The 144,179-nt window shown below is 36.4% G+C and overlaps 1 protein-coding gene across 2 annotated transcripts; it reads right to left on the bottom strand.

Moving 5' to 3' along the window:
• Positions 1 to 45,613: 45,613 nt before the first annotated feature.
• LOC138694351 (arylalkylamine N-acetyltransferase 1-like) lies at positions 45,614 to 143,127 on the bottom strand. 2 transcript variants are annotated; one of them, XM_069817994.1, is made up of 5 exons: positions 143,040 to 143,127; positions 117,394 to 117,555; positions 65,782 to 66,016; positions 52,113 to 52,382; positions 45,614 to 49,004 (listed from the first exon to the last, which is right to left on the bottom strand). In XM_069817994.1, exons 3-5 carry the CDS (start codon positions 65,998 to 66,000, stop codon positions 48,828 to 48,830), a joined length of 666 nt encoding a protein of 221 aa, XP_069674095.1. In that variant the 5' UTR covers positions 66,001 to 66,016; positions 117,394 to 117,555; positions 143,040 to 143,127; the 3' UTR covers positions 45,614 to 48,827. The 2 variants fall into 2 exon arrangements, with proteins under 2 accessions (XP_069674095.1, XP_069674096.1); XM_069817995.1 differs by lacking the exon at positions 117,394 to 117,555 and having other exon boundaries at positions 143,040 to 143,107.
• Positions 143,128 to 144,179: the final 1,052 nt, after the last annotated feature.

The raw sequence follows: 144,179 nt of genomic DNA, 5'->3' as shown, positions 1-144,179 counted from the left end.
AATCGATGAGAAATTAATTAAGTTTGGAGCGTTCTTTCAATTACGTAGAAGACAAGTTTTACTTGAGACTTTCCATTAAAATGCATAAACCCAGGGACAAAAACAGATTTACTCAAAACTTTGCAGAAGGATCATGTAAGTTTTACATCAAAGTTTATAATAATGGATTAGGTGTGTTTTTCATTTAATAACGACTTTCGAGACCTCATTAAACTTTAAATAGGTAAGTTTTGATGTAGAAACAAATTCGATACAGTAGTAAACAGCATCAAGAACGCGATACTGTGTCCAACACTTTTCTTTTGGTTAAGACCAGTTTTTAATCCAATAGTTTCATACATATATCTATTTGTGGTTCATATTTATCGAGAATTATTATCGGACTTTATGTATAATTGTACACTATGTACATAAATTCCGAAAACACTTTTCTTAATTTACTACAAAAAAAAAAAAACACACACACACATACATGATGTAACTCTCCGAGGCGTCATATGGAAGAGAAACTCGAATAATTTTGTTTGGATTCTACTGCGAAATACACACTTGGCGTTCTTTTAAAGATGGTGACCTCTAGTTCAGAGCGTGCTTTCTGTGTGCTGCAATCAGTCAGCTCTATACTAAACAGAAGGCACCACCGCAACACTCTTTCCTGTCTGAAAGCGTGACTATAGACGCCATGTTGGAGAGGGTATTGCTCTCTCTTTCCAACGAAAGCGTGACTATAGACGCCATGTTGGAGAGGGTATTGCTCTCTCTTTCCAACTAATGTGTTTCAGCGAGTCTTTCGTGATGTTCATGTTGCACATGCGCAATAAGCAATACAAATATTATTCACTGCAAGAGAGACAAGGACAACACTATGTTAGAAAGAGATAGCAATATGTTCAGGCGCTCAGCACTCGCGTCATGCTTTTAAAGCATTGAGTTGTGCCTCCTGTTTAATATAGAGTTCACTGGCTGCAATACATTAAAAAGAAGAGTGTTACAAGTGCAACGGAAATTCCGTACTGTCCACCGCTGTGGAGTAACGGTTAGCTCCCCTGAACGTGACATGAATGGGCCCGGTTTCAAATCCTGGTTGGAATAAGTTACCTGGTTGAGGTTTTTTCCGGGAGTTCCCTCAATCCATTAAGAACAAATGCTAGGTAATTTTCAACGCTGGACCCAGGACTCATTTTACTGTCATTACCACCTTCATCTCATTAAAACGCTATAAAACCATAACAATTAAAATAACGAAAAAAATCCGTGCTAAGTATGCCAAAAGAGAGAACGAACAGGAAGGAAATTTGTGCCTAGTACGGCAAATATGTGAACAAAGTGTTGCTTGAGCCCGCAGAAAAGAAGTGGCCGTCCTAGTATGTGTGAAGAGATTATTGACCAAGTCACAGAGGTCCGAAAAATAATATAAATTCGTATAGCATCCCGTGAGCTCCAAATGCTAGTTAAGACAATGTGGAAGACTGTACGTAAGGAACTTTGTATGAAGCCGTATAAATGGGAGCTATTGCGTCAGTTCAAACGAGATGACAAACATCAGCGTTTTCAGTTTTGTTCCCAACTGCAACAATGGATATAACGAAATTAAAGACTCTGTGAATAGCTTAATTTTAAGTGATGAATCGACATTTCATATAAATGGGAAAGTCCGTAGATATAACTGCTGAATTTAAGATACACAGAACCCTCATAGAAGCATTAAATATGAGCGCGATTCGCCTAAGATGAATGTTTTCTGAGCACAAAAAACTTCATGGATTGATCTTCTTCCCCGAGAGGATTGGACATTTATACCCGGATGTGTTGCAGCTATGATTAATGCCGAGAATTCAGGAATATTCCGATAATTTTATGTTCCAGGATGGGTCTCCATTAAGGCGTTCGTAATTACCTGAACACCAACTTGCCTCAACGCTGAATCGGAAGTGCTAGAGAAATGGATGAATGTTTTGCGAAATGATCTCCAAGGTTGTCTGACTTCACTTTCAACGTCTTCCTATAGGACTACATCAAGGGTTGCGTATATGTGCCCTCTTTACCAAAAAAAAAAGAAAAAAATTTAGAGGAACTCAAACGTAGAATTGTGAAGCGCCATCAATTTAACAGAGATTAAGCTGGAAAAGTTATCACGAGAATTTGATTACAGTGTGGACGGCTATCGATTTATATGAGGTTCACACATCGAATCTTTGTGATCTGATGTGGAAGCAAACTTGGAGAGTTTCTTTTCACAAAGACAGTCATGTCCGTTGTAGTCTTTGCGTAATAAATTAAGAAAAGTGTTAAGTACCGGACTTATATAGGCTATGTTACAATCAAAACGCTAAATCCGTCAAAACCTGAAGTTTATAGGAAATTCTAGCTCTGACAAAGATCTTTAGGATGGAACTAGCGTGGCAGAGATTGGAAATTTCGTAGTTAAAAATAGAAGAGGAGACGTAGGAAAAGAGATATGTCCTTTATGTAATGAAAAAGAAGACGCATTACACATTCTGCTATCTTGCCCAGAAAATGAAAGAACAAGAAAAATGTTTATTGAGGAGGCATTACTAAAACTAAATATAGAAATAGCATATAGGAAAATGTATAGAATAGTAACGTAAACGGAAGAAAGTTGAGGGAACTCGGAAAATTTTTGTATATAGTAAAGAAAAAATGGGAAGGGAAAACTAAAGTATAAACATACGTAGTCTATATAAGAAATAATAATTAAAGGGAAAGAGTTTTTGTTAATAAATAACTAGAATGATTGTATGCAGTATGGAATATACAAGATGATTCACGGGGATTTACCATCACTTACGGAGCTTATTTCCGAAGACATTCTGAGCAAAAAAATGTCTTCTAAACATTTGTCCTAATCGCAATATTTTCAAAGATACATTAATTTGAAGTTGTTAGTAAAATATTTTTTCTTTAGTTTTACGGGTAAAAATTATTACAAATAGAGAATGAAATATATAGAAGTGTCATTTCTTTAATTGGCTAGTATTCTGAAGCTGAAAATGTGTTGTTAATTGCTTAGTGAAGATTTTATTTTTCAATGTTTAATTGAAAATGATTATTCTTACGCACTTACCACAAAAATTGTTACAATTCATATGATTTTAGGAACTTTATTCTTTACATTTAATTATGCATCCTAGTGTACAGTCTTAAAGATTTACAAAAGTGGCGTGATTTGTAACAATTGTGATAAATTTGTAAAAAAAAATATAATCTTGTGGTTAAAAAAAATCTGTACGTAGCAACTATAGAATTCACACACATTTTTAGCTTCAGAATACTAGCTAATTAATAAAATGATACTCCTGAATAGTTCATTCTTTATCTGTGATATTCTTTTACCCTTACAACTCAAGAATAATTATATTTTACAAACAACTTCAAATTAATGTAATTCTGAAAATATTGAGATTAAGGCAAATGTTTATATGATTTTTTTGCTCAGAATGTCTTCAGAAATAAGCTCCTTAAGGGACGGTAAATCCTCGTGAATCACCCTGTATAGTAATAGTTATGGATAGTAAAATGTAGTTAAGCGTGGTTTCCTGTGAAACAGAAATGTAACAGGACCATCATTACCGAATGATACACAAATTGCAGGTCATTCATTCATTTGAATGACTTAATCCTAATTATTCGGTTATATAAATCTTTCAATTATTCCCAATAGAACACAACACTTGCCGCGTTACGATTTACGAAGCTACTGCGAATAAACTAGTAGTGACGACATTTTCAATCAGTAAAGGGAAGTCGGTCGCGGTGTATGAATAGCAGGCGGTGGGATGGGGTTTAGGAAGGAAGTCGTTGTAATCAGCGCGACGCAATTCGACTGCTGCTGCAGGCGGTACAGGTTTTTCTGCTGCAAGTCGTCTCCTTGCAGTTAATCTTCTTGTTAATGGATTTCACACAGTTTTCTGATTTGCTTCTCAAGGAAGTTTAATTCCATCTGGGTGAAGGAATGTAGGTCTGCACAGAACTTCTTGCCTGACTGTGAGACGAAACTCTTCTAACACGTTTGGCTTAAATTATTATGAAATTACAATTAAAATAAATGGGGAACTTATAAAGTAATCTGAATAATGTCATGTGACATTTGGAAGACTTTTAACCTCAAGTATTTATATATAATTGAATAACGATTATACAAGTCTATTACAGGCCTAAAGAGATTATAGTGCCAAATATTGCAAGCTATTTGATAATGTCTAATTTAAGTGAGGAGCAATTAATCGAAACGTAAATTGTCACATAAAACAAAATTTTCAGGATAAACAAAAAAATACTTAGTTTTCAAACTATTTGCAGTAGAAAGATGAATAAAACCTTAAGAGTATTTAAATCCATGATTAAAGGTGAAACAATCATATTTACAAATAAAAACAATTTTCAAAATTATACAATTTATAACAATATTATTAACTTGGACACTTATGTTATGATGCAGGAGAAACAAATAATGCCTATTTTTCAAACTATGTGTAATTAAGGGTGCGAGTGTAAGTGGAAATCTAGGATGTGAAAGTGAAAGCGTGGAGGGGGGGGCAATAAAAGAGGAATAGAAGAAGAAAGAAATATAAAGAAAGGCAGAGAGAGAAATAAATCAGAGACGAACAGTAAAGAAAGGTCAGAACCTGCGACAGCTGAGGATATAGCAAAGGTATTAGATATGATTAAAAAATGTGGGGATGTGATCAAAAAGTGCTAGTAAAGGGAAATTGTAAATGATAGAGAAGTATAGGGGAGAGAGAAAGTGTATAAGCTGATATGTAGAGATAAATATATGTATTTATAGGAAGTGAGAGTAATGTGAAAGGATTAGGTGTAAGTGGAATAGTGAGAAAGTGAAAGTGAGAGCAAATAGGAATGAGTGAAAATAGTGAGAAAGGGTTAAGAGAAATGAAGAAGTGATAGCATAACATCAGTACTAACATTTGAACGTTGGAACAATAAATTAATATAAGAGAAAATGTCAAAGAACAAACAGGGCAAATAATTCAATATGATAATTTATGGAGAATAAGTGAAATTGAAATTACAGTGAATAGTAGTCAGAGGAAAAAGAGGGTTTGAAAGGCGTATATAATTTTAGATATATTACGATTAATGATCAAATAGAGAATAGCAAATGAAATGTAGGAGAAATACTGAAGGGGAGATTGAACAAGTAATAAAAAAAGTACATAGTGTAATTGGGAGTATTTGTGTAGACGTGTACTGCAAATAATGTGTTACTGTAATGTGTTAATGGTGGCACCGGATACAGAAATGTGAGGTACACCATTATATGTAAAGAAGTGCTGTGACCAAATATATCATATCATATATCAAAACTATGTGTAGTAGAAAGATGAATAAAATCTTGTTTAAATGTATGATTGAAGGTGGAAAAACCACATATCTCAATAAAAGCAATTTTCAAAATTATAGAAGTTATAACAATATTTAATTTGGACACTTTATGTTTTGTTGCGATTGGATGGACATTTTACAATTTTGTGCAGTAAGCACTGTTTTCAAATAATACAATGACTATACTGGAAAGTATGACATTTCTTCGAAAGATTTTAACAATTTAATAATGTCTGCGTGAAAAATATTTTGTATGTATAGTTCAATTTTCCTGCAATACCGGTACAGTTTTCATTTTTTGAACAATTTTTGATGTAAAAAATATTAAAATACTAAATAAGAGTACAATCTCCTTCTAAACAGTTACACATAATATTACTTTCATTTGATTCTTGTAGCAAGATGGGAGGCACGGTAAGGGATTCTTTGAAGAACTGCAGTTCAAGTTCTTCCCAGTTTTCTCCAGTTTCTTGATGTCTTCCTTCTTTCTTCAGTTACGTAATTAACTAGACCTTGATTATTCCTTTTTATGACATCACTATTGAATCTTTTACCTCGTTTTGCCATCGATCTTAAATTATTTGACGGATCATCAAAACGATAAATTACATTATGTTTTATTTTAACGTCACTTTTGTTTCCAGTTTCACATTTTTTTTTAAATTTATGTAAGTTCTGTATAATCTTCGACCATCTAGTCTTTTCCCATAAGTCTACTTTTTCCTACAATTCTGTACACTTTCTCACAATTTGTAGAATTAAAAATTTCTGGAATGTTCTTCAGCTCTTTCTCTACACGATAGGTAAAATGTCCGCGAACAGGAAAAAAAACTGAGATGTCTGTTACATGAGGTGGCGACTCCTTTAGCAACCAAAATGCCAAGGCAACTATATTACTTGCTGATATTTATTCTGTCCACCACAACTATTAGCAAACAACCTGATGGAACTTTCAAATTGTGAGCTAATTAGAAAGCTGGTGATGTGATGACTGAAGAAACTTTTTCAGCTCCCCTCTCAGCTTGCGTTTCGGTCCATAAGTAGAATGTTGGATGTATAGTTTGAACGTACTGAGATATCTGATGTGAATAATAATCTTCCGGTCTTACTAATAAAAACTCTATATACAGACGTTTAACTGTCTTATACTTATGCAATGAGTAGCTCATTTATAAGTCGTGTGTAAATTCCTTACTAATAATCACTACATACGTCGTGTATAGCAGTACAACGGTTACACAGCTACGTCATAGTTTCGTCATTACTTCGTTACGAAAGGTAATAGAATATCTGAGGTTCTCTATTGCATCCGGTAGAGCGCTATAGTGTGGCATGTTAAGTATCGATAGTACAACTGGCTCTAATCGATTACCACACTATATTTTGGTCAAAGAGTACAAGCTACAGTAATATTATTCTAATTATTCTGTGCTCTTTGGTTTGTTCTTCTTTGGTTACTAGGCAACCATCATCATAAAATGACAGTCGATACGAACAGCTGTTAGAGGGGCGGCTATTTTTTCGCTATGTACAACGTTTAAACAAGGGGTTTCGTGTATATAACTACTGCAAAGCAATTCCCATTGTATAGTTACAGCCTGTTTATACGTCCATCGCTTCTGCATGGTTTATTAGTAAAGTTTTCTGTTTCAACTCTGCATAAATCTAGGATAAAAACTGTACACGGTTTATTAGTAAGACTGTTCACCTATAGTTGATTTTGGGAGAGGTGTTGTACTTGCTGCAGATCAAAGACAATCTTTTGCTGCCATAAAGTTCTTCCTTCAAGAGTTTTTAGAAATGTTTAGCTCTAATTTTGTGTATCCGAAACTCTGTTATTAATTCCTGCTTCTTCGTTTTATCCCAGATCACATATAGCAGATTGCTCTGTCTTATAGGCTTTGACGGCAACAACTTTTATTAATTTCACTAAGCTGCCATCTAGCTACTGCATAAGAAGTCACGTTATACGAGTAACTCTGATTTTAATAATTGCATGGATCAACTGTACTTCCGTCTAGCGGTCGTTCCCAACGACGGTGGCGATCCTGATGGTTGTTCTCTTTCACATGTTACTGTTTCTAACATGGGGATGGCCAATCTGTTGTATATGTGATCAGGGCAGTGGCGGTTCGTGCCTAACATGACAAGGGGTTCACTACTTTAATGATATTACATAGTGTTCAAACTATTTAAACAATATCTCATTTCTGAAAATGTCTTTTAAGATCTCTTCCCTTGAAGGATAAAATTACTAAGCTACATAGTATCAATTTTGAGCTTTTTAAACTTTAGATGAGAGTAGCTATTATCAGTTACTTACTAGTTTTTCATTTAATAAAAATATTGTAGAAAACCTGATTCAATATTATGCGCTATTGTAATAACGGAACGAGTTATTAAACTCCATTATCCTAAGCTTAAAACTTTTGTTGCTAAGATATTAGCGTATTTTTCTTTTACTCGTGTGAACAGCTGTTTTCACAAATTACACTTATCAAACATAAAAATAGAGCCCGCCTTACGGACGAAAACCAAGCGACGTGGCTCATGCGTTACGCACGGGACTCGCATTCGGAGATCTGCGTTCAAATCCCCGGACCGACCCAACTGAATGTGATTTTTCCGTGGTTTTTCACAGTTACTTAGCCAAATGCCGGGTTGAAATTTTCATTGCTCTTCCTCTTCAATGTAGAAAAAAAAAATAGATTTCATAGCATATCATTAATCTTCATCATCTTATTCCATAAACATATTCAGGTCATGATGCATTTCGTGTCCGCTTGCAGGAGGGGAGTTTTCTCCGAAACCGTCTTGGGTTCCAAGCCTTTCGCAATATTTCTGCCAGGATTAATGCCTTAAGAGCACTTCCGAGAGCGCTTCGACACCTTAGAAGGGCTGTCGGAATGGATCCTGTGCTGCTTGGTCACCTTGACGGTATGAACTTCAGGCGGGGAGGTGTAAGGGGCCATTGAGTGAGCGGGTGAGAGATCTCATGCTACCGGTGGGCTGGGACACTCATTCATCCCATAATTCGGGGTGTATAATAGGCCACTGTCGAGCCGGTGTGCTGAAGGGTCGTCTCTAACCCGCCTCTAGTCACTCAATATATTACTACGGACGAAAACCTTATAGCGCTGTTGAGAATTACCGTGTCTAACATTCCGCCGGACTTTATTTTCTTTTCAGAAAGATGTACAGAAAATAATGGAAGGAAAAGGTTTTCTTTCAAACACTAAGTTAAAGTATTTGTCTGTTTCAAAAAGGGTTTTGTTTATTTTTAAATAATGTTACAAATGAGGTCTGTTTGTTTCCTTATTAAATTATTAATGCATTAATATGGAACGATTTTCTTCTCTGCACAAAAGCTATCGAGATTAATGAATATACGGTATGAAAAAAAAAACACTTTCTGCCAATGCATATTCTACCTAGAGATAGCCACCGGCGTAGTTCAGTCGGCTAAGGCACTTGCCTACCGATCCGGAGTTGCGCTCGGGCGCAGGTTCGATTCCTGTTTGGACTGTTGAGTTTTTTCAGAGGTTTTCCCCAACCGTAAGGCGAATGTCAGGTAATCTATGGCGAATACTCGGTCTCATCTCGTCAAATACCATCTCGCTACCACCAATCCCATCGACACTAAATAACCTAGCGTCGTTAAATAACCAAGTAAAAAGCCTAGAAATAGAGAAAGAGACAGAGAATGATCTACGGAATGATCAATCAATGTGCACGAGCCGCCACTGGTTGCAGTTTTCATGTCAAGTAAATCTCCTCCGTCTCCTTACTTCATAGGCTATCTCTCGCGTGTACTCACTGCCGTTCGAGGTTTGGTCTCCGCCGAGTTACATGCTTCGGTTGCTGGGGTTCCAAAACCAAGGTTAAATTTGGTAGTAAAAATGTTTGTAAAAAACGAATTTTTTACTTTTAGATTGCCTGGAACCGAATTATTATACATGATTAATAACTTTTTAATACTTAATGTAGTTGGTAGATGAAGCCTCTTGCTTTTGTTTTTTGAATAATGGCTTTCCTCTGCTCTCAATTTCGACAAAAACTCTATTACTTTTTTTTTAGCCTGAAACTTCCCAGCTTTATGGTCACCCCCCCCCCCCCACGTTTATCTTGCACACCTTTCCCACTCTGGATACCTTTCGCAATTGTCATTACACGAGAAACACCAATACCTAATAACTTCCTGAAAAAAATTGCACATACCGGAATTTCTTCCTTTCGAGAGCGCAAGTGGTAATTAACGATTACAGAAGTTGGATTATTTTTCGTAGTTTCTCCTCGCACTCTTCGTCGTCTTGGAGACTTCACTTTCATTAAGAAAGATAAACGTTTGTCTTGTTCTTTCTTATCGGGTTTTGCAAAAACAACCCTTTTAATCCTATGGAATACATTGACTGCAATAGCACAGCATCGGAATCGTCCCTCTTGATGTTCGCAGGGAGGCTCAAATTTCATTAGATGGGGATCTTTATCCCGATATCTGGAAAAACCCATTGAAAGCTATTACTTCGTCGTGTAAATTGTCTGGGATAAGTAAAGTGGATTACGTTACATGTTACCGATACTGTTATCTTAAAGAGGTTTAGGCATTATCGTAACGATCAGATTCGTCACCGGTATGTTTCGTCACAGCAATTTCGACACGGTAGGTTTTGTAACAATGTCATGTTTCGTCACACGATTTCTTTCGTGACAACTGGTTCCGTCATATCCTGGATTTTCGGGTTTTCAAATAATTAGCAGTGAAACAATATATATATATATATATATATATATATATATATATATACACACGTGTCCGAAATGAAACCTACCGATAATGATACTAAATAATTTATTCCTTAATTATGATACACAAAAACAAATTAGGGGAAAATATTAATCAACTCAACAAGTTTATGTCCTCATCAGTAAATCTCAACATGTCCCACTCTAGTAGCACGACACACATCTAACCTGTATCTAACCTCTCCAGGCATTGTGTAACATCTGCGGAGTTACAGATCTTACTGTGTCGATAATCCTTTGAAGTAACACTTGAAGGTTATTCACTCTAGTGTTGTAGACACGGTTTTCCACGAATCCCCAAAGAAAAAAGTCCCATGGTGTAAGATCAGGAGATCGTGGGGGTCATGCAACAGGGCCACCACAACCAATCCATCGTCCGGGAAATTATTGTGTAAAGTTTTAACGACTGGTCCCCAATATTGAGAGAGAGTTTCGTCTTGCTGGAAGGTGAAGTAAAGATTCCGGTTGCAGTTCAGTGGAGATTTTCTGAAAAATACGGCCATTTTGGAAAACAATCTGTGTATACACAACAGCAGGAATAACAAGTTCGCCAATTTCACGACATAGAAACTTGTTGAGTTTCTCTACATTTTAGTGTAAGCTGGCCATATGCAACTTTTATGGATGTCTAGTTAATTAATTTCTTAATCGGTAGGTTTCATTTCGGACACGGTGTGTGTATATGTATGTATGTATATATATATATATATATATATATATATATATATATATATATATATATATATATATATATATACCAGTAAATTTGTATTGCCAGTCTGCTGCTACACAGTGGGTTAGGCCCAAAGTATCAGAATACGTCAATAAACTTTGCGCGGAATGCACAGCCAAACTGTGTCCAATGGTTATCAGGTAATTGTTTCAATTGCCGATCAGCTACGAATGTAAGAACTTTACTGCAAGTGCAGCATCAAAATGTAAAAGCCATCGATTACCGTCAATTGCTTTCTTATATCTCTCTACAATATCTTTTAGATCGTCGATGCTTCTCAGCTCAGGTGGTAAATTTTTCCGTCTAACTGCATATAGGCCTACTGTTATTTTCATTGTTTCCAGCTTTGGTAGCTTTAAGTTTGTTTCGCACAAGGGCTGAAATTGGCTCTATCGAAGTTTCAGTTGCCTGTTTCATCGACTGAACGCATTCGAGAGCATGAACCTTTCCCAGTCTGGGTCGTGTCATGTATGTTCTATGAGTCTATGGGAACCTTGATAATGGATCTTCTATCGTGAGATATTGTTATTCTTAAGTTGCAACTGTCCCGCTGGTCACACCATCTGCTTGCACTCGGTGCTTGTGAATATGTAACCTTTATGAATTAATTTTTCCTTTCCCCCTTTAGATTTTGAGAAACGTACAGTAGGTATGTTGATGGACATAAGTGCTCATTTTGCGACGGGACGGAAATGAGTTGATGATGATATCTATGGAAATAAGCCACAAATAAATTTAACGAACAAACTTTGTCTATGACGAAATGCAATAAGTGACAGAATATTATCATTACGAATTTGCATACAGTGACAAAACGTAGTGTGACGAAAGTGTAAAATGTGACAAAACGTAGTGTGACGAAAGTGTAAAATGTGACAAAACATACCTATGACGAAAAAAGTGTGACGAAAACGCCGGATCCCATATTAAAGCATAAGCTACTATTATCGTCAGTGCTGTAGTTGGAAAAAAAATTTAGGGGGTACTGTTGATCCTTGATTATAATAGACTCCATACGGACTCGTACTGCACTTCTTTTTCGTGGTTATTTCGTCGGTATGCAGTCTCCTCTACAGACTTCCTTCCAGATCGCAGCCACATTGCACATAAGGCGTGGAATTAAATGCTGAACTGATGGCCCAACACATTTTTGGGGACAAAAGCCTAGAAATTCTTTTGCTAGAAGAATATACCTTTTCTTAGTCCAGATATCGTTCATTCACTAATGCGCTTTCGCATTATGAAGTTGAAATTTGAATAGAATCTATTATAGGCCTATGTAACAAACTGCAAAGCTCTGGTAGTTTCACATTGAAGTCAGTATATTCCCCTGAAGGCCTGAATGTACTTTGCTTTTCTTGGAGATGGAAATGTTCATACAAGTTTGAGATGCATATATCACTACAGGTTATATATGTTTATATTTACAAGTCAAATCTTTCAACAGTTTCTTTTTTTTTTACCTGTCTACCATTTTGTATTACTAATCTTAGATTGCCAATATAAGTAGAATGTTTGTGTGGAATTGATAAGCCCCTACTTGAAGTTTTCTGCCAGGCTTTCGTAAAACTGACCAGGGTTTATTTCAACTATCTTTGTCCTGCTGTGTAGCTCACTATCTTTGAAAACTTTCTGTTTTGAAGCAGAGAATGCATCCTCAACATAAGATCCTGGCGAATGTACCATAGATTCAAAGACCTTGGCAGTACAGTACGCTTTTAAACTTCTGGAATTGTTAGATCTCTCATAATAAGGTCATCACAGACTACTGTCATATTCTGAACAAAATCAATAGACATCGTAATTTTAGCTAAATTTGGGTATTTAGATCTTTATTTAGAATTTCTTTACGTATTGTTGGAGGCTTCAGTCTTGAGGCGCCGTGTTTTGAGATTAGTAGGCCTATTAATTAGAAATATCACGACGGTCTGCAAGCTTTAAATTAACAGATCACAACTATTATTGATGTGCCAGAGCATGGTTTTCGATAAAACAACGAATTTACAAACGTTTAAACAAAGGATATGAGATGTAATTCATTACTTTTATGCTGGATATCAAAATTAAATATTTTCAGACATCTTACAGCCTACATTTCAAAGAGTATTAAATACTAATTGAACATAATGAATGTTTTCTTGTCTATATTTTTTGTCGGTATGTTAACAGCGAGTTTTTATTTTAGACAGTACGGCGCGGCGTACCGGCTCAACTACAGCACTGATTATTTATCGTATAACCACAGTCTAGTATATACAGTCACGAAGCTCAATACGTAGGGAATATGCATCCATAGATAGTTGCTAACCACCAGGATCGCTACTATCGCCTCATCACATACAATGCGAAATAATACCGGCACAGTCTATTGTTCCTAGTACCCTCAACAATTCAAGTTTCGTGACTGTATATACTAGACTGTGGTATAACTACGAACTATTAAAAATTAATATAAAATTACCTGGCTTCATGTTCTTATTCACGTTTCGTTTTTCTTTTTATCCTATTCGTTGCGTTTTTGTTTCCAGAATTTTCACCGATAACCAAGTCACTACTATCCATGTTTACAGCACAGTACTGTCCAATGATGACTGTTATAAACTGAATTCACAACAATGACACAATAAAATCGCAATTATTTTCAAATAAGGAAGAAGTTATTGATGCTAGAGATGGGGAAAATAATATAAATACCGATATATTGATATTGCAATATATTGCAAACCTAATTTCTATACTCGATATATATTGCAAAAAATATATCGATATGTCGTAGCGATTAACGATATATCGCTAGTTTGTATGCAAATTAATAGCCTGCTCACGCAATTACATTTTCATGTGTACATTTATTACTATAAACTTGCTTAAATTTTAATATTCCTTATTAGCATTGAAATTATCATAACAGTCAAAAGCATAAGTATAAAATTGTAACGGTAAACAATATATTTTCAATACCATATTATTATGTAGTTCCTAACCTAAATCAAAATTATGGTGGAGATAAGGTGAGCTTAAATGATACAATGGGAAAGAGCTAATTAAACTCTACATGGGTCAGCATTTGATACTGGAACAGGATTCAATCAAAGACACAAAATATAATTCTCTCTTCAACCTAACAACGTAACCATTTTAAAATCTAAGTAAACAGTACCTACAGTTTTGTTTCTATGAAATCAGAGCGCAGTACCAGCATTGTCGTTGCAGCAGTTTCATGATCTCAACAATACGTGTCTTTATTGTTGTAGGGATCACTGTATATAAATTCATATTTGGTTCTATGAAATCGAAGTAAAAGCACAGTATAAGTATTTACATAGCAAGAAAACTGTGTGTCAACAGATCTATGACAACATGTTAGCTGAGCATCACTAGCGCGAATGATGGAGAATAACAACAACTACATGCACAATGTATCTATAAACTTGGAAAGATAAATAAACAATCACAAACTATGTAATATTAAGGGGACACGCTACTGAGATTTCTAATCTCCACAATTTTGATTGTAAGTTTTTGAAATTTTAAAATCGAATAGATGTTGATGAGTTACACGTGCACAACTATTTTCAAAATTTTATGCTGAAAAATGTACTCGGAAAAAAATAAAATATAAAAAAGTGTTTATAATTTTAGTAAACAAATATCTGGGTCTAATATAAAGATGATTTGTTTCTTAAACTTTTAAAATGATGCTAAAACTACCTACAATGAAATGGTCCATGGGTTTGTTCCTAGTCAATACAGTTCATCAGTAAAAAAAATAACTTTTAATATTGACCAAAATTGACGAAAACTCAGTAGCGTGTCCCCTTAAATAGAAAGATGCACATTATTACATGTCTGACTTCTTAAATTTAAATAAAGAAACAATATGGAAAGCACAGAATTATACTTGAGAACTGGCACTAATTTCAAATGCCACTTAAGCTGTGAATGTACTGCAGGCCCTATTATAATAAGTTTAATGACTCCAAAAATTCATTGGAAGGTTAATGTCACTGATTTTATTAAAAATAAAAACGATAAATCAATAGAAATATCGTTACTAATACAATAATTTTAGTTCAATAATCATTAACAAAAATAGGTAAATACCTACCTATATCGTGCTATTACCGATAATTGACAAAAACTGTAATTCACACTTTTTAAGAATAGCCTACTTGGAATTTGGAATTTTAGACAAGCAAAAGTTTAGAATGTTAAGGACTCATTAAAGCCTCATATTCAACGCTCCAATTGGGAAATATAAATAGGTACAGAGTGCAGTGGTAGGAAAGACCTTGTTTCCGATGTTAAGCAAAAAAGAATTAGAATATACAGTCGTCCAAGAATATCGTCGGTACAACAGTTTAGTTATTTTTGTAAGCATTGATTTATTTATACAAGCTTTAACATCATTGTCATTCGCGTGTGTAGGATCTTTGGGTATACCAGTATCCTATAGAGCATTGTTGAGATTCTGCTGCTATCGTAATGTGTTGTAGATAGCTTGTGTTCATGTACCTGATTTAGATTTTGTTTTAATATGTATGATATTGGTGATTAAGGCAGTGATAAATCATGGTGTATAATTTCCAATCTGTTTTTTGGTTTATTGACAGAGAAAAAGTATGAAAGAAAAACTAGTCAGATTTTTCGGCTACGGAGTTCGAAACCGGGACCTCCTGAATGCAAGCATCAGACGTTACCGTCTTGAGTCATTTTGCTCGGTTATAGCAGTTTTAATTAATAAGTTCTTATTGAAATTCATAAACGGCTGTTCTCGAAGTGTTCCGTACATGGACGGCAATTTGTACTCAAATATTTTGTATTTTACGTTAGCAAATTCTCTCGCCGAATATTTATAACCCATTTTTACATCTGAAATAATTACAGTAGAATTCAACTTCACAATCAAACGAAATAAAAAGAGAAAAACCGACACTTAACCATGTTAAGAACACATGTCAAGCATAAGCCAGTATGCCTATACTAAAATATGTATGGATTCTTTTTATCTTTGGGGAGAGCGAAACAAAGCAATTCTGGATTTCGCCTTTTGTTGTGGTTGCAATTAAAGCCTGAACAATACGATGCCTTCGAAACACTCATTATTATAATAAATCTTTCACTTCTGTATCATCACAATAACAGCTGAGTTTCCCAGTAGTGAACAGCTGAGTTTCCCAATAGTCTTAGTTATTTGCGCTTGGATAGCTAGCTGTATCCGCTCATGTCTGTCTGGCAAAAAAATTGGCGGTTTCCTTACTGTATGAATATCTATACCTCTGTGGTGTTATCTGTAACCTCTACTATTGTAAAAGTCTGAATGACATCTGGATGACGCGTATTTTCGACCTGGCTCCTGAAACATTACACTTACACGGAAAAATATTACTGGAGCTGTCAGAATAAAAAGATTTGAAAGAGGATCGAATCTCGGATCGTCAATAATACACAGAACTAGTTTCATGTTAAAGTGGAAAACGCAACTTATACACTAGGAGAAGTATCCATTGTCGTAGCGACAATTTCATGTTCTCCACAGTAATTAACTAATTATTGCTTTTATTTCTCACATAATATTTATATTTCTTGGGAATTATTCTTATATTTATCAGAGAGAATTTTTTAAATTCGATAATAAATCAGGCAAAACAAAAAAAATGTTAATATTTGCATTAAAATATGCAAAATAAAAATATATAGCCTATGCATTTAAAAAGGAATACTGTCGAAACATGCATTTATGTAAAATAAGTTGGCTTCAATCGAACGTAAAAACCTTGATCGACAAAGATCTACTTTTACTATTTAATACGCCAAATTAGTAAAAACATGAAATTGCATGAAGTTCCGTGGTATACTCATAATAGTTCTGGGACCACCACTTGATAGATGTACAGAATTATTATAATAGGCTTTAATATTATTATATTCCAACTCACATTTATAAGCAGATATCACTTAAGATTTGGGTTGTGGTTTTGGAGTTGGCTGCTGCTCTGCAACAGTAGAGGTCGAGGCCAGGCTGGGTTCACGGTCAGTTGAAATTTGCACTTTACTTTGTTGAGTTACCTCAAGTAACTGAAAAAATAATTTTTGACTTAAAGAAACAGGTTAAAAAGGTAAAAGGTAAAGGTATCCCCGTAACATGCCATGAAGGCACTTGGGGGGGCATGGAGGTAGAGTCCCATGCTTTCCATGACCTCGGCACTAGAATGAGGTGGTGTGGTCGGCACCACGCTCTGACCGCCTTTTACCCCCGGGAAGGACCCGGTACTCAATTTTATAGGAGGCTGAGTGAACCTCGGGGCCGTTCTGAAAGTTTGGCAACGAGAAAAAATCCTGTCACCACCTGGGATCGAACCCCGGACCTTCCAGTCCGTAGCCAGCTGCTCTACCAACTGAGCTACCCGGCCGCCTAAAGAAACAGGTTATTTTCATTAAATGGATTCATTAACATTTCACAAAAAAGTATATTTTTTCACAACAAATATTAGTTAACAAGGCCATAAAATCTTATAAGAAAGCAATATTATTTATAATAGGCCTACTTACCTTTTTATATGTATGTTAATTTTTTCTGCAGGAAAGTTCTTCTTAGAAATAATATCAGAATGTTTTTGTTTAAAATAGTTAAACATATTAGATGTGTTATTAGAAACTTTCAGATTTTTCAAACACAAATCACATTTAACTGTTTCCTTATCTACTCTCGTGAAGTATTTCCACGCCGTACTTTTTGGAGGCGCCATTACTGAAACTGTGAAATAGAGATGGGAAAAGTTATTTTCTCGTAACAGTTCCAACTGTTCCAGTTCCATGAAAATACTAGGTTCCAAATAACAGTTCCAAAATAACAGTACCACCATATATTATATAGCCTACGCCGAAGTTCGCTCCACAGCACCGGATCGAATCCCTCCTGCAGTGTTTTTCTCTTTGTGGCCTGACTCCATGTTATTACCATAGGATCATTCTGTAGGATCAGAAATTAATTTTTACATTATATATATATATATATATATATATATATATATATATAATATGTGGAAACTGTACCAAAATAAAACACACCAGGAATGAACGAAACTCCTCCAGAGTCAAGTCCCTAAATTCAGTTCTGTCATTCTGTGAAGCGTGTGACACAATTTATTTTTGTTAAACCCATTTAGTCAAAGTAGTTTATGCAAACATTTGGGTAAAAAAGGCAATAGTATAAGTCGAGGGCCATGAGAAAGTCCAGAAGTCATACTGACAGTATTGATACCACGAAACCAGTTACGTTATACACGTATTAATGCAAGACGCCAGTTCAGGATTAAAAGTTGGTATTGATTTTGTCCCTGAAAATTGTTAAAAGTAGCCAGATCTAGTGACAAAGTCGGTAAATTGATAACACTGCAGCAACGGTTGTCATAATGTAGTTCCATACACGGCCGACTTGATGCCAGCTTCGCTTCAACTTTGAAAGCGAAGGTATCATCAAGTCGGCCGTGTTCCATAACATCGAGTATATTGTAACATGTAACAACAAGTATTTTGTATAACAGGTACAGTACTACTAGTATGCAATGTAACAGTGATGGTTTGCAACAGGCCGTTACGTTATTTTATAGTCATGACTCATAATGTAGTTCCATAACATCGAGTATTTTTTGTAACAGCAAGTTATTTTTTGTAACAGCAAGTATTTTTTGTAACAGCAAGTATTTTTTGTAACAGGAGTATTTAGTGTAAGAAGAGCCACGTACTACTAGTACGTAATGTAACAGTGGTATTTAGGAACATGTACGGACGCTAAATGGTCACATACTTGTGATGCAGTACGATGTCATAATGAGTCGAGATGTGAATTCCTGGAAATGAAATCTTTTCTAATGCTAAATTGAATTCGTAGATCAGGTTTGTTCGAAGCAGGAAATGTAATGTAATTTTAAATTATTTGTAAATTGGTCACGAAATCGAAATGGATCCCAGTGGTAAATAAAACCTAACCTATTCTTCCTCTTCTGCTAACCTGAAGGTCACAGTAGTGTTCAGTTTCTCCAAAAATGCGTAAATAAAAGCTATAATAATTTTGGCCGTGCTAAAATTCATATTAATAATGTATCGTCATGAAGAATAATAATCTCATTGTAATGAAATATGAAAATTTACCGTTGTGCTTTTTTTTTTAACAAAAGAACTTCAATAATAGTCATGTTTCAACAGACTTTAGTTTAATTTCAAGAATTGGTAATGAAACTAAAACTGTAAAATATTTGGAAATGAAACATAACCTATATATTTTCATCTCCCATGATAAAATTCACAATGTAGTTACTATAATGCAGGCATTATGTTATTTGATAGAATCCTATTCTCAATTAACATCAGTTCCAAGATAATGTGTACATTTTTTAAAGACTATCTTCGTATCTTTACTATTTATCTATTTCTTTAGTTTCCAACATTTATTTCAGTACGACGAAAGGATTCCCAATTTTGCTTTCAAACAGTGGCGCCAACTTATATGGGCTCGTGGAATCGTGTTGTGAGATTTCTCGTCAAATGTTTGAGCCCACCCACTGTTTTCCAAAAGTTGGCGTCACTGCTTTCAATAGTACGAAACATGTTCCGTTCTGTGGAACAGGCGTTGTCATAATGTAGTTCCAAAGTGGAACGAGTATTTGTAACCGCAAGTATTTCGTACTAGCTCAGAGCAACACTGTTATTTTGGAACATGGTGTTCCAAGGTGCTGTTACTTTTTGGAACAGTTCCAAAATAACTGTTACGTTATTTTTTCCCCATCTCTACTGTGAAATTGAAATTAAATGAATAGTAAAACACTACTAGACAAACCGCACGTCTCGTCGGCCCGTCTCAGTCTCACGTAATAACGTCCACTAGAGATGGGTAAAAAATAACACAACAGTTATTTTGGAACTGTTCCGGTCTCGGAACTGTTGCAAAAATGAACAGTAGGTCGGAACCTCCTGTTCCGAAATAACAGTGTTCCGACTCCGAGCTGCTCACTTGCCCAGCTGTTGCGGGCTCGCAGTACCGCGTTGCACAGGGTATGTTCCGACTCCCTCGGAACTGTTGCAAAAATGAACAGTAGGTCGGAACCTCCTGTTCCGAAATAACAGTGTTCCGACTCCGAGCTACTCACTTGCCCAGCTGTTGCGGGCTCGCAGTACCGCGTTGCACAAGGTATGTTCCGACTCCGAGATAACAGTCGGAACGTCGGAGCTTGTTCCGATGAACCAACGACAGCTGCAGTTACACTGTTCTCGTTGTTCTTAATGTTGTACTTGGAACTTCGTTGGATGAAGTTGGTACTTGAAACTCTCACGTGTTGGAGGGGGGCGCATGGAAATTGAAATCCTTGCGGTGGCGCGAACTTTAATATCAAAATTTGTAAGACTGGCCAATCATCTGTAATGTTATAGTAAGTATTTAATAATCTGTAATATTCATTCCCGCTTTATGGTTTATTTCACCATTAGTTGACTAATTCTGTTTTATAAACATTCTACAAAGTCATAAAGTACGCACACTATTATTAATTCATTGATCAGCTGATTCTATACAAAGGTTAAAGTCGTAAATGGTAATGAGTGGTTTAGTTACAATGTCTGTATATCGTTTGTTTAGGTTAAGTCTGACAAACACAAGTTTTTGTGCTATCTTCTCTGTTATCAAAGAACGACAAAAATGTTGTAGCATTATTTGTTGGAAACTACCCATATAAGTACTGATTTGGAGAGCGAGGTTTAATGCGAAGTTTAAATTACACTTTGGTAAAGATGCGATTCCAACATTTTACTAACCCACTGCGGGGTTTCCAGGTTTCAGTACTGCCAATATATATCTTTTTTATTTATGAAATTGTAATATTTATTATTATTATTATTATTATTATTATTATTATTATTATTATTATTATTATTATTATAACTGTGCATTAAGAAAAGTAAAAATAAAAATTAATGATTTGTTTTTTTTTTTATTATGTAATAGAGAGAACAGAAATTGCATACCATATGTTTTAAATGTTATGTTATTTTTTTTTAGTTGGCTACCATGTCTTTATAACTTTATGTACGAAAACAAAGTGTTGTATTTTGTCCTTGTAGTCAACAGCTGTGTAATTACTAACATTAAGATTTTGAGTCCTGTCCGCATGCACAGCAATTTTCCAAAATCGATTCGAATGTGCAATGCAGTGCCATCTATAGATAAGAATGTGTACTATGTCATGCCTATGAGTGCTCCAGTGTGAGCTGCATGGTGTTATTTGTCTATGGTGAAGAGGGAGGGTACTGTACCGTTCGTTTGAACGACTCAACGACTCCGACTCATCACCACTGGTGACTGTTATTTCGGAACTGTTATTTGGAACATAGTTTTTTTTCGGAACCGGAACCGTCGGAACTGTTCCGGCAAAAGAACAACTTCGCCCATCACTAACGTCCACACCCATTGTTGCATTTGAATTTGGTCTCGCATATTAAACAGTTTGAATTCGAATTCCAGTCCAGCCAATCAAAGCAAGATATTCATTGTATTGGATATTTCTAGCTAGCACAACATTATGCAACTGTTCACCTTCATTAGCGCCATCTCTTAGGGAATTAACGGAGTTGTCTACTATGGATTTTGTTGTTGATAATGTCAGTAATTAAAAAAAAACGATAAATTTACGAAAAAACCGATTTATTACACGATATATTGAATCAAAATTTCGATATCGATAAATCGATATATTGAAACGAAAATATCGGTATTTCGTAAAAACCGATATATCGTTCCCATCTCTAATTGATACCAATTCAATGAAACTCGGTTTCTAAACACGTGTGTTCACTTAGAGGACGATTTATGTATTGATTCAGCATTCAATTTTCAAGCTTGAAAATGGATGGGGCAGGTTGCGATTTGGAAAATTCTGTTTGCACAGAGAACACTGCCACCTATTGGAAACCACTCGAAACTCAATTTTGACCGGAGATAGACAATTTACGTTTTGATTAGTTTCCTCCTGCAGTAACAGTACGCACCAAAACAGACAGTATTGAAATGTCACTTCGCTACTGCGCATGTTTGAGTAAAAGGTAAAGGTAAAGGTATCCCCGTAACATGCCATGAAGGCACTTGGCGGGCACTAGAATGAGGTGGTGTGGTCAGCACCACGCTCTGACCGCCTTTTACCCCCGGGAAAGACCCGGTACTCAATTTTATAGGAGGCTGAGTGAACCTCGGGGCCGTTCTGAAAGCTTGGCAACGAGAAAAAATCCTGTCACCACCTGGGATCGAACCCCGGACAGCTGCTCTACCAACTGAGCTACCCGGCCGCCCGTGCATGTTTGAGTAGCAAATATTTATTTACTTACTACATAGTTTAGATATATTATATATTCTGTCCTTGATTTAATGTTTAGCGCTAACCGTTATTCCACAGGTGCGGACTGGTAAATGTTCCACATACGATTACTTTTCACAACCATAAAAGAAGCAAAAATTGAGTAGGCTTAATGTGTAGTAATGTGTTGGATTAAGGTTCACTAAACAGCGGTGTCGAATTACAAAATGAAACCGAGGAGTGTGAAAAATGTTCTGTAGTGTGTCTAGAAGAACACAATCATAATACAAGAAGAATAACACAGTGAAGTTAGTGAATAATATGATCAGAATACTACAGTTTCATAGACAAGCCAGTTGATACACGTTCAGATGAAGACATTGAATGTGATATGAAGCAGCAACAAACACAATGCTTTATGATTGCAGATATTTCGTCGACACCAACTGGTGGAACAAAACAACCTGCGTTGCATCCTTTTCGACAGACATCATTTGGAAATCTGAAAAAATTTCAAGCCGACTGGTGCAGAATATTCCCCTGTTTAGAATATTGCAGGGAAAAAGATTCCGCGTTTCTCTTTCCATGTAGATTTTTTTTATTCGAGAGCAAATTTTTCTCTACATTCACGGTTCCCAGGGATTTAATAGCATATAATTCATTGCTTATTGTTTAAAGTGTAAGATCATTAGTCATTACCATTCTTAACTCTATTTTTGACATTTAACATTATAAAATACATTTGTAGGACCTGTATGTTAGGCCTACATACATAATACAAGGTGGGAGGGGTATACGTGTAAATATTTTTTAGGTAATCGGGGATAGCATACTGAACCACATGATGTAACGAATTTCTCAATCTTTGAAGTTATTCTTTTAGACATGAAAAACACCATGTTTATAGGTTAGTTAATACTTCCAGGCGATTTTTCTTTACGAACGCCTCACTAGTTACGCGGAGGTCTAAGCTTGAGGGAGCTGTCTACTGTCCAGACTTACCATGAAGTTCTTTGTGTTGTAACAGGTTACCAAGTAATTTTTCGTGTATCCAAACACAATCACCTTTTTACATTAGCACATGGGATTACATTCATGATTTATTATGTACTGTAATACGTTGGAATTTCACGCTTAACTGTTTATGATATCGAAAGACGTGTGTATAGTGTAAACTGACGGGCGTTTCATAGGACTACCATTCATAAAACATCATAAACGTTTATTGCTATGTTTTTTCATACTACGATTTTGTAATTGATTTGTGAATTATCTAGTAGCCTATTAAGTCATAATGTAGGATAGAAAGAGTTACCGTGATACCAGAAATTCAAAATACCATGTTAGGTGCCACAATAATAATAATAATAATAATAATAATAATAATAATAATAATAATAATAATAATAATAATAATAATAATAATGGTACATAACTTTATAACAAACTTTAAAAATTAACGTGTTATAATAATAATAATAATAATAATAATAATAATAATAATAATAATAATAATAATAATAATAATAATAATGATAGCCTATTTATTTATTCTAGCGAAGTTAAGGCCATCAAGTCTTCTCTTCCACTTAGCCAGAAACAAAAGAAGCTGATACAATTTTCGATAATACAAGTTAATAATTAGAGACTAATATTTAAAGAACACTAAAAATTGATGTAGTCATACAAACACAAGTTGAGTAAAATAATGGAAACATACTAAATAATAATTTATAAAAATACTTAAAAATTGTATGTCGACGAGAAATTTCTCCTCCTATCTACATTTTATTAATTATGGTTAGGTTAGAAGTTGTTCACGCACTCGTTTTGCTCCAGTAGCTCTACTCTTTGTAGAAAGTATAATATATTTTCCTTATTCATCGCATTCACCTGACCTTATATCACTCTGTGCCTATATATGGGGTATGTCAGAGGACTATCTTTATGAAGAATCCACCGAAAACCATAAAATTGTGAACTTAACGGGAAAATATAGTGAATTCCTTTCACAAACTACAGTTACATATAAGTGTTCTGTATGAAAAGGTGTCATGACCAAGGAACTCTGTTTTAAAAGATATACCGCATTTATGTTATAGGTTGTTAAAGCACTTCACTTACTTAACTGTAGTTTATAGATTACTTGTTATATAAAGGCGTAGTATTCATTTCCATTACTGTACTGTTTGTTTTTGTGCATAATACTCTAAGTACTGTACATACATAAGTTACATACATACATACATACATACATACATACATACATACATACACACATAATACATACATCTTCGGTTAGCGTGTCTGGCCGCGAAATCAGGTGTACCGGATTCGATTCCTGATCGGGGCAAGTTACCTGGTTGAGGTTTTTCCCGAAGTTTTCCCTCAACCCAATATGAGCAAATGCTGGGTAACTTTAGGTGTTGGACCCCAGACTTATTTCACCAGCATTATCACCTTCATCTCATTCAGACTCTAAATAACCTTAAATGTTGATAAAGCGTCGTAAAATAACCTACTAAAAAATACATATATCTTTCTTTTCAAGGAGGCTGTCGTGTTTGTCTGAGGGCTAAAGTTATAGGCCATCATTATCTCGTGAAACCTACTTGCGCGTAAGGTGAAGAAGAAAGTTGACGCCGGACTGAGAAGCTTCACTCCGTCGTTGTACTTCCACTTGCAGCTAGCTAGCTCATTTATCCCACCATAAGGTACTTACTCTGAGCTACGGCGCACGCATCTATTTTGTTCCATCTATACATGGGTTTGATTCCAGGCGTCTTAATAATAATAATAATAATAATAATAATAATAATAATACCTTTGTAAACAAAACTTCGATTTAGATTGTAATAATTATTGGAATGCGATTTTTAATGTTACCGGTATATAAATTGTCAATAATATTATAATATAACGTTAGCATATTATCCGCTATTAATTTAATCTGGCAGACCTAAGGCGAGCTGGCCCAACCGGAGCTATTCCGGCCTTCACTTCTCAGTGTAAGGGCTTGCTTTCCTCGACTAATGGGGATTACGACACTCGCCTCTCGCTACTTCTCTGTTTAAAACTTGGTGACCCTGCCCTGCGGCTAGATCTTATTTCGATTAGTGCTCTATGATATATTTCTTCGTCCTTAGTATGCTACCTAGTAGTTACGTCCATCTTTCGATGTTTCCGCTTCATTTTTTTTTCTAGGTTCTTTCAGTGGAACGTCGACATACGAAGTGAGACAAATGACCTACAGGCTTAGATCTAGCTAGATTCTTACAAACAGCCCCAAATACCCTTCCATGGACGCGCGTTCACATACCTTTCAGATGTTTTCCCTTTCCCTCTACTCTCATTGCAATTAATTAGAGGTAAATTTCTAAATGCGACTTCATCGGATGAGGAAGTTAAGTCGTTGGCCCTTTGTACTAGAAGTACTACGGTATATGCATATTTATTCATAAATAGCCTAGAGATGGATAGTGACAAAATTGTACCGTATGTCAAAGTCTTCCAGTATTCCGTTCTCAGCTCTTGGTAGCTGCATAATGAGCCCACAGACGTCCTAGTACGAGGTGCACAAATTGATAATTGGTGTCAATTAAGACGAGACCAGCTCAGGTGAACCAAGAACTTAATCGTGTGTTGAAATATATGTTACAGGGTGTGTCATAAATTATGTTACACAAATCGGGAGCTGTTTCAGTGGTCTAAAACGATGATATTTGCTTAACATTCTAATGACCGGAAACACTTCGTGTGAATGGTAGAGGTCAGTAAAGTTTTGTTTAGTGTTGTTGTTCTCATGGCACTGTGATATTCACAAATGCACTTCTGTTGCGAAGAATAGCTTGTATTTTTATTTGCGTACTTAATGTGAGCATAAAGGTAATCATATCCAATCAATTTAATTTATGATTAAATTAAAACTGTTACAGTTTCAAATAAATACGTGTGTGAACAACACTCCCAAGACGAATAGACTTCATACATCTCACAACTCTATCTGCCGATGTACGTCAAGGCAATTTGTTTGAAAACCTCTCCTTGAACCAAAACCAAGCATTCGGTTTGTCATTTGTAGTCAATTTTATTGATTTGACAGTTGTAACAAGAGATAAGTACCTCTGCCGCCCACATGGCGCGTTTCCGGCCGTAAGTATATTAAGCAAAATATCATCGCTTTGAATCACTTAATCCATCCTCGGTATGTGTAAGATCATTTTAAGTCACTTTTTTTTTTAGAGAAATTGAGGCATTTGAAATTGAATTGAATTTACGGGAGAGGGGCACTATGGCCCAGTACTGAGACCTGTTAAGGTCTATTGTGCTAACCCTCAAGTTAGGTGCATTCCCAAACCCACACCGGCTGACTACACTAAGGTTTGCTGCGTACCCAGCAGCCAACCTCCTTCGTCCCTAGCTCTGCACAATGCAACAAGGGAGCAGTGTGATGCAATAGGATGATAGAGCGTATGGAACATGTCACATCCAATGGCGGAAGACTATAGAATAAATAGTTATACGATGGGTATTATGTTGTGTGTCCCGCGCCGTGGCGTCGCGATCTAAGGCATCCTGCCTAGGACCCGAGTTACGGAATGCGCGCTGGTTCGAGTCCTCATGGGAGAAGAAATTTTCTCATGAAATTTCGGCCAGTGTATGGGACTGGTGCCCACCCAGCGTCGTGATGCACTTGGGGAGCTACGATAGGTAGCGAAATCCGGTTGCGAATGCCAGCTATAACGGCTGGGGGGATCATCGTGCTAACCACACGATACCTCCCTTCTGGTTGGATGATCGTCCACCTCTGCTTCGGCATGTGGACGTGAGGCCAGCACCGGCTGGTAGGTCTGGGCCCTTCACGAGCTGTAGCGCCACGGATTATTATTATTATTATTATTATTATTATTATTATTATTATTATTATTATTATTATTATTATGTTGTGTACAAAATGTTCTCAAAGTATTGGTTTAATTTTTCTGCACCCCTCTGTATGATCTTTGAATATATCACAACTGAATTAAAAAAAAAAATACCCTCGATAAATTGGGAGACGCTGGTGGCAATGCTGAAATGAAGGCGGTAGTTCTTAGAAGAAACTATCAACAGCTGTTTTGCCCGAGATCAAACCCAGCACCCTAAAGGGAGGGCGAGTAGTATAATCACTCCGTCGTCACGCTATTGATAATAAGCAACTAATTGACAGTGTTGTTCTGAAGTTGGATAAAAACACTTATTCGTTTGCAGGAATTAAATAAAATTTGGCCACCCCTCTGACGAATGACGTAATTGGTTGCCGCGGTAACTTACTCCACTTGAGTGGCTAACCTCTCAACGGTAGTGAGGACAGTGGGAAAATATTTGTACCCAGTTTCTTTCCATCTCTGTTACTCCCGCTCGTTCAGCAGAAAGCCTGTGACGTCATCAAGAGCGTAAAGTTACGAGATGTAGCCAGCTAACGTAATATAATAATAATAATAATAATAATAATAATAATAATAATAATAATAATAATAATAATAATAATCTTCTTCCTATCAAGTATTAAACCTGGCGGCCTGTTAAGGCTCGCCTCCACTATTAAACATTTAACAACAACATGTTAAATATAGCATGTTGAATTTAACATGTATATGGACATTTCAGGTCTCAATTGACTTAACATGTTGACTGAGTATGTTGAAGTTAACACTTTTAACATGTCGGCGTGTTTTCGAGCAGCAATGGAAAACATATCAAGTCAATTCATTTGCTCGTGCAGCATCGGTACAGTTCGGCAAAGTTTTTACAGTTTCCATAGAAACAACTAACTTCCGATTTTGTGGCGCGTATCTTGATCATTTTTATACTATCATTGGTGCTTGGTGTTGGCTGTAAGTTGTTCGAAGTAATGGAGTGGAAGAAAGAAAATACATTAGAATAAAATTAATGCACTGATGGAAAGGTCTTGTTTGTGGGATGTGTCTGCAAAAGAATACAGAGACAAACCAAAGAAGGCCGACTGTTTTAGAGAACTGGAATTATTATTTAACCATTCTCGAGAATACAATAGAGAGTTTTCGCATTCTCGTCGTACGCTAAACGTTAATGCAATGCTGACGTCAGTAATGGTCGTATTTGGTGATGTATGTTAACGTTTGTAAAACTTCGGAAAGAATAATTATATGATATTACCCTCTCCTTTAACGTCTATCATGTCGTAGGTCTTATGATAGCCAATCAATCGCACTGTAATTTTTTGAGATGAAATGGCTGCTCTTAAATTGTGTCTTTCTTCGACGTAACAGTAAGTACGTATTTTTGCAGCACTATATTAAAATCGTGTTCTGACATTCTCAGCAAGTTTTTGAATCCAAATCGATCTTCAACTTTAAGCTCATTTGGAATGTCTTCTGCTTAATGTCTTTTACTAAGATATTGCCGCACCCACATTCTCATTTTCTTTCTTTTCAAGGCCTTGTAACAAGCAATAGAGGCAATTATGTAAGTCAAATCATTATTTGAGTCCATTGTCCAAGGTTTGAAAATAAGACACTACCTACATTAAAATCTCATAGACTGTTTATGGTGGACTACGCAAAGAAAGTCAAGTTTAACATGTTTAACAGTCTGGGCAAAGTGTTAAATGGAAATAGCATTAGCATGTTCAATCAACATGTTGGGATGTTAACGGTAAACAATTTAACATTTAACATGTTGTTGTTACATGTTTAATAGTGGAGACGAGCCTTTACGGTCTCACTCCATCGTTTCAGCGGACGACCGAAAGATCTTGTTGCTAAAGGGCGGTAATTTAGTGCTTGGCGTAGTATCCTTGTTCTAGGCATGCTGAGTATATGAGATTTAGATTTGTGTCTATAATTTTGAATTTTCTCTAAAATTGGGTCAATATTTAATTCTTTCAAAATATCCTAATGTTTTTCCTTGCCTAATCTATAGAGTGATCCGTTTGAGTATGGATAAAATAAAAACACCATAAAACACTTAATACTGAACTTTATTTGTTGAAACTTTGTGCATGCAACACTGAAAGATGAGAGATTTCTCAGAGCTCATGACCCCCATTGCGCACCCTGCACAACTCATAACGGTGATGCAATGCAGCCCATGTCTGTTGTAACATAATGAAAGGTGATTTGTTGAAAAGCTTGAGTGATTTTTACTCTCATATCATCAATGTTCCTGGGTTTCTGTGAATACACAATGTTTTTAACAAAACCCTACACGAAGAAGTCAGGAGGGTTTACATTTGGGAAGTTTGGGCACCAAGCCAAGAGATAACTGCTTGGGTGTCCCCTGTGACCGCCTGCATGTTTTTTTTAACACAGAACCTGTTTCTACAAATGTTCGATACCACAATATTATGGAATCGTATTTAGGTATATTACACACATCATACTCACGTCGAAATTCCTTTTGAACTCTTTTAACAATCTCAAATTTAGCATGTCAAAGAACAAATTGTGCCCGCTGTTGATTTGTAGTAGCCATTTTATTCATCTACGATTTTTATTTGTCCTTTCAGATTGTGAATTGTTGATTGTCATATATGGAAACTCCCATCTTTTAATCATAATATAATCAGCAAGAAATTTTTCCTACTATCATCATAGCTTCATAATAATAAATTAAATATTATCCATACCCAAACGGATCAGACTGTAGCATAGGTGAGCGGGCGAGATCTAGCATATGAACAGTGCAGGAAGGGAAAGAATGAGCTATCAGAATTTTTGTTTCCGGATGGTTAATATGATACTATCTACTGACATGCAAGTTCATCTCAGCCTAAAACCTATCTTCCCCCTCAATACCCACTGGTGATATAGCCAAGGCACATGATAAGGTCACAGGACGGTCTTGCCTCCTCTACTGTATAGTCAGCAGTTCTTCTCAAAAACTTAATTTCATTGGCAGTGATTCAGTGTTAATCACATTTACGTATGGCCCAAGCTTCACTTCCATACATGAGAATAGGTCTCGCTTTAATTCTTGTATGTTTTTGGACAAGAGAAGGTTTGAAAATCTTATTAAAATGGTATAGTCAAAGTAATTCAATTTTGTAAAAATATATTTTTCTTGATGAAGGATACATAGAACAGAGAAAAATTCTCTCCGGCATCGGGACCTGAACCCAGGTTTTCAGCTCTACGTGCTGACGCTTTACACAACTAAGCCACACCGGATTCCAGCACCGATGGCGGATCGAATCCCATCAGTTTAAGTTCTACCTTTCAGTTTTCCTTTAGTGGCCTACCCTCATGTACTATGTCACAGAATATGTGACAGTGGCACAATGTCCAACGCACCATGTACAAAGGTGCACTCATTACGGAATCCGGATGATATTGGTGGGAATTTTAAATAGTCTATATTTATTATAATGTTACTGTATACTGTCTGTGCCTGTTCACTATTTCATTCTTATTCTTCACAGCGTTTCGAATATGCAAGATTTTTTTTAAAGAAAACTCTTCTGTTTTAGTTTAACCCTGTTTCTGTTATCGTATAGAATCATATAGAATTGAAGTTATTTTCATAACACAGGAGTAAGAATAGTGTATGCATGGTTGTTGGAGTCGGCAATTTTCTAGACATATAATTTTCAATCAAAATTTTAAAATATGTATTCTCATTATATTCATACTTATCACCAACAGACACAAATCATAATAAAAAGTGGACTGTTCCGAAATCGAATCATTAAACATTTCAGAAGTTTGATGTATCTTCTAGAGTTACAATGTTTTTGTAAATCATGACGCATATTAACTCTTTTGTCTAACTTACTTTACATCTTAATATTATATTTTCGTTAAATGTTATGTTATTAACGACGCTCGCAACTGCCGAGGTTATATCAGCGTCGTCGGTGTGGCGGAATTTTGTTCCCCAGGAATTCTTTTACATGCCAGTAAATCTACTGATATGAGCCTGTCACATTTAAGCACGTCACATTTAAGCACGTCACATTTAAGCACACTTAAATGCCATATAAACCTGGCCCGGGATCGAACCCGCAACCTCGGACATAGAAGGCCAGCGCTATACCAACTGAGCCAACCAGGCCGATTAGGCCTATATCTTCGTCCTTGACCGAAAAATAATAATCATCTCACAAGACTTTTACAAGCACAGACAAAGATGCAGATTTTATTGGCAGCATTTTAATATATCTTCACTAGATCACAACTAAACTCCTGCCGAAAGGTTTACTTTTCTAACATAAAATTGGCATGCTGTGTCTAATCAACCTATTATAATGCAGTAAACAGTACAAAACCCGCATCATTAAACTTCCAATGAACAGAGCTCCCTTCACGCGACGTCTTTCACTTTTGCAACTAACGCTATCCTATATCCAGTGTTTCTTAAACCTGTATCCGCCTTTAGGCGATGTTTTGGTGTCCAAACTTCGTTTCCCAGTTATATTATAATTATATGAATCATTTGTTATTCAATACCTTTGTTCTTTAAACACAACGATTGTTCTGTATTCTATTAATAAGTCTTCGTTCTGCAACAATGAAACTTCCCTATTACCTATGTTAATCATTCGTCATTCTAAAATATTATTTTTATATGAACAGCAATAGTGTTCTATATTCTGTGAATTATCTGTAATAGGTTGTTTGACACTCTGTCAATAATCCGTCGTTCAATACGATTATTGTTATACTTCATAAGCGACTAAATGTGCTATGTTTTAGTAATGTAATCCGTCATTCAATAGGATTATTGTTGTTTTTCAATAGCGTTGAATGTTATATTAATAATTTGTCGTTCTGTAGGATTATTGTGGGCTTTCGATAGGGATATATGTGGTATTTTATATTAATAATTCGTCGTTCAATAGGATTACGGTTTTTTTCTATAACGATTAATTTGCTGTGTTACATTAATACTCCGTCGTCCAATAGGACTATTTTTTCTTTTCAGCAGAAGTGAATATACAATGTTATATTAATAATCCGCTGTCCAGAGGTTTATTATTTTTGAACAGCAGTGAATATGCAATGTTACATTAATAATTCCTCGTTCAATAGGATTACCTTTTTTTCAATAACGATGAATGTTTTATGTTATATTAATATTCAGTTGTTCCATAGGACTATTGTGGTTTTCAATCAACAGTGAATGTACAATGTTATATTAATAATCCGTCGTCCAAAGGTTTATTGTTTTTCAGCAACGGTGAATGTTCAATGTTACGCAATGTTATATTAATAGGCGTTCGCCTAATGGCTTACTCTTTTTCAACAGCTTGTGCAATGTTACATTAATAATTCGTCTTCCAAAGGTTTATTGTTTTTCAACAACAGTGAATGTGCAATGTTATGTTAATAATCCATCATTCAATTGGTTTACGGTGTTTTTTTTTCTTTTTTTGCAATAATGATGTATTTGCTGTATTATATTAATACTCCATTGTTCAGCAGGACTATCGTTGTTTTTCAACAGCAGTAAATGTACAATGTTACATTACTAATCCGTCGTCCAAAGCTTTATTGTTTTTCAACAGCGATGAATGTGAATGTTGTATTAATACTCTGTCGTCCAAAGGTTTACTGTTTTTCAGCAGCGGTGAATGTGCAGTGTTATATTAACAATTCGTCGTCCGAAGGTTTATTATTTTCAATAGTGGTGAATGTGCAATATTGTATTAAAAATCAGTCGTCCAAAGGTTTATTGTCTTTCAACAGTGGTGAATGTGTAATGTTGTGTTAATAATCCGTCGTCCAAAGGCTTATTGTTTTTCAACAACAGTGAATGTGCAGTGTTGTATTAACAATTCGTCGTCCGAAGGTTTATTGTTTTTCAATAGCGGTGAATGTGCAATATTGTATTAATAATCAGTCGTCCAAAGGTTTATTGTCTTTCAACAGTGTGAATGTGTAATGTTGTGTTAATAATCCGTCGCCCAAAGGCTTATTGTTTTTTAACAGCAGTGAATGTGCAATGTTGTATTAATAATCCGTCGTCGAAAGGTTTATTGTCTTTCACAGAGGTGAATGTGCAATGTTGTATTAATAATCCGTCGTCCAAAGGTATATTGTCTTTCAGCAGCGGTAAATTTGCAATGTTATATTAATAATCAGTTTCCAAAGGTTTATTGTCTTTCAACAAAGGTGGACATACAATTTTGCATTAATAAATCCGTCATCTAAAGGTTTATTGTCTATCAACAGCGGTGAATGTGCAATGTTGTTTCAATAATCTGTCGTGCAAAAGTGTGTTCGCTTTCAATAGCGGTAAATGTGGAATTTAGTATTAATAATCTATCATGCAAAAGTTTATTGTCTTTCAATAGCGGTTAATGTGCAATCTTATATTAATAATTCGCCATCCAAAGGTTTATTGGTTTTTAATAGCGGTGAATCTGCAATGTCATATTAATAATCCGTGTTCAATAGGACCACCTATTTTGTAATAACGATGAATATGCTATGTTATATTAGTACTCCGTCGTTCAATATAGCGCTATTTTTGTTTTTCATTAGCAGTGAATGTGCAATGTTACGTTAACAATAATTTGTCATTCAAAGTTTTATTGTCTTTCAACATCGAATGTACAGTGTTATTTTTATAATCCGTCGTTCAATAGCATTCCTTTTTTACGATGAATGTGCTATGTTACATTAATACTCGGGTGTTCAATAGGAATATGGTTGTTTGTTTAACAGCAGTGAATGTTCAATGTTATATTCATAATCCGTCGTCCATAGGTTTATTGTCTTTCAACAGTGATGAATGTGTAATACTATATTAATAATCCGTTGTTCAATAGAATTGTTGTTTTCTTCTTTTTGCAATAGGGGTGAATGTACTATGTTACACCAATACTCAATTTCAATGGGACTACTGTTGTTTTTCAGCAATAGTGAATGTGCTATGTTATATTAATAATGTATCTGTTTTTAACTGAGATGAATGTTCTTAATTACATTACTATTTACTCTTTCAATAGGATTATTGTTGCTTTTTAACAGCGATGAATGTGCTAAATAGAGGTCTACATTAATAACACTGGACAACAAATTTTAACTTTTTGTATGTTAGATGGAAAAGAAAAGTTGATTCGTGTGGTTTGTTTTCCGCTGATTTCATATCTGTTTTCAGTTTTTTTTTCACAATTTTTGTTGTAATGAAATAACTTTGATTTAGTAAAACTGAAATATGTTACTGACGACATATCTTGTATAGTGACTTAAAATGTCCTTCTTGAGGACTTCCTGCTATATTCAGCTTGAGGAACATTTCTGTTGAGAGTTCAGCAGTAGTCGACTATCACTTTTGTCTATTTCTCGTGTTATTTCAAATTTTGACAGTGATGAATATTATAAATTTTATCCTTTAAGGCTACTTTTGTAATATATAATTTAAATAGAACTTAACGTGTTGTAAAAGCAAAATGTGTATATTCTTTAAAAGAAGAAAATGTTCGAGTCAAAAATAGATTCGATGCTGAAGAGGTAAAGATTATAATATGTGAACATAGGAAATCTCCACTTTAAAATGAGATTATTATTATTAATATGCCGCTATATTTCTAAGTAAAGTTATTTCCTTTACAAAGCATGAAAGACATGGAAGTAGATATCCATGCTTTCGTGATCTCGGCACTATAATGAATGTGGTCTACACACTCTATACGTACACCACGCTACGATACCCTCTTACCCCGAGGAAAGGCCCAGTACTTCATTAGACAGGAAGCCGAATTGACCTTAGGCCGTTCAGGAAGTTTAGGCTGGTCGCCATATATCGAAGCTAATAATAATAATAATAATAATAATAATAATAATAATAATAATAATAATAATAATAGTCAATTTTGGATATAGTAAACTCGGTTATAGTGAACATTCGGCTATAATGAGCCTAAATTATTGGTCCCGACTCGAATACATTAAAAAGTACATTAATATTTCCATTATAGTGAACTCTCGCTTAGGTTATAGTGAACCTTAAAAATTGAAGTTACAAGAATTGTATCCTGACAAATTCTTATTTGAAGTCAAACCTTCTTGTATAAAATTGAAAGAATGTGTAGAGAACAACATGATATTATGTTTCTTATTATTTTAGTCAAAGGACAAAGGTAGGATTAGTGATTCCTAGACAATGAGCCGTACTGTAAATCCAGACAACGCGTGACGATCTTGCATCACTTCACCGTCGAAGGGTTGCCATTCTGTTCTCAGGCTCACTATTGTTATTCATAATCCTCTACCGTCAAAGGGTTGCCTTTGTTCTCAGAAACATTTCCATTATGACGGATAGCATCGAAACAACGGAAAATGAAATTGCCGTCTTTTATTAAAAGGGGACGAACATTATGTCCAGAGCATAAATGAAGGTATGATTCCGATGGCCCTCAAACCCAATCAACCCCCTCCCCAGTTTCCATTAAGTGACCCGGGAAATTCCAAGGCTGAGTACGCAATCACACCATAACAGCATTTGTCATTTCTACCTGATCAGTTTGTTCTAGTATTCGATCAGTGAATGTACTGCATAAAAATGTCGAAGGGTAAAGTGTTTTCTTTGGAAGATATGGTGAATATTATAAGTGACATTGAACGTGGTCTTTCTCAGGCGGAAGTGGGTCGACAGCATAGTTTAAGTAAATCAACTGTGGGTAACAGTATAGAGTGTAATCCATTCCACAAAAGTGAAATATTTTAATTGCTATATAGTATTTTATTTTCTTGTTCACAATTTCACTCATTTCTGTCATTTAAGGTTAGGGGAGAGACACTTCGGATTTATTGAACCTCGGATATAGTGAGCGAAATATGCAAATCCATAGAGGTTCATTATATCCGGAGTTGACTGTAATAATAATAATAATGATAATAATAATAATAATAATAATAATAATCCCGTATAGGGCTGTTAGTCCCCCATCCGGCGCCTCTTCAAGTGGCGGAAAGGAGAATGTCTCCCGGGAAAATGAAATACCCGAGGCGGACCAAAACTAGTAACTCTTGTTTGCAGCTTTGTGTTGGATCACTAAAGGCTAGAGAATGAATACCGAGATAAGAAATTACCCGATCCTCCAGGTTGGGGGTTGTAACGATAGGCTAGCTTCTCATTGTACGTTAAGATTTTTAATTGCTAGAAGACCCAAACTTAACGAAGTCAGACAATATCAACAAAAGATAAAATCTGAAATAATAATAATAATAATAATAATAATAATAATAATAATAATAATAATAATAATAATAATAATAATAAAGAGAAAAGTGGACATGGCGAGGAAAACTGTTAAAGAGTTAGAATGGGAATTATTAGAAACTACGCGAAGGCCAGCTAGGTTATGCGCACTGTATAGGATCTGTATGGATCAAGTAATATGTGCAGATATACGATTACGAATTGAAAAATCATCTTATTACGGTAGGAGTGATCATGAATTTAAAATCAAAACTAAACCGAGCACAGACTTCAGTAAAGTTTCATTGCTGGACAGAACAATAAATAATTGGAATGTACTGTCTTCGGTGGTCCCTGAAGCTGTCTTTCCCTAGGGAAATTTAATAGTAATTTGGAGTGTCAAATAAATTAGCAAATTATTTTCTTATATAACTAAGGTTACACGTAATTAAACAAACTGATATCTAATTAAGGTGTAATTAAGATAATACGTAGTTAATTAAGTTAATGTTTAATTAAGTGTTTTGATATGTGATTGTTTAAGTTGATGTGTAAGTAATGAAGTTTGGTATCTAATTCAGATGTAATTAAGTTACGTACTTAATTAAGTTGACATGAAATCAATTTAATAGATAAGGTGATTAACTACACCCATGTATGAGGTTGGAATTGTTTTTAAGTTATAAAGGTAGGATTAAAGTGCATATTGGGCTTATTTTATTAATTAAGTTTACTTTAAATTTTCTTCTACCTCGTCATACAAATGTTGCAACTCATCATCTTCCCAGAAAAGTGAATAAAGTTAAGGAATTTTACAAAAATAAAAGTTCCAATTTTTCCATTGCAATGGTAAATGTTGATAGGTTGACTTTGCGGTCTCATTGTGGACGAAATGAGAGAATTTAATCAGTTTCTTTTTGTTACTTTTTATATCCCTGGACATCAGAATTTTGAATACCGCAGTCATAAAAGTTGTAGAAAGTGGTTTCACCAAGGCCAATGGAGTCCTGCAGCCTGGAGCGTCATCGCGATGATTCATATTACGCCCGCGTCTACACTCGCCTCGGTCGAGTAATACCTAATTTTGTTGCACTGTACAACTATATACATTCGTAATTTGTCAAATATAAATCTGCTTTCATTGTTCCTCAAACAAGAAATAGTATATTACGAAACAAGGTTGGGAAATGCTTTTTACAAAATCGAGGAAACGTTTGAAAAACGAGCAGAAAAACGAGGAATACCTACGTACGTTAGACTATGAACAGCTGACTGATTCTCAGCAGAAGTTTGTCATAAGTGTCGGTAGATGGCAGGAGCAGTTTTAATTACAACTCTATAACAGTTATTTGTAATATTTCAACTTATTTATCTAGGTTGGCAACTCTGAATTCAGTAAAATAAACTTTCAATAGTGGCGGCTGTTGCTGTAACGACGAGAAAACATACTATCCTGCAAAAATATTCTTTCGATATCATACGAAATTATTGGTGCCAATTTGAAATAGTTTTTATTTATTATAATGTTGTGTATTATCTTGTGCCTGTTCACTGTTTAATTCATATTACACTTTACAGAGTTTGAAACACGGAGGATTTTTTTTTTCAGATAACCCTTTTACTGTTACCAACAGTGAATCATTACCCGCCTGCCTTCTTCACAACCGAAGGCATTCTTGAGAATGCAGAGGTCTAGAACAAATCAATTCTAATCTATCACTGATCCTAGATCTTACGAAAATTCTCTTCAAGGCATACTAAAGGCCCGAACAAACCAAACCTAACCTGTCACTGATTCTCGGTCTTACGAAAACTCGCTTTCTATCTGCTCCTAGACCTTACGAAAACTCGCTTTCTATCTGATCCTAGACATTACGAAAACTCGCTTTCTATCTCATCCTAGACATTACGAAAACTCGCTTTCTATCTGATCCTAGACATTACGAAAACTCGCTTTCTATCTGATCCTAGACATTACGAAAACTCGCTTTCTATCTGACCCTAGACCTTACAAAAACTCCCTTTCTATCTGATCCTAGACATTACGAAAACTCGCTTTCTATCTGACCCCAGACCTTACAAAAACTCCCTTTCTATCTGATCCTAGACCTTACGAAAACTCGCTTTCTAAGTATCTATTTATCTGTCAAAAATGTATATTCATGAAAGGCATATCAAATGCCTGAACAAACCAAACCTAAACTGTCACTGATTCTCGTCCTTGGGAAAACTCGCTATTTAGTCACTAGTGTGAACCTTTCGTAATGTCAAGCTAAGTTACGTTGATATGTCTGAGGAGAGAGTTGCAAAACAGTTGAAGGTGTATAAGCGGAGTACGAAGGGAACTTCCTCTGTGCTGATTTAGCATTACTTATTTATACACGAAATAGTCTTAATCAAATATCACGCGATCTCATATCTTTGGATAATCCTTTATCCTTCTTTAACATCAAATAATTATGTAATTCATAATGTTTCTGTAATTCTCTTTCACAGTGTACGTTTACTTAATCTTGGATAATTCTTGCATTTTCTGTTATTTTAGCTTAAGTAGTTCTAGTTAGTGTTGTAACTTAAGGGGTTAGGTACAGCTTACTGCAGTAAAATTTTGGAAATATTCAAATTTTTTTTCTCCATTACTGTATCCTGTACAATAATGAAAATTGGTAAGTTTAACACTGTCCTTCTGCTATATGAAAAAAAAATATTTTTACGATTTAAAAAATTATTTACATTTTTTTTTTAATTCAGTTCATTGTGCAGTGATGAAGCGTTTCCCACATAACTCAAAAACTATACAACATTCTGTGATGAAAATTGTTATACATATATTTATACATGTTATATATACAATATGATGCAAAATTACTCCTCTACCTTTGATAGATTGTCTGATAAGAAATAAATTCATTTAAAAAGATGGTCAAATATCAGTATTCCCTTCTAACACAAAATAAAAAAAAAATTTATTAAGGAATGTAGTTAGAAGAGCATGATATTGTAAACATGAGTTTCAGCAATAAAATAAAAGAGAGAGAACATGAAAAAGTTAACAAGTTTATGACTTATGAGGGAAAAGCTTCATCACTGCACAGTGAATTGCCATCATTTTTAATTCTGAAAAAAAAAAAAAAAGTAATTTCTTAATCGTAAAAATAATTTTTTCTTACAGCAGAAGGGCAGTGTTTTACACAAACCAATTTTCATTATTGTACAAGATACAGTAATGGAGGAAAATAATGTTGAATATTTCCAAAAATGTTACTGCTGTAAGCTATACCTAACCCCTTACCTCGAGTGGTACAGTAGCGCTGGGTGTTTTTCGCAGATAAGTTTTGTTCGCGCAAGGAAGGAAAACTAGAAAAATCACATGATCAGCAGGAAAGTGGTATAAAGTCCAATGGGTTTATGTTGGCACAGAATTTTTAGAAAAAGAAGGAAATACTCAATTTCTCACTTGCATGCAACATTGCCGTAACATTTCGGCAATTACCATGATATGTTGGGTGGAGGGGGGAAACCCGTGGTGTATTATTATGGACGCTGAATGAAGCAATATAAAGACTTCGTTTTTAACACCGGCTTGAAAAATCACAAACACAAGTGAGATCGGGTATGATATGATATATTTATTCCACCAGCTTACATCGGTCGTTATGGCCCTTCACATTTCTGCATACAGGGCCGTCACTCCCTTGGATACACAATTTTCTGCTTACGTTTATTTAAACATTCGGCTATTACATATAAATATCCCTGATCACTTTTCTATCACGTCCCTCACCTCTGTTTCCCTCCCTTATTTTTCTATTTACCCTTCCCTTTCCTAGTTATCTATCTTATTCTTATTAATCTCATTTAACTAAACAATCTCTTATTAATTGTTCCCAGCATTGTTTACATTAGTTGAACTCTTCTATAGTTGTTAACTTTTTTATTCACTTGAATCACTAACGTTCACTGACCACTTACTCCCATTAATCTAATCTGTATATTTTCAGACGAAGTAGTTTCTACAATTTCATTACATTTCCATTCCCATTTTATTATATTTGTATCACTACTTACTTATTATCACTCTCTAGTTATTACTAGTATCTTATCCTTTTTCACTATTATTCCCTTGCCTTATTGTCTTTTCTGTCACTATCACTCTTTTCACTTTATCATTTTCCTAAGTTGTGTCACTCATGCATACTAATTTCACTTTATCGCTTTCCTATGTTTTGTCACTCATCCACCAACCTCTTAAGTTATAACTTTTCTGTCCCTTACTTCTTCCCCTCTATTCGGTGAAGTGAGATCCAGTAAAAGTCCACACCTGTGGAGTAACGGTCAGCGCGTCTGGCCACGAAACCAGGTGGCCCGGGTTCGATTCCCGGTCGGGGCAAGTTACCTGGTTGAGGTTTTTTCCGGGGTTTTCCCTCAACCCAAGATGAGCAAATGCTGGGTAACTTCCGGTGCTGGACCCCGGACTCATTTCACCGGCATTATCACCTTCATCTCATTCAGACGCTAAATAACCTAAGCCAGTGATCATCAACTCTCGTATGAACGGGCGCGGGCAGTGCTTGGCTCATGCGTGCTTACTGTACCGGGCAGAGAACCGGTTTGTAACGTTGCGTTGCAGTGAACAGAGGCGGTTCTTGCCATCCATTTAAACAAGAGATGTGAGGAGCAGAAAACACATCAAAACGTAGGCCGCTCTGAAGAAATATAATTTACAGATACATAATACAACTCACAGTAACGAATATGGCAGATACGAAGGTGAAGCGCGTGTAGCATTAATTCAACAATTGAAGGAAAATGAGCTAGAAGTTGTTTAAGATCACAATCGGCCAAGCGACTCAGTTATAAAATTTCACTTGTAATAGTACGATATTATAAACCTTTTAAAGATTGAAAATTTGAAGAATGTTTAATTACAACTGAAGAACGTTTCTCAAGTGTAGGAGTTTGAATCTATCAGTTTGTCTCCTTCCACCGTGATGCATCCCATCCGAGGTCTAGCCAAGGACGTTCAGGTGCAACTAGTAATTATTTGTTGGTCTGTCATTTGTTGTTCTTTGAAAATACTTATGTACGCGATAATCCCCAACTGGTGATTTTTGTAAGAGGCGTTATTGGAAATCATCAGATTAAGGAGAGCTCTTATATATTGTTCTCATAAAGGATACTACTACTGGTTCCGATATTTTCATGTAGAGGCTGTAGAAATTATTTTGGACTTCCTTGGAATAAACATATCCTTGGCAACCAATGGTGCTCCTTCCATAGTTGGAAGTAATAAGGAATCTAAGGGACGAAGTGAAAAGCGTTAATGTATCCCATGAAGTTATTTCTATTCACTGCATTATACACCAACAGAATTCATGTGTAAAACAAATCAAAATGGTGTTATAGAAGTAGCCCAGTTGAAAAAACTGCCAACACAATTATATCGAAAAATCTCGCTCATTGTCAATTTAAGTCTTTCTTGATGAATGCAATAGGGAGTATGGCGATCTGTCATATTACAGTAAAGTACGATGACTAAGTCGTGGCAAATTATTGGATAGGTTCTTTGAACTAAGGGAGGAAACATCATCGTTCACGGAGAAAGAAGAAAAGTCTGTATCGTAAGTGAAAAATGAAAAAATGGATTTGTGAACTTGCCTTCTTAATGGAATTATCTGAATGCTTTAAATTGTTTTCTACAGGGTAACAACAAGATTATTACTTAGTTATATAACACAGTGAAGGGGTTTAATATGAAACCACCTCTAATTAAGGAACGTTAGCGTAACTAAAAGGATAAGTTACAGCACATTTTTCAAAATTAACAACGATACAGGCATAGCCTACTAGTTTCTTAAGTCTTTGGATTTCGAAGAATATATTCACATATCATGACGATCTGCGCCAGGAATTTTATTCGAGATTTAAAGACTAGGAAAATTTTCAATTTGATTTTCGATTATTATTTGTAATTAGAACTTATTGATTTACTTTACGATAGTGAATTGAAGGACAAATATAAACACAAAAGAAGTTATCTGACGTTTATATTAACTTTCCATGTCTTAGATTTCCCGGATTGTACAGACATCCATTTTCGGATTCACCTATCTGTGCGAACAGTACTTTTTTTCCTATGATGAAGATAAACAAGCCATGTCATGGAAGCCAAGTATCGGATCACAACTTAAAATGTGCTGTCACATTATGCACTATACAAACAATAGTTCCAAACGTTGAGAAATTGCTGAGGGAAAAGAGAATTAAACAAATCCCGAAAAATCAGTGCTCATGCCAGTATTGAGTGGACTGAATAGGGTTAAATTTCTGCATTACTATTCCTAGGGTTTTTATGTGTTTTGTTCAACATTTTCCTTAACAGAAGCAGTTTACACATTTACAGTAATTGTCATGCATTACCCGAATAATTAACATGAAATGTGTATTATATTTCTAAAAGTAATTATAAATTTATTAAATTCTAACTTTGTTGAAAATAGGCTACAATGTTCTTTTTTTCAAATTGCTTAAGATAGTTTATTTAGTTATTTCTATTCAGCCAGTATCTTTTATCATCAGAAAACAATCATAAACATATGCAGTAAATTCATATTGTGGTCCCGCCGCTGAACGTCTTACCTGCCCTGCTACGACTTTCCGCGGGCGAGCGGGCAAGGTTTGATGACGACACAGTGCTCTTAGTTGAGGACCACTGACCTAAGCTATTGATAAAGCGTCGTAAAATAACCTACTAAAATAAAAAAAAAATGAGTAAAAAGTATATAGGCTATACTAAGAGTATATATGCGCGTTCGGATTCAATACGCTTACAATCCACTTCAACTCAAAAACTAGAATAACTCAGATCACATCAACTGACTGACCGAGACGACGCGGCAGCTAGGAAGAAAGTATGACAACAGCGTTTAGTTCTTCTGGAACATTCTAAGCCTTAATAAGGGTTTAGCATTGTGCTTCTGTAGGGGTGGAAGCAGATCGTGGTGAGAAAAACTTTATCTTTCTAACCGCCTGTGCCAACATAAACCAAATGGATTTTAATAAATTACATTTCTGTTGCAATGTTCAATTATTTATGAGCGCGCACAGCAGTATTTAGTCTCGATGCCTGTATATTAAGCAATTGCACAGCTTGCGACACTGGTCTAGAAGGACTACTCGTCTTGTAACGTTCCCGGGTATAAATGAAATTATTCTTCTCCGGCAGGGACAGCGTATGTGTTCCTTGACTTGTGTTATTTCATTGTCCTAGGTTACGATCTTGTGCCATGCTGAACTACAAGATCAAAGAGTCTCGCTTCTTGTGAAAAATCTAGTCCTGGTTCAAAATACTCGCATACAATAATACAAAACATTCAAAGTCCATAAAGCTAATGACGATAATAATTAGACTATAAGTATAACAATTATTACTACAATAAATATATTTATCTTTACTCATGTAATAAAACAATATAAGAAAGTACTTCAAGTTATTATAGCTTCGTCATTGAATACTTCTTTTAGTTTACTTTACGTCGATTGGTCTTGATTCTTTCTCACACGGAATAATATGCGAAACTACTAGTCATGCAGAGAGAGAGAGAGAGAGAGAGAGAGAGAGAGAGAGAGAGAGAGAGAGAGAGAGAGAGAGAGAGTAGTGTTTGAGATAGCACCACAGTCTAGTATATACAGTCACGAAGGTTGAGTTTATGGAACAAGGAACAATAGACTGTGCAGGTACTATTTCGCATTGTCTGTAATGAGGCGACAGTAGCGATCCTAGTGGTTAGCAACTATCTATGGATGCATATTTACTACGTATTGAGCTTCGTGACTGTATATACTAGACTGTGATAGCACCATCATGGTGTCTATAGTGGCCGTCATTTAAAATGCGGCTCGATTCAGAACATTTGTGTGCATTTGCAATTGAGTGATCTCTGGAGCCAATAAAATATGGTCAGTTACTAAGAGCTGAAGTAACTACCGTGTTTGTTGTATTGTGATTGAAAATATTTGTACATACATTTTCTACAGCTTATCTGCAAAATAATGCCACGTTTCTAATGTTGTCTATGAGTAAAAGAATAATTGTATCATGTGAATTAAAACGAATATTAATTAAAAGGAGTTTTTAATAAATAATAATCAGCAGAATACTATTGACGTCGCTATTTCAGCCCGAGGAATCTAAAAAATGAAGTGATGCGTAGCAAACTTTTTTCGTGAGCCACATTAAATTAGATTTAATTAGAGAATAGGTCAGTGCTGAGCGATTTACAAATTAATATAGAAGATGTTATTACATTAAGTTACATTAGATTACTACTAGATTATAACTTACGTCAGAAACCTATTAAACTAAACAAAAATTCTTCCTGTTTTATATTAGTTTAAGTTAAGGGGTTAGGTACAGCTTACAGCAGTAAAATTTTCGAAATATTCAACATTTTTTTCCTCCATTGTTGTATCTTGTACAATAATGAAAATTAGTATGTTAGTTCACTGTGCACTGATGAAGTGTTTCCCACATAACTCAAAAACTACCTAGCATTCTGTGATGAAATTTTTTGTGTGTATTTATGCATGCCATATCTGCAATATGATGCAAGATCACTTCTCTACCTTTGATAAATTGACTGATAAAAAATAAATTCATTTTAAAAATGGCCAGATCAGTATTTTCTTCTAACACAAAATAAATAAAAATATTTATTAAGGAATGTAGTTGAAAGAGCATGATATTGTAAACAAGTTTCAGCAATAAAATAAAAGAGAACATGAAAAAGTTAACAAGTTTATGAGTTATGAGGGAAACGCTTCATCATTGCACAGTAAACTGCCACCATTTTGAATTTTGAAAAGAAAAATTTTATCGTACAAATATTTTTTTTTCATATAGCAGAAGGACAGTGTTTTACACATACCGATTTTCGTTATTGTACATGATACAGTAATGGAGGAAAAAAATGTTGAATATTTCCAAAAATTTTACTGCTGTAAGCTGTACCTAACCCCTTAATTTAGGTTCGGTCTTCAATCAGTACTTAAATTTTTTCACCAGCCAAACAATATTTGATTCTAAGATTTCATATTAAGCAGCAAAATTATTATTAATAAAGAAAAAATATAAATTGACAATATTAAATAATAATAGAAAAATTCAGTGAAAATAAACCTTGGTGCGAATTTAAAAACATGAAAATCTGATTCATAATTTTATTCTTCAAGAATAACAGCAGTGGTTAGCTTCAGACTAATAACTGGACATGGCTATTGACAGCGCATCTCTTAAGAATTGAAATTTATACAGGGTGGGCAAAATAAAACTGGCCCGTGGAAAATATATATAAAATATATGAATTTATATGTATATGACTGACGCGAAAATGACCCTGACAATGCAGAAAACCGTGATTTCGATGCAACAATGGGTTATTTGATATAAAATAATATTCTTCAAAGAATATTCATTGTTACAGACCCATAATACATGTAAATATTACAGATTTTCCTGGCCAGTTTTATTTTGCCCACCTTGTACATCACCAAAATGTGTTCTCTGCAGAGAAGACTATTCAACATAAACTTGCAGCAAATACTGAACTGAAAAGCTTGCAATATTTCAGATAAATATATTAATAACATCACAGACGTTTACTAGCTTATTAGAAAACAAGTGGAGAAAATCCAATGTTGTGAACATTTGATGGCTTGATATTAAATGTTCTTATTTTTCATTTGGCCACAGATTAAATCAGTGCTTAGCAACCTGCCAATTAAATAGGCCTATGTTCTTACGTTACATTAGATTAGGTCTATATTAATTGACGTTAGAGCTTAAATCAACGTTATTTCAAGTTAGCATTGATCGGTATTTAATTTTGTATTAGCGATCTATCTTCATGCAATGTAGGTACAAATACAGAGTGATTTAGAATAAATAGTACATCTTTTATTTGTGGTAGTATAGACTATTCTGAGTAAGAAAAGTTCATATAAATGTACGTCAAATTTTCAATAGACGTGGAGGTACACTTGTTTCAACGTTAAGCATCCTAAACAGCCTTAAAATTGGCAAAAAGGAAAGTCAAATGAAAATAGTTACATTAAGACGGAGTCTACATTTCAACATTTCAGTGCCCTTTTCCGCTCTGTTGATAACAGTAAGTGTTGCTTTTCTGAGGTCGTCTTGTTCTTTTATGAGGGCAGTATTATTCACAGTGCGAGCGATCAATTCGTCCCTTGTACAGTAGAGCATCGATTATCCGAAATAATTGGGGACGGGGGTGTTCGAATAATTTATTTTTCGGATAACCGATCATTTAGGAAAACAAATTGTGCCGGTGATATAGGAGCAGTATGAAACAAAGAAATACTGATATTAAACACAAAACTGTACATAGGGTATATATTTTGTACCATACGTCTTATAAAATAACACAGAAAACTGACTACCTAGTTTGACAAGTTCAAAACGGCCATTAAAGTAGGCGTACAGTTTAGGAAAAGAAGTCCAAACTTTCTCTTTTTTTTTTTTTCTTCAGAGCTGAGACTCGTTTTTTTTTTCCGCTAAATCTCGCAAACAGCGCTAGTGAAACTGCTACATTGCGCGAGCGCAAATTCAAATTTTCCGACTGGAACATTTTTAGTTAAACGATGTTTCGGTTGATCGGTATTCCGGTAATCGATGCTCTACTGTATTTACTTTGTGTACACTTCGCCTTTAAGTCACTTCCACAGACAAACATCAACAGGAGTAAGATCTGGAGATCTTGGTTGCCAATTCACATGATCACAGCGGCAAATCCATCGTTCGGGGGATGTGAAATTTAGATGAAGTGTCACCTGACAGCTAAAATATACAGGGGCTCCGTCATCCTGGAAGAACATGCCGTCCACCACTGTGGAGTAACGGTTAGTCTTCTTGACCGTGGAACGAGCGGGCCCGGGTTCAAGTTACTTGGTTGAGGTTTTATTCCGGGATTTTCCCTCAACCCATTAGGAGCAATGGATAACTTTCGGTGCTGGACCCTGGACTCATTTCGTTGGTATTATCGCTCTCATATCATTCGGACGCTAGATAACCCCAGAATTTAATAAAGCGTCGTAAAATAAACCACTAAAGAAACATGTCCATCCTTCTAATCAAGGAAACTACAAACAGCTGTTTCTCTACAACCGTTATAAACAGTGGTGCTCTTAACGATCTCAGAAGGGCAACACATACTATTCTTTTGTTCATAATTAGAGACGAGAATTCCATGCAAATGCATGTTTTTATAGGACATAGCTCAAACTTAGTACGTATCCATTTCATTACTTTCCGGTTCCAAATATGTGTACTTTTTTTCGTGCATATTTGCATGTTTTTGGCCATTTTGGAGATAAAAACATGCATAATGCATATTTAAGTAATTTTTAGCTTAATCATGCATATAATATACATTATATTCAGTTTGAATGCGTGTTTTAATGATTTTGAGTGGACATCTCAGTTTCTCGATTTTTATGTCCCTTATTTTAGCTTCAGGAATCAGGAGTGAAGAAGGAAAAGAAAGAGAGAACTAAGAGAGAAAAAGGTTCATTCCAGTTTGCACCCATAACGTTTTGTGATGTAGAGAGGTCATTTTCTGCCTGCAAAACATATTGACTGACAAGCGCAGAAACCTCACAGAAACCAATTTAGAAATGATGTTAGTTGTTAACTGTGCAAAAAAAAATGAAGTTAAATAAGAAATTTGAAAGAAAAATGAGAGTGCATATTTTAATGTATTTTCCGCCTGTTCGTGCTTGTTTCATAGTTTCATAATGCATGAATGCATGCATATTTTGGGATTTTATAGTGCATGAAATTCTCGTCTCTATTCATAATGAATAGTACGTTGTCATTTGAAGTTGCTTCTTACCATTTGTAAGGCTTGTTATGCGTAACATTGTATCTTCACTATCTCCATACCCATCGAAAATTGGACACATGTTTATATGAAATTCTTTGCTCAGAATAGTTCATATTACCACCCCACAAAAATGTTTCCTATTTCTCTTGCATCACCCAGCATAATATGAAACAAATATTCAAGTACATATAATTGGTGCCGTGGAATGAAGACACAAGAGCAATCGGCGTAAAAAGTGGTGTTCCAATTTTGATATTGACAATAATAAGGATGGTCTTTGGAGCTTCTCACATTCGTGGCCCTTTTGGTGCTTGACCTATCCACTGATCTTATGTAAACGTTTTGTGACTGTCTTGAATTCGATGTCACTGTTAAACAGTTTAATATATTTACGTACATCTACAAGCGTGTGGGCAGGGTACACGGAGGGCGGGGACTCCCCTCGTCACGTGATGTCCAGCATCTTGGTCACAGCGCCGCAGCAGCTAGACGCGTTTCGTTTGATTGCCACGAGGTGCATCACTGCAGGACCTTGACCATGATCTTCAGAGTATCGTGGGGCGTGGGCGGTTTGAACACGACCTCGCCTGTGTCCTCTGCCGTGTAGTCGCAGTATCGAACCTGGTGCACGGTTTGTAGGCCCAGACTCTCCGCCACGCGCTGCGAGAAGAAACCCGTCGCGTCCTCCTTGAGCAGCTGCAACACGCAACAAACAGTTCCACTTTAGAAGCAAACCGATTAATTTTATTCCTAATTTCTTAATATATGAGTAGGTGTAAACAGAAGGTTCTGTGATGCTACAAAGATTAATGTAAATATTTTTACGGAATTACACGCCCTAGCATCCCTAGGCTACAGGATGGTTCTTGCTATCTATATGTTTGTATGGTGATTTTTTTTTTTTAACTATTGAACAAATTTTTCACATTCTCTACATGTCATTTCAACTAGGAATGATAAACATACAGTACAATAAGTTCTTCATTTGAAAAAGGGCACAAAATGGCGATTTAATTGAAATAAGCTGCAACAGAACTTTCAGTTTTTGGAAAACGTGTATACTGCTCTCCAACCAGGAGATTAACCGTAAAAAGAATGTGCTTACTATTGCGTCATCTATTGGAGCGAAGTAGATAGATAATATTACCGTTATAACGTCAGTTTAAAAAACATGCGCTCTCCAGCATATGTTATTTCCTGTATGGATGAATTAAAAGACCAGGAGATTAACCGTGATCTAATTTTGTAACTAGGGTAGTATAAGTATGTGTATATCAGTTTTATCGTTTGTGCTTTGAGAGTTATGACATCTTATGACGTCAACATTCATTCACAGCATTACTCCGCTGCGTTTCATTCCCCTCAGACTTTCTCCTAGTTGGAGTACAGTATGTCTTTCACGTGTTAAATGTTATGTTACCTTCTTAACATGTTTTGGCCTGGCCATCTTCAGAACTGGTACTTATATACGTTTTCCAAAGTGATATACGGCAGTGTTAAAAGTTGTGTAATCAACTTGTATAATGAAGACACGTGTTAACAAGGTAACATAAAATTTAACACCTGAAAGACATATATTGGCTACGTTTTCCAAAATGACATCGTGTTAAAAGTTGTGTAATCAAGATGAATAATTTCAATTTTTGTTTACATAACATGATATGAAATGTGGCCCTCTAGTCCCATGTTTCGGAGAAATTAATTGTGATTTGCATAATTAGGTATAACTTTATTCGATAATACATTCAGACTAGAATTTTAGGCATTAAAATTAGCTGTACGAATTATTTTAAGTTCCCTGTGTTAATTGTAATATGAAGGTTTGAGATTAGAGGAAAAAAAAAAATTGAAAATGTATCTTGGAAGAATCAAATAAAAAGAGAGAAAAATTAAAAAAAAAAAACATGACAGGAGAAAGAAAAGAAGAGAGCAAAATTGCAGGAAAAATATGAAAAAGAAACGAATAAAGTAGGAAGAAAGAGAGTAGAAAAGAAAGAAAGGAATAAAGAAACAAAGAAAATTTTAAAGGAAGAAAAATGAGGAAGAACTAAACAAATATAAAGAAAGAAAGAAAATAAAACAGAAAGGAAAGACAAAAATAAATAGAAAACAATATAAGAAAGAAATTATGGGATAAGTAAAGAAAAGAACAAACAAATAACGATAGGAGAAAATAAATAAAAATGAAAGAAAGAGCAAGAGAGGAAAAATGAAGGAAGAAAAATGATTGGCGTAAAGGAAGGAAGATAAATATAACGAAAGATATAGCCTACATTAAGGAGAAAGATGAATGGTTAATTACTGAATAAATTAAGGGAAAGGAAATAAAACATAAAAAAAAGTGAGGGGGGGGGGGGAAGGAACAAACATTGACAGATGCATAGGTTTTCTATGTAGCACATCTTAATATAGAAATATGTGTGTGGGTCCGGAGAACAAAGGGTCGATAAGAAGAACAAGGGAAATACAGGAAAACAAGGGGAAGAACAAGGGAAAGACAAGAAAACAGAATATAAGAAGAATAAGACGAAACAAGAAGTTCAAGGCGAATGCAAGGAGAACAAGGACAATATAAGGATAACAAAGGAAATAGAAGGAAAATAGGAGGACAAGGGGAATAGAAGAATAACAAGGACAGCATAAAGACAAGGGGAAGACAAAGAGAACAAAGGGAATTCAAGAAGAAAAGGGACAAACCAAGGAAAATAAGATGAACACAAGGAGCTCAAGAGGAATACAAGCAGAACAGTGTGAATACAAGGAGAAACAGGAAAGCAACGGGAGTAAAGGGAACAAGGAGAACAAGGGGAATAGAATAACAGGAGGAATATAAAGACTAGAGGAAAACAAGGAGAACAATGGGAATAAAAGAACACAAGGAGAAGAAAAAAAATACATAGAAAATAGGAATACAAGGAGAGTGAGGGGAATATAAGGAGAGCATGGGGAATGTATGGGGAATAGGGGGAATACAAGGAGAACAATGGAAATAGAACAACAGGTGGAATACATGGGGAGTAAGGACAACAATGGAAAGGCAAGATGAACAAGAAATACAAGGAGAATTCAAAAAGAAGATGAGGAAGATAGGGGGAAAGAGAGGGAGACTTGAAGAAGACGCCGAATACACGGAGAACAAAGGGAATTATAAGGAGAAGAGAGAGATACAAAGAGAACAAGGAGAGAGCAAAAAGAAAATTTGGGAACAAGGAGAAGAGAAGGATATCGAGGGGAATAGTGGAAGACAGGGGAAATGTAGGGATAATGGAAAGACTAGGAGAACAGAGATATAAGAGGAATAAAATGAGAGCAAAGGGACGACAAGGAGAACAAAGGGAATTGATGAAGGACAAGGGAATTACAAGGAGAATAAGGGGAGTAAAAGAAAAAGGGGAATACAGTATGAAGACAAGGAACATTTTAAGTGATGGTCAATTCCCAAGTTAACCGTCTTTCATATTCAGTGAGGTGAAATAAATGGTTTTATGTCAAAACAAAAGGAAAAACGAATAAATAAGGAATGGAAGGAAATTGAAGAATGGAGGAAAGAAGCATAAGAATAACAACATATCGAAAATGGGAACGAAGAAGAAAGAAACTGGGGGAGAAAGAAAGAAGAAACGACGATAAAAGAAAGTGGATGAAACAATAAAAATGTAACGGAAAAGAATGAGAATAAGAAAGGTTAAAATAAAGGAAAGAACAAAAAGAAGTAAATGAAAGGAATTAAGAAAGGAAAGAAATAAGTAGACAATAAAGTCAATGGGAAGACTGAAAGCAAAATAGTCATCAGGTTATCGTCACCTTGAATCCCTGTTCCCTCGCGGTTTGTTCGCTGCGTCGCAGTAGTTCACGGGCCAGCCCGCGCCCGCGGAACCGCTTGTCCACCGAAAGAATGCGACACTCGAAGATGCGGTCCACCCCGTGGCGCTCGAATAGATCCAGGCTACGGTTCACGCCGTACAGCAGGTCAAAAATCCGGCGGAACTTCATGTCCGCCATGGTCTGCAGCTTGGCCTGCGCCGCCGCCAGGTCTCCCGGGTGCTGGATGCCGTTCAGGGCCACCCCGATCACCTACCACAACATATCTGTTGAAGCAGTTGCTATGGAAACAAATCTGCGGTCTATAAAATTACTGGTGTTTTCTTTTTAATTATAAGCTGAGGAGGAGAAGAAGAAGAAGAAGAAGAAGAAGAAGCAGAAGAAGAAGAAAAGGAGGAGGAATGTGAAATATTTGAAAAACTACATTAATTTATTTATAAAGAAACGTCTCCTACTGTAGAACAATGACGATGACGATGATGAAGGAGAAGAAGAAGAAGAAGAAGAAGAAGAGAAGAAAAGGAGGAGAAATGTGAAACATTTGAAAAACTACATTAATTTATTTATAAAGAAACGTCTCCTGCTGTAGAACGATGACGATGACGATGATGGAGGAGGAGGAGGAGAAGAAGAAGAAGAAGAAGAAGAAGAAGAAGAAGAAGAAGATGGCGAGTAACACAGATTGTTATACCGAAGACTTTTTAGTAGTTACTATGAGATAAATTTTTCTGGCGAAAATTAATTGACTATCTCCATACAAAATATTGTGACGAAAACTTATGCATGCCAAAACCCTGCACATTGTGCAGTTGTGTCTGTGCGATGTGCAGCTTCTATTCCCCTACCTGGAGGGAGTGAATCGGCTTGGAGTGGAACGCGTCAGGGCTATACAGCAGTAGCAGTTCAACTTTTGTTTTAGTACCACAGATCAGTACGGGTGCTGAAAGAGCTGTGACTGTGAATGAGTTATGATAAATAAAGTGAGGAGTTCACAGATATAATGAAGAAGAGAAATTATGGATCATATAACGTGACTGTTATAACGTTTTCCTCAGCCAACAATAATTATTTTAAAATAAAAGGCTTTCATCAGTCCATGTCGAGTTAATAGTCTTGTGACAGTTTAGATCAGATTAGTAAAGTTCTCAAAATATGATATTCGCCAGCGCTTATTTCTTAATCAGTACTCTAACGGCAAAACAAATCTGACAATGGCGTTGTTTTGGAGTCTGTACTAACACAGCCATCAAAGATTAGACGGCTTACGACTTCCATTTCATAAGCTGATAAATGATGAGAATATAGTGAGGAATACATTAATAAATCTTTAAACCTGACATAAAGAGAATGTCGTCGCTTCACAGCTTGTGAACTACACTTTTAATTTCTTTCAGTAACGCTTCCAACTTGTCGATACTTGCTCTCAAAGTTTTCCAAATGTACTACTATATATGTGAATTTAAATTCTAAGCTTAATTTACATTATTTATTAATATTAATGTTAATTTATATTGACATACAGCAAGGAAATGATTTCAGTTTAAAATCTTCACAATATCCTACCGCATGTAATTAATTGGGAGTATAATATTTTCTTCAACATTTGTGTACCAATGGTCCCAATAAATAATAATGCTTGACGAACAATGAAAGAGTAGGGTCTATTACTTTAAAATAATAAAGTACCTACTACGTAAAATGAAATACTGTGTTCGTTTTTTGTTGTTTCGAAATTACTACAATATTTTTTTTTCTTCAAATACTACATAAAAATCATCATAATAAATTATGCTTTACAAATCACTACTTTGTGCAGTATAACTGAGTAAGCCTAAAGTTTCTTGTATTACAATAAATTGTCAAATATAGACACTGATAATAACTGCGTTTTTTCCTTCAGCTAAGTGTCTTTATAATGTCTAAATGCCTATTTAATCAAACACTAGAAGCACAGAATAGATTATTGTATACCCCTCCAGCTAAGAACTGGGAAGAGCAACGCTTGAATGATGCAGTCCGCACAAACAGGCGATCCGCGCACAAAACTGCATATTCAGTCTCTCATTTTTGGCATGCCTGGTTTATGGGAAATAAATTGTCGTGAAAACAAATACAGTGGAAGCTCTTAAGTTCGACAGAAAACAAACTTGACTGCTTACGTAGGAGAATTAGACACGCCCCTATACGGGCACTAAGAAATGGGATTGTCATTTGAATGGGAATTGGTTCTGTGTCTTGTAGTGATACTTTTGTTAAAGGAAAACAGAATATTTTATTGATTAGGACATCCATAGGCTATTTAATCTCTGATTTTAAATTAATGAACTCTTCTTTTTCTATTTGAGAATTGTGCCGTTTGTGAGACGGAATTGTCGAAACCCACTATGGCACTAGAAGCGCATACAAAGTCTCGGGGCGGGCAGGAAATGCAAGTACAGTACTGTATTCGTTGATGGATAACCAATAAGAATTTGTATTCATTTCACCTGCCACACCCACTACCCTTATTGGCCTGAACTTTCAATTCTGTTTTGTCAAACTTAGGAGAGTCCACTGTACTTGTAATGGAAACTTATTAGCTATGGAAACAATAATTTTCTGGTTGTTGTTGTTGTTGTTGTTGTTGTGGAAGTAAATTGTTGTCATGCATTTGTGTTGGAAACTTTTTTCTTCTTCTTTTTATAATTGGGTTATTTTACGGCGCTTTATCAACTGCTGTGGTTATCTAGTTCGAATGATTTGAATGTGATAATGCCGCCGAAATGAGTCCAGAATTCAGCGCCGAAAGTTACCCAGAATTCGCTGTTAATGAGTTGAGGGAAAACTCCGGAAAATCCTCAACCACGTAACTTGTCCCAACCAGGTTTGAACTCGTGCCCTCTCGGTTCACGTTTAAGCATGTCAGCACAGCTGTAGACTAACTTCCTTCTTCCTTTTGTTGAAAGTCGTCATATGCCAGAGACACATGGTCATGCTTTGAGTGATTTCAAACCCATCGTATGTTAAATTTGTAACCTCGATTCGCAATAAACCGTTTGAAATTTGTATTTTGGCCAGACGGAAACGACATGATGATGTCCTACTTTTCGTCACAGATGTGGCACCTTACACGAAAAAGGCCGGAAAAGCCTTGAAGGGATCTCTTTCTGAAAATGCTTCATCTTTCACATGTCTAGATCGTGAGTTGCACAGAATCGTTGGAATTAGAAGTTTTTATCCAGACTAAGACAGGTTAGTTTCAATTCAAGGTTTCCTAACATCTCCTTCACGAATCCAGATCTCGTTTTAATTTCACGAACGGTTTTGATTAGATCGGGAAACTTTATCTGTGCTGCTGTCTATTACGCCAATAATTTGAACAAGATAGTAAGGTATTCCACGTTGTAAGTTAGAAGGCGAAAATGATTATGATGATTATGATGATGATGATGACTATGACAATAATAATAATAATAATAATAATAATAATAATAATAATAATAATAATAAATTATTCAAGTCAGTTTCTCTACTTGGCACGAAAACCGTGACAGTTAAACCTCCAATATATCCTGTGAGAATGGCGATGAACAAGAAGATAGAGAACAATATTTCAACATTGCAAATTTTATCATCGCATCATCTGTTCTGAAACATTATTAATTATTATTTCAGTACATAGAATTGTGATTTTACCCTCTTTGGTGATATCTGGTATTAGTTGGCAACACTGAAGAGACGGCCAAATTAGACTTTTAGGAACTACTCTTACGTGATCCTTCCTCACTATATTTGTGTCCTAGTTACTTAAAACCTAGTTCATATTTCAAACAAATTATTTATTATTTCAACATGAGGGATCACTCTTCGAATTCTTTTACAGGTGGTTGGCGGCGTTCCTGACATTATAAGTTGAGGGAGCAGAAAGTACCTTGCCTCCCCAAGTCGGCGCCTATGTTTTGAATAGATTCTATAAATCAAAATTGTCGCTAGACAAGTGCCTTTTCATCCATCTACACTGCACACATTTCGATTTGATGCTACTAGGTTTCAGCCACGATTACAGGTGGTTTGGATACCGAGGCGAAGATGCATAGAAAGCCCGGGGATACGATGGACAGCCCGGTCGCGGTGAACAGCGGGTCGATGTAATTGCCGGTACCTCTGTTCACAAAGCGAGTCCGGAGCTATTCAGACGTCGACCGCCGCACACTGCATCGAAAGTCCTAGGCTATTCGCTCACACATTGCGTCACAAATCCAGGGCTATTCACACACGTTTGGCGCGCTATTCATACATGGACCGTCGCACACTGCATTACAAATCTGGGGCTATTCAAACTTGCACATCGAAAGTACATAACAAGTTCGGAACCGGGAGGGGTATTTAACTCTTATGATGCAAGATATTATCATGAACGTGCGTCAGTTTGTCGCATGGGGAGCCGGAGTATTGCTGGCTGTGTTCTGATGAGAATGGAGGGAAATAACTAGTTATAAGTGTTACCAATCTGGCAATTTTCAACTGATACAGGTATTAATATCCATTACTCACAAAATATGCCAGTTTCATAACTTTCATATTATTATTATTATTATTATTATTATTATTATTATTATTATTATTATTATTATTATTATTATTATTATTATGTACATACAGTAAGTGTTCTGCCCATGAGCAGGTATTTCACTGCAAACCCAGTATTCTCCAATCTTTCCTATTTTCTGCCTTCCTCTTAGTCTCCGCATATGATCCACACATCTTAATGTCGTCTATCATCTGATATCTTCTTCTGCCACGAACTCTTCTCCCGTTCACCATTCCATCCAGTGCATCCTTCAGTAGGCAGTTCCTTTTTTCTCTTTCTGATATGTTTCTTTTTTTTTAATTGGTTATTTAACGACGCTGTATAAACTACGAGGTTATTTAAGCGTCGATGAGATGGGTTATAGCGAGATGGTATTTGGCGAGATGAGGCCGAGGATTCGCCATAGATTACCTGGTATTCACCTTACTGTTGGGGAAAACCTCGGAAAAACCCAACCAGGTAATCAGCCCAACGAACCCGCGCCCGAACGCAACTTCAGACCGGCAGGCAAGCGCCTTAATCGACTGAGCCACGCCGGTGGCTATCTGTTTCAGATCATTCTTTCTTCACCCATTCTTTCCAACACAACTTCATTTCTTATTCTGTCTGTCCACTTCACACGCTCTATTCTTCTCCATATCCATATTTCAAAAGCTTATATTCGTTTCTCTTCACTTCGTCGTAATGTCCATGTTTCTGCCCCCATACAATGCCACACTCCACACAAAGCACTTCACTAGTCTCTTCCTTAGTTCTTTCTCCAGAGGTCCGCAGAAGATGCTCCTTTTCCTATTAAAAGCTTCCTTTGCCATTGCTATCCTCCTTTTGACTTTCTGGCTGCAGTTCATGTTACTTTTAATAGTACACCCCAAGTATTTGAAGCTGTTCACTTGCTCTACTGCCTCATTTAGTATTCGCAAGTTTACCTTCTTTATTTTCCTTGCGACAACCATGGTCTTCGTCTTGTTTGCATTTATCTGCATCCCATACTGCTCACAGCTGTCATTTAGCTTCAGTAGCATATACCTTAGTTAGTATTATCTCCTCTTCTGCTAACAACGCCATATCATCAGCAAATCTTATGCACTTCATTCTTCTTCCTCCTAATTTTACCCTTTCCATTTTCTGAAAACAGTTCTTCATAAAATCCTCCAAGTAGATGTTCAACAGGGTAGATGATAAAAGCATTCTTGTCGTACTCCTCTCCCTATTTCACTTCTTTCAGACATTTCTTCTCCTATTCTGACTTTGACTGGTTGTTTTATATCTGTTGCCGGGAGGAAAAGGGTCTTAAGTCAATTTTTGTGAAAATGAGATTTTTATACATTCTGAAGCGGAAACAATTCTTTACAATCTGGTAAAACGGTTAAAGTCAAATAAGATTCCTGACTGGATTTATAGAGCGTTATCAAATGTCCTAATTACTTTTTGAATCGAGCACACAGAGAATAAAGGACTTAAGAATATTTAATACTCTATTCTTTACAAACATCACATGTTTACTTTCCATGCTTCCCTATTGAAAAGGTCTAACTTGTATTTTAGCTATTTTATCACATACTGATGCCCTATCCTTTTAAAACTTTAAGCACTAGGTAAACAGTCCTATATTGTTTAAGACCTATTTTGCATTCTTAATAATTTACATTTCTCATTTAGACATGAAAAAGGTCTTATGTTTACATAGTCCCTTCTACTCAGTTTGGAGTCTAGTCTTAAAAGGGCTTAAGTGCGGCTGTTTTTGGAAATAATCAAGAAAATTGTTAAATGAGCAACATTACCTATTTTAGAAGAAATATAAACAAATAATATCCAGGAAAAATCTCTTAATTAAAAAAACTCTATAATTGACACCAATTTCAATCTTTCTACTGCTCTCCTGAAAAGTATAAAATATTTACTTAAGACCTTTTTCCTCCGGCCACAGATATATAGGTTAATGAACAGCCTCTTGTCATTATTATTGATATTATTACTATTATTATTATTATTATTATTATTATTATTATTATTATTATTATTAATTAAAGTAATCATATTAACCACATCTCTTCAGCTGGTCAGTGTTTAGAAGTTGGCGATCCTGTTATATTTGAATATTAAAGGCACAGTCCGTTGGCGTGAATAGATCGAGTAGCAGAGAGAATACGTTATCACTGGTTTTTAGTTTTTAATATTCAACCATTATATTCATATTGTGACAGCGACGTGAGATTCGAACTCACGACCAGCGTCCCGCAAGAAAGCAGATCGCACAGGCTCCACGGAACATTGAGTGACGTCGCGCGGTGGAGAGAAGAGAGAGGGTGTATTACGTCACGCGACGAGTTTGCGCGCGCATCTGGTGCTGGTAGAGAGGAGAGGGCCCTGGATTTCTCTGGAATGCCATCTCTAGAGACGGGTGGAACCTTCGAGGCTACGTCGCTGTAGTTATAAATTACGGTCGCGAAGTAACGACAGCAGTTTCAGAGTTTTCAGTTATTCAGTCAGTGAGAAAGCCAGAGCAAGCAAGCCAGCCGGAGTTCGACTCGAGTGTGCGTCCGCATCTGCGTCAGCATCCGAAGGCCTGAGTTCGAGTGCAGTGGACCGCAGTTGGAGGGACCTGAGTTCGAGTGCAGTGGACCGCAGTTGGAGGGACCCGAGTTCGAGTACAGTGAACTGTCTCTGAAGGTCTGTGGTTCGAGATACCGTGAACTCGAGTGACTGAGATAGAAGAACTGTGAACTGAGAACTGGTAGTTCTGATTTGTAAATAGTGCTTTGTAAATATTAGTTAAGATTAACAGTTCATTGTTGTGCGTAATAGTCCAAGTAAATTGTCATTGTCGTCGGTGGAGTGCTATAACGAATACTGTGTTGAGTGAAGATCCAATTGTTGACGAGAGCGTTTAAGGTGAATTGTAGAAAGGAATTATTGTTGTGACGAATAAATTACATTGTTGTTACTAATAAAATTCACATTGGTGTCAGGAGTAGGATATTACCGACAATGGAGAACCTACAGCTGATCCTGCAAGCCATCGCAGAACTGAAAAACGACTTAAGTGCAGTGAAAACAGAAATGAAAAGTGACATAAGCGGAGTGAAAGGCGACATAAGCGGAGTGAAAGATGACGTCACTACACAAATCGAAAGTGTTTCGGCCCACGTAGATGGAATTGTCGCCATTGTGAAAGACGAACTTAAGGCCGATCTGGATAAACTAAACCAGAATTTTACAACTATAAACGAGACAGTAGCCGAGTTGAGACAGGATGTAGACCATTTCGACGGAAAAATCCGCGATCTCGAGCGTCGTCAAGAGCAGACGAGTGAGGTGATGGACCGACAAGCTGAAGAAAACAAGCACATACTCACGTTGATGGACCGACATGCTGAATAAAACAAGCACATTCTCGCGTTGGTGGATCGCCAGGCTAGAGAACATAAACAGATAGTTGCCGAAGAGGTTCGACGTGCCATGCAAGAAGCGGCCACAGAGTTGAGGACTCCATATAGTGCCCCTGCGGAACCATCGGCTTCAGCCAGACATCACAACGTCAAGACGCCGAAGTTCGACGGTACGACGTCTTGGGCGATATTCCGTCGCCAGTTCGAGGCCACCGCAGCACATAATGGCTGGACCCCAGCGGAGAAGATTACTCAGTTGCTGACCGCGCTTCAAGGACAGGCGTCGGAGATTCTTCACAGGGTTCCAGAAGATGGGACAGCCGCTGAGATAATGGCGGCCCTGGAGGGACGTTATGGTGACCATCAACTTGCTGCAGCATTTAGGACCCAACTAAAAACGAGGGTCCAGCAGTCAGGCGAATCCCTGCAAGAATTCGCGATGGCGGTGGAACAACTGGCCCATAAGGCGCTCAGGGGCCTACCTAATGACTTCATCGCTGGAGAGGCGGCCTACACCTTCGGCAGCGGAGTTCGAGACCCCGAAATAAGACAACAGCTACTCCTGGCAGAGCATCGCACTATCAACGCAGCTCTGGCGGCGGCCCTCAGGATGGAGGCGGCCAAGTCGGCGGCGGGAGTCTCAGCACCGCACTGGATCAGGAGCGTCACGGCGACGGATGCTGGGGGGCGCCAACCGAAGCCACCCGAGCGGCAGTCAACGGAGCGGCGGAGACGACGGGCGCCCACCTATTGGTTCTGTGGCAAACCGGGACACTTGAGAAGGGACTGTGACCAATCCGGCCACAGGCAGGAGAGAGAGGTGGCCGACGTCGAGGAGCGCCAGCAGTCAACGGAGCGGCGGAGACGACGGGCGCCCACCTGCTGGTCCTGCGGCAGACCGGGACACCTGAGAAGGGACTGTGACCGATCCGTCGAGGAGCGCCAACAGTCAACGGAGCGGCGGAGACGACGGGCGCCCATCTGCTGGTCCTGCGGGAGGCCGGGACACCTAAGGAGGGACTGCGACCGCTCTGGCCACCGGCCGGAGAGAGAGGTGGCTGGCACCGAGAGGAATCAACAGTCGCCTGAGCAACGGGGACGACGGGTGCCCACCTGCTGGTCCTGCGGTGAACCTGGGCACCTGCGGAGGAGTTGCGACCGACCTGGCAACAGTCAGGAGAGAGAAGGGGCCGATGCTAGGAGGAGCACGTCGGCGCCATCATCACCGTCCCCTCGGCTCGTCCTGGAACCGGTCGACAGAAGGTGCGACGATGGGCTGATTGCTGAAGGACGGATAAGAGGCCGTCCATGCAGAGTACTGGTGGACACCGGGGCGATGCTCACTATCGCCAGACCAGACGTCGTGCGTGGCCTACCTGGGAGGACGCCGCTGCGCCAATACGAGCTACGGACTGCTTCAGGCGAGAGCTTGCCCATCCAGAGAGAGGTCTTCCTGGACCTGAACTTGGGGAAGAGGAATCTGGAGATGTGGGTGTTCGTCGCCAACATCACCGAGGACGTCGTCCTGGGACTCGACGCCATGCGGTTACTCGATGCGACGGTGGACGTCCGGCGCCGTATACTCCGTCTTGGTCAGGATGAAGTGTTCCTGATGGACGCCGAGGACCAACCCGTGGCCAGCGAGCTCTCCTTGGAGGGCCAAGTGGAAAAGCAAGATGGCGCCCATGCAGTACGAGTATTGCTGCCCAGCCAAGCCAAGGATGGGGTGGCACCACCATAAGGAGGGAGCAGCCGGAGGACCCCAAACGTTGGCCCGACTAGCAGCCTACCAAGGGACTGCCCGAGACGAGCAGTCCTAAGGAGGGAGCAATGTGACAGCGACGTGAGATTCGAACTCACGACCAGCGTCCCGCAAGAAAGCAGATCGCACAGGCTCCACGGAACATTGAGTGACGTCGCGCGGTGGAGAGAAGAGAGAGGGTGTATTACGTCACGCGACGAGTTTGCGCGCGCATCTGGTGCTGGTAGAGAGGAGAGGGCCCTGGATTTCTCTGGAATGCCATCTCTAGAGACGGGTGGAACCTTCGAGGCTACGTCGCTGTAGTTATAAATTACGGTCGTGAAGGAACGACAGCAGTTTCAGAGTTTTCAGTTATTCAGTCAGTGAGAAAGCCAGAGCAAGCAAGCCAGCCGGAGTTCGACTCGAGTGTGCGTCCGCATCTGCGTCAGCATCCGAAGGCCTGAGTTCGAGTGCAGTGGACCGCAGTTGGAGGGACCTGAGTTCGAGTGCAGTGGACCGCAGTTGGAGGGACCCGAGTTCGAGTACAGTGAACTGTCTCTGAAGGTCTGTGGTTCGAGATACCGTGAACTCGAGTGACTGAGATAGAAGAACTGTGAACTGAGAACTGGTAGTTCTGATTTGTAAATAGTGCTTTGTAAATATTAGTTAAGATTAACAGTTCATTGTTGTGCGTAATAGTCCAAGTAAATTGTCATTGTCGTCGGTGGAGTGCTATAACGAATACTGTGTTGAGCGAAGATCCAATTGTTGACGAGAGCGTTTAAGGTGAATTGTAGAAAGGAATTATTGTTGTGACGAATAAATTACATTGTTGTTACTAATAAAATTCACAATATGCATATGTTGAAGAACATAGTTATGTGTTATGCATACTGTGGTTAAATCAGCCACAATAGTTCAGTGACTTGAACGCTGGACTCATAACTCTGTGGACCCTTGTTCTATTCTCAGCGCGCCCCCGAGATATATGACGTGTTGGTCAAGTCCATGGTCCAGGTAACACGGGGGTTTTCTCCGGGAGCCCCAGTTCCCCTGTGGTATCCCAAAATCTCCAACATTTCATCTCATCGCGGGTGTAGCGAAGATCAGACTTCTATGACGTAGGCTACTCTGGACAACGATTCGGTCGGTAAATTGATCTACATTTCTACACAACTGACTTAATTTTGGTGATTAGGAACGGTCAAAGGCCCGCCATTAAGGAAAAAATACTGTGGCTAGACATTTAATTTAAACTGACTATTACACTTTTATTATGTCATACTACTTTTGACCAATAAAACGGTACGAAAGGACGCGTTTCAACCAATCATGGCTACTTATCGCTACAATTTTATCACTTCCCTAGCATTTGTTTTTTGTTTGCCAACATTTCAAACTGCAAATTCCTTATGGTATTATAAAACATGCTTTGCGATCGTCATTTGTTTCCCGCATAGATATTCTACTGAAAATGGAGGCTCCATTCAAACTTTTTGGTGATGCTAACATTAGTGAAATAGAATTTTAGTAAGTCATTTAACATCTAATCGTTATATACTTTCTTCTGTTTTTATCACGTCCCTACCATATTTTGTTTCTTTGTTTGCCAATATTTCAAAATGAAAATTTTTTACGGCACTATAAAACATGCTTAGAATCCCTGCGGTGGTTGAGTGGTCAGATCTCTGACGTATCACGCAGGCGGTCCGGGTTCGAGTCCCGGTAAGTTCTGGAGTTTTTCATTAAAAATTTCATAGTGACACTTGTAGCGGACAAGGTCGCAGTTGTGGTTTTTCTCGGGGTTCTCCCGTTTTTCCCCATATTAAGCATTTACATTATTCCGTCACCATTTCTCCATTTCGTTATCATTCCATAATATTCCCCGACGCACGGAGGAGGCTGGCCTAGGGACAAGAGGGGTTGCCTGCTCGACACTTGGGTACGCAGCGAACCTTAGTGTAGTCAGCCGGTGTGGATTTCGGAATGCACCTAGCTTGAGGGTGAGCGAAATAGACCGTAACAGGTCGCAGTGCTGGGCCATAGTGCCCCCCTCTCGAAAATTCAGTTCAATTTAATTCAAAACATGGTTTGCGATCGTCATTTTTGTTTACTGTATAGATAGTCAACTGAAAATGTCGGCTCCGTTCAAACGTTTTGGTAAAGTTAACATTAGCGAAACAGAATTGTAGTACAGTAGAGCATCGATGCACGCCATGTAGAAGTCTCGCTAGCGCTGTTTGCGAGATTTAGCGGCAAAAACGAGTCTCAGCTTTGAATAAAAAAAGGACTTCTTTTTCTAAACTGTAAGCCTATTTTAATGGCCATTTTGAACTTGTCAAACTAGGCTAGTCAGTTCTTTGTGTTATTTGTAAGACGTGTGATACAAAATATAGGCTATATGTGCACTTTTGTGTTTAATATCAGTGTTTCTTTGTTTCATATTGCTCCTATGACACTGGTACAATTTGTTTTCGTAAATGATCGGTTACCCGAAATATAAGTTATCCGAACACCCCCGTCCCCGATTGTTTCGGATAATCGATGTTCCACTGTAAGTCAATTAAAATTTATTGTATTAGAGTACTTTATTTCTTCTAATAGTTATATACTTTCTTGTAATCGTGTAATAGTCAATTAAATCCCACTCGAGTTTTGATTTTCTCTATCAAAACCTGTAGTGAGATTACTGTTGATAAATCATTGAGTGCTCTGCCTTTGGGAAGTAATGTGAAAAGAAGTAATAATAATAATAATAATAATAATAATAATAATAATAATAATAATAATAATAATAATAGTAATAATATCGGACTGTATAACGTAAGATGCATTTACGATTTGTGCAACCAGTGGCAATAACATTTGCTTAAAATTTCAATAGTCTTCCAATCGTACACATTGAGCTGGAGATCTTCTCATATATTTGTCTATGTTCGGAGCTGCAGTATTTACCCGAATGCTGCACTCATCACAAGTCCGAAACTATTCAAATATGAACCGTCACACACAACACAAGCCGGAGCTATAACACACATATCATCGTACAATGCATCACGGGACTGGGGCTATTCATATGTGGACTGCCACATACTGCATGGCGAGTCGAGACTACGGATCGTCGCAAGTGGGCCTTTGAACATGTAGTAGTTCAGATAATCAGATATGGAGCTCCGTATACTGCATCACAAAACTGTTACATCGTGTGAATCCTAGATGAAAATGGAGACGAAAATGTTAATGACAGAATTTGATCCGAAGAAATTTTAATTGCACAATTGGGCAACATTTCATAACATGAAATGTCGTAGTAGTCTACTATAGTGTTATGTTTACTGTGTTTCTCATGTAACTAAAAAAGTAATTTCTATTCTTTCTCAACATTTCTCTCGCTTTGGCCCCCTGTCTAACATTAAAAATAAGAAAGTTTGCCACTTTTGAATGCGTAAATATTTATACTTTGAATTGTGCATACGGACTTTGTGCGTAGACTTTACTTATTTATTTACCGATTTACTTATTTACTTATTTGCTTACTTAGTTATTTAATATTTCACTTATTTAGTTACTTATTTACGCGTTTACTTATTTATTTATTTATTTATTTATTTATTTATTTATTTATTTATTTATTTACAATATAATATGATATTATATTAACATTGTATCAGATTCACTTTGTATAACGAATTAATAACTCTTAAATACTCATTCCCTTATGATCGATTTTTTACTCTCCATAATATGCCTTGACTTTCATGCTCTACCTAAACATGATGCTTGCCGATTGCAGGGGAATTGCTCCGCGTGTTACACTCAGTAGGTAAACATTGGCTTTCTCCATATCATACTACCATTAGTACTACATATTGGTCACCGCTAAAGGAGTTGGATACTAGTAGTGTTGCCACTAATTTTCGAATGGCGTATGTATGTAACGTGTGAACTCACCTGGCCCGTGTCGGTGTGCACGGCCATCTGGGACAGGCCGTCCCGCATGGTGGTGAGGCTGTGCTCCTCTAGTTCTGCGTGAGGTTCTCCAGGTCTGCACAGCGCCACAGCGTGGTTCAACGGCTCGTCCGCGAAAAAATTGTTGCGTAGGTGAAGGATCACGTCGTCGTAGCGTTCCTTGGGGATCAATCCGAACTCGATGTCCTCGAAGTCGCCCATGGCCGCCGCTTTATGCCTACGATAAAAAGAACATGTTGTCTAAGTAAACAGTGTTATTAAACAAAAAAAAATATACACATTACGTAATAATAATAATAATAATAATAATAATAATAATAATAATAATAATAATAATAACCACTACTATTGCTGGTGAAAATTTTGCCAAATTCTAAATAAACGATGTGATTAAACCACAGTTTTTCATTATAAATGTTAGGCAACAATTAAAATAATTATCTTACTGTTCATTGTTCGATACACGTTTTAACACTTATAACCACTTAATAACTTTATAATATATTTACTGTGTTAACTTTTAACACAATAAATATATCATAAAGTTATTCAGTCATTATCCTACGTTGAAACTTGTAAAACTAACAACGACTGTTAAACCCGAGAACAAAAAGAATTAGCCACATACTCTTAGCGGCAAAAAGAATGGGCCGACTCTTGATCGATATAAAATGCTAAGTTTTATCGCGCGGTTCACTCGTGTAAACGTAACCCACTGCAAGGCATTGCTGTGGTGTCTCTTCATTGAAAGTCGTCCGTCTATAATGTAGCAAACCTTACGAGTAGTGTATGGCCCAGTGGTAAAAAGTCTGACTTCCTATGTGAGTTCGCTTCCCGGTACGGTAAAATTATTTTTTTTATTTCAACTTTTACTTAATTTATTATTTAAATGTGAAATGGCATTTGTTAACAAACTTCGTTATGCCTACCTTGTAAAAATATTATTGCCCATCACCTGTGGGCTATTAATAGGTGAGTCCTGGCCTGTATAAACAAAAATACTTGTTTCTCATCCTAAAAAACCGGACGCATATCAAACACAAATAAATAATTAAATTAACAAAACAAACAATTTTTTAATATATTAACAAAACAAGGCCTGTGGTGGGGACTAGTATCTCGTCCACAAACCACCTGCGTCAACAACTGCCCTCATTCGGGAGTCCACAAGATTATGGAACAGGTCTAAATTCTTGGCCATCTCCTCCCACGCATCTAGAACTCTGTCCCACAATTCCTCAGGTGTCCGAACGGGTGCTTGTTCTGCCCAATTAGAGCGTAGGATCCTTTTGACTGTAGCCCACAAATTTTGAATCTTATTCATATCTGGTGAATTTGGAGGCCAGTCGACTGGGTCGACATCACGCCTCCTCGTAAACCATCTTTAATCCGGTTGGCGGTGTGTATCGGATGATTATCCTGCTGGAAGAAAAGTGTTCCTTCTGGATATCGTTTTCGGGAGGAAGGGATCATTACATTTGCCAAAATGTCTTCGTAGACTTCTGCCGTAAACCGCCCGTGGATGCGTTCCAGAAGTCCTGCCCCATCGTATGACATCCACCCCCAACACGCGACTCTCACGCAGTACTATCTTTGCTATTGGAGACAATTACCTCGTCGGAGAAAATGACATTTCTCCAATCGAAGTCCTGTTGGAGAGTAGCATACGTAGAATAACCTATGCAAACCAGGGCAATGAGTTATTGTTTCTGTGCCATCTTCAAGCGTAATGACGAGACAGAACGTTGTATTAACAGATAGCAGTATTGCTTGAAAGAGAGAGGGAGGTTTATTATTTATTAGAGTTTGGGCATATTCTAAGACAGTGGTCATCAGCACTCGCTGAAATGTGCAATAGGTACGCGGTGCTGTCCCATGTGCACGGTCGTGCAACAGGCAGAGATAGAGAGCATACCCGCTAGCAGCTACGAGAGCACTATAGTGCACTGCGTTTTCAGCGGGTAAGAGAGGCTAGCCCCCAGCGTGCTCTGTGCTGACGACCCCTGTTCTAAGAGATGTCGCCACATAATTATAGCTTTGCGATACACATATTATGGCAAATTTGTAATTAAAAAAAAAAAGGAAGATTGGGTGAGATTCGAACCTTGAGCTACTACTATCAACTTGTTCAATAGACCAATGCCGTAACGACTTACTCTACTGTGACTGTTAATATCAATTCGGCATAATACATGGTTTTCCTGTTCATATTCGCTCCGGTTGATTTTGTATTTATCAATTTTATTATTATTTCACTCTTCAAGGGCCCTGATGTATCTAGAATCAACCCGCCATTCGATTGTATTACATATTTTAGACTCTTAAACAAAATACAGCAAATTTAAATGGTTTAATTATGTGTTATCTAGTGAACTACGGCTTTGACTAGACGAGCATGCGCAATGTTACGTCTCTGGAACTTAGAAATTGTCGGGCGGCCCATTCTTTTTGCCGCTAAGTGTACCTTCGAGATCGTTATCTGTTCTAAATAAAATATTAACATTAAAATGGAAAAGGCCTACTTTGCCATTGCACATAATATGCAACAATTAAGATAACCATGATTTTACTCGAATTGTCAATATTGGTAGAGACATTTTCATTATAGGCCTACGTATTATGTAAACTTTAAAAACTGACAGATGCATAGCTCCAATAAGCTGAACATTATTACGTAGAACTCGTGTGGGTTTTATCACCTGTCAACAGGTGCATAACTTTACTATCTACATATCTTTACGTAGAACTACGTGTGGGTTCTATCACCTGTCGACAAGTGCATAGCTTTACTATGTTGCATAACTTTACGTAGAACTACGTATGGGTTCTATTACCTTTCGACAAGTGCATAGCTTTACTATGCTGCATATCTTTCTATCACCTTTCGACAAGTGCATAGCTTTACTACGCAGCATATCTTTACGTAGAACTACGTGTGGGTCCTATCACCTGTGGACAAATATACAGCTTTATTAAGCTGCACATGATTACGCAGAACTACATATAGATGTAACAGGTGCATAGCATTGCTATGTTCCATATCTTTATATAGAATTACGTGTGGGTTCAGTCATGTCGTTAGGTGCATGGCTTTACTGTGCTCCATATCTTTACGTAGAATTACATGTGGGTTACATCACCTGCATAGCTTTATTACGCTGCATATTTTACATAGAACTACGTGGGTTTTATCACCTGTCGACAAGTGCATAGCTTTACTATGCTGCATATCTTTACGTAGAACTGAAATCAAAATAAATATGGTATGAGATACTTTCTCGTCCCGCGCCGTGGCGTCGTGATCTAAGGCATCCTGCCTAGGACTCGCGTTACGGAATGCGCGCTGGTTCGAGTCCTAATGGGGGGAAAAATTTTATCATGAAATTTCGGCTAGTGTATGGGATCGGTGCCAACCAGCATCGTGATATAGTTGGGGAGCTGTGATAGGTAGCGAAATCCGGTTGCGAACGGCTGGGGGGGATCATAGTACTAACCACATGATACTGCCATTCTGGTTAGATGATCGTCCACCTCTCCTTCGGCATGTGGACGTGAGGTCAGCAGCCGACTGGTTGTTATATGCCCATCATGGGCTGTAGCGCCACAATTATTACTACTACTACTACTACATACTACATACTTTTTCATTATGCATAGCTATTATGGTATAAAATTACGGAACAACTGGAAAAAACGGACCCTAGAACAACGCCACTAGTCACCAGGCCGTACCGAGTCGTGTGAAACAAAAGACAATCGAAATGTCGGCAATAAAATTCGCAACTATATTCTTAAATAATTGGCTACACTAGTCAAGTGCGAGGTTTATAGAGAACGACGGTTTTTGAATGCACTTAAACAATATAGAAATTAAGTAAGATATCATAGCAAGTTATCACAGCGAAGTAAAGGAGAGATATGATTGGTTTAGGAAGTATCATTTAAATTATTGAAAGCAAATTTCTGTGCAGTGTTCGCTAGAGCGTTAAGTACATAATTATGATCGCGTTCCCGTTTTATTTTTGGTCTAGAGAAAATGCCTGGTTTTTTATGAAAAACTTTCAGAGGCCATAAAATTATTTACCACATTGATCAGTCGTATTGTTTATCAACTTCAGGAATAAAAAATATCGTAAGGACCATGGCCGACTAGAAACATCGCTAGCGAAGGAATAAACCCATTCGCCCGTGGTGAAGCAAAAGAAAATGCGAGCGAGGTTTTAGTTCGAGAAAAAAAATGGACATTTTGCAAGACACTGTGTGACGTTATTAGAAATTCATCCATCTAGCATCATGTAATTATCAAATAAAAAAAACTGAAAGATCAACCACGCTCTCGTAAGATTTCACCTAATTATGTATGTGTCTTAAAATTACTGTACAGTCCTCAATTTCCTGTCATTTATCTTATCCCTTCATGAAACTCACTCTAACCTTGTTATATTCCTCGGTCTTCAGTCACTTGGCTATTCCCTCAATTAACCTAACCTAACCTAACCTTGTCACATTCCTTGGCCTCATGTCACTCATCTATCCCGTCACCAAACCCACTTCAACCTTCTCACTTTCTTAGGCCTCATGTTACTTAGCTCTTCCCTTACCTAAATCACGTAACCTTTAACTCACAATATTTACACAAATACACGTCGGCAGACAGTAAAATATAGTTCAACATGAGGTTCATTTTTAATAAGAAAACAACAGTAGCCTATTCAATGCTAACGCCAACATATTTCAAAATATTAATAAAGAACACTAACAAGAGTATAATTCAAAATGTTAATAAAGAACAGCATAATGCTAACCTTATCAGTGCCAGCACGTCTAATTTAGATTAATAGATCTCCTCAACAAACCCTAACTAATTTTGTCGCTAACAGTGGCGCTAACAGTGGCTAATAATGTTCAGAACAAAGAAAGTAAAGAGAGAGAAAGAAACAAAAAAAAAAGCAAATTTCTCCTGGTAATGACGTCACAGGCAAACGTCTTGCCCATATGTTGGCGACATTGTATATTTTGTTGCATTAGGTTATCATCGTAATGGCATGGTTCAAAGCGACGGTACCTTATTCTTCAGTTTAGCGAAATTGGCTATTATTTACGTGAACTAACTATCCTCGATTGTTAAGCCATAAACTAACCACCACATAGGTTGATGACATGGCGTTGTTAGCAGAAGAGATGATACTGAAAGATTTGCTACTCAAGTTAAATGACAGCTGTAAACTGTATGGGATGAAGATGAATGCAAACAAGACGAAGACCACGGTTATTCAAAGAAAATATTTCGAAATGAGGCAGTGGAATATGTGGACAGCTTCAAATACTTAGGCTGTGCTATAGGCGGTAACGTGAGCTGCTGTCAGGAAGTCTAAAGGAGGATATCAATAGCAAAGGAAGCTTTTAATGGAAAAAGGATCATCTTCTGCGACCTTTAAGAAAAAAAAAAACTAATTAAGAGACTAGTGAAGTGCTTTGTGTGGAATGCGGCATTGTATGGGTCAGGAACATGGATATTATGACGAAGTGAAGAAAAACTAATACTAGAAGCGTTTGAAAAAAATATATATGGAAAGAATGGAATATGTTAAATGGACAGACATAATAAGACATTAATTGTACAAGAAAGAGCGGGAGAAGAAAGAATAATATTGAAACTGATCAGAAAAAGAAATTGGCTGGGTCAGTGGCTGAGAAGAAACTGCTTGCTGAAGGATATACTGGAAGGAATTGTGAATGGGAGAAAAGTTAGGAGCAGAAGAAAATATCAAATGATAGACGAAATTAAGAGACATGAATGATATGTGGAGATTAAGAGGAAGGCTTTCCCGGAGGCAAAAGGCGGTCAGAGCGTGGTGCCGACCACACCACCTCATTCTAGTGCCGAGGTCATGGGGCTCTACCTCCATGCCCCCCAATGTCTTCATGGCATGTTACGGGGATACCTTTACCTTTAAGAGGAAGGTGGAAAATAGGAAAGATAGGTTTGCAGTGAGACACTTGCCCATGGGCAGAAATCTATGAAAGAAGGAATGATAGGTCAAGAAATATGATGAGTTCTAAATAACAGTGCTAATAAATGACACATGCTTTCTCGTTGTACCTATTATATAGACTATCTAACTGTAATAAACCTTATTCTAAATAGATGTTTGTGATGTTATTCGCGACAGTTCAGCAAAACAACTGACGGCGTAATTTTAAAATGACGTTCTGCTCTAAATAAGGGGAGTTATTTTATAATATATACTGATTCATGAAATTTCGCCCCAATTATTCACGATGACTAAGCCATATAACAAGCAACTATACGGAGTAAAGTCGTTTGTGATATAAGTATGATGACATAGATATTAGCATTGTACTTAATCAAAAACTAAAATAATCACCGTTTTAAATAAAATCTTGTCAAATTACTTACGATGGCGAAGCCAGAAAAGAATGAAGCACATAGTGTTAAATACATGACTTTTTATAAATATACGGTGCCATTAGATGACACACACTAATTGCGCACTAATTAATGTAAGCATTACAGGGTTGTTTCCAATTTCTGACAAAGAATTTGAATGACATCATGTGCGTCAGTAGTGACACGACAGCTGAATTGTGGCGCGAGGTGACAGACCAGTAGTGAGTGATTTCATAGTCAGAATGCACGGCGACTCACAGCAGAAATTCCCAAGGAAATCGAGCTTTTTTGGGAGAAGTACATTGCAACCCTTTCCGATGCCAAGTACAGTTAAGTGAAAATAAAAGAAGCCTGCAATAAACGAGGTTTCGTTATTTCCAAGAAAGGCATCTTCTGTTTACTTAATAAGATTTGTAAAGCTCGAATGGAATTAATTTGTATCATCTCGTGGGGTGCGGCGACTTGTGATGGGGAGTGGATTTGCTTGCTTTTTCCACTCTGGAATTAATCCCATCCGAGCTTTGCCAGTCTTATTAGGTACACACAAGAAGCCTTTCTTGGAAATAACGAAACCACATTTTTTGCAGGCTCCTATGATTTTCACGTAACTGTACTTGGCATAGGAAAGAGTTGTCATGTACCCCTCCCAAAAAGGCTCGATTTTCTTGGGCATTGCTATTGTGATACACCGTGCACTCTGATTATGAAATCACTCACTACTGGTATGTCACCTCTCGCCGCAATCCAGCTGTCGGTGTGATTCCTGATGCAAATGACTTCATTCAAATTCGTTATTAGAGATCGGAAACAACCCTGTATTTCAGTGAAAGTCCGTTTAATTTACCTTAAATAACTAAGCTAAATAAGAGGCAGGCAATGAGGCATCCCTATGGTTTGGGATTTTTCGATTTTGATATTGATATAACCAGTATGAGGTTTAGAGTACACGGAGTATAAATGACGTCATGACCCGTGTAGAGTGACTGCAACAGCACAGGTAGGTCCGAAATGTGCATTAACATTGTGTGTATTGCTGCTTGGCTGCGGTACGTGTAACAGGCTTCGGGTAGGGACACCTGATTGAAGGTTACAACTCACGTTAATACTTTAATGGTAGACATTTATTGTCTACACTAGGAATGTACTGTATATACTGCGTCTGTACTGGGTTTAATATGTTTTGTGCCGCACTATGACGGACTGTTTACATGAAGTAACGGCGCGCTCCATCTCCCAGTCCACTGGACCAACAGAACACTATCGTCCCTGCGTTCTGAACTTCATGCGTTTCTGTGCCCAGGACCGAAGCCTGGTGATCACGAACTTGGCAAATAACATCATTAGCCAATCCAGTCTAAGGGCGGTATTCAAGGACATCAATTCAACTTCACCTCATCTTGATTTCCGTAAATCAGAAGTTAGGTCATATAAAGTAAAGTGTCAGCTCCATATTCAGAGACAATACTTATCTCTCTCTTAACAAATGTGAATACGAAGCAAGTGAACTTGGTTTTCGACGTCATCATAATGACGTAGTACTTCCAGTCCACAGCTGCTCCATCCGGAAAGTGTGGAAATCATTCATTCACTGCTGGTTACATTTCGTTCCAAACCTGTTACAGTGGAAGCTCTTAAGTTCGACAGAAAACAAGTTCGACATTCTATAGTTCGACTGCTTACGTAGGAGAATTAGACACCCCTATACAAGGTCTAAGAAATGGGTTTGCCATCTGAATGGGAATCGGCTCTGTGTCTTGTAGTGATACTTTTGTTAAAGGAAAACAATATTTTATTGATTAGGGCATCCATATTTAATCATTGATTTTAAATTAATGAACTTTTCTTTTTCTATTTGAGAATTGTTTCGTTTGTGAGACGGAACTGTCGAAACCCACTGTGGTACTAGAAGCCCATACACAAGTCTCGGATCGGGCTGGAAATGCAAGTACAGTACTGTATTCGTTGGTAGATAACCAATAAGAATTTGTATTCATTTCACCTGCCACACCCACTACTCTTATTGGACTGAACTTTGAATTCTGTTCAGTCGAAATTAGGAGAGTCCACTGTATTTTCAAAATCATCCGTTGAAGTGGAAGGAACCGCAGTTGAACGTGTAGGCCTAAATCAAAGAACTTTGGTTACAATTTTTTTTTTTTTTTTTTTTTTTTTGCATATAAAGCCGTGGTAGAAAACAGAAAATAGAACGTCGTTTAGGTTCCGGTAAAGAATAAGAAACGGCAAGGAATTTAGAGGGAAAAAATAATATAAGTAATAGCTACTTACAATTAAGAGGAGCTCGGAATCAAAACGCGTTAAATCCACATTTTATCGAAAATGTGTTTTTTTCGAATTTGCGTTCTTTTAGAGTCGCTTGATCATGCTACACTTGACATTTGTTGCAATTCAGAATTTTAGCCTGTTTAAAGCCAGCCTGAAATCGAAGGTCTGATTCAGAACTTATTCTGTCAATCACCCTGAATGGATCAAACCGAGTTAAGTCTATGAACTTAAGATTTCTAACGAAAGCAGTACACCAGAATGAACGTAATTAATTCGACACCTGTCTTTAACAAATGTTCATTGTTGACTCTTTTCTAAAGTTTGCTTATTGCTATAAGTCCATGCAGTAAGATTTAAAAGGACGGGTTTATTGCCTGTAATTTATATTTAAATCTCCACGCGCAGAGTGTGAGATGGTGGTTTGCGGTAAATGGCATTTAAAGGCAGGTGGAGGTCGTTTGCAATAAACACGGGTCTTTTACTACAAATTGTGATATTATACTCATAATTTGGTAACAATTTGAACAGTATGGTAAGTTTCGAAAGACTCCAGTACAAAACATTGTTTGCACTCCCACCTTGTTTCGCTTGTTTCTTGTGAGATTTAAAAACTTTGCAGGTTGTCGCTGGTTTCTTGTTCTATGGGTGGTAGGTATATGATGGGGGGGGGGAAATAAGCCCAACAGTTTGCTTGTAATATTTTCGTCATAACTCCAGCATCCCCTCCCCCTCCACTAACATTACAGTTAGGCAAGGCTAACCCTCTGTCTATAAAATGCCTGCTTCCGGGTCTAGTCCAAGATTTGTATAGATCCTTTCCTTCCTGGGTTTGCTTCCCTTCACGGTCTTACATGCAATTACGTAGACATTGAAAAGCTGAAAAGTACCATAAACATTATATTGAAGGAAACATTTCTGTAGTCTTTTTTACGTATTTTCCCATAATGGGGAATGGATATAAGACTTCACTCTGACGCTGACCTGACGGTCAACCCACAACATAACGTTATTGTACTCTATTACGTCCTTCAGTTTCACCACTGTTTCTTCCCCTTCATTGTTACCCTTTTTTCGCGTATATTTAGAGGAAAATAACTCCTCTTCTTCAAGAAAGATCGTTTTATAACATACAACAAGCCTCTAAATAGACAGCTTGAAAAAAACTACAATTGACAGCTTGAAAGAAAACTGTAAATAAAAGTCGCAGGATTCCAAGACGTCGTGTCTAGACGGCAATGCTTTGGGAGCGAATCACATTCCTGACAAGATTTTAGTTAGCAAGGGATTAGTTAATACAGCTTCTGCTAAATAAGTGAAAGATTTAATATTTTTTAAGAATTTACACGAAAGAGCTAATAGAGTAGGGCTGCATTCATTACAAGATTGATTATAAAATCATGGAAGAAGGTGTGCCAGTTGGGGAGCACTCTACAGGAGCTCGAAAACGTCGGAAGAGTGGAACATCGAAACGAAAAAGTGAACAAGAAAACAGGCGAGTCCATTATACTTTTCTACATACATTTTTACATATGAGTTTATGAGTTAGAATTGATTTCTTCATTCACCCATTATGATAATGTGATAATTAATAATGTTGGGTAAGTACTGGCATATTCACAATTTCAGAGATCTGTGCGATTACTTAAAAAAGCCAGTTGGCATAAGTGATATGAAGAGAGTTAGACGCAGGAAAATAATGAAAGGAAGCAGACATTACATAAATGTGAATTTGAGTATACTTATACAGTGGATGACCTAAGTAAATGTCCAGTGTTACTACTTAAGAGAGGTCATGCCATTGAAAATATTGAGAGGTTTGGCACATCCTTAGTACCATTAAGGAATAAAATAAAAGTAGATAATTGTTGAATATAAAAAGTTGTTGCAACAAAGATTTGGTAAAAATTGGAAAAACAACGATCAGCTGCAGTTGTATGTCAAGGTTATTGACCATGAAGAAGGACCTTCTGATCAGTGTGAGGAGGATGAAATAATGGAGTGTGAGTGTATGGAAGAAGAGCCTCGCTTATCAATGACCTGAGACTGAACTAAACTGAACAATGACAGTTAAATCTAATAAAATAAATTTCCATCCTATGTTGCTAGCTAAAACAGGTAAACACAATTTAATAATTGTCTTCAAAATTAACTTTGTATTTGTATAAGAGTCTTTGGAAAGGAATATGGCAACAATTTAAAAAAAAAAATCCACTTAAATGAGTGTTTGGAATATATGTTTGTAACAAAACCATTTCAATCCGTAATTTTGGAACAAACCGAATTAAGTCCATGATTTTCAAAACTTCGTATATAAATATTACGCTTGGATAATTTTTTTGATTTTGCGCAATAGTGCCACCTAATTTTGTGTTCAATTCTAGTTATGATATTGCTTTCAAAACTTTAAATTTTTCAGACGTTTAGGAGCTTTTAGTTTTTCGACTCTCCTGAAAATTTTGATTTGTGGACACAACGCGTTTTGATTCCGAGCTCCTCTAAATATATTTATTAGCCTACATGAAAATTGAATTGTAATATTATCCTTATGTTGAATAAGTAATAGCTACTTATAATATTTATTAGTCTACACGAAAATTCAATTAGAATATTATCCTTATGTTGAATAAAGTATATTAATAGGACATTATAACTCATTTTATACTAAAATAAAAAAATAATAGTACATTGTAATTTTGTTTTCAAATTATATTATGTTACGCATATAAACATTTAGGCCTACAGTAGTACAGGTTAACCTATTTAAAAATCAACGGCCATATTCATAGACATTCTTAGCGCGGGCTTCTGGTGGATGATCAGCGAACTAACTTTTTTCGTATTCATTAACCAATGTTAGCGATATGATATGATATGAATCCTGTATAAGTAATCAGTCGATAGCCGGGGCTAGTTTAGCATGCTCGTAGCGCGGGCTAGCGAAATGTCTATGCATAGCACCCCAAATGTTTCTTTTCCATTGATTTTCAAAGGAAAATAATGGGGCTTAATAATAATAATAATAATAATAATAATAATAATAATAATAATGATAATTATTGTAATTATTATTATTATTATTATTATTATTATTATTATTATTATTATTATTATTATTATTATTATTATTATTATTTGTGGCGCTACAATCCTTTCAGGACCCAGACTGAACAGCCGGCTGCTGGCCTCACGTCCACATGCCGAAGTAGACATGGACGAACATCCAACCAGAATGGAGGTATCGTGTTGTTACGATGAGCCGTTATAACTGGCTTTCGTAACCGGATTTCACTAGATACTTTAGCTCCCCAAGTGCAACATAATTCGGTCCCATACATTGGCGGAAATTTAATGAGAAAATTTCGTTCCCCATGAGAACTCGAAACAGCACTCATTCCGTAACGCGAGTCCTAGGCAGGATGCCTTAGACCAGTGATGTCAAAGCAAGCGCATATTTCTGACCTTGACGTTGTGTGCGGGCATTAAGCGCTAGATATGCTAGGAGGAATAAGCAGCCTGTTGGATTAAGAATACAGTGGTGCACAAACTTCAAACGGAACGTGAAATTTTATGTCGTTGTTTTTAATGTGGCTTCTTTCTGTTTGTTATTTTCTATATTGTCTTTAAAACAAAAGTACTAACACCTATTTCTTAGCCTAATATTGCAGTTGTGTTTAAACGTTAATAACATAATAAAGAGTAAAGAAGAAATATTCACACAAATTCCATAATAACTACAACTATACTGTACTAAGTGAATTGAACACATCATTCATAAAGAAAGTGTTATCCCAAAGAAAGACACTGAATATGACATAAGTTGAAATTGATATTGATGGTATCTTTAAGCCTTATAAATGTAATCAAAAAAATATTATAGTACGAAGCAAAGTTGTCTAGGTATATGTTTTAACTGTAACTAATATTACATAATAAAACTCTTATCGCATTATGCTTTTAGGTGATATTGGTGAGCAACTTTCTGTTATCAGAATATTAAATTATCTCGAAATCTGCTGTAGCTATAGAGGTGACGTTTTACCAACACATTGGCACATATCTTTTGTTTGTGATGTAACAGTATTTGCTTTGTTAATTAATTTCCTTACAAACAATTTTCATGCGAATATTTTCAAACATTTTAATACACTATCTTCAGTAATATTTATTTACGATATATTAGATTTACGAAAACATTGTTTTAGTACCTGTAAGGCTACTAAACAAACATATCTGAAAATTTCACTTTTCTGTAAAAAAGTTGAGAAAATATTCCTTTTGAATAAAAAAGCAAACTTGTGAAATATGAGCATTAAAATTAAAACTTACATTCTTATAATGCACTTATACTTCTCAGACAAATCTAAAAATTAACATGGATACAGTTTTAATAAGTTCTCTTCCCTTTCTCTATTGAATTAGTAGTGCTGGCCATCTCTGTGTATAACTCGTTCAAGCGGCATATAGGCTACTACCTCTTTCGTCTGTCTCTTTCCTTTCCGCTGTAAAGCGCTCAGGCTCTCCTGGGCTCTAAAGCGCGTGGTTGCTGCTATGGGCATTAGTTGACATCACTGCCTTAGACCAAGACGCCACATCGCGAGACATTATTATCATTAATTTATTTGAATAGAATACAATACCTCTAATAGCTAAAATCTATTACGTTCATATTATTCTCATTATATTGATATATTTTGTGTTTATGGTTTTAACTCTGCCAGCGAAAATAAAACATTTTACATTCTACTTTCTACACCAAGGATTCAATTGAGACCCTGAGTGTCGCTTAATATCACTCTTGTTAGCCATACTGTAACTGACTCACAAAAGCTCTGTCTATATACAACTTGATTGATTGCGTATTTTAGTTCGGTTTTTAAGTGCTATCATTGATGTTTGCCGATCACTGATTATACAGAGAAAAGAAATTCAAGAAAGCCTAGAGCAGAGATGTGGAAACGCCTGCACTGCATGCTCTCAAGAACCCGCGCAACATTTCCTTAAGTACAGATGCCTCAAACTAGGAAGCTGCCTGGAGAGGGGTAGTAGTAGAGCTAACGGAGGGGGCCCACCTAGGCTCCGATACCCAGGTATAGTCATATTATCTGAAAAGTTGATCTCTTGACAATGTATTCAAGATGTACCCTCCCTATGCAGCCTTCTCAACTGTTATTAGAACTGAGCTGTACCGTTCTAGTCCACAGTGCACAGCAGTAGGCGGACATTGGTAGGGGAGAAGTGCTCTAAGCGCCTGCGCGAACGAGACAGCTTGCTAGTTTGAGGCATCTGTACGATGATTGTACTTTATCTCGTTGAAACGTGAGCCTTGTTGGATCTGTATTGCTTGTAGTATGAGCACGTATTGCAGGCGTTTCCACATCCCTGGCCTACAGGGCTGGGCATCGGGAGCGGATCTAGACTCTAAACGGGGACGCTTAATATTCATCCATTACTGAAACAACGCTGCGCGGTGTTCCGGGGGAAGAAAGGGGATGAAGAGAAATCATATGTCTCCCCGTGAGAGAGTAGATTCCGCTCTTGCTGCCCAGCCCTGGGTTAGACAATGGTCAGATGATAGTACTCGAGTCAAAGGTCTAGAAACACGCAGTGCAAATGTACACGAATGCCGATCTCTGCTCTAACTGACCTTGGGGTATTGTCTAAACTGTAAGTTATTTGCAGCAATAAACGATTTCTGAGAGTAGAGTTGGGACTTCTACATAAGAGTACAGTAAAATAGTATTGCGATGCAACGGTTGTATGTGCATTTGTAACAGAATCGGGAAAAGTTAGAAACGACGAGAAGATGTCGCGCCTTTCCTATTTTCGAGATTCTATTACACACTTAACATGTGTGTTTTTCTTGCACGAACATATTTTTAGAATTGCACATATTGTATAATATTTACGATTTTTTTTGTATTGAAAATATGAAGCAAATTTATTTTTCAATAGTTTGCATAATGTTTCATTGTATGTCAATAGTAACTAAGGCCGTATCTCAAAACTACATTTTTAGTTGAAGTGAACTAGATAGTTGTCTAAAAAGCCAGATGTGACGTCAGAAGTCATGATCCAAATCGACATAGTGCATAGCAGTCAAGTCCGTAGTAGCTAGTAAACGAAAATGCTTACTTAATTGATGACTTGATCACTAAAAAAACATGGATGCCTCATCAGCAATGGAGTTATGATATCTGAAGATGCTTTGGAAGTGAAATAATGTTAACTTTGAACATTGACATTGTTAGTACCTTTTTTACAATGTTTTCAATATTATTGTAATACATTGGGCCCTTATCTTTTCCATATAACGCGTTATGAAACTGCATTAGGACACTTTCTTCTTAATTCAGTGTCATGGTTTATAGAAAAATTGTGTATGAAGAAGGCCGTATTTCAAGCATACATGTTCAAAGCCCCCTAGTGTGTAGTTTACAAGTCACCTAGTTCCTAGTTATTAGTGTGTAGTATGGACTTGAGCTTTGAGACACGGCCTAAGTACCCCCAAAAAGAGAGTTTGCTGATTCTGCACCAATTTAGTTACATTCGAAATCGATTTAAAATACTTCCTTCCCTACTTCCTATAAAGAAAGTAGAAATAACAAAAAGAATTCAATAAGCTATAAAGTAGAAAAAAGAAAAAAAACGAAAGAAAAGTAGCATTGAATGGATGAAAAAGACAACGGAAAGATGCAGAAAGAAAGGAGATAAAATTACTAAACAAAATAGGAGAAATTAATGATATCCAGAAAAGACAGAGAAAGAGGAGGAATAAAATAAGCAAAAGTGAGAAACAAAGGAAAAAAGTAAAAAAAAAAAAAGGAAATACACAAAAAGAAAAGGTAGCATTGGAGTCGGCTCCACTATATATCGAGGGCATCATACCAGAAGGGCGCATCAATGCGTCATTGAAATATTTTAATGGAACCTATTAATTTATGTTTTAAAACAAACGTTTGAGAATTACAGTGGACGCGAGGAAGAATCAAAGAAAGTACCCTGTTATATACACAAGTATAGGAGAAATTATTCTATATATAAATGGCTCTAATGTAAAGTTGAAGTTTTGTTGATACGCTCTTTTGGCATGATGCCCTCGATATTGACAAAAATACGGTTTTGTTCGTAAGTTAGTCAAAGACAGCCATGATATTGTATTTACTTAGGATGATACAATACTCAAGTTATTATTGTTAACAAGGTGCAAGTGCCCTTATTTCTAAAATTATCTAATTTCCAAACTTTTTTCCCCAACATAGAAATCAGTCATATTCGAAAAGGCCATGGTTTCTCATGTATTTTGTTTAGTGCATATCTACGTAGATCCGACTCCTCTTTAAAGCCTCATGTTTAAGCACAATTTTTATGCACGATATAATATTACAAGGGCAGTAAATTTCAACTACGAGAGTGTTTCAAACGGCAAGATAACAAGAGCTCTTACGAATAAATATTATTCCATAGGCATATACACTAATACACAGTAGTAGGGCCCTGGCGCGCATTACTTTTCAACTTAGTCACTATGCTTGTGCAAAGATTTGTTCCAATGGCAGACCAAGGCATTGCTGCCGGCATAGAAGAAATCCGCGTCAAGTCCCTGAAACCACGCCATGACGACCTGCTGAACAGTCATATCGTTTACCACCCAGGTTCTTCTTCAACGATCCAACGAGATAGAAATCACTACTTTTCAGATCGGGGATGTAGGGAGGATGGTGCAGTACTTTCCACCGGAAACGCAGCTTTGCACTGTACACCTCAACAAGTTGAATGAATTTCTGCTGGTTAGGCGCCCTTCAGACGCAAAAACGAGGTCATACTACGCATTTCCACGTTTGACCATGTTTCTGTATGTGCAACCATCTTACAACTGATATTGCGAGGGTCTGTCACAACATATGCACCTAGAATGTCTGCATGAAAAAGATGTGGTCTGCTGCTGTGACCCTGATGGAAAATTGGAACAAGAGAGGAATATATCATCCGTGGCAGCTCATCTTATCTAGGTTGTGTCCCAAAGCTACATTTTGAGCTGAAGTGAACTAGATAGTTGCCTGAAAGGCCGGATGTGACGTCAGAAGTCATGATCCAAAGCTACATAGTGCATAGCAATTAAGTCCGTAGTATCTAAGAAACGATTTCTTGCTTGATTGATGGCTTGCACACTAAACAAACATGGATGCCTCATTATTATCTTATTCAGTTTTGTGTGTAAAATTGTAGTGTACTTTGTAAATTTGTAGTGTTTTTGTAACACAGTTTTACTCCTGGTTGAGTGCTAGAGAAGACCGTATGGCCTTAACTCTGCCAGGTTAAATAAACCATTATTATTATTATTATTATTATTATTATTATTATTATTATTATTATTATTATTATTATTGCATTGAATTCTCGAGTTACACTACCTCGGCTGCCGCGCGACGCTCCAATTCGTGCCTCAAATTCTCCCTTCCGCGTATCGCTAGATGACGTCACTAGCTCCAACTCAAGGTCACGTTGGATACATTGATCCTTGGTCTGTCGATCCGTTTAATTCATTGGAATATGTCGCACAGTTTAGAAATTATAGACGCGACAAAACCCGCCTGAAAATGTATCGTCCGACTTTCTGGGATTGCATCCTAAATACTGGACCGAAATTACAGACGTATTCACGTAAAAAGGAAACAAGAGGATTTATTGATTCATAAGAGAAGGAAAGGAGGCAAACAGAAGGGACAATATGAAGGGTTCAGAACCATACTGGGCCAAGCGCCATTTACTAAAACCGTAGAAAACAAGGGTTAAAATGAAGTTATTACTATATATGGGCTATTCCATCTCAAATCGACCGAAATATAGAGAAATTGACCTAGTAATTTTTAAATACAATGAAACTTTTTATGTCCTTAGACAACTGTGATATAATGCTTTGTGTAAAGTTTGAGGCATCAGAACTTAATAGTGTTTAAATTAATAATATTTAAATTTATCGTATTTTCATAAAATTAGCAACTTAAACTATTATGGCTCCGAAACCCTCTCACACAATGATCAAAATCATGGTTTATTTTGATGCTGAGAAGTTAAAGTTTATATTGACATGTAAACAGTTTTTCTTATTTTTTATGGAAATGGAGAAATGTAGATTTTCCTTCATTAAGACGCCTTTGGCCACGAAATTTTTTTTTTTTTTTTAATATATGGTTAGATTCCGCATTGAAAGTACAAATAAACACATTTTTTTACTGGTGGTACGTTGATAAGAAAGTATTGAAAATATCAAATAAAGAAAATAAATAGTACGCGCGTGAACTAACCAGCTGACTGTGAGACGGGAGGTAGTCGAGACAAGCAAGGCCAGGAGAGAAACGCGTGATGTGTCGCCTAGCAGTCATGGCTGGGCTAGCTTTATCACAAGTTTTCATAAACACAGGAGTAAAATGACACCCAATGCTCGCTTATCGTCAGCTCTCGGCCAGTGCGTGCGGTCTTGGTGCGTACTGCGCCGTTCAAGTCTAGGCGTGTGAAAATAATTTATTTAATACCCTCGAAACTTATTGCCGAGCCACTAAGCAAACAATGCCGAATCCCTCTTAATAATGCAAAGTTTTTTCTCAATATTTTTTTTTCATTTTTACAAATGGCCAAAAAGCTAAAAGCAAGTAAAATCAGATTATCTGTCTCTCTGTGTACAATAAAAAATAAGGATTACTTCTTAACATAACCTACCAAATGTCAGCTTCAAAATAAGCTCTCGTTCAATGTTCTGCAGTAAATGGTTCCAGAGTTCTGAGCGCTGAAAGAGGCTTGTTTTTATAAAATACGCTAAATTTGTCTCTCAATAATACGAAAACCGTTTGACTTTCGATAGTATATTTTTGAAAATGCACTCCCCTCAGCACCTTGTATAAGTAGGGAAAAAATTAGAGTATAAAAAATGCGTGGTTTTTTACTGATCGATACATATGGAATAGCCCATATACATTACATATAGCAAGTAAACCTAATATAATGTATGAACATTAAAACTAAATTATATGTCAATCTTTATTAAACTATGACATTCACTTAACTTTAACCCTTGCTTTCTCCGTTTTTAATAAATGGCGCTTGGCCCACTATGGCTGGGAATAAAGATGGAAAGAGTAAACGGAAGACTGAGAAATGCGTAGAAATGGAGAAATGAATAAGAAAAGAAAAGAGAAGGTAGAGAAAAATAAATAAAATATATGAATAAAATAAATGCGAAAGAAGCAAGAATTTAAAGGTATGTAACAATAAAGCCAGAAAGATAGAAAATCGTTATGAAGAAACAAGGAATATATGTAGAAAGAAATAACAATAGATAGAAAATAGAAATAAAAAGACGAGAGTGTAGAAGTAAAGGCACGCAGAAACAATTAAACAAATAAAGAAAGTAAAAGGAAAAAAGTAGAAAAGGAAAATGAAGAAAGATTAATTGTATAAATAAATACACTGCTAAAATATATTAATAAACAGAAATTAAATAATTAAAGGCAATTATTGTTAGTTATAGTGCTGTTGATCGATCAAAATATTTAATCGATTAACTATTTGAATTTAATCGATTAATCGATTGATTAAACGAGTTTTGATCGATTTGAAAAAATGTTTTCATATACTGTAATACACAATTAGTGTTAAATTTAATTTGTGTTCGGTGATAAGTATAAGTATAAAATATTGTATATCTGTATATATTGCATCGTTATATTACAAAACAACTATTTTAATTATTTACTAACATATATTTTATTATGAGGCTTATTGTGTCAATTTCTCCGAGAATTTTTGAGACAAACATAAATAACAAACAGTACGAAGACTCACCTAGTTAATACTGCTTCATCCATGATCTTAAACATGTGAGTTGCATTCACATGCTCCGAATTAAGTGCCGCTCTACGTTTAGTAACAATGTTTCGTGCATCACTAAATACGAAAAAACTTTTTTTTCTGTCAAGCACTTCTCCACGATCGTTCAATTTAAATTCAAACGTTTCACCGAGTTTACCTCTCAAATTTTCATACGACATAATGGAGTTTACACTTTTCACAGACCACAGAAAACTGATTTTTTTTCTTTATCAAACTAAACACACAACCTTCATATACAAACTCAGTACAGAAACTGCAACTGCAAGAGTACAGAGGTCGAAACAGAAGACCGGCACCTATTGTAATCGAATTACCAGAGTTTAGAAAGAGAATAAGATAGTTACGCTCTCACTTGCACGTAGTGTAGACATGGATGTTTTATAGGGAATGAGGGAGACGAATCCCAGAAAAGTATGTAAATGTATTTCATATGCTAGGAAGAAGAGCGGACAACAAGGTGGAAGTATTATTGGAAAATCATAAAACTTAATAAAGGTAGTATTTCAACTTTCAATAGAGGTAGTCTAGGTCACTGTCCTCATATCTCCATCTCTTTCTGAAGTGTTTGTGCAAAGATTTTCCCTAAGCTACCTGCTTTGCAGTTAGAAAATAACAGTCCTGGCCTATTGCGCTTTTAAGTACGCAATTTTCGAGAGAGAAATATTGTCAGAATTTGTAGTATGAGTTTGTATCAACAAAATAATAATTAATATCAACTATAACCGATTAATTTTAATCGACTCGATTATTCGATTAGATATTTTTGATCGATTAATCTTACAACAGAAATTGATCGATCAATCGATTAAATGTCACAACACTAATAGTTATAGATATGTATACAGAAACTGAACAAATACAAAAAGTTATTAAATGGAAAAACGTGAGACCTGCCTGCAGAGTTACCTGCACGTCGAACACTCTGTCTCGGTGGACGGCGCACTGACAATCATCCCGTACACCTCTCTCAAATGCTGACGTCACGGTCGTTACGAGGTGTGAGTCGCAGATTTTACAAGGACTTTATCTGTTGTCACAAGAACAACAAAAAGGAAGCGCTTCATTGTTTCGTACGATTACAAGCAAGGGAAAGCTGATTTCCGTCAAAATTCAGTCACGTTCCACGGAATTCAAAGTTAATAATGGTTAATCAGACGAATTGTACAGAAAAATTATCTTAAATCAGAATATGTCGGTCATGAATTCAGGAATGTACTCGTCATTTTAAACTAGTGTTGGAACATTAAAAATCCAGCTGTAGTTATTTTTTAATTACGTACTAATGACAATAATTGTTTTGAAGGGTAAAGGAGAAGGATTGTATTTTGAGAAATGCATATCCATTACTCTGGACAAGTCACAGTACGTACGTTTATCAATAAACTTACTTACTTACGGCTTTTAAGGAACCCGCAGGTTCATTGCCGGCCTCACATAAGCCCGCCATCGGTTCCTATCCTGAGCAAGATTAATCCAGTCCCTACCATCATATCCCACCTCCCTCAAATCCATTTTAATATTATCCTCCCACATCTCTCGGCCTTCCCAAAAGTCTTATTCCCTCAGGCCTCCCAACTAACTCTCTATATGCATTTCTAGATTCGCTCATACGTGGTACATGCCCTGCCCACTCAAACGTCTGGATTTAATGTTCCTAATTATGTCAAGTGAAGAATACAATGTGTGCAGTTCTGCGTTGTGTAGCTTTCTCCATTATCCTGTAACTTTATCCCACTTAGCCCCAAATATTTTCCTAAGAACCTTATTCTCAAACACCCTTAATATCTGTTCCTCTCTCAGAGTGAGAGTCCAAGTTTCACAACCATACAGAACAACCGGTAATATAACTGCTTTATAAATTCTAACTTTCAGATTTTTTGACAGCAGACTAAATGACAAAAGCTTCTCAACCGAATAATAACAGGCATTTCCCATATTTATTCTGCATTTAATTTCCTCCCGAGATTTATTTATACTTGTTACTGTTGCTCCAAGATATTTGAATTTTTCCACCTCTTCGAAGGATAAATCTCCAATTTTTATATATCCATTTCGTACAACATTCTGGTCACGAGATATAATCATATACTTTGTCTTTTCGGGATTTACTTCCAAACCGATCGCTTTACTTGCTTCAAGTAAAATTTCCGTATTTTCCCTAATCATTTGTGGATTTTCTCTTAACATATTCACATCATCCGCATAGACAAGAAGCTGATGTAACCCGTTCAATTCCAAACCCTGTCTGTTATCCTGAATATTCCTAATGGCATATTCTAGAGCGAAGTTAAAGAGTAAAGGTGACAGTGCATCTCCTTGCTCTAGCCCCAACAGATTTCATACAACTTAAAAATTAAAATGGGAAAGAATGCATGAAAATAATAATATTGAACATAAAAAGGTGATGTACTCGTCACATTTGAAACCAACGCCAGCGCGTTTCGAACAGATACCTAACTGAGATCCATAGGAGTCCAACACGACTGATTTGATTTCAAGCGTACTGTAAGGAAACAGTATATTGGTTTGACGTGACAACACTATTTCCTAAACATAATTACAGTACTGTAGTTTTGTTAATTCTGCCACAGAAGACGCTGGTATTATGTTAATCATACAGAGAATGAAATGCATGACAGTAAAAATGCTGCTTGAAAGCAAAAGCAACATCATATAAGTAGCAAAATTTGATTTGTTATATTGAATTATTTCAACGTTACAATTGTTTGTTTGTTAAAATCTATATCTGATAACGATATGTTTTTTTTTTAATATAATTTCAATTAATGCTCCGCCATAAACGTAACTAAAACCTTGTGCATCCCTCGTGTTTATCGTATGGCTCGTCCTCCCCCCCCCCCACATTTTACCAGCACTTTGTTTACGTTTTTACTGTGCCTAAACGAGACGTTCTACTGTAATTTATTGTAATGTGTAAGACTCGTAAAGCATGCAATTAATATAATCCAGTCCACACCTGTGGAGTAACGGTCAACGCTTAGCTCTTAGTTGCATAAGCAAAAAGTGTTTGTACCCTGATCCAGTAGTGTTATGTCTTGCTGAATGATATTTTAGATTTTTTTTTTAGATTTAGATTTATTTATTTAACCTGGTAGAGATAAGGCCGTCAGGCCTTCTCTGCCCCTCTACCAGGGGATTACAACTATAACATGAACAATAAGATTACAATTAATATTAAATTTACAATTACAATTACAATAAAAATTAAAGTACGACAAGAATACCTGATTAATGAAAGCTAGACATTTTATCATAGAAGTTAAGAACAAAGAATATTTTTGTATTTACTAAATTACAAATTAAACCTACAATAACAAAATTCTATAGTGATGAAATTACCGGATATTGAGATATTTTGTGGTAGATTAAAAGAACTATTTACAAGAAACCATGTCTGAACGAGTCTCAATTACTGACCAAGTGCCTAGTAAGTTTGCGTTTGAATTGAATTTTATTTCGACAGTCCCTGATGCTAGCAGGTAACGAATTCCAGAGTCTTGGCAGGGCTATTGTGAAAGAGGATGAGTATGAGGAGGTGCGATGGGATGGTATTGTTAGTATTGTTTCATGGCGAGAGCGTGTGTTCAGATTGTGGTGAGAAGAAAGGTAAGTGAAGCGAGACGACAGGTACGAAGGAATAGAAGAGTTCAAGATTTCGAAGAGAAAGAGAAGTGAATGTAAATTTCTTTTCTTATCTAGTTTAAGCCAACCTATTGCTTCCAGGGATGGGGTAATATGATCATATTTACGAACATTGCTTACAAAACGTACACACAAATTATGAGCACGTTGAAGTTTCATTTTGTTGTCGCTGGAAAGGTCAGTCAGTAAAATGTCAGCATAGTCAAAATGGGGAAATACAAGGGTCTGCACAAGGGACTTTTTTAAGCAAGAGGGAAGATGAACATTTATCCTTTTTAGCACATGAATAATAGAATATACTTTTCTGCAGGTTTCTGTGATTTGCATGTCCCAGTTGAGATTATTATCCATGTGAATGCCAAGATTTTTTACCGAAGAACTGAAAGGGATATGCACTGTACTTACTTTAACGGGGGAAATGTCGAGGTGCTTTACAGCGTCGGTTTGCCGTTTGTGTCCTAATATGATTGCTTGTGTCTTTCCAGGATTTATATTAAGATGGAATTTCTTTGTCCATGTCACAATCGAGTCAATGTCTTTGTTCAATTTATCTATAGCGTCATTTATTCGATCTAAGCGGGAAGAGATGTAGCATTGAAGGTCGTCAGCATACAAGTGATAGTTACAATGCCTTACATGAGATGTAATATCACTGACATATATCGTGAACAACAATGGTCCGAGTACCGAACCCTGTGGTATACCTGATGTTATGTTAAACCAGGAAGAGCTTCGATTCCCGGATACAACACATTGTTGTCTTTCCCGTAAGTAGGATTCGAACCAACTCACAGCAGTCTTTGACAAATGCAGATTTCTCAATTTATGGGTGAGCAGGTCGAAATTTACAGAGTTGAAAGCTTTGCTAAGGTCAAGAAGTGTTAGTATTGTTACTTTATTAGAGTCGATTGCTTCACGAATGTCTTCTGTCACTTTAAGTAGAGCAGTGCTTGTGTTGTGTCCAGCTCTGAAACCTGACTGATACTTGTCGAATAGTTTGTGTTCGTTCATGTAGTTAGTAATTTGTCTGTGTACGATTCTTTCCAGTGCTTTTGATATGGCTGGCAGGATACTGATTGGTCTATAGTCGTTCGGGTCGGTGGGAACTTTGACTTTTGGAAGAGGAAGAACGAAAGCTTGCTTCCATATTTTAGGGAAAGTTGAAGTGATTAAGGAACTATTGAATATGTGTGCAATTGTAGGTATTACTATGTCTTGTATTTTCTGTATGAGTAATATGCTAATGTTGTCTGGCCCTTGAGCTTTCGTCTTGATGCGTCGGATGGCTTTCATTACGTCAATAGGAGTGACGTCAGTAAAATAGAATTTGTCTCGAGTTGGGGGAGCTGAGTCAGGCAAAACTGTGTCTTGTTTCGTTGTGTTGTTTAAGGTCGGGTCCTTTACAATTACAATTCTTTGATTGATGTGCTTGCTGTGATAGGTACGGATGGGATGTAGTTAAGTGCAGGAGTGCAGTACACGAATACAGCGTGCTTGTTTATGTTCAGGTTCAGTTCACGTTCAGTATCGTACATAGTCTATGTGGCGTAGTGTATACAGAAGCAGGGGCGGCCCGTCCTTATGTGCTACAGTGCTACAGCACAATAATAATTTTTCTTCAAATAATGTATTTGCAATACCATAGTATTTGATCTGCCATTTGACAATTCCCCGTGATTATGTTCACGACACGTTATAGAGTGTTTAGTCTTCGCTCTTTGGTGCCTCAGGCGGTACGTTGTGCTACTCAAAACTCTATATGAGAATGTAGACAACTAATGCGCATGTGCGAAGCTGAAATCACTGCTCTGATTGGTTATTTTTACGCGGGAAGTGCTGTAGTCAGCTTCAGCACAACACAGCTTGGAGATTACAAAAGTGAAGCGTAACGAAAGAATGCTTGTTTGTGGAAGAACTCGGAACTATGTACAATTTGTTTGGTAATTCAAGTGTCCGACCGCTGCTGCCATGTACCTGGTTTTTTATGTTCCTCCTGAATCAGTCAGTCTAGAAAATTGAAGCCAAGGAATTATGTGACAGTATAATTCAGGAAACTACTTCTCGTTTCAGACTTTAACCTACCTAGACGCAACAAAATTGTTAAACAGCAAATTTTTTGACAATTTTTCGCATAATTTTCCTGAACGCGAACTTGAAGTTGCTGTCAACAGCTATACTGTACTGAACAAAAGAGTGTTAAATACACAACTTGGGGTTCTATACGGAAGACCCGATTTCCGAAATATAGATGGAGCTGTTCAATTGTTACAATACATAACATAGCCTCCAACAATTCACAGGATCCATTCTGTGAAGTAACGAAGTTGTTAAATATTTTGGTTACAACACCAATGACCACTGCTGAGCCAGAAAGATGTTTTTCTTTCTCTAAACGCATAAAAACGTTTTTAAGGAACACTATGTCCCAGGATCGCCTCACTGCTCTTGCAATACTGTCAACAGAAAAGAGTATGATGTCCAAGATGGAGGGGTTTAACTCCAGGGTAATTGACAAGTTCTGCAGTAGGAAGGATCATCGTATGGACTTCATATTTCTTCACTAATAGGCGAGTCTCAAATTAAGATAAATACATATAAGTGTATACAGTAGGCCGATATAGAGATTGTAGCACACTCATTATTTTGACCACCAGCCGCTACTGTACAGAAGTGAAAATCATGCAGAAACGTAAATAAAATCCAACATGCAGCAACACCTACTATTGTAACAGTGGATCCGGAGGATTCAGAAGAAGATGCGTTGGTCGAGGTAGGACAGGTCGAATGTTCTCCAATACCAGTTGCAGACCAGGCGTTAGGTTCTATAGCCCCAATTAAGAGTTCTGTGTAATAACAGCGTTAATCGGCTGACGCTCTTACTGCACCCAGCTCTTCAATTAGATCTTACATACAGACTGAACCGTTAGTAATATCATTAATTTCATGAGGTTATTCTTTGAAATATTTCAAACAAAAAACGTTCAATACACTTTTGCTTGTTTTTGCTTCCTTTTCGAAATAAAAACTGTTTTATATGAAACATTTCATAGTGTGTTTTGAGAAAGCCATTGATTTAATTCCCAATATGCGCAATCAATTTAAGAGAGCAATGTATTATGAAATTATGGTTGAAATAATTTTAATTTTTTCCTTTAAATGCGCAAAAGTCTGATCCGAACAAATGTAACTTTTGGTTCTGCAAAGGATTTTTACAATGTTACATTTTTCAGATCAATTTCTGCACATTTAAAGGACAAAACTAAAATGCTTTCAATCATGTATTATCATAATACACTGCTCTCTTAAATTTACTGAGCATATTGGAAATTAAATCAATGGCTTTTCTAAAACACGTTACGAAATGTTTCACACAAAACACGTTTTATCTAGAAAAGGGATCAAAACCGAGCAAAATTGTATTAAACTTTGTGTTTGAAATACCTCAAAGAATAACTCTAACCCCCTGAAATTAATCTCATCATTACTTACGGTTCACTCTGTATAGGTACAGTCACAGTGCGGTTAATAATTATGTGGGAAGATACGAGATGAAAAACAAGAAACTATTTCTTATGGATAAGAAAAGTCATAATTAACACGAAGAAAGTTGTCTCAATTTAAGTTCGTAATAGGGACTCGCTTGTCCTTTATTATTATTATTATTATTATTATTATTATTATTATTATTATTATTATTATTATTATTATTATTATTATTATTATTATTATTATTCAGTCTACATTGGTATTAAAAATCTACAATACTATTTGTTTCCCTGTGATACCATGACATTGCTCTGTCCATATGTTTCCAACACTTTTTTCACAATGTTGATTTTATATATTCCTGTTGTTGTTTAGTCAACTGTCCGAAGACAGGTCTGAACCTCATAAGTGATACCAAGAAGGCACCATTTATGAGGCAACTAGGCCAGGAGATAATGGGGTAAGATGACCAGTTCCTTTCCCCCTCCATTGCATACATCGCCGACTAGCTACATAGTACACTAGTGAGACTTCAGATGCATACAAACAATTGTTCTTCCTCTGACACATACCGTCAAGTGAGATGTACTGCCTGATAATAGATGTACATATCAGCCAGAACCTCTATCAGAGAAGTTTTATGTATCTCTAAAACTAAGTATGGGAAACATACATGGATTTTGTATTCTGTCTAAAGTTTATTCTTGCAGTAGAAGATGTAGGGCATTTACGAGGTATATGATAATACGTATTCGAAAATTTTCTTGATAAACGTGAAAATAATGTGCGAAAATGATATCACGCGACTCAAAAACGACAAATATTTGTTGTGCTATCATAATAATTTCAACAGCTGTTTACAATTTGATGGTGAGTCAATCTTTCGTGCGCTTAGTTTTCCATTGCCACCAAGTGATTGTCATTCATTGTAGAAATTTAGTATTACAAAATAATATTCTTGCTTAAAAGTTCCTTGCAAAGATATCTTATGTAAGGTGTATTACACACTGGATTCCATTAGGTAATGCTGTCTCTTTCCTAGTCATATACTGACAACGAATCTCTGAATTCCTTCCTCACTCCTACCGTACACGTGCGCCTTACTCCTCTATCTTGTGTATTCCGGTTTTCAGTTGTGTTCATGCTAGAGCAGTAGCTACATAATTAGAACTGATTTGCGACTAATGCCACAGTCTAATATATACAGTCACGAAGCTCAATACTTACTAAATATGCAAACATAGATAGTTGCTCACCACCAGGATCGCTACTATCGCCTCATCACAGACCCTTTTCCCAGCAGACGATAAAATGTATTGTACTTTCGATATCGTAATCTTTTGAAAAATTAGCACCTTCCTTCCACTATTGAAATGTGAAATATATAAGGTTTATATATTATTTTCATAAAATATATATTATATTCTATAAACTCTCCTTCCTGGATCTTTCGGAAGAAGGATAAATCTGACCTCTTTTTCTTATAATATTTATAATACCATAAACGTCTTCTTGTCCCATATTATTATTCAAATTATTGTATTTTAGCCATTTACAGTTATTACAACCGATAACGAACATTTCACAGTTTACACAACTTTTCACAACAAAGCGAAATACGAGTACGGCACAGTCAATGCCTTTTCAATCTAGACCAGGCCGTAATGTATGTTCGGGTTTTCTATTTCAGTGTATGGAGCTCAATGAAATATTATATTACAACTTTATTGCGTATCATTGCTCAGCTTTATTTAATGTAATGTGTCCATAAGTTCCGTTTACTTCTTGTTGCATAATATGTTGCAGAAATAATTACAAAACTGTGTTATTTTAATGTGAAGAGAATTTTACGTGTTAACATAATCTGTTCGCATCAACATTTTAAGTTTAGAATGGAAGCTATTTTGAGGTTCAATAAAAACGAAGTTATATTGTGATTTTAATTTTAGCACATCTACCTTCCTTAATTGTAGGCAGAAAATTTACCATACCACTCCTATGAAATTAGTGTACGTACGATTGTGTTACTTCGTCTCTTAGGTAGTAGATAAATACAATAATTCAGACAAATAGAATGTGACGGGTGTCATATATGACATTATGTTTAATTATAATATATAATTGCGAATATAGGAATATAAGTTAAATATAGTAAACATAACCTATAATATCCATATGACATAACATACATTTGTAGTGGCAGGGCATTGGAGACCACTAAAATTAGACAGAAAGGTCAACTGGTACAGTAAACATAACCTATAATTTCAACATATCTAAATACTCGTGCGGTGCAACTGAAAATTATTGAATCGTGCATAAATGAATGTACAAGAATTTCGCAATATTTAATCGAAATAAAGGCAGATATTACACATACGAACAACGTAATTTTCACACCAAAAATAATATTACACTTTAACTCGCAAGGAATTATGTCTGAAGTGTCCCCTAATCATTATTTTAAATGTTATTAATGCAATTACACTACATTTTAGAGAAATATATGTTACTCTTTATGCATTCCAATTAATTTATATGGTTGAAACGCCGCCCTTCGTGATCGGGTTAAGCGAGTCACATGGTCTGCCTTACGGCCTGTATTATATCACGATGGCAGTGACACAGTCTATTGTTCCTAGTACTCACAGCGCTCCAAGCGGCTAGCAACTATCGCGAGAAATGCAAAAAAATCATCCCAAGCTTTGTGACTGTATATAGTAGACTGTGCTAATGCCATAATTTCAGAGGTACAGCGGCACGCCACTTCATGTACAAATAACTATCTGTGTGTCTTACAGTGGCGTAGCGTCAGGGGAGACAGGGTAGACACTGTATACCCAAAAGTCACGAAATAATTTATATGTACTTACTTACTTACGGGTTTTAATAAATTCGAAGGTTCATTGCCGCCCTCACATAAGCCCGCCATTGCTCCCTATCCTGTGCAAGATTAATCCAGTTTATATCATCATATCCCACCTCCCTCACAACCATTTTGATATTATCCTCCCACCTACATCTCAGCTTCCCAAAAGGTCTTTTTCCCTCCGGCCTCCCAACTAACACTCCATATGCATTTTTAATCCATACTACAAGTATCTATCATAATGTTCTTATAGGCTCTTTCTAAATTCCTAAACAGATATCTTGCAATGTCCCGGAAAGCTAATAAAGTTACGCGTAATCTATTTTAGGCGCCTCTCGATTTGTCTTTCCCGTCTGCTTCAGTCTCGTAGTTATACCGCAGTCTAGTATATACAGTCACGAAGCTCAATACGTAGTAAATATGCACCCATACATAGTTGCTAACCACTAGGATTGCTAATATCGCGTCATTACAGACAATGCGAATTAGTATCGGCACAGTCTATTGTTCCTAGCACCCTCACAACTCAAGCTTCGTGACTGTATATACTAGACTGTGGTTGTACCAGAGTACCTGCTCTGGCTGCGCCAAAGACGTTGTACTTATATATCGGGCCGCGCTTTAAAAACATACGCGCACGGGACCTCCTCCTTCTCCCACACACAGACCATAACGTTCCTCGCTCGCAGGTGACTAATCGTCTCTATCCCGGTATACAGAGTGTTCCGAAACTATTCGTTCAAATTAATACAGAAGGTAGAGAACATGAAAACAAATATATTTCGATAAGGAATATATGGTCTCTGAAGTCAACTTGTAATGTTATGGAACATTATGTTAGTGGTGCTGACGTAAGCTGTTGTGACGGTGTCGCTGACTGGGAATGTGAACTGACATTCAAAACTGCTCTGTGTACAGTTGGTTGACTCTGAGGTCTTCTTGGAAACATACAGGCTAATGGTCGCGCATTCGAGCAGTTCCTTGAATGACACTGATGTAATTAGCATGCTAAACCACCTTCTGTGTAAATCGTCCCTAGGATCAGAAATTGCCTTCAGGGACCATATGTATCATTACAAAATATGTTTTGATCTTCTCTACCTCCTGTATTATTTTGAACGAATAGTTTCGGAACACTCTGTATATTGGAGAGCTACGACAGTGTTTACTTCCCGTGAGTAGTGTTGTTTCTTGTGCTGCAGTTTTTAACAATCTCTATCAAGCATTGAAAGAAATCAGCCGAAGATCGACATGAAAAATGTGACTTTTGAGTCTGTTCGTTTTCTTAAAAGCAATTCTTTGTTGTATTTAACATTGGAGCAGAAGCTGAACTAAAAGTCTAAAATAAATGACAATTCTCAATTAAATTTGTCACAGAAAGACGGAAATGTGACTAGAAAATGTCAAAGTACTTGGTACTCTAAAATATAGGTTGCTATGTGGTTCTGAACAGGTGTAGAACCAGGGAGTCGTACTGATATTTCCGTAATAAAAAAATTTGAAGAAGAAGTTCTGAAGTATTCAGGGAGAAAACCATATTTAAAATGCAGAGATGTTCCATGTGTTGGGAAGAAACAATAGAACACTGGCGGAAACATCACGATTAGAAGCTGTTGGACATAATAAAAATATGAGACGGAATAGACGAATATTTGGTCACTTGGTTGATGTAGTATGGCACCTGGACGACAAGAATAAATTAGCCTTTAGAGCAGTGGTCATCAACTCATTTGCACTGTGCATTCTCTAACTTACCCAGTGTGTGATGACGGAGCAGACGTCCGTGCAGTGGCGGTGTTTCATTAAAAAATGAACAAAACATTGGACATGATTTGAATAAATGAACATTAACTTTATTATTTAAAAAATGAGCAAAACATTTGACATGATTTGAATAAATGAACATTAACTTCATTATTAAAAAAATGAGCAAAACATTGGACATGATTTGAATAAATGAACATTAACTTTATTATTAAAAAATGAGCAAAACATTGGACATGATTCGAATAAATGAACATTAACTTTATTATTTAAAAAATGAGCAAAACATGGATATAATTTGAATAAATAAACATTAACTTTATTATTAAAAAAATGAGCAAAAGATTGGACATGATTTGAATAAATGAACATTAACTTTATTATTGCATTAGAATATTATTTTATATATTATATATGTAAACAGAATAAGACATTAATAGCGGCAGCACAATTGTTACATATTACTGGCTGCAATAAACAACAACCTTCTTTTTCAAAGTTTCAAATGAAAATGACTGCCGATTGTCGGATAGTGTAACCTTGTATGCGGAAATCGGCTGAAATCAAGGGTGCATATGTAAAATATTTCACATCATCAATTTCATTTCTACATCGTTTATAACAATCGCACTTATCATCTGATAAAACTTTTGCACTTTTGCATAATGAATTGAAACCAGGGTTTTTTTTTGTATTACTGTGTGATGTAAAATGAAATTGATAATATGAATTATATTGATAATATGAAGTATATTGGTCTGAATTGTATCTGAATAAATTTAACTTTGAGAAGGGATATTTATGTTTAGGAAATATTGTCACTTCAGATCAGTATATTGTAGTTTTGTTAATTCGTCCACAGAAGTCGGTGATATTATGTTAGTCATACAGAAAATTCAATTCATACAGACAATAATTCAATGAAACATATAGCAAGTAATATAAAGTACGCACATTAAAACTAAATGATATGTCAATCTTCATTAAACTATGGTATTCATTTAACTTTAACCCTTGCTTTCTCCGTTTTTAATGAATGGCGCTTGGCCCATTATGGCTCTGAACCTTTCAATTCCAATTCCTACCAAGTAACGGCCTTTACTTTTTCCCCCATTTACTTCTTACTATAAATAGAAATTTACCTAGATTTTTAAATTACTAGTATTAAAGGCATTTCGTTATTTTATAAACGCTATATTAATATTAAGATTAAAAAAATTTCTATCGATCGATAATTTTCTTAAGTTTTCAGTCTCTCAGCTGATTAAAACTATATGTATTGCATCGTCCCCCTGTCCCCATAGGACAGGGCTGGGCACATTACGTGATTCTGAGAAATGAGCGCTGTGTGCTTTAAAGAGCGCGTCTTGCGAGCGCTGTGACGTAAGCATACTGTACGTCATTCAGTGTCGGTGCAGTGGTGACTCTGCAGTATGAGACGAACTTTGAAGACGGAGCTTCCGCTCATACACTAAAGCGGCCCGCTACTCCCAATGCTTTTAATGTATCATGGGAGGAGGAGTTCTTTTTGGTAGAGAGCAGTGGATTAGTAAAGTGTTTAATTTGGCATAAAACGCTCCAACTGATTAAGAAGTTCAATATCCAACGACATTATTCTTTACAACATGCTACTGAATATGACAAATATGTTGGTAATGAACGTCATAAATTAATACAACTTAAAGAAAATGTTTCTCAGGTACATTATATTAGAGTATCTATTTGATATTTACATTGCATTATAAGTTATTATACATTTAGTAATATATAATTTTAAATTATACAAGTATTATGATATATCATAGTATAGTAGGCTATATTACAGTTCATGATATATCATATATCATATTATATATCATGACTGTAATATACTATACTATGATATGTCATAATACTTGTGTAATTTAAAATTATATATTACTAAATGTACTATAATAACTAATAATGCAATATAAATATCGAATGGATACTCTAATATAATGTACCTGAGAAACATGTTTTTTAAGTTGTATTAATTTATGGTCATCATATATCATATCATATCATATCACATATCATATCATATCATATCATATCATATCATATCATATCATATCATATCATATCATATCATATCATATCATATCATATCATATCATATCATATCATATCATATCATATATCATATCATATCATATCATATCATATCATATCATATCATATCATATCATATCATATCATATCATATCATATCATATCATATCATATCATATCATACCATATATTATATTATATATTATGTATTAATAGGATGACAATAATGCATTTAATGAATCGGCTATGAGAATTAGCTACAAAATTTGACACGAAATTGCAAAGGAATTGAAAACATTCAACGAAGGTGAATTCATCAAGCGATGTTTAATTATATTGGCAGGTGAACTCTGTCCACAGCAAGTAGGGGAAGTGGAAGCCTGTCTCGTAGAACCGTGGTGAGAAGATTGCAGTATGTGCGTATGGGTTATGTAAATAAACCTAATGATTTGTGTGTGTGCATAGAGCGAAGTTTATTTCATTAAATTAATAAGAGTGTTATAAATTCTGTAATGTACAATGGATCGATGTAATATTTTTATAAACTATTATGTACTGACAGACTGAATGAATAGAACAACCGTGGCTCTTGTTATATTAATGCAGGGAAGGTAGCTGTAATGTGAGTCCGCCACTGCGTGAGCGTTCTGCTCTGGCTTGGAATCGAAGTGCCTTGCGGAGCGAGAGCAGCTCTGGCCGGCTAGACTGAGCCGCTCTCATGCCCAGCCCTGCCATAGGAGGCGAATATCCCTTTCTCCGTTCCCCTTCCTGTTCTTCAATCTTCATAAAAAATCGTGTTGAATAGCAACCTCGCATGTCAAAAAGTTCACTATTACGGGAGAGTGAAAAACACTTGAATATCTCGAAAATTAACAAATATTTGACAAAAGGGATATTTAAATCTCTTCTTGTGAAATTTGTATTCATGCTTTGACTTAAGATGCGTTTCAGAAGATTCGGAAACATTTCTTTGATAGGAATCAAATGAAATCTTATTTCGTTTGTATTTTTTTACATACGAAGTTGTTGTTCAACACCATCGACATTCCCCATCTCCCATACACCATGCCAGCTTTCTCCTCTCTGGTATTTGTTCGTAGGTATTCTTTCCCCTCCCATTGTTTTCACATCTCTATAGTTCTTTACTAACCTTAATTCTCTTAAATTCTTGCAAAGTCCTTGTCTTGAAATTTCGTTACTTTTTTCATTTACGATTTTACATAGTAAGCTACATTTATATTGATTTTCCCGACTTTCTTCCATAGCTACTTAAGCTCTAGTCTACAAACATTGGTTTCCGATAATTCCCATAGCTAATTGGATATCAATTCAGTAGATTCTTTCCCTAATTAAGGATAACTAAATTTTGTCAAATAATAATAGTAGTAGTAGTAGTAGTAGTAGTAATAATAATAATAATAATAATAATAATAATAATAATAATAATAATAATAATAATAATAATAATTTAATGTACGCTACACATGTATTTTAGAATAGATTAGACAGGCATGGGTTGTTAAAACACAGAAGCAATCCCTGGTCTATTGTACTATTATCCCAGCTAGGCGCAATTCCAAACCACATCACCTGATTGCGCTACGGTTCGCTCTGTATTCGAGTTGCGAGCAGGCAAACCTAATCGTGCCCAAACCAGCCGCCTCTGCCCTTAGACACTCGGCGAACGGAGAATGCTAATAAATTTAATATGAATAATAAGGAGATTGTGACGAAATTATATGTATGTATGTATGTATGTATGTATGTATGTATGTATGTATGTATGTATGTATGTATGTATGTATGTATGTATGTATGTATGTATGTATGTATGTATTAATGTATTAATTCACACTGCAAATGGGTATATACCCAGTGGCAGTAGTACACTCAATAATGACAATTAATAATAAACACAATTAATAAAAAATACAATAATACATTAGTAATACTAATAATAATAAATTATATAATAATAATAATAATAATAATAATAATAATAATAATAATAATAATAACAGGGAGCATCCTAAATTAAATGAAGCACGGTCACTTAAAACAACATTTAAAGTAAATCTAATTCGTATCTTAACCCTAAGTTCGAACTAAAACCCCCGAGTGTGATATGTTCATACCTGCACAAGTACCTTTCAGCACTACACTCATTTCGACGACAACTCACTCACTGCACTCGAACTACGACACATTTCAATGATTCTATCCTGATTTCACTAACACTTCAAAACATTTCGAACACTGTTCAAATACTTTTCACTGCCACTATAAACTATAAAACGTCACTGACACAAACACACTTCACTTACCAACACACTTCACACTTCACTGACACAACACACTTCTTCACTGATACAACATTTCAAATAACAAAATATCAATAATTACACCTTTAAATAGTATGTATAATATACTACTGTCTATTAGTAAAGTCCTTAAACCTATTTTTAAATACACTTTCGATTATTGACTAACATGAAGAAACAGGAGAACCCTGAGGAAAACCCCAACCGCGACCTAGACCGCCACAAGTGTCGCCATGAATTTTTAATGAAAAAAAAATAATACTAGGCTTTAACAGAGTCTCGAACTTGGACCGCCTGTGTAAAGAGATGAAGGGAAAGTCTGACCATTCAGCTATCGCAGGTGCCTACAGATTCCCTGGCCTTCTGTTTCAACGGAACATTTGCAATAATACGGTGGCGCAGTTCTCGATTAGACTACTCCAGCAGCTGCTGCAGAGCCATTAACGTAATAGCGTCATCAATTTAAATAATTATTTGTCCATCTTCACGTTTGCTTCTTTCAACGCGGCTTCATCAGCAGTTCCGGAACAAAAGAATACCCGTTGCTAACAACAAACCTCCCTAGCAATCATATAATATAGCGCTCAACAGGCGTAGACCTATAGAGCGCGGAGGAAGAAGGCAGATATCTGCGAGAAGTTCATTCTCTGCAGCTTCTGATTGTGAAGTAGAAAGATTTTTTCCACAGCGGCCGTTTCATGGATAATATTGAGAAATTCTCTTTACGTGGATTTCTTTTTTAGGCAGAAAGTAAGGGACGGGCGTCACATAATGCTCAGAAATACATTAAGATTATTGGAAATGTCAATTCCGTTCGATTACTACTTCTATTGATCATCTTTGCTGTTATAAAAATATTGGACTACTCACTACTCCATCTTACAAATGAAATTACACTGCCAGAAGTTATACTTATTCGAAGAACTGCATTAAGCCTTTCATTACTAAACAAATGACTGCCATTTCACAATAATAACAGTAACTAATAATTTAGGTACACATTTTTCTAGTTTATTTTCAGTTTGACTCCTTTGATCTCGATTATTTTAATTCCGGAATGATGACTGCAAACGCAAAGCCCGATGCTTGATAAAACTCTTATTAACTTGTAGGATCTTAAGAGTAGATCGTAACACATTAAAGTTTTAGGCGTTCAGCATTAAAATGTGAATGTTATGAAAAAGAGGAGAGATATTTTTTCATTATATTTTTACTGCATTTTCTCCAGATGTATTTCAGAATACATCATTTGTATATCAGATAAATCAAATGTATTTCAGAAAACATCATTTATATGTCAGATAAGTTAAATGTATTTCAGAAAGCATCAATTGTATATCAGTTGAATCAATTGTATTTCAGAAAGCATCAATTGTATTTGAGTTCAGTCAATTGTATTTGAGTTCAGTCAATGGTATTTCAGTTCAGTCAATTGTATTTGAGTTCATTCAATTGTATTTCAGAAAGGGTAAATTGTATTTCAGTTCAGTCAATTGTATTTCAGAAAAGGTCAATTGAGTCGGTTAGAGTCATAACTCACATGCTCCAAAAAAATGAAAAATTGAGATACTGTTATATTCCCATGCGGTTATCTGCGTTGAACACGATTCAGAGGTTAATTTTTCACATTTCTTACACGATGCTTGTGTAAACGGGCGACAAACTTCCCGGTTTCTGTCAAAAGTCTCATGGTCCACTGGATCTTGTGAGTTCTGTTGCATAGCGCTTCTCGATCAATCACCGATCAGTATTTTCCTCCCGCTTCTCCACTTCTTGTTGTGTAGAATAGGGTTGTGGATGAGTATGTTGCATGTGCCTTGTTATTTTTATAAATATCAGTCAATTTAGCGGCTGTAATTGAGCATTTTGTAAGCATAATATTATGGAAGAGAACGTATTACCAGTTGGAGAGAGAGGACAACCACGGAAATATATACAGCTCCAGAAATAACGAAAAGAAACCAGCCCAAATTAGCAAGGTTAATATTCTTTTCTGATTCTGCTTGGCTCTTACTGATGTATTGGTAAATTAAGCAGCGCCGAGTGTTTCATCACAATTATAATATATTCAAGTTCTACATGTAAGAAGGGTACACGGGAAAAACGATCAAGGTCCATCAAAAATCGAAATTGAGTTAATAATGCCATCTTATAGTGGAAAGGAAGTACTATCATGTGGTCTAGCTAGTAATAAGAAATAATCGTTCTTGACATTCCACTACGTCAATTTGTATTAAATACACCTATAACAAAGTATTAAGTGCTTAAACTTTAAAATTCGTTTTTCTCGAAACTTTCTAAAATGGACCTTGATCGTTATTCCCGTGTAGGTACCCATCGTATGTCATTGATGGTGCCGTGAATAATAATCAATTGGACAATACTGAACATAAGTGCGAATTGATGGAAGCAGATATTAATCTTGTCATATAAAGGAACGTAGTAACGAAAGTTTGAGTTTTTATAAAATTTATAATCCGTATTTCTTTTGTAGGTTGTAAATTGAGGGGTCGACTCAAATAAGGGAAGAATCCGCTTTTGTAAGAAAATTTAGTTTATTTTTCTCGTCTCTAGAATGTAGTGTCATAATTGCAATAACGTTAGCAATAGCTTAGCCCACTGGAATTTAAATTTCCACCATAAATTCTCAGATTGTTCTGAGAATACCTAATTTCCCTATTAAAAGATTTGTGACTTATCCTTCTCTTTAACTGGACTCCTCAACTTATATTGTACTATATTATTTTGTAAAATGTACTCATCTGAAGAATTTAATAATTAGAAACTTATTCTTTTACATTGAATTTAAAAATATGCTTGAGGGTAATGTTCTTGTGCAATATTTTAATTTGTTACTGTTAAATCCCATATGATCCCAACTAGTCGCTTTCTAAACTGACCTCATAATTTAATAGGCAATTAACTAGAGTTGTAACCGCCCACCTGTTCTACAAGCCAAGTGAAACAATGGAAATTTGTAAGTCTGTTTCACAAACGTTCGTCAGAGTTTGTTTGTCAGTTGTAGATTCTCCTTAGAAGTCGGAACTGTTTCAGCAACACCGATCAACAAAGAAATGATTATTCGAAGTTTGACGATTTCTAAGAAGTATCCCGATTGGTGAGTCATAGCTACCAACGGTTACGTAGCAATCTACCGACCAGTCCTCGTCTTGCACGTTTCCATTGCTTAACGTTCGGGCATTCCTTTCGACTAGGCAATCATTCAGGCTACCAACTACTAACCAGGTTCTGTCTTGCCCGTACCCTAATTAAGTATTTTGTTTGGCATCCTGTGTGGCGGCATTCTCTCTATATGTTGAAACCAATTTGTTTGTATGTTATAATTTGTATAAAATATTTTCCGCATTAAATTTATGTCTTAGGTAATTTCTTTATTTCTCTTGTGATCAAAAAGGATTATCCAGCTAAGAGTCGGAGTAGTGTTATATTTGAACTATTGCCAGAATCCAAGTTTGAGATCCATACAAATATGCTGATAAAGATAATGCTTTTTAAAATTTCAATACCGTATCTGGCCTAACTTTTTGAAGCAGTGTTCTTTTCATTGTTCCTCTGAGCTGTAGGAATTTCACCAATTTATTTCCTTTGTCTCTGGGAGGAAAGGAAGAGATATTGCAAGCATGAATAATGAACGTAAAATTGAATGCGTATGATTTAATTAATGTAGAATTGAATGCATGAATAAAGGAATTAATTACGGTAACTAATGAGCAGGCAAAATAATCAATGAATATTTAGAGGAAAGGTATCAATAAATCGACTATTGAAGAAATGAATGATTAAATGAACTAAACAGTTACACTTACAGATGATTAATTGTGTAATTTTCAACGGAACAATCTGATACTGACTGATTGCATAGCTGTGAATAGAATGCACAAACCGCCGCTGACGTGCAATAATGCACAGTAAGCAGGAACAATCAGGGAATTCCACGCGCGAAATCTGCATTCTTTCTTGAGCCTCAAGCACAGCTTCTGGCGAACGGAACAGCAAAACAAAACACGATCGGTTTGCAGGGGTGTACAACGTTGTGTGGTATTAGGATCATTTAACTTTATTTTCACCATAGTCCTCGGAAGCCCTCCAGTCTAACAAAGCAATGTATACTGAGCAGAATTATTAGTAATGGAATGGATTAATTATCGATACTGTTCGATTTTTTGTTGTTGTAAATATAAACCTTATAACAAAGAATGTTTCAGCTATATTTTGCCAGGAATAGTTCCCCATTTTAGTGCAACTTTTACAGTGTTTAAAAGGATGCAATCTGTAACTTGAGGTCGTAGACCTATATTTTATACGCAAGAAAATATTATATCAAATGCTCATTGCATTTTGGCATGCGCCAATAGTTGCTTTGGTTTTTCATTGCTGTGTTCTACAGAGCGTTCGGTTCTGGTCTAGGCCGATGAAGCGCTTGCGTGCGTGGCGCTTTGAAACGATTGAGGAACAGCCGGCAGAAGTGTATAGGGAAAAAAATAATACAGTAGAGCGTCTCGTTTAGGCACAGTGAAAATGTCAACAAAGTGCAGGTAACGTGTGAGGAGAGGATGAACTGTACGATAAACACGAGGGATGCACGAGGTTTTAGTTACAACATTTATGGTGGAGTATTAATTGAAAGTATATTTTCCAAAAACACACAAAACAAAAGAACACAAATTGCATAACGTTATCGTATACACATCGTACAAACAAGCAATTGTAACGTTGAAATAATTCAATATAACAAGTCAAATTTTGCTACTTGTATGTTGTTGCTTTCAAGCGGTATTTTTATGGTCATGAATTTCATTCTCGTATGACTAATATAATATCACCGTCTTCTGTGGTCAAATTAATAAAACTATAGTACTGTAATTACGTTTAGGAAATAGTGTTGTAACTTCAGACCATTATACTGTAGTCTTGTTTATTCGGCCACAGAAGACGGTGATATTATATTAGTCATACAGAGAATGAAATTCATGGCCGTAAAAATCTGCTTGATAGCAACATCATATAAGTAGCAAAATTGTATTTGTCATATTGAATTATTTTAACGTTACAATTGCTTGTTTGTTAAAATGTGTACATACGTGGTACAGTCATTAAGTTCTACTACTGAGCGCATAGTGGCGTTGTGGTGCACTATAGCGCATAGGTGGCGCCATGGTATGATACCTTGTCAGTTAGTCTGTCGACCCAACAAGAGACAGTTCAGTGCATGCACTGTAAGCAGAACTACGGTCTTTGTTGTGACGGTGATTTGAATGCGCACGTCGGAACCCGAGATGTCACAGTTTGAGCAACGGGTAAACATCAAGTTCTGCCAGAAATTAGGCAAAACTGCTGCCGAAACGTTGTGTTTAGATGGCACCGACGTTTTTTGCAAAGAAGAGACAGTTTGGAAGATGATGTGCGTACTGGTCGGCCACAAACAATTCGAACTGAACGCAAGATCCAGAAGTTGCAACGTTGGTGCGTGCTAACCGCTCCCAATCGGTAGACGATATCGCAGCAACAGTAAGGGTCAGCCATGGTAATTGCTACAAAATTCTGTCTGATGACCTGAACATGTCTCGTGTTACCCAGCACAGTGTGCCACGAATCCTGTCGCAAGACCAACGTGATGATCGCATGACGATTTGTGGTGACATCAGTAGTGCTGACGATGATCCGATGTTTCTCAACCGGATAATAACTGGAGACGAAACTTGGTGTTTCCTTTACGATCCGCAACTGAAACGACAATCCGCCACCTGGAAAACGCCGTTATCACCACGACAGAAAAAACCACGACAAGACAGGTCAAAAGGCAAGTGATGCTTGAACTGTTTTTTGATTCAAATGGAATTGTTCACATGGAATTCATCCCAGAAGGTGCAACTGTGAACAAAACCCGCTACAAAGAGATCCTTGGCCGTTTACGAGATTCAATTCGCCGTAAGCGACCTGAACTATGGCGTACAAAGAATTGGCTGTTGCTACATGACAATGCCCCTGCACATCGCTCTGTCCTTGTCCAAGAGGAACTTGCAAGACAACACGTGACAGTTCTTCCACACCCTCCGTACTCACCTGACCTCGCACTATGCGATTTTTTTCTCTTTCCTCGCATGAAAGCAACCCTACGTGGGCGTAGATTTCATTCTTCCGAAGAGGTCATGACTGCCACAAGAGAAGCCATACGGGACCTTCCTGCCAACATCTTTCAACGGTGCTTCCAGCAGCTATACCAACGTTGACAAACGTGCATAACGACCAACGGAGACTATTTTGAGGGAGGATGTGGTTCTGTTTAAATGTACGCCGTGTTATGCGGCATCTTGTGATACATCCAGATTCTTGTGGGAGCCTACCCTCCAGGCGTCAAGTCTTAGAACTTAATGACTGTACCACGTAATAACGTTATGCAATTTGTGTCCTTTTGTTTTTTGTGTTTTTTGAAAATATAATTTCATTTTCCAATCCGCCCCTGAGCACAAGTTCTACTCTTTCAGGGATGGGCGAAAATTTAATGCGTTTATATTATATTTTATGTTACAATTATCAGACAATGAATAAATAAATTAATTAATTAATGCTCGGCCATAAATGTTGTAACTAAAATCTTGTGCATCCCTCCAGTTTATAGTACGGCTCGTTCTTTCCCCGCACGTTACCTGCACTTTGTTTACGTTTTCACTGTGCCTAAACGAGACGTTCTACTGTATCTACAATCCCACTATTCTTTATTACCTCCAAAACTACCGGCTAAAACAGCTTGAAGTAATCTAACTTCTTTCTGGTTGAAGCAAGAGGTGCTGCTACTCTCTTCATGAAGGATGTCTTTAAAAGCTTGGAATACCAACATCTATCATTCCGAAAATAACTTAATTGCTTTAAAAGGATCAATTGCTCTACTAATACATCACCTGTATCTCAAATGGAACTAACTTCATTAACTCTTTTGTTTTGGGGGGGGGGTAGCCCTAATACTTATGTAGCTCTATACTTGTATATTTCTACTGACCTAATAATGTACTTGCAGCTCTGTATTTGTAGAATTTTCATTTTTCAAAACAAAATCAATGTACTTGCAATTATATACAGTGTGTTTATAAAGTCCCAGTACATTTCGTGGATAACGTAGTCCAAATACAGGAAAAAAAAGTTAATATCTAGGCCTACTACCAAGTCAGTGTTCCACATGGCCTCTATCAATCTCAAAACACGTTTCCCAATGACGCAGCGTTGCCCAGAAAACATTCGCCAACATATTCACTGCAATCATTTCATTCGCCTGGTAAAGACCTATGCGTTCTTGCAGCACTTGCAGATTAGGAACCTTGGTTCAGTACACCTGTCGCTTGATTAACATCCAAGCGAAAAAGTTCAGGGGCGTGTGATCAGGCGAACGCGGTTCCAAGGTTCCTAATCTGCAAGTGCAGCAAGAACGCATACCCCATGTCAGTGAAGTGATTACCATTTGTCTATAGTGATTAATGTGGATATGTTAGCGAATGTTTTCCGGGCGACGATGCGTCGTTGGGAAGAGTGTTTTGAGATTGATGGAAGCCATGTGGAACACTGACTTGATAGTAGGTACTAACTTATAGTTTTTGTTGTATTTGCACTGCGTTATCCACAAAATGTACTGGGGCTTGTATTTCTGTGCTAAAAGTACCCTTTGTCCTTTGTGACAGCTCACAAATGGTGAGAAGATATATAAAATAAAATAAAAATATTATTATGCACACAATTAGGCCATATTTATATTTCATTATGAGTAGGCCTACTATCCCGTGTTACAGAATTTCTTCAAAGTAATGTCTTTCTGAATCCAAAATCTTTCGATGAAATTAGACTAGCCTATAGTCATTTTATAAGGCTTCAGTCTTAAAAGTTTAGTAGTCGTATGGGTTGAGGTTTTTAAAAAGTCTACCTCTTGTGAAACACGACGTAGAGATGTCTTTGAAAAATGTTCCAAGGATGCACCAATTTCACTGGGTTTTCGTTCCGTTAGAACTCTTTGTTTCGGCTTAGGAATTCTAGCGTTTAGCAATCCTGTTTCCCTTAATCTAAAAACAAGTTACCTATATCTCTTCTTGAAACTGCAACGTAAGATAACCTCTTTCCGATTTGCCTACATACGTAGGCAAACATGACTGGTTTCACATATTTGTCACAAGTAAAATATCTTTTGCTCCAGCATGAACTTTTCTTCTGCCATGTTAATGGTCTAACAATCTAATATATTACATTTAAAAGAACTAATAGTAAAAGTGACGTCTTGATCTTTAAGATACATCTTGAACAATATATAAGATACTTACTTGAAGTATACTTACTTAAGATATAAGATACTTAGACGGCAATTCGGAAGGCGGTAGTCTGCTAGCGTTTGCGTCGAGAGAGACAGATAGAGAGAGCAAGACAGCTTACAACATTGCCACATCATACTTCACACGCACGTGCCATACATATAGCGCAGGAGAGAATTTAAATTATCAAAAGACAATAATGGCCTTAGTCATTGATTACTGTAAGCATGACACCAAACAAACTCTCTTTCCTTCACTAACAATATTCTTTGCATGGTTCTCAATCCCACACCACATGCTTCTGCAGTCGTTTCTTGCACGTTGGCAACGTTGCAGCCAGCATCAAGATGGCCGGCAGCGTTCTGCTGTCAACGTTGTTTAAATAATTATACCCCTTAAACACTATTTTCCGCGCCTGCCTGTGCAATACTTGTCTTTTCACAGTCTCTTCTTCCATTTATTTATCTTACACACACAGTAAATGTTAGTTTTAATTATTCAATGTATTGAAACACTCACACGTGAACAAACGAACTCCGGAAGTACTTGTTATAGACTGATTCCGATTGTTTCTACTACTGTACTGTACTAGTACTGTACAAGCTTCTGATGTCACATACCAGAAATGCTACGGTGCATTTAGCAGCTGACCGTCTAGTTAAATGATAAGTTCGTACCGAAACACTGTTTTCAGGTTGAGCGCAGCCAGGCATATAGAATTATCGCACTAGTATACTATAGTCTGTTCATATTAACAACTCAAATAAATATCTGTAACTATGGGTGGATGACTTCAGTCTCTACATTACAATAATATGCACGGTAGAGACTCAGTTTCATTACGCACTAACGTTTACAGCGGAGCTATGCAGTTTAATGACAATGAGCGACTTTCAACGTGATAAAAGCTGAATCCTCAAACACAGGAAGTTGGATGCAATTCTTTAATAATTTGTTGGTAATAATAGTAACAAGTGTAAAAACATTTTACTGGAAATTGAATATGGAAATATAATCTATGAAACGTAGAGTAGATAACCATAGCAGATGGTAAAACGTAGTAAAATAATCAATTAAAAACAACCTACTTGTACGAATAGAGATTTTCCGCATTGGCAAACATTAAAATTAAAGAAACTATATTAATTTCTTTCTGTAGCCCAAGAATTACGAGTGTTTCGTCTGCGATTCGTTCCCGTATTGAAATTGTGCAAAAGTAAATAAGCGTATATTTATCATTGAATTGTAAAAATTGTACAATGAAATTATGAACTAAACATTTTTAACTATTGCAGTTTGTATTAGATCTCCAAGGTTAATAAATAATATTATTAAAATATTAATACGAGTACATTTGCCTGTTTTGTACAATATACGGCAAAACAAACGGAACTGTAATGTTATTTAATTGCGTTGGTACAGTATATGTTCAAAATTGTACCATCACGTGCCAAACATTGTTCATAACGTTTCTGAAGGTTATTGAACAAGTGTCGTTGGAGAAGGGCAAGTGACTCCCTCGCGGTGTGGACTGTAGCTCCATCTTGCTGCATCCATTGTCGTTGAAGGGTCAAGTTTCTGGCGCGACAAAAACGGCGCAAATCCCGCACGAATGCGGTAATAATGAGGTCTCTGTAGAGTATCTGGTTTACTGTTTTTGGATTCTATGCAGCATCCTCGAAGAAATAAGGGCCCAATATTCCATGATCGAACACGGCACACCAAATCGTAACCAGCGCACTGTGCAGTGGTTTCTGTATAACTGCATCAGGCCGTTCAAACCCTAAGAAACGAGTTGTTTGTCGGTTGATGTGTTCATCAAGGTTAATATGGCTTTCATCTGAAAACCATATGTTGCAGAAGAAATTTTGATACTTATACGTCATGGACAACACTCGGCTGCAACACTGTAATCGGGCTCGCTCATTCTTTTCTGTTTTTATTGGGTTATTTTACAACGTTGTATCAACAGCTCAGGTTATTTAGCGTCTGAATGAAATGGTGATAATGGCGGTGAAATGAGTCCGGAGTCCAGCATCGAAAGTTACCCAGCATTTTCTCGTATTGAGTTGAGGGAAAACTCCGGAAAAAACCTCAACCAGGTAACTTACCCCGACCAGGATTCGAATCCGGGCCACCTGGTTTCGCGGCCAGACGCGCTGACCGTTATTCCAAAGGTGTGGACTTCATTTCTGTTAGACCAGTGGTCGTCAACACTCGCTGAAATGGGTAAAGGGTAAGCAGTCCGTCGTAATATGCTCCGTCGTGCAGCAGGAAGAGGGAGAGAGCATACCCGTCAACGAAGGCACTATAGTGCAGTCTCTTGTCCGCGGATAAGAGACGCTAGTCATATCCTCTGGTCTAAGTCAAGATGGATGACGCTGATTTTTTTTAATATTCTTCTTCGAAATTTTCTGTAATATTCATTTACACAGTTGAATCGCACCATGCAGAAAGGACTTCAGTCACAAATTTTGAAAAAAAAAAAAAAAAAAACGAGATGTCGATGGAAATCATATCTTTATGGGTGGCTCCATTGGCCTGTGCACAAAGGTATTCAGTCCAGTGCAGTGCTTGGAAAGATAGAAACCGAAGCGTCAGGCTCAGAGTTCTATGCAGAAAGGAATACAGTGTATAGAATGTTTCTTTCTTTTTTATTTATTTATTTATTTTTTTTTTTTTTTAGTTTTCTCAAAACTAGGTCTAATGGACTGAAGCCCTTTCTGCATGGGGCGATCAGTTGTATTTTTACTAAAAATTCTGTACCTACCTTCTACAAATAGTCTTATATACAGAAAAGTTTTAATTAATATGACTCACCAATCGGGATACTTCTTAGAAATCGTCAAACTTCGAATAATCATTTCTTTGTTGATCGGTGTTGCTGAAACAGTTCTGACTTGTAAGGAGAATCTACAACTGACAAACAAACTCTGACGAACGTTTGTGAAACAGACATAAATTTCCATTGTTTCACTTGGCTTGTAGAACAGGTGGGCGGTTACAACTCTAGTTAATTGCCTATTAAACTATGAAGGTTGTTTAAAGTCATAAAGATGATGCTATGACGATAATGCAACGTGAGGAAGAGAATGTCATGGACGGTGAACATTTGCCTAACACAACAAAAAATTAACTGAAAAATCGATCCCTCCTCCTTCGGGCGAGATTTCTTTCAGACTGTGGAATTTTATAAATATTTTGGGAGCTTGGCTTGAAGTATAGGGTGCCATACTGTAGGATCTGATTTCCGACACAATTGTGATGAAAAAAGTTCGTACAAACATGTCATATTTTTTTTTTAATTGAGTGAGTTACATCCTCCTAAATGTTAAACATAAACGTAAATTTCATGAAGGTTCAAGCATTTAAATTATTTACGAGAATGGTACTGAGTGTATTATAAATTCATTGAAAAAGATTGACATTATAACTTACCTGAAAAATCTGTATTAAAACCGGTTTTCAAAGACCCCAGCTTCTGAAGCAATACGTGGGGTCGCACGAGTGTGAACTGCGCGAGCCGCAGTCCCTAATTTCCATTGTTGGAATGCTAGGTAGATACGTTGTACTGGTGTTGCGTTATCTCTAACCCTGACCCTGATGTCACGAGACTTTGTGTCGATGCTATCAGCTCTACTGTAATACACTTAGCTTCAGACGTCCAGAGAGAGAAAAGTTCACAAGGATGTGTGTTACGAAAGAATAACAGTGATTTTATCCAAACCTACTCCAAATCGGACACAGGTATACAGTACATGAACCTTTTTCTTCACAATGATGCCAGGAATCAGATCCTACAGTATGGTACAATCTTCGTGAATCATCCTGTATATAGAAGATTCTCGTCTTCCAGACGATATAAGGGTTACATCTTGAGAATGAATTAAATTTACACGCACCATGACCATTAAGAACTAATTGTACTAATTCCAGAAGAAAATTTTGACCCAGGCGAAACGACCAGTAAATTTTGTATCAATATTTCTCATTCAGAGATAGGATTCCTTTACGTGATATAAATCTATAACAAAAATCTCTCAACTTATTATATTTTTTTTTTACAAATGAAGCCATAAATATTTCTAAAGAACTTAAAAGTGCATCACTTTTGACGAGACTTGAACCTGTGAATCTCAAGGCTAGACTCCACTAGACTGGCACAGACCGACGGCATCCCCGGCATGGCCATCAAGCACTTGGCGGTAAGACTCGCGTCCGGGTTATGTTGCCGAAGAGATACCCTATTTCACCTAACTGGCTTCCTGTCGTAGGAGATTACTATATTGGCTTTAGTTGGTTAGAAAATGTTCGAGAGGGATGTCGCTTTTTTGTATGTAGCCTAAAAATACTCAGAAAACGTCGAAAACAAAGATTCTAGGTACGTCCAAATTTACTGTCAGGAAAATATATGGTGATTCAGACACTTCGGACGATTTAATAAAAAATAATATTATTCCGGCAGTGTGGAAGATCGTATACGAAATTAGTTTAATGATTTTCTCAGGATGACTAAGAATGATTTTAAAGAGCTTGTTTCTCACGGCCCTAAAATGTCAAAACTAAACACTAACTTCCCACTGACAACACACATAGCTAATGAAATAATTTCCTGATTGTCATGAAAAAGAACCAAAGGAATTAATAAGCAATAACTTATTCGGTAGGGGAAGGAGAGTAGTAGAAAATGCTTTTCGAATAATGGTTTCAGTATTCAAGTTTTCAGAAATCCAGTGTTTCTTTAACTCCACATACCAACTAAGGTGACGCAACTGGCTTGCATTTCTGGTATTATTATTTTGGTATTTTTCACTTTACTTTTGCTTTCTTACATTTGATTTACTTAAATTAAACAAATAAAAATTATTTTATTGTAGGCTTAAACTTTTAATATCACTTTTTAATTATTCAATGTAAAACTTCACTCCCGGCCACAATCTTTTGCTTCATCGGGAGTGCCAACCAAAAGTGTACTATTATCATCTTTAAAATTAAAAAATATTATTATTATTATTATTATTATTATTATTATTATTATTATTATTATTATTATTATCTTTTTAAAAGTTAATAAATCAATTTTAAAATGTAACAATAGAGTGCAATTTTCATACGTTATGGAAATTTAGATGCTTTTCCATATAACATTTGCCAATAAATTTACCACAAATATATTGCACTTTTTTGTTTTATCTTTCCTTGTGGCTCCTTTTTCATGTTCATTTATGTAAAATTTGTGTTTATATTTAGCATTAATGTTAATTAATTATTACATTTTTCACGTAAGAACTTTGTGTTTATTTATTGATTACTTGATTAGCCTAATACGTTCGATAATTGTTTTGTATACTTCTTTCTCTTAATTTTAAGTCATTACAATACGTCTTAAATGGTTTATTTCTACTGGTTATTTTAATTACTGTATCAATATTTTCTTTCTTAAAAATTGGAAAAACGACAACGGACTGAATTTCCATTTATTAGGAATAAAATGTAATAAATATAATTACTTTTTACCTTTTCAAATATTTAATAAGAATATTATTTATTTCAGTATAACTATGATTAGCAGACAGCGGATTTTCGGTCCCTACACAGCGACAAGACGTCACGTAGCTTGGCTTACGGAGGGAGCGTAGCAATGACTTCGATGATCTCCCTGCAACTGACGTACACCTAATTTTCGTAAATATATTGACGAATACTTTGAATATGGTTTTACGTGGCGTGACGATGAATGTAAATAAAATCCCGAGTGTCTTATATGCTGAAATGTTTTGTCAAATCAGTCGATGGTATCTAATAAACTAAAGAGACATTTGGGCGGGTTGGCTGCCAAGTGGTGTACGTCCAAATTTCTATGTTTTCAGGAGAGCAAATTTAAAGTTTGCAAGTTTGCAGCAGTTTCGTTCAGTGTAATAACATTCTGCGCTATTTGTGAGCGAACTATTGAACTTGGACGCTCATTACTTGTAGGATACAAAGAACTGAATGTCTAGTAACTATAAGTGGTGTTAGTCCATTTTTCAGTGTTTGTGACTTACATCACTTGGCAGCCAACCCGCCCATTTAGAACTGCTGTTTTCAAAGCCATTGTGAATCAGCATTTTCTACCATGAAAATAGTGAAATCTAAACAAAGGAACAGACTGAAGATCATTTGCGTGTTGGCCTGTCAACCATGAGGTCACGTATACAGAAACTCTGTGCAACCCACCAAGCACAGAGTTCACATTAATTTAAATAGATGAGTTTTCAAAAACGATAATAAACATCATTTATCGGACACCCAGCATAGATAGGTTGGGATTTTTTACACATGCCTTTGTTTTTTCCTAATGCCACTCAAGTTGCTGCTTTTTTAGAATTTTCGATTGCGTGTTAACATTGACCTATCTACAACACTGGATGTCCGACACCACATAGAGGTTGTTGTTATCAGTGTTTTTTTTTTATAGCGGAACACGCTGGAACGGCGTTCCGGCATCTTTTTGTTGCATTTTTCATCATGGAACGAAATATGTGTGAATAACTATGTTTTCAATATAATTTGTCTTTGAATTCAACTCAGACCTTAAAAGTCTTAGTTGGACAAAAAGGAGGTTAAAAAGACAAAATTCCCGTGCAGTGAACAGTAATCATCTCACCGTCCGCTATAAAATATTCTACACAGAGTTCCGCCACCTTTTTTCCACAAGAAAATCACTGGTTGTTATTATTATATTAGTATTATGAGTATTGCTAATAAAAGAACAAATAAGTATGTCGCGATATTGTGGACGTTCGGTAAAGTATGCCGTCAGTCAAAAAAGGTTGGGAACCACTGCTCTAGATAATGCAGACAAAATTCATTCAGAAGTTTGAGAAAAGCTGTACACGAACGAATATACAGTACATACAAAGTCCACACCTGTGGAGTAACGGTTAGCACGTCTAGCCGCGAAACCAGGTGGCCCGGGTTCGATTCCTGGTAGGGGCAAGTTACCTGGTTGAGGTCTTTTCCGGGGTTTTCCCTCAACCCAATATGAGCAAATGCTGGGTAACTTTCAGTGTTGGACCCCGGACTCATTTCACCGGCTTTATCACCTTCATCTCGTCCAGACGCTAAATAACCTCAGCTGTTGATAAACCGTCGTAAAATAACCTACTAAAGTAAAAAAATAAAAAACATAATACAATGTGCAAAAGCATTTTGACATGTTTTCGTGAATGTTTCAAAATTAATATTTAGCGATATAGCAATATTTTTTCCTAATTTTGTATAATGAGGAAGTAATGATTTGAATAAATATAAACGAGATAAATGTATTAGTTCAGAAGGAGACAGCATGTCAATATGCTGTAGAACAGTTACGAAATCGACATTTTTCACCTTAACTAAGTGTAATCAAAACTTGGCGTAATCAGCAATAATTTTTCCTCGTGACTGTATATTCCGTAATTTGATCTCTCCGGCTAAAAGGCGATTCTATTGGTAAAGACGGGCAGGGCATTATTATTGCATTAAAAGTTCATATCGGACACTCACCGTCATCTGTCTTGCTGGCAGCGACACCAATTCACTTGGCGGGAAGCAGAAACAATTGATTGCTACGTAGCTGGCGCTCTCACTCCATCTTCGTTGTCCTGTTCTCGTTTGTTTTCCCGGGCCTGCGCCGCTCGCAGCCGACCTGTCCAGGGTTTCCTGTCCCTGAAAACAGTGCGAGTGGATGCGTAACTGCTCCAGACCACTCTCCATCTCTTTCCTTTGTCTTTACTCTCGTACGTCTTCGTCTCTATGCCGAGACGAGAAAACAGCCGCACGATTTATTGGCAATTCCTAATTCCCCTCAAATTCATGCAACTTAGCTATAGTAAGTTTTCTTTTGGTGATAAATTAAAAAAAAAAAAAAAAAATTAGCTCCATCCAGTGGCGGCTTCTGAACTACGTAGCAATAAAATTAATATTAGTTCTAGAACAGCGTTTCTCAAAGTGAGTTCCGTGGAACTGTAGGGTTCTACGAGCAAATCCTAGGATTCCGTAAATCCTGAAAGGTTTAGTTATTTTATTTTGTTGGTCTACTTAACGGATATTATAAAATATACAGAAAAATCACGAAAATATGAACGAGTAATAACACGAAACATCATCAATAATTATAATAATAAGAATATTATCATTATTATTATCATTATTATTATTATTATTATTACTTACTTACTTATTTATTACTTACTTACTTATTTACTTACTTACTTACTTACTTACTTACTTACTGGCTTTTAAGGAACCCGGAGGTTCATTGCCGCCCTCACATAAGCCCGCCATTGGTCCCTATCCTGTGCAAGATTAATCCAGTCTATATCATCATATCCACCTCCCTCAAATCCATTTTAATATTATCTTCCCATCTACGTCTCGGCCTTCACAAAGGTCTTTTTCCCTCCCGCCTCCCAACTAACACTATATGCATTTCTGGATTCGCCCATACGTGCTACATGTTCTGCCCATCTCAAAAGTCTGGATTTAGCTGCTTACCAACAATAACGTCTTTGTGGGAACAAAATTTTGTAATAAATGTTTCTTCGTTTCAAGGGAAAAAGCAATAGCATTAGTTATTTTTTATTTAGTATGTCGTTTTTTTATGGGAAACCAAAGTAGCGGTATTAAGATTTTACACACAAAGTAACTTATGTCTGAAATGTATTTTATATAATCCTTATTTTTAAAAAGTATTTAACTGAAACTGAAAAAGAAAAATACATTAGTAAGGGTACAAGGTAAGACTTTGAAAGATAGTAGCTAAGATTTCTTTTGTTTTCCTTTAACATAAACATAAACATTTTGTAGTCATAGAAGTATTTTTATTTATTTTAATAGGTTATTTTACGACGCTTTATCAACAGCTATGGTTATTTAGCGTCTGAATGAGATGAAGGTGATAATGCCGGTGAAATGAGTCCGGGGTCCACCACCGAAAGTTACCCAGCATTTGCCCATATTGGGTTGAGAATAAGCCCCGGAAAAAACCTCAACCAGTAACTTGCCCCAATTTGGAATCGAACCCGGGCCACCTGGTTTAGCGGCCAGACGCGCTAATCGTTACTTCACAGATATGGACTCATAGAAGTATTGTACTGTAAACATAAATACAGAATTCAGGTTTCTTTTGTTTTGCTTTCTATACATCCGCCCAAGTTATTTTAAAAAATACTAACTTCTTAGTTCTGCAATGGTAATAGAACTACGTTACTGTATTAGTCGTTAAAACAAATGTTCATGTCAATAATAATAATAATAATAATAATAATAATAATAATAATAATAATAATAATAATAGTGGCAGTGGTATTGGCATTGTCCAGATTGTAGAATATGCAGATGATATCAACGTAATGGTACGCTCCCATATAAGAGGTAAAGAAACCTTCCAGGAATTAAAAAAAATTAGCAGAAGAGATAGGATTGCAAGTAAATGCAAATGAAACAAAAGTTATGATTACTACTCGAAGAAAAATTAGAAAACCTGAAAAGTCTGAATCTACGTAAAGATTATTACTTTTTGGTCCTACAGAATACATCAATATCATTGGTAACAATATTAGAGGAGAAAAATTCGTTCTTGTGCCGGGGATTGAACCCGGGTCCTTGGTACGTAGAACGAATTTTTCTCCTCTAATATTAATTGTTAGGCCTACCATAACAGATGTATTCTGTAGGGCCAAAAAATAATAATCTTTACGTACATTCTTCTAGCAACAGTGCATATTACTGTACAGATTACTGTGCGTATTACTTGCCACCAAGTCACTCAACTGAGTGCACTCCTTATATAATGGCAGTTTACTTAATATAAAATGTCAGGATATATGCCCAACTTGGAGACAGGCCAAAAAGGGAAAAACACTGGAGGAGAGGGTTTCGATCCGTGCTGTGGATTGAACTTTGGCGTAGCTCAGTGGTTAGAGCGCTTGGTACGTAGAACCAAGGACCCGAGTTCGATCTCCGGCGCCGGAGTGAGTTTTTCTCCTCTAATATCAATTTTCACCATAATAGATATATTCTGGAGGATCAAAAATTAATAATGCCCTGCCCGTCTTTACCAATAGAATCGCCTTTTAGCCGGAGAGATCAAATTACGGAATATACAGTCACGAGGAAAAATTATTGCTGATTACGCCAAGTTTTGATTACACTTAGTTAAGGTGAAAAATGTCGATTTCGTAACTGTTCTACAGCATATTGACATGCTGTCTCCTTCTGAACTAATACATTTATCTCGTTTATATTTATTCAAATCATTACTTCCTCATTATACAAAATTAGGAAAAAATATTGCTATATCGCTAAATATTAATTTTGAAACATTCACGAAAACATGTCAAAATGCTTTTGCACATTGTATTATGTTTTTTATTTTTTTACTTTAGTAGGTTATTTTACGACGGTTTATCAACAGCTGAGGTTATTTAGCGTCTGGACGAGATGAAGGTGATAAAGCCGGTGAAATGAGTCCGGGGTCCAACACTGAAAGTTACCCAGCATTTGCTCATATTGGGTTGAGGGAAAACCCCGGAAAAGACCTCAACCAGGTAACTTGCCCCTACCAGGAATCGAACCCGGGCCACCTGGTTTCGCGGCTAGACGTGCTAACCGTTACTCCACAGGTGTGGACTTTGTATGTACTGTATATTCGTTCGTGTACAGCTTTTCTCAAACTTCTGAATGAATTTTGTCTGCATTATCTAGAGCAGTGGTTCCCAACAGTAATTAGCCTTCATGTCGATTGTTGATATTCAATGTGGATGTGTATCGGATGTTACAATGCCAGAATTTACGAACACGGACTATCTCAATATGCTTTTACTTTACGGCGAAACAAGATGTAGTTCCCGTGCAGCTCAAAGGCTTTAAGCAGGACGATATCCGGAGAAGACTGCGTCCAATCCAGACACATTTATCGCGGTCTGTCAGCCAGTGTGTCCATGATGCCGGTATTGTAGGCCTAATACCAGGCTGTCGTAGTCTTGGGGTTAGCGGCGGTGTTGCCAGATGTCTGAAACTTGAAACCTAAATGCCTAATTAATCGTATATTTAATGACAAAACGTATCTTACTTCTTTTCATTCTTTTCAATGTATTCTATCATTCCCTTCAATTTGCATGGTTATTTCACTTCCACTCTTTATACAACACATGAACATTTTTCTTGAATTTGGCAATTCATGTTGAGTTTCAGATAAGCCTGTAAGTAATAAAATTGTAAAATAATTTCAATCTCCATGATATCAATTTTTTATATTTATCAATTAAGTTACTGAGATTCTTTATTTAATTTCCATTAATAATTTTACTTTTCCATTGATTATAATTTCAATTATATCTCGTGGCTCTCCTACACATTTCGCTTTTAAATAGTTTATGTTGAAGTTATCTTTTTTCTTGTGTAAAAGTTTGATTCCATTCTTTATCCAATTAACTTCTGCTGTTCTTTTTGGTCTGATGGCTGCTTCAGTTTTCTTAATTTTCATTCTGACGTAATTCGAGATTATTTTGTTTTCGAGACATTTCCGGTTGAACGAAATATTGGAAATTTTGTTGTGTAATTTTATCCCGGAATTCAGACATTGTTTTTACAATTTTGTGTGACTCACAATTATTAATTGACAATAATTCATAGTGAGTTTTCAGATAAGCTTGTAAGTTTTTCAAGTGAGTTTCAGAACTAGTTGTAACAACGTAACTGCAATTAATTTAAATAATTAAATTACTCATTATCTTGTATATATTTGCTCTGAGTGTCCGATCTTTGCAGTGCTTTGTATCTAGAACTTTGAATATTTCAGCGGGTTTTTTTTTTGTGGGGGGGAACTGTACATGAACCATGAATACTGTACGTCGCTGACTACATTATTATATTATATAAAGATTTTGCTTGAGTGTCTCTCCGTCTATATCTATCTATCTATCTATCTATCTATCTATCTATCTATCTATCTATCTATCTATCTATCTATCTATCTATCTATCTATCTATCTATCTATCTATCTATCTATCTATCTATCTATCTATCTATCTATCTATCTATCTATCTATCTATCTATCTATCTATCTATCTATCTATCTATCTATCTATCTATCTATCTATCTATCTATCTATCCATCCATCCATCCATCCATCCATCCATCCATCCATCCATCCATCCATCCATCCATCCATCCATCCATCCATCCATCCATCCATCCATCCATCCATCCATCCATCCATCCATCCATCCATCCATCTATCTATCTATCTATCTATCTATCTATCTATCTATCTATCTATCTATCTATCTATCTATCTATCTATCTATCTATCTATCCATCCATCTATATATATATATATATATATATATATATATATATATATATATATATATTTCTATCTGATGCTTTTCCAATTCACTGCGGGCTAAAGCAGGGAGATGCACTATCACCTTTACTTTTTAACTTCGCTCTAGAATATGCCATTAGGAAAGTTCAGGATAAGAGGCAGAGTTTGGAATTGAACGGGTTACATCAGCTTCTTGTCTATGCGGATGACGTGAATATGTTAGGAGAAAATACACAAACGATTAGGGAAAACACGGAAATTTTACTTGAAGCAAGTAGAGCGATCGGTTTGGAAGTAAATCCCGAAAAGACAAAGTATATGATTATGTCTCGTGACCAGAATATTGTACGAAATGGAAATATAAAAATTGGAGATTTATCCTTCGAAGAGGTGGAAAAATTCAAATATCTTGGAGCAACAGTAACAAATATAAATGACACTCGGGAGGAAATTAAACGCAGAATAAATATGGGAAATGCGTGTTATTATTCGGTTGAGAAGCTCTTATCATCCAGTCTGCTGTCGAAAAATCTGAAAGTTAGAATTTATAAAACAGTTATATTACCGGTTCTTCTGTATGGTTGTGAAACTTGGACTCTCACTCTGAGAGAGGAACATAGGTTCAGGGTGTTTGAGAATAAGGTGCTAAGGAAAATATTTGGGGCTAAGCGGGATGAAGTTACAGGAGAATGGAGAAAGTTACACAACACAAAACTGCACGCATTGTATTCTTCACCTGACATAATTAGGAACATAAAATCGAGACGTTTGAGATGGGCAGGGCATGTAGCACATATGGGCGAATCCAGAAATGCATATAGAGTGTTAGTCGGGAGACCGGAGGGAAAAAGACCTTTAGGGAGGCCGAGACGTAGATGGGAGGATAATATTAAAATGGATTTGAGGGAGGTGGGGTATGATGATAGAGACTGGATTAATCTTGCACAGGATAGGGACCGCTGGCGGGCTTATGTGAGGGCGGCAATGAACCTTCGGGTTCCTTAAAAGCCATTTGTAAGTAAGTAAGTATATATATATAGGGTGCTTCAGAACTTATGTTACAGAAAAATATGGTAGGTAGACGGTAATAAGAAAAACATTTTTCATTAAGCAATGTGTGTCCTATCTCGCACCGGTACGGCGCTACATTTGTTTTAGTGCTGTGACTGGCATGTTGTGATTGTTTTTGTTGTTGCTATGCGCATTGCTGTGTCATTGTCTTTTGTTTTTAGATACATTCATTGAAAGCTCAGTCACCAGAGAGTAGGGTGACCAGATTCACATCGATAAAAAAGAGGACACAAAGCTTAAAAAATGAGGACATTGTTCGAAAAAAGAGGACAGAAAATATGTAGGCTGCTTAGATTTAGGCTTAGGTCTATATTGTACTTTATATTACGTCATTATATATTTTATTACAAAATATTGGCTTACGTCATATTAAAAGTTTGTTAATATCTATTTCATTACAAAATAATTATGAAAAACGTAATAGTAATTATTTTACAGTTAGTTACGTATGAAAGTCATGGGAACTATAATAAAATTATTAAAGAGAACAGAAAATATCTATTTAGATTCACAATCGCACCTCGATTTACTAGCTACCTCTGAGCAACGACCATAACAAGAGGGAGTAAAAGGAGTTATGATCGATGGCAAAGAGTATATTCCGTCGATGCTGCTGCCACCTACAGGCAAATTACTAGAAAAGGCGTCAAAGCAGATAATTTCAAGATATCAGGTATACAAGTTACGAAAAGGACATTTCTTGATTTTTTTTTAAATCCGCCCGGACCCTGGACAGAGGCCGAAAAAGGAGGACATGTGCGGACAAAAGAGGACGTCTGGTCACCCTACCAGAGAGTCAAGATTAAAAAATGGGGCGTTACAGCCTGAGAGAACTAGCCGATATGCATTTGGTTTTGCATCAAAGCGCAGTGATACTTCAGTTCGCAAGTTATGTGTTGTTCATTGATTAAGCAAATTTCACATGGATGGTATTTTTAACACACATGTCCAGTATATTTGGGAGCAGACAAATCCACATTCCATTGCAGTCAGATCTCGTCACGTGCGATGTAGTGTCAATGTGTGGTATGATATCATTAAAGACAACTATTTGTTCCAAATGTCATGCTAAATCGCTTAAGGGGAGAAAATTACAGGGACTTTTTGGAAAGCGCCCTGCACGTTTTATTGGAAGAGGTACCATTTGTAATATGCACCGGGACATGGTTCAGCATGACGAAGCACCTGCGCACTTGTCTTGCGGCAAGGCAACAGCTGACGGCAAATGTGGTAACAGATGGATTGGTTATCAAGGTCCCGTTCCATGAGCAGCAAGATAGCTAGGTCTTAATCCGGTCGACTTCTTCTTGTGGGAACATATGAAGACCCTATTGCGCGCTACACCTGTAGACCATGTCGACGTCTGTAACAACATACGTATTACACCTGACATATTTGAAAGGATGCGGTAATCAATGCTTCGACGATGCCAGTATTGTTTAGAAGAAAGTGGGCGTCAGTTCGCAGCTCTTCTGTAATTCAAAAGTTGTCAAGCGTCATTGCCTGTTGTTTTTCACTGAAAGCTCAATTATTATCAGAGAGTCAAACCACTGACCCTCGCATGAATGATTGTCTACCAGCCACAACACTGAAACAAGTGTAGTGCCGTACCGGTTCGAAATAGGACATTTACTTACTTATGGCTTTTAAGGGACCCAGAGGTTCATTACCGCCCTCACAGAAGCCAGCCATCGGTCCCTATCCTGAGCAAGATTAATCCACTCTCTATCATCATATCCAACCTCCCTCAAATTCATTTTAATATTTTCCTCCCATCTACGTCTCGGCCTACCCAAAGGCCTTAATCCCTCCGGCCTCCCAACTAACACTCTATAAGCATTTTTGGATTCGCCCATACGTGCTACATGCGATTCCCATCTTAAACGTCTAGATTTAATGTTCCTAATTACGTCAGGTGAAGAATACAATGCGTGCAGTTCTGCGTTGTGTAACTTTCTCCATTCTCCTGTAACTTCATCCCTCTTAGCCCCAAATATTTTCCTAAGAACCTTATTCTCAAACACCCTTAATCTCTGTTCCTCTCTCAAAGTGAGAGTCCAAGTTGTCCAAGTTTCACAACCATACAGAACCGGTAATATAACTGTTTTATAAATTCTAATTTTCAGATTTTTTGATAGCAGAGTAGATGATAAAAGCTTGTCAACCGAATAATAGCAGGCATTACCCATATCTATCCTGCGTTTAATTTCCTCCTGAGTGAGCCCATTCCGAGGCTTATTGTTTGGTTTCGTAACAAGCTGTTTTTTACGGTGATGGGTTCTTAGCCCTTCGCCCAACCCCAAACATATTGTTTAATGAAAAATGTTTGCTTTAGTACCCTCTACCTATCATATTCTTCTGTAACATAAGTTCTGAATCGCCTTGTATATTTACTGTATGTATATATATATATATATATATATATATATATATATATATATATATATATATATATATATATACATACATACACACATAATAGTGCACTATTCCAGTAGAAAGACGCATTTCCAACCCATACTGACTGACTGTGCTAAGGATCGTCTTCTCTGCAGTTCTCCAACCGGCGATCGGAGAATGTTATGGAGATCTTGGCAGAATTAAGTAGATGCCTAGTATGATGAACGAGAAAACCCCGAGAAGATTCTCAACTATAAACTTGTCCTCCACAAGTGTCAATACTGAATTTTCAATGAAAAATTCCAGGCCTGACCGGGACTCGATCCCAGACCATCTGCGTGACAAGCCGAATCTCTGACAACTCAACCACTGCAAGTGACTGGTTCCTAAAGTAGTAGTAGTTGTCGTAGGTTTACATCGTGTAATGGACTTGAATGAAGCTCCTTGTGGTTGTGACATCAAAGACGCCAATGTGTAAGGCGGGTGGCATAGTAAGTGGGACAGCAATGCTTCCAAACTCTGTGACAAATCACAGTCTTTGATAGTCGAGACATATAGATAAGCATGGGATTCAAGACTGTTGCCTTAGTGTGATGGGAAATAATATAGATCATATCAAGATTTTCGGATGCACACAAAATGTAAGTTCTTACCTTAATAATGTATTCTAGAAATGTATTAATAACATACACTTTGCTTAAATGATAATTTAAGACATAGATACTTCAATTCTTCAAGAAAAATAATAAGCAATTACTGTGAATTTTAGAGATTTAAATCTAACAGCAACTAATTAATCGCCTACGCCTTGAGAGCAACGCGAAAAATCATAAGAAACCAAACGCGTTCGTCGCCAGGCGATGGGTTGCGATTTATTTGTCGCAGCATGCGCATGTGGAAGAGCATACGCAGTATATTTCTAAGTTTTTCTGCAAGTTTTCCTCGCGACTGATCTAAATTATTAAGTTTCTTCGAACGAAAAACGGGCAAATTATCGTAAATGACCAGTCGTCCGCGATTTATCGCGTCGCGTTAGTTTTCCCGGTGGACGAAAGGCCAAACTTTGCATATGTCATTCTTTCTTTCCATCTATCCATAGGGTTCCCAGAAATATCAAAAGCAAATACTGGAGATACAACACTGATTTTAAAAATCGAGCTTTGGTGTAGCCTATATTCTCCATCGCGGTTATGCACGTTGTCTTTGAACAAACTGGACGGAGTTACGCAATAATAAACCTACCGACAATTAAAAAAAAAGATACGAAGATATTTGCACAAATCTGTTGATGGCAGGTTAATTTAACTCGGAAAAAATCAAGGATGCGATATCTGAATTTTGCTGCTATTTATAAGCAAAAATTCATTTATTGCATAAAATTAATTAATTAATTTTACTTTTAAATCTTAATTCAACTGCCGGTCTCTTATTAAAAATCGGTTAGCCTTTTTTGGTATTATTTGTGCTATTTTTTATGATAGTATGAATGTTATAATACTTCTGGCATAAAATGTTTTATGAAAAAAAACAGATTTATTTCAATGGTCAATATCTCGAAGCAGGTTTTTGGCGCTTGGTCTCTTATTGTGTAATTCCGTCCAATTAAAACAATAACATCAAATTAAATTAAATATTATTATTGAAAATAAAGTATTTAAAGAATCAATTGAACAAGTCAATAGAAAATGTACTACTTACAAAATAGGTTCACCTGAGAATACACTGTTATAAATCTAAGTCTCTCGTACAATATTTTCCTAAGAATGGATTTTTTGTTATAGCCTACTAATTGTTTGTTCTAAAGCATTAATTCATGAAATTCAATGAAAAATAATTTCATAATAAACATTGATTTTTACTGTCTTTAAATTGAACTTGTTTTTTCACCAGCCCACAGTCAGTTCATGTGGGAGAATAATTTTTTTTTTAAATTTGGAAGCTTTTCATCAACACTTCTGAACAGATCTACACTGACTTCATCTAAATGGTTTAATTTAAGAATTTCCTTCAGTTCACTATATTCTTTGGAATTCAGAATATTTTTCACAATTACGATTTCAACAAACAAGTAAGATTTTACAATGTTCGATCTAGTAGCAGTTTGCTTCATAGTATGAACTGTTTTAAGAACATACATTTGGTGTTACCTCAAATGTTGCCGATGTAGCGAATTCCAATGTCACCAATAGTGCTGGAAACTGTTATTTATGATTATTAAGAACTTACACTTCTACTACGTCATACTACTTTTGACCAATAAAACGGTACGAAAGTACGTGTTTCAACCAATTATGGCTGTTTATCACAATTTTATCACTTCCCTAACATTTGTTTGTTTTATCACTTCCCTAGAATTTGTTTCTTTGTTTGCCAACATTTCAAAACGCAAATTCTTTACGGTATTGTAAAATATGCTTCGCAATCGTCATTTGTCTCCCGCATAAATAGTCAACTGAAAATGGCAGCTCCGTTCGAACGTTCTGGTGAAGCTAATATTAATAAAATAGAATTTTACTAAGTCAATTAATACCTATTTTATTGTATTAGAATACTTTATTTCTTCCAATCTTCATATACTTTCTTCTGTTTTTATTACCTCCCTATCATTTGTTTCCTTGTTTGCCAACATTTCAAATTTCAAATTCTTTACTATACTACAAAACATGCTTTGCAATCGTCATTTGTTTACCGTATAGTCGATTTAAAAATGGCGGCTCTGTTGAAACGTTTTGGTGAAACTAATAGTAATGAAATAGAATTTCAGTAAGTCAATTAATATTTTATTGTATTAGAGTACTTTATTTATTCTAATCTTTATATATTTCTTCTAATCGTATAATAGTCAATTAAATCCCACTCGAGTTTTGATTTTCTGTAGATAAATAAAAACCTCTAGTGTGATTACTGTTGATAAAATATAAATTCATATTCCCAGTTTTCTTTTTCAGTTCCTAATTTTTAAATACGTGACAGAAACATATTCCGAAGATCTCTTTCGAGACAACGAGAGACAGTAACGAAAAAGAGACGTTCTCGTATTTTACAGGTCGTATTCATTTATTCATTCATTCATTCATTCATTCTTTCATTTATTCGCTCATTTATTTACTTATTCATTTATTTATTTTCTAATACTTACTTACTTAGCTACTTATGGCTTTTAAGGAGCTCGGTGGTTCATTGCCACACTCATATAAGCCTGTAATCGGTCCCTATCCTGAGCAAGATTAATCCTGTCTCTACCATCATATCTCACCTCCCTCAAGTCCATTTTAATATTATCCTCCCATCTACGTCTCGGTCTCCCAAAGGTCTTTTTCGCTCCGGCCTCCCAACTAGCACTCTATATGCATTTCTGGATTCGCCCATACATGCTACATGTCGTATGCAACTCAAATGTCTGGATTTAATGTTCCTAATTATGTCAGGTGAAGAATACAATGCGTGCAGTTCTACGTTGTGTAACTTTCTCAGTTCTCTTGTAACTTCATCCCTCTTAGCTCCAAATATTTTCATAAGCATCTTATTCTCGAACACCCTTAGCCTCTATTCTTCTCTCAAAGTGAGAGTCCAAGTTTCACAACCATACAGAACAAAAGGTAATATAACTGTTTTATATATTATTACTTTCAGGTTTTTTGAAAGCAGACTATGACAAAAACTTTTCAACCGAATAATAACAAGCATTTTCCATATTTATTCTGCGTTTAATTTCCTCCCGAGTGTCATTTATATTTGTTATTGTTGCTCCAAGATATTTGAACTTTTCACCCTCTTCGAAGAATAAATTTCCAATTTTTATATTTCCATATCGTACTATACTCTGGTCACGAGACGTAAACTTATACTTTGTCTTTTCGGGATTTACTTACAAACTTATCTCCTTACTTGCTTCAAGTAAAATTCCCGTGTTTTCTCTAATAGTTTGTGTATTTTCTCTTAACATATTCACGTCATCTGCATAGATAATAAGCTGATGTAACCCGTTCAATTCTAAACCCTCTCTGTTATCCTGGCATAGTCTAGAGCAAAGTTAAAAAGTGAAGGTGATAGTGCATCTCCTTGCACCCAGTGAATTTGAAAAGCATCAGATAGAAACTGACCTATACGGACTCTGCTATAACGTTTCATTGAGACATATTTTAATTAGCTAATCGAAATAATTTCTTGGGAATACCAAATTGAATAAAAAATATCATATAAAACGTCTCTATTGACTGAATCACACGTATTTTTATAACTGATTATACTGTGCCCTTATACTCCCATTTTTTCTCCAATATCTGTCGAATACAAAGAATCTGATCAATATTCGATCTGTTACGCCTAAAACCACACTGATGATCCCCAATAATTTCATCTAGATATGGAGTTAATCTTTTCAAAAGAATATTGGACAAAATTTATCACGACGTCAACATAAGTGCTATTCCTCGAAAGTTACTACAATTAACTTTTTCCCCCTTCTTAAAGATAAGTACAATTATTGACTGCTTCCATTGTTCTGGTACAATTCTATTTTCCAAATAGCAAGTACAAGCTTATAAATTTTGCTAGATAAATGCGCTCCCACAGTCTTATATTAATTCTTCTGGAATTTGATCGGTACCTGGAGACTTGTACTTTTTCAGATTTTCTATCGCAAATTCGACTTCAGAAAGTGTGGGTTCGGGTATAAATGGCTCAGCAGTTTGTATTTGAATTTCGTCCCTCTCATTTCTATTTGGCCTATGTATATTTAGTTGTTGTCCAAAATAGTTTTCCATCTGTTTCAGGATTGAATGAGTGTCCGCAAACAAATCTCCATTCTCATCCTTGATCACGTTTACTCTTGCCTGATATCCGTTCTTAAATTCCTTTATGCCTTTATATAAATCTCGAATGTTTTTATTCTCGCTATTTATTTCTACCTCATTCCGTTTCTCCTTCAAGTAATCTGTTTTATTCCTAAGTGTACGACTTGCTGCCCGTCTTTCATTGAAATAATTATCTCTGTTTCACTTTACTTCACTTTACTTTACTTTCTGATGTACTCATTTATTATTGATTTATTTACTACTCTATTATCATGTATTTACTTGTTTATTTATTTATTCAATTGCTTATTTATTTATTTATTTATTTATTTATTTATTTATTTATTTATTTATTTATTTATTTATTTCTACTGGCAGAGTTAAGGTCATAAGTCCTTCTATTCCACTCAACCAGTATAGGACCCTTATCTATCCTGCCGTTCATCTATCTTTCTGTTTGTCAGTCTGTCTGTGTGCATGAATACGATTTATATCTAATGTTTCACTTTTGCATCTGTCCAAACATCTGTCCATGCCTAAAGTTTAATTCCATTTATTTGCTTTCTTCTTAATTATTTAAGTAGGGCCTAAGCATATTGGGAATGATGTCTCCACTCCTGTGCAGATAGATCTCATGCTTTGAACTTATTGTCCAGTTGAAATTCGTTATAACTAATTTTGAGTACGGTAAATCATAATAAAATTACAGTTAAGAAAATTTTATTGTTACATTTCATGTACTTTGTTGCCGGCTGAAGAGAGTCGTTGAAATTCAATACGTTAAAATATATCTAATACTTGGCTGTATTGAAGTATCTTAATTTGCAGCATTACAAGTCTCTTTAATATATTCTGAATAAGGAAGAGGAGGAACCAAACCACGCCAAGAGTTGCATCCTGGCTCCTGCTGGAAACTCGCAACTCCTGACAATACACGGAAGACCAGGGTTGGCTTCCGGATCGTCCAGTAGAGCAGCGTGACTTCTGAACTTGAGACACGACGCGATGGTTAAGTCACAGAATAATTATGCTCTAATGGTAGGCGGAACTGTACTGTACATTTATAGATTTCTGTACATTAGAGTGAACACCCAGTTTCCAGTACCTACTCAGAAAGTTGATTTATTATGACTATTTCGTTTATATGACGTCATTCCATTTTCGACTAATGAAGTGTAATGAAATTTTGAATTCCAACCAATCACAGTCAGACATCGCGATAATTTTTGCAGCTAGATTTATCGCTATCAATTTATCGCATGGTCGCTCTTTTCTTTAGTCGTTGTCGCCAGCTGTTTCCCCGTAAATTGATAATCATGAATACATTAAGATGCAACTATGCGGTTAAACTTTTCTTTCAACTTTAAAGCAATGAATGCAAGATTGATATTTAATATTAGTTAATATATTTACGCAGTGAAGACGACGTTCAAAACGGCGCACCATGTAGACACAAAATCTTCATGATCTTAATTGAACGTATCTTTTAAACTCGATTCTTTCAATATTATTTCCAGATTGCACGCATACGTGATTGGAATATTGAACTGTGTAGATGCAGCTTTAGTTCCGTTACACACTACAGCGAGAATGCGTTTGTCGAGCTATAAAAATGCTTTTGTATAGCACGAGTAAAGGCCCATTCACAATGAAAATTAAACATAACCGTAACATAAACATAGAAGTTTGCGCCCAGGCTACCAAATGGGATCATTCACAATGATTCACATAAGCATTGACATAAACATTACCGTAAGACGTTGACATGAAAGTTTGCAAACTCCAAACTCCAAAGTATTTTTGCGGTTATGTTTATGTTCCCATCGTGAATGATGGTATGACTTCTTGATTTTACCGTAACGTTTATATTGTTAAGTTAACGCTTACGTTATGTCTAATTTTCATTGTGAATGAGCCTTAACGGTCGAAATAAGGCACAGCTGACATTGGTTCTGTTCCCACAGGTAACTTAACCTACAATTGTAGCCTATAAAATTTGTATTTTGTGAATTAAATAAAACAATTTGCATTACTGAATAACAACATCGAATTTCTTTATTGCAATAATCGATATTCATCTAGTTCAACTTCACAATGTCTGAATAGCTGAAGTAGGGGAGGTCGGGGTAAGTTCGGCTTTAAGGGGCAACTTCGTCATAGCACTTTTTTTGAAGACCTGAGCAAATAGGGTCTTCTTTAGGGGTTATCGTGGTGAGAAAACATGGCCGCGAGCTGTGAATAACGCTTGGGTAGTATGGAGAGATATTTGCAGTTACTACAGGTAAATATATTTTTTTAACTCATGGCGTATTATAATTATTATATTGAAAGTCTTAAGGAACACGTAATGAGAACATTGACGATATTTGTGAGTGGCATCATTATTTAGAATGATTAAATCTGTATCAGATTATGAGCTTGGCAAGGTGGTTGAAAGTCTCTAATAGGGGCGCTGATTAATATATTTTTTTTCTGCCAATTGGGGCAACTTCGACAGTAAGCTGTCGATGTTGTCCCATGGAAAGAAAGAAGAATATAGGATTCTGTATTGTTTGTTAACTATATAAAATAAGTAATTATGGCATTTAAAGTAATTTAAAGCAATTATACATTTCAGTTGCCTATTTATTATCGGAAAAATTGTTCGAAATTCCAAGAGGAAAAATGAAAACAAATATGACCAGGACGCACTCAAGAAAGCTCTATGTGAGCATAAAGAAAGGGAGATAAGCCTGTCATCTGTCGAAAAAAAAAACAATATATATATATATATATATATATATATATATATATATATATATATATATATATATATATATAGAGTGCCACGAACGTCACTTCATATTGGCTGAAAGTAAATCTTCCAGCACCAGGTGTACAAAATAGTCAGGCTTAAAAGAGTGTTTGCTTCAGATATGACTGACAATTTGAAGCAGCATGCAACCAATCTGAAGAAAAAGTTTTTCGGAAAGTCTGGAGTGGAATTTCGAAGATTAGCCTTCGAATTCGCAGAATTCAATTATATAGAGCAGGGATGCAAAACTGTGTTACAATTGTAGCAGACGTCACAAGCCGGAACACGTAACTCATCCGTTCCCTTCAACCCTCACGTCATTGTAGGGTAGAGAGAAGAGAGATGTATGCAGTGTGCTTGCCAAACGCCACAGAAACGTCACTAAAGGCTCCGGCCTTGTGGACGAGGAAACAAACTCTTTCTCCAGGCTTCTACCACTCTTTTCCCTAGTTCTGCAACCCTGATATATAGCACCCTTTCAACAAAAACAAGAAGATGGCTGGGCCTGCCTGACTTTAGGCTTTCATGAAGTCAGAAAATTGTTTAAACAAAAAATACAAGATTAGCCACACAGAATTAAACATAACACTGAAAACGAAAAAAAAAAAAAAAAAAAAAAACATTTTGCATATATTGCAGCGAACAATATGAACTTACACAGGAAGAATGAACTACTTGCAAAGAGTGCATGTTATGGGCGCAGGAATAGGTACAGATATGGGAAATGTATTTGGACTCTTCATTTGTGATATGTGCAGTTGTTAAATTTAGCCCTATGATTGTTTGTTATATTGTAAATGAAATCTGAACTCAGAAATACGTTTTTTGTTGAGGATACAAATACTGACGAAGTTGCCCCAGATTGAGGGGCAACTTCGGCAAATGTAGCATCTTTAATTTATTTGTGTGTTTAATTCAATGCTTCACTTTTTGCTAATTCTAATCCATATACATAATATCAATATACCACGTGGATTTATCATTAAAATTTTGAAACATAAATTGCGTTTTTGTTGAACATGTGTGAATGTTTAGTTTAACGTGCCGAACTTGCCCCAACCTCCCCTATTCGTAAATATACAATTATTAACATTTTGTCATCGAATTTTAGGAATATATTATTTACATTTTTTATTTTATTCACGAAATAGTCCTAATAAATGTCACTCGAGGTCTGAGATTTCCCAGATAAATCTGAGACCTCTCGTGACATTACTACAGACTATTTCGTTTATATGACGTCATTCCATTTTCGAACAATGAAGTGTAATGAAATTTTGAATTCCAACCAATCACAGTCAAACATCGCGATAATTTCTGCAGCTAGATTTATCGCTATCAATTTATCACATGGTCGTTCTTTTGTTTAGTCGGTGTCGCCAACTGTTTCCCCGTAAATCGATTATTAATTAATATATTTACGCAGTGAAAACGACGTTCAAAACGGCGCACCATGTAGACACAAAATCTTCATGCATATTAATTGAACGTACGTTTTAAACTTGATTGTTTCAATATTCTTCCCAGATTGCATGCATACACGCTTGGAAAATTTAACTGTGTAAATGCAGCTTTAAACCCGTTACAAACTACAGTGAGAATACATTTGTCGAGCTATGGAAAATGCTTCCCTGTAGCACGGAGTAACGGTCGAAATAAGGCACAGCTGACATTGTCCCGCTCCCAGAGGTAACTAACCTAATTGTACCTATAAAATTTGTATTACGTGAATTCAATTATTAAATAATTATTAGAAAGTCAGATGTTCAAATTTATGTAACATCAACGCATATCAAACCCAAAGATCTTTGATCAAACTTCGTTCCTTATGGCGTAATAAAATACGTGTTTTAATTATCTATACAGAGATGGGTTCACTGTGTAACAACGTATGTCTCGCTGTAGTGTGAATACATAACCATTGCTATATAGCTGTCTCCACACACATTACATAGTTCTTAGTTCTCAGTGTAGTGTGTAATGTAATGATGAAGTACTAAATAAAGTACGAAATTCTATTTCCACATCTGCATCTTCATGTTCTAATTCCATGTCCATTGTAGGCTATCTGAAGAAAATTACACTCCTTCATTCAGATTTGATAACTGCGTTTTCAACAATAAAATTCTTCATTTAATTAATGTGTTAATCAGGTTACTGTAATTATATTATAAAATTTTAAATTAAATTATGATTTCAACAGATAATAAAAATTTATTTCTGTTATAATAATAAGAGACCACCTCTCTAGTGTAGGGGTCAGCATGATGGTGTCTTACGCAGAGGGCCCGGGTTCGATTCCCGGTCGGGTTGAATTTTCTGGTTGAGGTATTTCAGGGATTTCCCTCAACCGTAAGGCAAATGCCAGGAAATTCGGGCCACAACATCCCTGAATATCACCGGCTTCATTCGTCATCGAAATCATATTCATAACAAATCAGTAATACATACAGTCGCCATCTAGTTCACAGCAATAGAACCACTCTCAACAATAGTACACAGGCCTCGCGATATGACCAGAGATGTTAAAGCGAGTATAAAATAAATAACAGCGAGAGAAAAAAAATAATAAGAGAAAATCGCAGTACATGTAATTAACATAGTTAAACCTACATTTCGCTTTTCGCAATTGGCATTACAGAATAACATCCAATTTCTTTATTGCAGTAATCGATATTCATCTGTTTCAACTTCACAATGTCTGGATAGGTGAAATATTCGTAAATATACAATTATTAACATTTTGTGATCGAACTTTAGGGATATATTATTTACATTTTTATTTTACTCACGAAATACATTACTACAGATAATTTACCATCAAAAAACATAACACTACTAAACGATATTCACCCAAACGTCTATGATGGCATGAAATAATCATTTTCATTCTGGTTTAATTAGAGGTTCACAAGACTTTGTTCTTATGATATGAGGAGCCAATCATCACGAATCGTGGCAAAAACATCTTTAAGAAGCAGAACAGCAGGAGCGACAAGGAATAATAATAAGATAAGAAATGATAAAGAGAAAAAAGAACACATAAGCAATAAAAGAGAAGAATAAGAACAACAAAAGATAAACGAAGAGAAAAACTGAAGAAAAGTAACAAAGAAGTATTATGAAAGTGAAGCGTACTTCAAGTTTCAAATGTCGCTTATCAATTAATTTCCTTCATCCATAACTGGTATCTGAACTGCTCTTTCTTTCACTGTCCTTAGTAAACTAAACAATGACTTTATTCATAGCAGTGAATTAAAATTGAGACGTCCAAGATCAAAATGGGCTATATTATCCAAAGAGAATTTTAAGAAAAGTGCAAACATTACCTACATCTGATTTATGTACTGATTTATTCTATTCCTTTTTTACATCTAAAATAAATCATTTTGAAACTAAACCTTTCACTGTGTAAAGTTTTCAACCCAAACTCGCCAATGACGTCAATAACTCGTTTTCTAAAAAAAAGTCACATAGCCGTTTTTGATCTCGGGCGCCTCAATTATTTAATGACTTTCTCCATGACAACCAATATACAGTATTAGCAAAAATAAAATTCATATTGTCGTTGTTCCTGCAATAACTCCTATGGGACATATTTATCGATTTTCAGATTTTTGCTCTATTAAATAACTTAAATAGTGATACAGCAAATAATAAAATCTCCTATACCGGTATATCATTATATTTATTTCTTTCGAAAATGTAAGAATTCACAATCCCCTATGTACGGATGAATTAATGTGTTTTTTCCTTCTACTGAAAAATTCTATATCTTGCACGTAGGAGTTATTGCAGGAACAACGACGAATATATTCATTCATTTATAACTTCCTCATAAACAACACAATATTACAAAGAAAAGGCTTACAATTTTAAATTAAATTGAGATACTAGTAATGGATAAAATAAGTTAATATATAGCACATGGCAGTAAACAGATTTTATGCTCTCCTGGAATAATGATCCTCGGCCTCGACGCGAGCGATAAACTTTCCACTCACGAAAACAATCTAATTTTACTCTATTATACACCGTGTCGCGCTTAGAGGGATCGAGAAATAAGTGCTAATTTGAAGTATAAATAATGGTTTTACAACATAACTTTTTGTACGACTTGATGTAAAAACTCTTCGAGTTTCGGAGAATAGTCAGTGCAACTCGATGTGTGAGCCTCGAGCTACTCTGAAGACATCTAAAAGGTACTCAACCTTCTGCCAAGTGTTCCGTAACATTTGTGGAGGGATTAGCGCAGCTGCATTTATAATGCATTGTTTCAGTTTTTCCAAAGTGTCAACTGTACCACGTTGATACACAACAGTCGTCATAAAGCCCCAGAAAGAGATCAATGGGCGTCAAGTCGGGTGACCTAGGTGGTCAGACAAGGGTTCTCCTTGTTGAAAAACCGATCCTGATGGAGTTGATCAACAACAAAAGTTCTGCACATCTCCAGATACACATTCCCTTTGATTGTCATCTCGATGAAGGAGAATGGTCCAATGACGGAATGTTCTACTGAATGGCGCCAGACTTGTTTCCACGATAAACGTTAGTGCGCATGCGCATGAACATACAACTGTTTTTAAACCATTGTTGCATAAATTGGACAGTTTCTGCATCTTGTCAGATATAAATCAAAACAATATCTTCATCTGATTTTAAATGGTGAGCATTTATTTCTCGATACCTCTAAGCGGGATACGCTGTATTATAAATGATTATTATCAAGTTATAAATGAAACTAATACTTTCATTTCATTTACTCGATACATTATTTGAAATACATTTTACCCAGTCTCTCAACTGAGTTAAAATAAGCAGACAACAAAAAGCATCATCTTCACGGGCCAAGCAAGGAATATCTGTACTTAAAGAAAAAGTCGAATCATAAGCCTTTGAGGACGACAAGACTAGTGAAAGATGGATTCAGTGTGTTAGTTGTGATCAATGGTTTCATGATACATATCAGTACCTTTCAGAAGACAGAAAAAAATTTTAATTGTTTGGATTGTAGGGATGAATCTGACTGAGAAATTAAAAATTTGATTGAATATGCTTAAATACTTTGAATTTCAGAACTATCATGAAAATACACTTGTACTATAACGAAATTATACCAGTTCTTCTAGAGTGCTCTTTTTTTATTTTTTTATTTGTATTGCTTGTTTGTAGCTATTGTATAAATCAATTTGAAGTAAAAATGCTGATATGCAAATTTCTGAAACTTAATAATGCACGTACATTAAAATCACGTTTCTTTTTTGTTAAATTTGGATCTTATTTTTGCATTATAAGTAATCTTAGTACCACGAAATTAGCTGAGTCTGCCCTATTCAGCCGGTGTGGTTTGGGAAAGCTTCTAGCTCGTGTGTAAGCGCAATAGATCTTCTAGGTCTCAGTACCGGGTCGTAGTGCTTCGCTCACCAAATTCAACTAATTTTATTTTAATGCTTGTCATAGTGTTTCATACGTTTCACAAAAATTCAACTCCTGTTATCATATCGCGAATATTACCATAATACAGGGTGATTCAGACCTCACGTAACAGTAATTTATTTCGGAAACTAGTGCATTAAAATTTTCGAGACAAAAATATTTATGACTAAAGCACATGTGAACTTTCACTCGAGCTTGATTTCATCAATCAATCTTAACAAGAAGTAGGGTCAGTGGCGTATCACTTTAAAATTTCAAATGGGAGTAGTGATCAAATATGGTACCATTTGATAGAGCTCTTCAAAACAAACAACTTTCGAAGGAAACGTTTTTATTAATTCCTACTCTTCAATGAGAAAAACGTACAAAAAAGCAAAGGGTGATTCGAGCCACCGTTAAGTCATTTATTTCGGAAACTAGTGCATTAAAATTTTCGAGACAAAAATATTTTTAACTAAAGCACATGTGAACTTTCACCTGGGCTTGATTTCATCAATCAATCTTAACAGGAAGTAGGGTCAGTGGCGTATCAATTTAAAATTTCAAATGGGAGTCCTGTCAAATTTGGTACTATTTGATAGAGCACTTCAAAACAAACAACTTTTATAGGAAACGTTTTTATTAATTCCTACTCTTTCAATGATAAAGCGTACGAAAAGACAATGCCATCAATATTGAGAAATGTTACAATACGAAAAGGGGAAGGGGTAATTTACTTATATTCACCCCTGCCGGCCACCAGGTCTACACTCAGCCAGGTAATTGTACGTGTGTACTATGTTAATATTAAATGTACTTATCTAGTTTACATTTTCTTTTCGTAGCATTACTCAGTATTAATGACATCTTTTCGTACGTTTTCTCATTGAAAGAGTAGGAATTGTTAAAAACGTTTCCTACGAAAGTTGTTTGTTTTGAAGAGCTCTATCAAATGGTACCCTATTTGACCCGACTCCTATTTGAAATTTTAAAGTGATATGCCACTGACGCTACTTCCTGTTAAGGCTGATTGATGAAATCAAGCTCAAGTGAAAGACCACGTGTTTTAGTTACAAATATTTTTGTCTCGAAAGTTTTAATGCACTAATTTCCGAAATAAATGACTTAACGTTGGTCTGAATCACCCACTGCTTTTTTTGTACGTTTTCTCATTGAAAGAGTAGGAATTAATAAAAACGTTTCCTCTGAAAGTTGTTTTTTTAAGAGCTCTATCAAATGGTACCATATTTGATCACTACTCCCATTTGAAATTTTAAAGTGATACGCCACTGACCCTACTTCCTGTTAAGATTGATTGATTAAATCAAGCTCAAGTGAAAGTTCACATGTGCTTTAGTAATAAATATTGTTATCTCGAAAATTTCAATGCACTAGTTTCCGAAATAAATTACTGTTACGGGTGTTCTGAATCACCCTGTATACAATCGGAGGTAACTCCCATTCAAAGGCTCGTGCATAAGTGCATAATATGCACCCAAAGAAATTAATTTTCATGTCCTGCATTGCGCAAACAAAAAAAATATATATAATGTTAAGAGGTAAGAAACCTTTATCGTAAATTTTATTTTTGACACTAATATCAAGTTTCAATTTTCATAGCGATAGTTACATTCATCTCTACATAGAAAACTGGAGACTTCTGACGGACAAACGCGTAACCAAACCGAGTATACGGCACCGGGAAAGGTTCTTACTTGCAGAGATGTACAACATAGCCAAAAATCGTAAAAATTAGTCAATTTTTCGAGTGGGTGTTATGAAGGACCCTGTACTATACAATTCATTACGTATCATAACATATCTTCTATTATTATTATTATTATTATTATTATTATTATTATTATTATTATTATTATTATTACTATTATTATTACTATTGTTATTGTTATTATTATCATTATTATTATCATTATTAACATTGGTATTTGTAATGTCGGTTGTTTTTTGGAGCCTGACGTGAGAAACTACCATCTGTATTTTATTTTCGTTAGTCGAAATTGAATATATATTGTTAGGAAGAATAGCTTAGAAGTGTTTATAAATAAAAAATAAAAATGTAAGTTAATTTATAAGTTGTTATTTTCAATTTCGTTGCTAATTTCTGGAGATGCTCATTTATCTCATACAATAGCGAACTACTGTAGACATTTTGAGGAATACAGGATTATATAACTCATTCTTTTCTAAAATCTTGAAGCTGGTTGTGATATATGTAACATGATTTCATCGAATGATGATTAGGGTTAGGCCTATTACATTCTTTTTAATATTTGCTATTATTTAATACGTACTTCTATTCGAGAGAAATTAATAGTTCAAAATATATTACAACCAGGTATATCAAAAGAACTGGCTATAGCACCTATAGAAGGAAACAACCCATTCACCTAAACAGTGCTGTAGTTGGAAACAAATTTTAGGCGGTACTGTTGAAATCTCCTTGTTCAGACTAGACTGTATGGACTCGTACTACACTTCTTTTCCAAAGTTACTTCTTCGCCATGCATTCGCCTCTGCAGACCTCCTTCCAGATCGCAGCCACTTATTGCACATAAGGCAAGAATTTAAACGCTGACAGTGGTGGCCCAACACGTTTTAGGAACAAAAGCCTAGGAACTCTTTTACTAGAAGAGTATTCCTTTTCTTAGTGCAGATATCGTTCATTACAGTAATGCTCATTCACATTCTTTACTTGAAACTGGAATAGAATCTATAATATGTAACTGGACTCAAGATTCATGAACGCAGAAAAAGTAACAATTTCTATCCTCTAGCAAACTGCTAGCATTACGCCTGAGCGAGTTTTAAAATTAGCGAATCAGTGCAGCATAATTCTTGAGGCGCCACATCATAAAATTAGTGTAATGCGATATTAGTGTTATTAGATGCCTACGCAAGTTTTGAAATTAGCGAATAAGTGTAGCAAATTTCTTTAGACGCCATGGCATGAAGTTAATGTTAATTACTTGTAGAAATACCACGGTGTTATGCAAGCTTGAAACTAACAAATCACAACTACTCCTGAAGTGCCAGACCATGGTATTCGATAAAACAATGAATGGATAAGCGTTTAAGCAAAGGATATGAGATGCCAGCCGCTACTTTTGTTTCAGATATCAAAATCAAAATGTTTTTCAAATAACTAACATCCTCAATTTCAAAGTATATTAAAGACTATTTAAACTTAGTTAACATTTTCGAAGCTCTACTTTTTTCCGATACGGTAACAGCGAGTTTTTATTTCAAACGGTACGGCGTACCGACCTGTACCGGTCCAACTACAGCACTGCAAAGCATTCTGAAACCAACTTAAAAAGCATCGAGATAGAGGAAGTCCTAAATACCGATAGGCAAATCAGGAGACCTTTGAACAGGCTCAAATGAACCTAGCTCAAAAATGTTGATTATGATTGTTTATTATGTGGTGGTGTTAGTGGTAGTAGTGGTGGTGGTGGTGGTGGTGGAGGTGGTAGTAGTAGTAGTAGTAGTGTGGGTGTTAGTAGTACTGGTAGTAGATAGTAACAGCAGTAGTAAGGTAGTAGTAGTGTGGTGGTAGTAGTAATAAGGTGATGGTGGTATAGTAATAGTAGTAAGATGTTAGTGTTTATGGTAGTGCTGGTAGTAGTTTTAGTAAGATGGTAGTGGTAGCAGCAGTAGTAAGGTCGTCTTAGTAGTAGTAGTAGTAGCAGTAGTAGTGTGGGTGTTAGTAGTACTGGTAGTAGATAGTAACAGCAGTAGTAAGGAAGTAGTAGTGTGGTGGTAGTAGTAATAAGGTAATGGTGGTATTAGTAATAGTAGTAAGATGTTGGTGTTTATGGTAGTGCTGGTAGTAGTTTTAGTAAGATGGTAGTAGTAGCAGCAGTAGTAAGGTCGTAGTAGTAGTAGTGTGTGGGTGTTAGTAGTACTGGTAGTAGATAGTAACAGCAGTAGTAAGGTAGTAGTAGTAGTGTGGTGGTAGTAGTAATAAGGTGATGGTGGTATAGTAATAGTAGAAAGGTGTTGGTGTTTATGGTTGTGATGGTAGTAGTTTTAGTAAGATGATAGTAGTAGCAGCAGTAGTAAGGTCGTAGTAGTAGTAGTAGTAGTAGTAGTAGTAGTAGCAGTAGTAGTAGTAAGATGGTGGTGTGTAGTAATAGTAGTAGTAGTAGTAGTAGTAGTAGTAAGATGTTGGTTGTTGTGGCAATAGTAGTAGTATAGTAATAAGTTAATAGTAATAATAATAATAATAATAATAATAATAATAATAATAATGATAATGATAAAACGTTTATGACAACAGCAATTGAAAGATGAGGCACATTAGAGCAGTTGGTGTACTCACTGGGCGTCGCGGTGCGATGGTGCCTTGGCCGTGGCAGAGCGCGATGTGCAGGTCGGGGCAGCGTCTCTTTCCGCTCCGCCCGTCACTGCTCGCTTGTTCCGCCCGCCATGGTGGGCCCGGGGTCGCTATGACAACCGTCCGTTCCACTCGCGCCTGTGTACGACGCACGCTCTCATGAAACTGAAAAACGATTAGCATTAGAATTCGAAGTATTCTCAGAAATCCTGTTTTAAAAATACGAAGGATTACAGAGGCTCATTTACTCCTACGTTGCGATATAGCCTACATTCTGTGGCGTATAAATATTAAGACTAAATTAATTTGTTGTAAAGGAAGCAGTAAAGTTAGGTCCATTTACTTTGCCTTATTCGAAATATAGGGATTTAACACAATTAAGGGGTAACTTTAATTGCTCGTATTTTCTACTTACTTACTTAGAAATGGCTTTAGAGAACCGCTCTCACATAAACCCACCATCGATCCCTATCCTGAGCAATATTAAGCCATTCCCTACCATCATATCCCACCTCCCTCAAATCTGTTTTAATATTATCCTCCCATCTACATCTCGGCCTCCCCAAAAGTCATTTGCCCTCAGGTCTCCTAACTAAAACTCTGTATGCATTTCTGGATTTACCCATACGTGCTACAAACCCTGCCCATCTCGAACGTCTGGATTTAATGTTCCTGGTGAAGAATAGAATGCGTTCAATTCGGTGTTGTGTAACTTTCTCAATTCTCCTGTAACTTCATCCCTTTTAGCCTCAAAATATTTTTCTAAGCATCTTATTCTTGAACACCCTTAGCCTCTGTTTCTTTCCCAAAGAGAGCGTCCAAGTTTCACAACCATGCAAAACTGCCGGTAATATAACTGTTTGATAAATTCTAACTTTCAGCTTTTTTTAAAGTAGACTAGATGATAAGACTGTAGGGTTCACACCTGTGGAGTAACGGCTAGCGCGTCTGGCCGCGAAACCAGGTGGCCCGGGTTCAATTCCCGGTCGGGGCAAGTTACCTGGTTGAGGTTTTTTTCCGGGGTTTTCCCTCAACCCAATATGAGCAAATGCTGGATGACTTTCGGTGTTGGACCCCGGACTCATTTCACCGGCATTATCACCTTCATCTCATTCAGACGCTAAA

This window comes from Periplaneta americana, chromosome 2, assembly GCF_040183065.1.
Source record: "Periplaneta americana isolate PAMFEO1 chromosome 2, P.americana_PAMFEO1_priV1, whole genome shotgun sequence".
NCBI lineage: Eukaryota > Metazoa > Arthropoda > Insecta > Blattodea > Blattidae > Periplaneta > Periplaneta americana.
The sequence above is the reverse complement of the archived record's forward strand: the minus strand, read 5'-3'. Positions and strand labels throughout refer to the sequence as shown.

What these genes read in the sequence shown, in the direction of transcription:
- LOC138694351 (XM_069817994.1), bottom strand. Translation starts at nt 66,000, where the DNA reads ATGGGCGACTTCGAGGACATCGAGTTCGGATTGATCCCCAAGGAACGC. An exon ending in TGCACACCGACACGGGCCAG is followed by an intron (nt 52,383 to 65,781) that starts GTGAGTTCACAC and finishes ATGTTGTGGTAG; the next exon opens with GTGATCGGGGTGGCCCTGAA. An exon ending in CGAGGGAACAGGGATTCAAG is followed by an intron (nt 49,005 to 52,112) that starts GTGACGATAACC and finishes TGCGTGTTGCAG; the next exon opens with CTGCTCAAGGAGGACGCGAC.